At 40.2% G+C, this 144,179-nt stretch overlaps 2 protein-coding genes across 6 annotated transcripts; one reads left to right on the forward strand and one right to left on the reverse strand.

The window, feature by feature from the left end:
• The first annotated feature begins 21,141 nt into the window (after positions 1-21,141).
• On the forward strand, positions 21,142-75,278 carry RASA1 (RAS p21 protein activator 1). Its single transcript, XM_057404295.1, has 25 exons — positions 21,142-21,865; positions 36,502-36,651; positions 39,342-39,477; positions 40,341-40,411; positions 42,246-42,363; positions 43,333-43,364; positions 44,942-44,994; positions 45,493-45,643; positions 51,852-51,930; positions 54,483-54,603; positions 56,152-56,308; positions 58,608-58,695; positions 61,307-61,384; positions 62,657-62,814; positions 63,093-63,169; positions 63,890-64,062; positions 64,274-64,433; positions 64,600-64,742; positions 65,446-65,561; positions 65,682-65,768; positions 68,380-68,447; positions 70,383-70,471; positions 72,064-72,141; positions 73,452-73,586; positions 74,400-75,278. The coding sequence occupies exons 1-25, from the start codon at positions 21,426-21,428 to the stop codon at positions 74,481-74,483; spliced, it is 3,042 nt and encodes a 1,013-aa protein (XP_057260278.1). The 5' UTR covers positions 21,142-21,425; the 3' UTR covers positions 74,484-75,278.
• Positions 53,768-90,080, reverse strand: CCNH (cyclin H). Of its 5 annotated transcripts, XM_057404291.1 has the most exons (10): positions 89,947-90,080; positions 89,679-89,801; positions 87,402-87,475; positions 86,922-87,132; positions 86,439-86,602; positions 84,020-84,090; positions 82,008-82,119; positions 81,382-81,442; positions 78,996-79,043; positions 78,168-78,346 (listed from the first exon to the last, which is right to left on the reverse strand). In XM_057404291.1, the coding sequence occupies exons 1-9, from the start codon at positions 90,061-90,063 to the stop codon at positions 79,014-79,016; spliced, it is 963 nt and encodes a 320-aa protein (XP_057260274.1). In that variant the 5' UTR covers positions 90,064-90,080; the 3' UTR covers positions 78,168-78,346; positions 78,996-79,013. The 5 variants fall into 5 exon arrangements, with proteins under 5 accessions (XP_057260276.1, XP_057260274.1, XP_057260272.1 ...); XM_057404293.1 differs by lacking the exons at positions 78,168-78,346; positions 78,996-79,043 and adding an exon at positions 53,768-53,791; XM_057404289.1 differs by lacking the exon at positions 78,996-79,043.
• Between the last annotated feature and the right edge of the window lie 54,099 nt (positions 90,081-144,179).

Here is a 144,179-nt window from a genome sequence, read left to right on the forward strand (position 1 = left end):
TGCAGAATTTCTAGAAAGTTTGGCACAGACGTAACTAAACAAATGTATGTCAATGCAAATTACTTTTCATTCCCACAAGAATAAATTCTCCAGAGGAAATCTGAGTTACAGAAATGTGAGTTACACTTGAATTGTAGACTGAAACTGTACCATGTGCGCTGCTGTAAACTTCTGACATACACACACCAGCCCGTAACTTTTTCAATTAGAATCTGCTTTAACTTGAGGCATAGAATTGCCAGCCATTTAAAGGCAATTAAGGGTGGAAGGTGACCATAGGAGGTGATCTGTCAGTCCACAATTCTCTTACTCATACACAAAAGCTCAGAAGCACAAATGTAAAGAAGCATCCTCTGTCAGTGAGAAGGGACACTTTCTTTTCTTGTGCAGTCACATGAGCTAATCTGTCACTGAAGAGAGGTCTTCCCACAGGGAAAAACAGATTTTAAATAGTAGAGCAGCAGGCTCAAAATTCCTACATAGATATGCTCCTGTGAAGACCCACTCCCACTGCCAGCTCTAATTCCATTAGAAATGTAACATTAACCTTGTCTGAAATCTGGCAGGCTCACTTCATTCCCTGTGGAACTACTGACCATCACCACACATTAATTTTGCCAGAAGCCAGAAAAACTTGTTTCCTGGAGAGAAAATGGCTGCTGATTTGCTGCAGCTCTGTTGAAAATAGGCTGGAGCTTGTCTTACAAGCCCTAAAGGAAAACTTCCCATCCCTAACCTTTCATGTCAGAGGGACAGTGAGTGTCCACTGCAAGCTCTACCAACCACCACTAACCACCAAATGCAGAAATACCTTTGGCTTGCAGCACTTTCAGTTGCAAGCTGCTTTTCTCAGAAAGCAAAACCTCCCAGGAAAACAACTACACTATATCGAGATCATCTGCTTCCTCTTCTTTTTGAAGTATTACTAAACTGCTACCTTTCTTGATGTTATTGACAGTGGAACCTTCCATCATGTTGCCTCTGTGCTCCCCTGGTGCAGGGACCTGATGTACTTATTCCTGGTGTATGCCAAGGCAGATCTTTGTTTCACAAACTCCTTTTAACCATGTACACTGCAATTTCTCATTAGTCAGAAGGCTACCAACCTTCCCTAATTTTCTATTCCCTGTGCTAGACCCTGCTCCTGATGCAAAACCTATGCATATACTGCTGTTTACATCATAACATTTTCAGAATACAGCCAAGGCTTTGTGTATTCTAACTATACTATTCTGTGTTTGACAGAATTCTCTAAACAGTTGCACCTTTCATTCCTCTGTATATAAATAGAAAACTGAATGTGTCATTGCTGATTATGAGGAAATGGATATCCTTGCAGACTGCACTGTGTCAGTGAAGGTGGGAAAGACATTCATGGAAGCTGCAGAAGCAGCAAATGAACTAACTACATACCAGCACATCTTGGAAAAAAAAATCAGATTAAATATAAACACTACATACAAGTTATCATTTAAATGTCAAGTGTAAGTAATACTATTTATAACTGATAACTGCTACTACAGTAACTGTCCTCATGTAGCAAATGTCGTAGATTAGATGCAACATTTCCTCCCATCTTCCTCATCCTCAAGAATGTCATGATGAAGCACATATATTAGGCTTTTAAGCCCTTTTAAAATGGTTAGGTTCAGCAGTGATTTCACTATCACATCAGAGCCAACTTAAAATCAATCAGAACAGTGGGATATCAGATAGTAAATTCTTGCTTAATACCTCTAAGCATTTCATCCACAATGTTAAAATCGAGTGTGATTATGTTTAGGTTACTGTAGAATAAATTAACCCATACCTGAAATCTATGGATTACTTATGCTTCTATTGCTAGCAGTTTCCTTACCGTGGAACTGATTTTAAAGTCAACAACAGAAATACAACTAGCTTAAATAAATTCATACAAGTAAATATTATTATAAGAAATAAACAGAATAATAATGGAAAGAGTAGTAAGTGGAGTATTTTAAAGTATACATTTGGATTAATATAAATTAAAAAAGTTTAGGAGTCTGGGAAATTACACAGCACATACCACAAGACTTCAGCTATTAATTTCTACATCAGGTTAATACAGTGTGTCTCAATTAAGTCCTTATATTCTATAACAAAGATAGCTAAGAATTGGTTTTAGGATATTGGATTTTAACATTTTGTTTCTTTTTTTTAATTGAGAAACAACCAGGTGGCCTTTGGTAGGTGTGCATCCCAATGCTTGAAAGTTTCCCCACCCATTGCTCTCAGTGTAGTTTTTAACAGCCCATTGTACCGTTCAATTTTCCCAGAGGCTGGTGTGTGGTAGTGGATGTGATATACCCACTCAATGCCATGCTCTTTGGCCCAAATGTCTATAAGGTTATTCTGGAAATGAGTCCCATTGTCTGACTCAATTCTCTCTGGGGTGCTGTGTCGCCAAAAAATCGGTTTCTCAAGGCCCAGGATAATGTTCCGGGCAGTGGCATGGGGCACAGCATAAGTTTCCAGCCACCCGGTGGTTGCTTCCACCATGGTAAGCACATGGTGCTTGCCTTGGCGGGATGTCGGCAGCGTGATATAGTCAGTCTGCCAGGCCTCCCCATATTTATACTTCAACCATTGTCCTCCATACTAAAGAGGCTTTGATCACTTGGCTTGTTTAATTGCAGCACATGTTTCACACACATGAATAACCTGGGCAATAGTGTCCATTGTTAAGTCCACCCCTCGATCATGAGCCCATCTGCATGTTGCATCTCTGCCCTGATGGCCTGAAGTGTCATGGGCCCGGCAGGCCAAAAGTAATTCATCTTTATGTTGCCAATCTAAGTCCATCTGAGCCACTTCAATCTTAGCTGCTTTATCCACTTGTTGGTTGTTCTGGTGTTCCTCAGTGGCCCGACCCTTGGGTACATGGGCATCTAAATGACGTACCTTCACCACCAGGTTCTGCACCCAGGCAGCAATATCTTGCCACAGAGCAACAGCCCAGAGGGGTTTACCTCTGCGTTGCCAGTTGCTCTGCTTCCATTGCTGCAACCACCCCCACAGGGCATTTGCCACCATACATGAGTCAGTATAGAGATAAACTACTGGCCACTTTTCTCATTCAGCAATGTCCAGAGCCAGCTGGATGGCTTTCACCTCAGCAAACTGACTCGATTCATCCTCCAGCAGTTTCTGCAACTTGTCATTGAGGACTCCATACACCTGCCTTCCACCTCCGATACTTTCCCACAGTATGGCAGGACCCATCAGTAAACAAGGCATATTGCTTTTCACCTTCTGACAGTTTATTATATGGTGGGGCCTCTTCAGCATGGACCACCTCCTCCTCTGGTGACATTCCAAAATCTTTGCCCTCTGGCCAGTCCATGATGACTTCTAGAATGCCTGGACGACTGGGATTTCCGTTGTGTAATTAGTGCAGCTCACTTCCTCCATCGGTTGCATGATATGTAGAGGAGACCCTGCCTTTGAACATCCAGCCCAGCACGGGCAGCCGGGATGTCAGGAGGAGCTCTGCTTCAGTGCCAATCCCTTCTGAAGCAGCTCGAACCCCTTCACAGGCTGCCAATATCTCTTTCTCAGTTGGGGTATAGCTGGCCTCAGATCCTTTATATCCCTGACTCCAAAAGCCGAGGGGTCGACCTTGAGTCTCCCCTGGAGCTTTCTGCCAGAGGCTCCAGGTAGGACCATGGTCCCCGGCTGTGGTGTACAGTACATTTTTTACATCTGGCCCGGTCCGGACTGGTCCAAGGGCTACTGCGTGAACTATCTCGCGTTTAATTTGCTCAAAGGCTTGTTGTTGCTCAGGGCCCCATTTAAAATCATTCTTCTTCCGGGTCACATGATAGAGAGGGCTTACAATCAAACTGTAATTTGGGATGTGCATTCTCCAGAACCCCACAGCACCCAAGAAAGCTTGTGTTTCCTTCATATTAGTTGGTGGAGACATTGCTGTTATCTTGTTGATCACATCTGTGGGGATCTGTCTATGTCCATCTTGCCATTTTATTCCCAAAAAATTGAATCTCCTATGCAGGTCCCTTGACCTTACTCGGTTTTATGGCAAAACCGGCTTTCAGCAGGATTTGGATTATTTTCCTCCCTTTCTCAAAGACTTCTTCCACTTTATCGCCCCACACAATAATGTCATCAATGTATTGCAGGTGTTCTGGAGCTTGCCCCTGTTCCAGTGCAGTCTGGATCAGTCCATGGCAAATGGTAGGGCTGTGTTTCCACGTTCACATGGAACCTCCTATGCTCCAATTTACACCCATTGCCCCTAGTCCTACCACTGGACATCACTGAAAAAAACCTAGCTCCATCATCCTGACACTCACCCTTTACATATTTGTAAACTTTGATGAGGTCACCCCTCAGTCTCCTCTTCTCCAAGCTAAAGAGTCCCAGCTCCCTCAGCCTCTCCTCATAAGGGAGATGTTCCATTCCCTTAATCATCTTTGTAGCTCTGCGCTGGACTCTTTCAAGCAATTCCCTGTCCTTCTTGAACTGTGGGGCCCAGAACTGGACATAATATTCCAGATGCGGCCTCACCAAGGCAGAGTAGAGGGGGAGGAGAACCTCTCTTGACCTACTAACCACACCCTTTCTAACGCACCCTAGGATGCCACTGGCCTTCTTGGCCACAAGGGCACATTGCTGGCTCATGGACATCCTCCTAACTACCAGGACCCCCAGGTCCCTTTCCCCTTCACTACTGTCCCGCAGGTCAGCCCCCAACCTGTACTGGTAGATGGGGTTGTTCTTCCCCAGATGCAAGACTCTACACTTGCCCTTGTTGAATTTCATCAAGTTCCTCTCCGCCCAACTCTCCAGCCTGTCCAGGTCTTGCTGAATGGCAACACAGACCTCTGTTGTGTCAGCCACTCCTCCCAGTTTAGTATCATCAGCAAACTTGCTGAGGGTACATTCAGTTCCCTCATCCAGGTCGTTGATGAAAATATTAAACAGCACTGGTCCCAGCACCGACTCCTGAGGGACTCCACTAGTCACAGACCTCCAGCTAGATTCTGCCCCATTGACTATAACTGTCTGCCTTCTTCTTTCCAACCAGTTCTTGATCCACCTCACTACCTGATCATCAAGCCCACACTTCCTTAGCTTATCTATGAGGATGCTGTGGGAGACAGTATCAAATGCCTTACTGAAATCAAGAAAAAACACATCTACTGCTCCACCATCATCCATCCACCTAGTTACTTGCTCATAGAAGGCTATAAGGTTGGTCAAACATGACTTCCCCTTGGTAAAGCCATGTTGGCCGCTCTTAATGACCCCCTCATCCTTGGTATGTCTAGAGATGGTGTCAAGAATAAGTTGTTCCATTACCTTTCCAGGGATGGAGGTAAGGCTGACCAGTCTATAATTACCTGGGTCCTCCTTCTTGCCCTTCTTATAGACCAGCGTGACATTTGCCATCCTCCAATCCTCAGGCACCTCATCTGTTTCCCAAGACTTACCAAAGATGATGGAGAGTGACTCAGCAATGACCTCCGCCAGCTCCCTCAACACCTGCGGGTGTATTCCATCAGGACCCATTGATTTATAGATGTCCAGATTACTTAATTGATCCCTAACCCAATCCTCATCTACCAAAGCAAACTCCTCCTTTATCCTGACTCCGGGGCTATAGGAATCTGGGTCCCCCGGGGAGAGTCTGCAGGAGTAAAGACAGAGGCAAAGAACGCATTCAGCACCTCTGCCTTCTTTATATCCTCTGTCTCCAGGGCACCCACCTCATTCAGCAGTGGGCCTACATTGCTTCTTGTGTTAGTTTTATTCGCTATGTATTTGAAGAAGCCCTGTCTATTGTCCTTGACCCGACTTGCCAGATTAAGTTCCAAGGAGGCCTTAGCTGTCCTAATTGCTTCCCTACATCCTCTAACAGCTGTCCTATATTCCTCCCAAGTGGCCAGCTCCTCCTTCCATAATCCATAGATTCTCTTTTTCCATACGAGTTTGCCCAGCAGTTCCTTATTTAACCATGCTGGTCTCCTGGCTCCCCTAGTTGACTTCCTACTCATTGGGACACTCTGATCCTGAGCTTTGAAGAAGTGGTTCTTGAATGCTGACCAACTATCTTGAGCCCCTCTACCACCTAGTACCCTTTGCCATGATACTTCCCTTAGCAATTGATTGAAGAGGCCAAAGTTTGCCCTTCAGAAATCCAGAAATGTGGCCTTGCTAGGTATTCTATTCCGCCCACAGAAGATCCTAAACTCCACCATCTCATGGTCACTGCAGCCCAGGCTGCCATTGACCGTCACTACTTCAACCAGACCGTCCTTTTGGTGAGTACCAGATCCAGCAGCGCTCCTCTCCTAGTTGGTTCGTCCACCATTTGCATTAAGAATTTATCATCAATGCACTGGAGGAACCTCCTAGACTGTGAATGACTGGCTGTGTAAGTCTTCCAGCAAATATCAGGGTAGTTAAAATCCCCCATAAGGACCAAGGCATGTAGTCATGAGGCTGTTTTCAATTGCCTGTAGATAGCCTCATCAACTCCTTCGTCCTGATCAGGAGGTCTATAATCGACCCCCACAACTGTGCTACCCGTAGCAGCCTGTCCCCTAATTCGCACCCACAGACTTTCCACTTGGTCCTCATCTGCCTCTGGACAGAACTCAATACATTCTAGTCGCTCTTTCACATAAAGAGCAACTCCACCACCTCGCTTTGCTGACCTATCTTTCCTAAAAAGGACACAGCCATCCACGACCACATTCCAGTCATGTGAGCTGTCCCACCATGTCTCTGTAATTGCCACCAGGTCATAACCTTTAGACTGCACACAGACTTCTAACTCCTCCTGTTTATTCCCCATGCTGCATGCATTGGTGTACAGGCATTTCAGGGAGCGAGCTGAGCACACTAGCGGCACCCTTGGAAGGCAGGAGGCCTTCTGGTCTTCATTCATACTAGAACATTGCCCCACGAGTTCAAACCCAGCTACAACCCCCTCGCACTTCAAATCTAACCTAGAGCTCTGTGAGTGAGCTCTACTAACTCTTGCCCTGGTACCCTTTTTCCCCTGCAGGACAGGGTTTAAACAACTACCCTTTCCCTCAAATGAAACAATAGATTGAGAGTTCTCCCTAGTCTGCCATTCTTCAAGCCCTAGCATGTTTCTCTTGGGCTTGTCCCCAACAGGCCCAGTTACCTCCCCTTCCCCACCTAGTTTAAAGCCCTGTCAATGAGCCCTGCTAACTCCTGCCCCAGAAACTTTCTCCCCCTCTGGGACTGATGTATCCCACCTGCCACCAGCAAACCAGGTGTCTCATATAGCAGCCTATGATTGAAAAACCCAAACCCCTGCCTTTGGCACTAGTCCTGTAGCCATACATTGATCTGCAGTCTCTTCCTATTTATCTCTTCACCTTTGCTTGTAACAGGTATGGAGGCAAACACCACTTGCCCTCCAGACCCTCTAACCAGCTGTCCCAGGGCCTTGAAGTCTCTCTTCATTGCCCTTGCCCTCCTTGTAATCATTTCATCACTGCCAACCTGAAAAAAACAGCAGCAGATAGTAGTCAGAGGGCTGCACCAGATCAGAGAGGTTCCTTTTAGCATCTCCAATCTGAGCCCCAGGTAGGCAGCAGACTTCCCTGTGGGATGGATCAGGTCGACAAATGGGCCCTTCTGTTCCCCTCAGAAGGGAGTCACCCACCACAATTACTCTTCTTTGTTGAGGAAGTTCTAAGGCATGGGGGTGAGTGACAAGCCCTAGGTGACTTACTGGATGGATCTACCCCTCCATCACCATTTACCTGGCCCTGTAGTTCCAAGACCTCATACCTGTTGCTCAAGGGCAACTGGGAGGAAGGAAGGGATTGCGAGGGTTTTCGCATACCTCTCCGAGGAGGGACCTCCCTCCATACTTCCTTGTCCCTTAAGTTTACTCCTTCTGTGTGATGGTAGGAGAGAAGAGGATCTATCACTTGTTCAACCACTTCCCTCTGCCCTTGCTTTAGGGCGTGGCTCCACCAATCAATTTCACTTTCACACTCTCTGATAGCTCTCAACCTTTCTACCTCCTCCCTCAGTTCAACCACCTGCTTTAGCAGGTCATCTCCTTGCTGACACCGCACACAAGCAGTGTCACTGGCTCTCTCCGATACAAGTGCCAGGCTCAGGCATTCACTGCAGCCAGAGACCTGCATGGCCGCATGTCTGCAGGAAGGCTCAGTCTGGGTACCCACGTTATTCCTAACTACAGGTTTTGATCGAGTGGTGACCATGATCTATCTGGTCCATCGGTCCGTCTACGTCTCTTTGCACAAGCAAGCAGTCCTTCCTCCTCCTGCGCTCCAGGCGAGTCCTCTTGATCAGGCGGTCGCCCCACTCACCTGCCCGCGTGAACTGCCGCGCAAACTGCCTCAATGCGCTCCCGGGGCAGGTTTTTAACCGCTCACAGCTGCCGCCGAGCCTCCTGGCTCCGCCCCCGGTGAGTCAGCTGCTCGCGAGAGCTGAGCTGCCCGCTCCTGGGCAAGTCCTGTCAAGGACTTGAGGCTTCCTCCTCAAATGGCTTTTGTCGCTCTGAGTTGAGGCTCTTGGACGCTGACCTCTCCCTGCTCAACTCTGGTGTTGCAGGCGTCCTCTCTCAATCTACTCACCTCAGCAATTGGGTGCTTTTGCCATTCCCTCCCAGTCAGGCTGATTTCAGCCTCCAGCACAGTCAACTCTTGGGATCCTCCTGTCACTCCAGAAATATAGATGGGTTCCACCCCTTGACAGCTTGATGGCATCAGGGTATACTGTGCACCGGTATCTACTAGAGCCTTATACTTCTGTGGGACTGATGTGCCAGGCCATCTGATCCACACAGTCCAGTAAATCCGATTGTCCCCTACCTCCACCTGGCTGAAGGCAGGGCCCCTCTAATGGTCATCACAGCGTTGGACACTTAAGTCATGGTAAAAGGGATTATTCTTCGTTATCACAGGAGCTGGAGTAAAATCAGCTCTTCCACTCCATCTGGGAAACTGCTCACCAGAGACTGAAGCCGTAGCTCTCATGGGACGATCAGTCTTGGCCCTTGCTCCCCTCTTCAGTTCACTCACCCGTTCCTCCAAAGCTGAAGATTTTGCATCCCACTTTGTCATGTCTTCTCCGTGATCCCGCAGGTGAAACCATAGGGTAGCCCATGGCGTATACCTCCTGTATCTCCTCTCTCGAACAATAGGACGCCTTTTGTTAATAGCTGATACGTGTGTTGGTACACGTGAGGAGCTGGATAAATCAGATGGATTGTCCCTCAATTGTTTGAGGTCCTGGGACAGTTTTTCCAGAGCTGAGATGATGGAAGGGGTGAGATTGTCTTCGAACTCTAGCAGTTGATGAACCACTTCATCCACTGTTAGTGGTACTATGTCATTCCAGGTTACTGTTGCCAATGAATGGGCATATGATGACGGTGCATTCCGTGTAAGTTTTCGCCACATGGGTCGTGTACATTCAACTTCATCTGGATCTATGGGTGTATCCCCGTTATTCGGCTTGATGTGATAGATCATCTCTACAATGGCCGATTCCCTCACAGACTGGATGCCTTTGTCTATAGTAGTCCAGTTGGCCGAACGACTCGTAACATCGTCCTTGTATGGAAACCTTTCTTTCACAGCTGCCAAGAGCCACCTCCAAAGGCTGAGGGACGTTTTCTCTCTTGCAATTGCTTTGTCAATTCCCCCTTCTCTAGCAAGTGATCCCAACTGCTTGGCTTCTGTACCTTCTAGTTCATGACCATCGGCCCCATTGTCCCAGCATCGGAGTAACCAGGTGATGATGGGCTCCCCTGGTTGACGGGTAAAATCTTTTTGCATATTCCGTAGCTCGGTTGAGGTCCGAGGTCGAGAAGTTACCTCTTCTTCTTCTTCTTCGTCATGTGATGATGACTCCTGATCAGATTCTGGACCGGGTGGTGAATTCATTGGTTCTTCATCTTGTTTCACCCTTCTTGCCTCTTTTTTTGCTTTTTCTCTTGCGTACAGGGGCAACTGATATTGGTATGAATTGGTCCTCTGGTTTGGCTGCAGTGATTATCACTGTGATTTGAGTAGCAACTGTACTTGTTGCTGGGGGTGGTGTAGCTGCTGTGCTTGGAGCTGGGGTAACCACGCTGTCTGTTGCAGTCAAAGTTTGAGCAGCTGCTGTACTTGCTAATGGGGTAGCTGCGCTGCTCATTGCAGCCAAAGTTTGAGTAGCGACTGCACTTGTTGCTGGGGGTGGTGTAGCGGCTGTGCTTGGAGCTGGAGTAGCTGCGCTGAATGTTGCTTTGCCCTCAGATCCGCCAATATTCTTTTCCTTTTGAAGGTGCTGGATAGTGTTGAACAAGGCCCTGTAAGCATAGGCCAAGCCCCAGCACGTTTCCATGATTTGTCCCTCTCTGGTATGGCCAGAATGACCACACACCTCATTTAAGTGTTTTATTAATTCTTCTGGATTTTGCAGTTGTTCGGTAGTGAAATTCCAAAGTACTGGAGGGGCCCACTGACCTAGATACTTGCCCATACTATCCCACACACCCTGCCACTCATGGCTGTCCAGCCTCAGGGAAATTCTCTTGGTCTTCCTACATCGTCGCCTGACCCCAGACAAGACCCAAACCTGACTCTGCTTAACTCTTGAATTAAGTCATGGGCAAAACACACTCTGTATGCATGCTAGCATGGTGATTCCCATCATGATCAGCAAACAAGTCTCAACAGCATTAAAAGGCCATTCAAAAACTTCAAAACTCTAAATGTAAATGGTCTGGGGGGAGGACTGGGAGGGTAAAAGGATGTCTCCTTCACAGGTTGACCACCTGAGAAGGAGAAAACAGACGTGTAATTGCTAAGCACTTCTATTATATACCTCCCAAAGTGTAAAGATGGTGACCACATTGGGAACATAAGCCAGATCAGTTTCATGATCAATGATTCTATTGTATTACAAGTCATTACCATAAAGTACAATGAGACAAAAACCTTAGCCCAAGCCCCACACTTGAAAAACACTAATACAGCAAATACCGGAGGGAAGTAAGATATGATATACTGAAACTGTGAGATCAAGAGGAACAACCTTGAGAGGCAATAAATCAGCGTTGTGACGAGTGACTATTAATCCAGTCAGGTCTGTCGTTATCTCAACCCCTCGTGCCTCACGTTGAGCACCAAAAAGAACTGTTGTGGTTTAAACCCTAGCCAGACAGCTTGTTCATTCACTCCCAGTGAGTGGTGCCAATCTGACAGCAATTGAGGCCCCCTGCCCCCGCACCGGGGCTCTCCCCTTCCCTGCTCCCGAAGGAACGAGGAGGAGGATCGAAAGAGTGCAACTCCCACAGGTTGAGACAAGAACAGTCCAGCAACCAATGTACAACACAAATCACCACCGCTACTACCAACGACAACAATGATAAGAGAAAATAACAAGGGAAGAGAATACAATGCCACCGGCCAAGAAACAAGTCCCACCCGGAAGCCCGTGTCCTTCTGGGTAACTCCCAGTTACCCCCCACCCCGGGCATGATGTGCTGTGGTATGGAATACCTCTTTGGCTATCCTGGTTCAGACGCCCCGTCTGCTTCCTCCCGGCTTCCCCTCCTCCCTGGCAGAGCATGAGCCTCACAAAGTCCTTGGTCAGGGTAAACATCACTTAGCAACAACCAACCAAAAACATCAGTATCACCAACACTGTTCCCAGGCTAGAAGTCAAAACACAGCACTGCACCAGCTACCACGAAGGAGAAACATGACTGCTACTGCGGAACGCAGGACACCCATCTTTAAGAGTCAGTATATATATGTGACTTTAAAATTAAGAAATTACTGTTGGATCAGTATACCTTTTTTTTTTCTTTTTCTCTTAAGCAGATGCCAAAATATTTGTGAACAATTACCTTGAGGTAATAATTTTAATAGTAAGAGATACTGTTCTTTTCATATGTTTTCTGCTTTCCAAAATGGCTAAAAAGCTTTTCTGTAGTTGCCTGTAATTGTTCACTTCCTCTTTTCAATTTTAGAACAGTACCATTACATAGAGGCATAGGTTTTTCGCTTGCTTTACTTCAGGCTGCAACTGGAAAAGAAGTGTTCAGTTCTTCCCCCCTAATTTTGTGTATTTAATGGGTGTAAGTAGATGTGGTATTTCAGTCCCTTTTCATGAGCCCTCAGTGCACACAGCAAATCTTCCTTTCAGAAACAAATTGATGTGACACTTTCATACTCAGCTTCTCCACAACATGTCTTTGAGTCTGAAGCATTATGTTAGTTAGACCATTGAGGATCAGTATCTTTTCTTCCTGGCAAATCTTGTTCCTTGTTTACAGCAGTCTGGCCACCCTTCAACCCAGTCATTCTAGCTGTGAACTTTGATGGAAATTCCTTTTCCTACCTTTACTATTTGTACATCCTGACAGATTTGCTCAGAAACTGTTGCATTAGTTTTCTCGAGAATTCGAAAGTATGCAGTTTCTATGCCACACCATTTAAGTGCTGTGCAGAGCTTAATCGTTTAACCAAAGGGTGATTGTCTTTCTGTTGACTTTTAAAAAACCTGTTTCTTTGTTTTGAGTGTAGGACACTGATGCAAATACAAATTTTACTATAATTATTACTATAGTACCAATGAATTTTCAGAAAACCTGTGTATTTTCTACTGCATTTTTCAATTTGATACATTTCTAGTTCAGACCATTTTGCCCTCTTCCTGAAATTTAACATGGCATTTTGTGACGTGATGATGGAAACATACTATATTGACCTGAATAAATGTTCATCTTGGGTTATATAGTGTATCAGCAAGTTAATTATTCAGAGACAACCACTTTAAGCAACAGTAATGGCATTCACATAGCGTATGAGTGTGAAAATATGAAGTTGTGTAGAGGAAGACCAATGGAGTAGTACATCAGAATACTCAAATTGTTCTGCTTATTGTATTTTCCTGTAGACAAATACTTTTCTATCATATCTGTATGTGTATGAGAAAATGCATATTCATCAATGCCCCTTTTTAGGATGTTGCAGGATTTTGCTTTTTAGAAAAGCCACTGTGGTTTGGCTTTTGGATCCATTTCACCAGTAGAGTTTAGAGTGATGTCCTAGCGCTTCACATAAACCTCCTGCAGCAGCTGTTTTAAAACCAGGCACAGATAATGAAAATCTTACTGCTGCTTAGATGCAGATTTTCTAGTTGTAATTGTTACTTCTCAGTAACTATCAGCTCATATCTGGCAAAATATGACAAAGCAGCACATTTCAGAGATAGGCTGCTTTTTCAGGCAAAGCAAATTCAAATCTAGGTGTACCTGTGCCAGCTTTTTCCAGAGCAAGATTTTACACAGCCCTGGCTTGGTACTAACTTGGAATTGTAAGTGTGGTGTTTTCATTAACAGGCAAACCTGAAAATACAAGAACCAGCCTAGAGACTGGATGAAACTGATCAGTAAGTGGAACCCAAACTCCAAATTACGTATCTGGCATTCCTGAGGAAGACTCTTGTTAGATAATTGCCATCTATTGTTAGATAATTGCCATCTATAAACCTCATGTGTGCTGCAGATGGAAAAAGAGGAGTTTCAGTCACAGAAGTGACTTGGCACACAGAAGGCAAGTGGGAGTGTGCTTTTCATGTAATACTGCATGGCAGCTGTAGCTGCCATGGTGTGCGTTCTATCAGAAATAGAACAGCAACTGCAAGGCCAAAGTGGACACAGAGCCCAGAAAATAGACCAGCCATGCAAATGGTGTGTTTTTCCAAAGGAAATGTTGCAAGAGTCAAATCAACATAAAAGACTGGGAAGGGGAAAAAAAAAAAAAACCAAAAAAAACCCCACCAGAAAGGTACACTTTAGCACATTTATTTGCTTTGAAAAACTGCTTGTGATTTTTTCATACATGATTTTTCATATATGTTTTTGTCCTTACCAATATCCTCTCTGACAGATTGGCTGTCTTAATTAATTAAGCAGCACCAACATTTTTCCACTTTTCTGAGAGCTCATTTGTGTCCCTGAATGAATTGTGGCAAAACACCTCTTTAACTAAAGTAGCATAGGAGCAAGTACCACGTGAATCCTCTGTCAGCCTTACATAAACACTGTGGTCTTCTAATTTAAATTCATTATTACCTCTATTTAAATGTGAGAGAAACCTGTCTATGCTTATCTATATGTGTAATTAATGCCTTCACGTAAAATGTGCATGAATTCTCTCCTGAGCCTCTGAGTGTCTCCACTTACAGATATCTGAACAGTTACTTTTTAAGCATTGCTAAAAGCATCTTCATTTTGGGAAGCTGATTTGTTAGTTGTTTTTTTCTGTATGAAGAGGAGAAAAACTGTATTAAAAAGCACAAACAATAGTTTTTTCCATTTTTAATTTGAAAAATATTTTGCATATTTTGAAAAATAATTTACATGTAAAAATTTTTCCCTGCTTAGTTAATTACAGCTAACTTCCAAGAGTTCTCAGTAATTACTGAGCTTAGGTTTGTGCAGTTTATATCTGTTGATGGACAAAAATTCACACTTTGATAAACATCTCTGTATTTTTGCAGCTGTTTAGGTATCCTTTGGATGTTTGTATAGGTGCTTTTACAGGGGCTAGGAAAAGGAAAAAAGTCTGATAAGAATGAACAAACAGGAAAATGTGATTACACTTGTAATACCTACAGAGCTTCCTTTGAGACCCATGATGTAATCTCTGCAGGCTGATCCCAGCACTGGGGCACTGTCTCTCATTTCAAGCTTGTTTTTTTTTTTTTCATGAGGTTTACCCTGGTTCTTTTAAGCAAATAGTTAATCACACCACTGAGGAACATATCATTTGCATTAGTTTCAATCAAATAATTTCTCAGTTTGTGATTATTGGTTGCAGTGACTTGATATAAGCTACCTACCTATATTTTGTATTTAAGTAAAGGATACGTATGTCAGACATAGCTAACAGGTGTTCTGTAAATGAAATTACATGCATAACATATAAAAATCAGTAGAATACTATAGTGCATATATTACTCGGCCGGCTCATATTCTGCACTGATAGTAGAAATCAATGTCCTTGCTTACTAGAACAAGAGTAAAATTTAAATACAGTAGTTCTAGATGTAGCTGGGATATAGGCAACAAATAGCTGTATATTGATCTTTTCAAGGAATATTTATATAGTGGAGCTCATAAAACAATAAGAGTGGAAACTTTTAATTTTTTAATTTTTTAATTGAAAGTTTCTGATTACCAGAAAATAATAAACTTTCTGACCTATATTTTTAAATTAACATCTAAATGAACAATGTCATTGAAAACTGAAAAATTGGGGAAGGAAATACTGTTCTGAGTAGCAGATGTGAGTTTAGTAAGATGTAGCTAGATCTACTTTCATGGACATCAGATCTGCATAAAGCCAGTAATTTTTCAAATGGCTGCTCACACTGTACCCACAAGATTTGTGCGTACACTTCTGTCTGTACAGAAACCAGCATTTGCATATGAGACATAAAAATAAATTGGTAACTGTGTCTGAGGTCATATTTGCACATCTAAAGTATCCATTCTGTATATGAAGACTACTATTTCCTTATGTACATAATCCCATGGAACAAGTTCCTTTAAGTATTACATTGGGATAGTTTAGTATCCTATTCTTCTACTTTAAGGTTAGTTCCTACAGATCTTCCATCCTAGGATGAATTTTTCAGTTTCTGCCAACAGGGCTGGCCCAGCCCAGTCAGAACTTTTACATATTGTAGAGGGGGACAAAGTTCCCGTGGTGCATATGAAGAATGTGCTGGGGAAGACAGTCTGGGTTATTCCTGCTTCAGGTAAAGGCAAACCCACTCATGGGATTGCTTTTGCTCAGGCACCTGTATATACTTGGTGGGTAATGCGGGAAGATGGGGAAGTCCGATCTATACCTCAAGGGGATTTGGTTTTAGGGGAAAACAGCCAATTAACTTAATTGTATGCTGTTGCCTGCTGTTTAATACTTTTATAGCTCATCAACTAGATGTCTCCAGGTCACCAGTGATCAGCCCTGACTTCCCTCCAACCATCATCCCAACAGAGAATGAACTTTGATAGAACCGGATGAGTTCCGCAGTAAAGGAACAACCAGCATCAGCAGGCAACGATCCAATACTGCACACAGCCTTTCCTGCCCTGAAAGACTGTTACAAGAGATGGAACCTGACATCACAGACCGAATGGACTTGGCAGCATTATAGGGATTGGTCCATGCACTAAGAAAATGATCTTTTTCTCTTGGTCTGTGTGTATATGGATGTATATAAGTGGGAGAGCGATGGTGTATTGAAAACGTGGGATCTGAGCATGACGTGAATGGTATGGAATAAGGGGTGGAAAATGTCCTGGGTTCAGCAGTAGCAGTCATGTTTCTCCTTTGTGGTAGCTGGTGCAGTGCTGTGTTTTGACTTCCAGCCTGGGAACAGTGTTGGTGATACTGATTTTTCGGTTGGTTGTTGCTAAGTGATGTTTACCCTGACCAAGGACTTTGTGAGGCTCATGCTCTGCCAGGGAGGAGGGGAAGCTGGGAGGTAGCAGAGACGGGGCACCTGATCCAGGCTAGCCAAAGAGGTATTCCATACCACAGCACATCATGCCCGGGGTGGGGGGTAACTGGGAGTTACCCAGAAGGACACGGGCTTCCGGGTGGGACTTGTTTCTTGGCCGGTGGTATTGTATTGTCTTTCCTTGTTATTTTCTCTTGTCATTGTTGTCACTGGTAGTAGCGGTGCTGATTTGTGTTGTACATTGGTTGCTGGACTGTTCTTGTCTCAACCCGTAGGAGTTGCACCAACCCATAGGAGTTGCACTCTTTCGACCCCCCTCCCCGTTCCTCCGGGAGAGGGGAAGGGGCGAGCCTGGGGTGGGGGGGGGACGACTCGGTTGCTGTCAGCCTGGCGCCACTCACTGGGAGTGAGTGAACAAGCTGTCTGGCTAGGGTTTAAACCACGACAATGGGATACAAATTCTGTACGCATGGAGATTATAGTCTTTTATGGGGACTTCCTTCATCTCCAGCTTAAACATTTGTTTGAAAGGATAGGAAACTACACAAAATGAGCAGGGACAATACGTTATGGAAGAATTTGGAATCTTAGAGAGATTGTTTCTCAGGTGACAAAGATGTTCTTGAAAATCAATAATAATCACAAAGTCATTAAACTAAAATAACGTTTGAAAACCACTGATCTAAAATGAAGGGAAATATGCTAAAAATAGCTTATCACTAATGATCTACTCAGAGATGCAATACAAACAAAATATTCAGTGCAAACAAAGGCTTCTAATTTGTACCATGAACATGGGAGAATTGACAGCACAGATCCAAAATTAAATACAGACAATGATGATGACTGCTCAATGATTACCTTACAATAATCAGCCTGGGAACACAGTCAGCTTTATCCAACAAAAATAAATCAGATAGAAGCAAACAATTTAAGCTACAGGAAATAAAATTATTAGCATTCAAGTTCTTGCCCAGACTCTGCTCATATTTTCACCTTTCCAGCAATACATGTGGCCTCTGTCAGTTTGTAACAGCTATGCAGGTAGGAAGAATCAGCACTGAGTCTGTACCTGTTCCTTATATACTGGGGAGTACAAGGGGAAGAACTGGATAGCTGGAGCGTTCCAGATTCTTCATTACAGGAAGGCTGCTCTCTTTACCAATCCACCCTGCAACAGAAAGACAATTTCCCTGCTGCCATTTATTTCTGAGATAGGAGAACACTTTGGAAAAGTGGAAATAAACTGCACAGAGAGGAGAGGAGTATAGGATGAGAGGAAGAGAGGAGGAAAGTAGAAAAGGAGGAGAGGAGGAGGAGAAGTTTTGTGCTGAAATAAGGAGTGAAAGTGAAGGATACAACTGTGTTTGTATCCATGGTTCAAGTTATGCTTTCTCTGTAAATGACTGAAATACTGCATCATTCACTTCACTTGGCTTTTCATTCTAATAAGCATTATGTTTAACAGCTTCCAAATGTGGTAAAAAACCCAATTAATCCTCTGACACATCTGTGAAATAGCTTCTTACTTTACTGATGGAGAAAGTGTAACCTTGTTCAAATGACTTGCCCAAGGCCATGCAAATTAGTGACAAACCCAGCCTGAAAACTTGAGCTCTTAATCACTGTATGGAACATCTCACCACTGCCATCATTATGGTACATACAATTAGACCAGTCCAAACAGTGTTATGAGTGGTATGGCACATGTATCCTACATAAAAAAGGGTCTCTGATATACTAGTGTTGTTCAAAGGCCTCAATGCCACTGAAATTCACCTGCAACTACACTGGAAGAGTTAGTTTTGGACCCCAAACTCTTAGATGTGTGAAAGACAGCTGTCACTATCAATAAAATAATGACAATTATGGCTGCATGTACTCCACACTAGTGGATGAAGCTTCCCTGTGAGTATGCAGGGGGTCTCAAGCCAACTGGTACACTGACTGTTAGCCTGTGATATGCTCACAGGAAGAGCAGAAAAGGTTACTACACCCTGGACTCTGCAGACAACCGTTATTCAAGTGCTTGGGACCACTCAGTCTTATTTACATGAACAGCACAGGCCGTAAGTCTTCCATGGCCAGAATCCTGAGATAAGGATTTTATTTACCACAAATCAACAAATGAGCAGGTAGTTTTAATGGCAGCATTAACATACATGCAACAATGTACTTCTACTGGTCAAGACTCAGTTTTGGCCTTTCTACAGATCGGTCTTTAAGTTATGTCAGAAAAATCGTAATCCACCTGTGCTCTGACGTTTCAATTATAGTCCAAGTGTAAGGGACATCACACCCAACAGCTGGCAGAGAAGAAATCATGTATAATCCCAGATTCACTATCCTGCAAACTGACTCTGTGGAACATGCAAATAGGCTTTCCAGAGAATCTAACCTGATTCCATGCATACTGCGGGGATGAAAGACTAACTATCCTAGCATCATTTACACTGGGGATTTCAGAAAAAGATGAGAAGTATCAAGAAAAATATATTTGTTCCTTCACCCAAATATATTCATGTAAATAAAGTCCCATGAAGGCTTGGGTAACTGGACTCAATTTAAGAAGGAGGAAATGCAGGGTAATTTGTATTACCTGCAGCACAGAGCAACCCAGGCAATTTGCCTGCAAAGTGACAGAAATGTTGTGCCAGTCGCCGAGATACAACAGGTTATCTGATCTCACTAGAAGCCCTCTTTCTGCGGAATCCTTGCCAAATTTAAAAGTGCCTTCCCCAAAATAAACCTCCTGAAGGACTGCCTCAGCCACACTACCCCATTCAAGAGGTAACAGCCTGAAGCTGCACTAGGGGAGGTTTAGATTTGAGATTAGGAAAAGTTTCTTCACAGTGAGGGTGGTCAGGCATTGGAACAGGCTGCCCAGGGCAGTGGTGGACTCATTGTCCCTAGAAGTGTTCACAAACTGTGTAGATGAGGCCATCAATGGCATGGTTTAATGGTGGTCTTGGCAGTGCTGGGGGAAAGGCTGATGATCTTAAAGGTCTTTTCCAACCCAGCTGATTCTGTGATTCTATGAACTCCTTAGCATAGCTGTCCTTTTAGCCTTCATACACATTGTGCACCCATACACATGCTACTGCCCTGGAAGGCACTTAGAAAAGCCAGCCTCATCAAGGGCATCTTATACATATTTACACTACATTTCTATGTTTAGGCATATCACTACCAAAACAGCTAAAAGGCTGCATTAAAATAATTTTGTTTAAAAATCTGTGAGGGAAAGCAACCAGCAGCAAAGAGAAACCCACGGAAGTAGCAGGATAGAGCATTGTCTGACATTACAACAATGGAAAGTGGCAATGCAAAATCAGTTGTAAGAGATCGCTGTTGAAACTGCAGAATCTTAAACAGACAAATAGCTGCGGATGAACATGTTAAAGTGCTGTGAAAAAAAGGGCTGGTGGAGCTAGCCTCTTCTTTCACTCACACTGGGCACAAACCCAGCATAATTCCACAGATCTTAGTGGTGTAACTGGAAAGAGAATTTGCCTTTAGAAGGCAAGATATGAAAACTTAATTTCAGCAGATAAAAAGAGGTTGGCTGGGAAGCTGTGAAAGTGGGAGCAGTAGTTTGTTTTAGTGGCCTCAGGAAAAATTCATGCAATACTTTTGGGTAAAGCAAAGCTTTGAAAACCTGAATGTTTAGATGCCTTCTGAGAACATTCTAGACATGCAAGTGTCAACGTGCCGCTATTTGTCAGCTCTTTTAACAGTGGGGGGTGGGAGGAAAATAAATCCTAAAATACCTACATGTTCTATTGTCTGGTAATGTCACACGATGCTTTCTTGAACAGAGAGGTAGTTATGGGTGAGGTGAAGCTGATGTGCCAAGAAAACCCATTTAAGTTAGCACAAGTATTAATGATGAAGATAGGCAGTGTGAAGAATGCAGGTTTAAGCAGCAATGGAGTCCCAACTCCTTCAAGGCAAGAAGCACAGTGTAGATGCTAGGATACTTTTTTTAGTCTTACTGACAGAATACCATGGTTTTCAAATAAGAAGCATAACGAAAGGTCCTCTTTAATCCCAGGCTGCTTTGGGTTGGAAGGGGCCTCTAAAGCTCATCCAGCTTCAAGCCCCGGCCACGGGCAAGGACACCTTCCAATAAACGAGGCTGCTTCAAACCCCGCCCACCCTGGCCTTGATGGGGCAGCCACAGCACCTCTGGGCGACCTGGGCTAGTGCCCCACCACCCTCACAAGGAAGAACTTCTATTTAAGACCTTATCTCAGTCTCCCCGCGGTCAAGGTTAAAGTCATTCCCCTTGTCCTGTCCCTACAGGCCCTTCTCCAAAGCCCCTCTCCAGCTTTCTTGTAGCCCCTCTAGGCACTGACAGCTGCTCTAAGGTCTTCTGGAGCCTTCCCTTCCCCAGGCTGAACCAGCTCAGCTCTCTCAGCCTGTCTCCAGAGCAGAGCTGCTCCAGCCCTCGCAGCATCTCTGGCCTCCTCTAGACTCATTCCGACAGCTCCACGTCCCTTGATGCTGTTGTCCCAGAGCCGGGTGGAAGCCTCCGCTTGGGCCGATTCCTGCGGGAGAACTCCAGGCGCTCTCCCGCGCAGGCGTGCCGGGGTTCGCGGTGCGCAGGCGTGGTGTGTTGGCGCTCGCTCGCTGGCTTCGCGGCCGGGCTTGGGGAAGGGAGCGCGGGGCCGCGGGAGCCGCTCCCCGGCAGCCGCGCCGGGGCCCTGCGGAGCTGCCGCGCCCCCACCCAGCCGGGTATTGTTCGTGGCCCGTCTCCTCCGGGGAAGTTTTGCCCTCGTCCCGGCTCCGCTCCCCGCCAGGGCGGGGCGGGGGGTGGGAGCCGGGGCCCCTTTGTCGCCACCCCTCCGGCGTGCGGCGGCCGGTGGAGGGGGGTCGGAGGGGGGGCGAGGCTCAACATGATGGCGGCTGAGGCCGGGAGTGAGGAGGGCGGCTCGGTTACCTCAGCCGGGACTGCGGCAGCTGCCGCGGAACCGGGACACTACCCCGCCGTGTGCCGGGGCAAGGGGCCGGGGCCGGAGGGCCCCTTCCCTCCCAGCCCCGGTGGCGGCGGCAGCGGCAGCCCGGGAGCCGGCCCCCCGGGTGGCCCAGCTTTGTGCTCGGTGCTGGGGATCCTGGACCTGGGCACCGGGCCTGCCGCTCCGGCGGGTGGCCCGGGGCAGGCACTGGAGGCGGCCCGGGTGGCCGATTCAGGCACCACCACTTTCCCCCCGTTGCCGCCGCCGCCGCCACCCTTAGCGGGGGGGCTAGGGACTGTAGACGAAGCCGACTCTCTGGACGGGCCGGAGTACGAAGAGGAGGAGGTGGCCATCCCACTCAACGCGCCCCCCACCAACCAGTGAGTAGCCGCCCCTGCATCCCCCGGGCCTGGGCCGTTCCTGGGCCCCCACTCCCCTGAACCGCATCCCGGCCTCTGAGCAGGGGGGCCTTCCAGGTGGGAAGAGTGTGTCCCACTCCTTTGGAACTCCCGCAGAAGTTTGGCCCTCTCTTCCCGCGGTTCCGCTACAGCAGGAAAGCTGCCTCCGCCGCTGAGGTGCCCGGGGACGGGAGTCCCGCCGCCCCATTGCATGGGAAAAGGGCGAGCGCGACGGCGTGGGGCTCCCCTGCTCCCGGAGGTGGAGCAGCCGGGGTCAGCGCCGAGAGTAACAGGCGCTGCCATGTAGCCGGGTTTGGGTTCTGCAAGTTTTCATAGCAGGCTGCCAGGAAGAGTGAGCTATTCCGGTTGTGGTTTAACTACCTATTGGGGAGACTCTCCCAGCCTCTGGTAGCGCCCTGGCCCTTCTCAGAAGAGCCATAAATCTCTTTTTAAAATAAAAGCCAACAAAAGTACTATCCGAGGCATAAAATAACTCATATACCGTGTCATCATCTTGTATTAAAAAAAAAAAAGTAATACTTGGCATTTCCATTCCATATACAAACGTGCACACGTGCTTGGTCTTTTTTTTTTTTTTCCCCTGAATTCAGGCAGTGGAATCATGGATTTAAAGTGAATTAAAACTAATTCTGTATAAATAATGTCTTAACTGCTCTGCTGCTCAACCAATTTAGAATAAAATTGTTTTTACATAGCTTATGTTTGGAGAGATGAGGCGGTTGGGAAAAACAACACCCAACGCTGTAAACCTGCACTTAGGTGTTATTATACTTATCCATTAGTCTAATCGGATATTCCTGCAGTGCTGGTAATAGAAAGAATCCTGCAGAAGGGGCAGGTCAGTTTTGTGTTTATATTGAAATGTTAGGTCAGATAATGTTATGTAGGGTTAATGCAATTAGTAAATACCTAAACACCATCTTTGGATTTAACTAGAAGGTCTGTGGTTCAAGCAGTGTGCTTGCAAGGCTTCTGTTAGAGCAGAAGGTAGCCCTCAAGCAGGTACCATGTTCTCAAAGTGAAATTGCTCGAAAGGCTTCAATTACTTTCATCAGTATCTAGACATATATTGTTCCTGAATTTACAGTGAGTGTAGTTGATAATTTTGGGTTTTGAGGTCCAGGGTGGCAGAATGTATGCAAGATACTGGTCAGAAAGTTAGTCTGAAAACCCATCTGAATTTGGGTTGTGTTTTTTTAGTTTTTGCATTCTCTCACTGACAGAGGCTATTAACTTCTGCACTGTTTCACATCCCTCCAGGATTTCAGGAGCCATTGCTGTAGTAAGGAGAACATAATATGTAACACTACAGTATTCCTTTTAGCTTAATCTCTCGAACTTTGACAGCTTTCCTAGTAATCCTTTATTCTTTTAATTTCTGGATTTCTTGTGGAAGTTTGTAAACACTAAGGCCTTGTTTTGTGAAGACAGTGTTTGAATAGTCTTAAACTTGTAGAATCGCCTAAATGAGCTGGAAATAGGATTAGGCAGGTTTGACAAAGGATAAGGAGGGAAATAGGAGCACATGAAAGCAAAGTTACTTCTTCATTATGGTGTGCCAAGGTGGTGAGATACAGAATTCTGCTTGTCTGGTTTTCTCTCTGAAAGGTCACATTGCTGCTTCTGTTAAACCCAGCTGAGTTCCTCAGAGAACTGAGCCAAAAGCCAAAAAGCAAGCTTTTTGAAATGCTTTTAGGAAGTGGGGTAATTATTTGTGAACAGTCACCTGCTTGATATTAAAGTGATTGTTACCACATCTACAGTTCTGAGTGGATTTTGCAGTCAGAATATTGTCTTCTAAGTCATGTGCAAGCATGATAGTGAACTTTCATAAAAGAGGATGTTAGATTTCTGAGAGGGAGTGCATACTAGGGGAAGACTGCAGAGGCCCTGATTTTATTTTGGTTTACAAGGATACTTAACTTATTCAGACAAAGGGGACTTTGTAATTTTTGCAGGACCAAGGGCATGGCTCTATAGTTAAATGGTTTTCTCTTGAGGATTCTTTCATGCAGAAACATCCAAGAAACAAAATACATTTAATAATTAAAAAAAAAAATCAGAAGTTTGTAACTCTGTATACTTAACACTTTTCTTTGTAATTTTCTATGTAATTTTTATGTGGTGTTTCTGTAACAAAAATTGAAGTTGGCTGACTAAAATGATTAGAAGCCTTTTTCCCTTTCATTCATCCCTTAATTAATTTATTTTACAGCATCAGGTTTTACCGTTCTCAGGGAAGTCATTTAAATTGGTCATATGTTGGTAGTAAATTGTATTCTTTCAGTCCTGCTGTTTTATTTTGGAAGTGCCCTTTCTTTGTAGTCATACCATCTGCTTCTACGGGGTTGAACTCTTGATTTGTTACTAGAAACAAAGATCAGTATTATATATCATCTTACATAAGGAAGAGCCCAATGTAAGTCTTTAAAAGCAGTAGTTGATATTGTGATTTAAACTTGGATTCAGTTTCTCCAGTTGAATGTGATTACAAAACTGCTGTTCCATTTGTTTGAATATGACTGCCAGCTCCACCCTTTCCCACTTCCTCCTAATTCATTCAGTTTTTATAGGAAGCATGCAGGGTTGGCTTCATGGATAATTCCACGAATCTGTCAAATGGTTTTGTTTCTTTGTCTTAATTCCTGACAATATAATGTGTACATCAGAAAATTGAGAGTGCTTTTCAACTCCTGGCCTTGCTTTGTGATATAAAATTACTACTGTGTTGAAGAATGAAAAGGGATTATTTCTTTCGTAACACTGACGACTCACTAGGCTTCTTTGCCTTCCCATGGATATGCATTCCAGGATTAACTGAGTGTTTGGTTACTGACTCCCACAAGAATACCTGGTAAATGCTGCTGGTGTTCATACTCCAATCTTAGATAAGTATTAAATACAGTGAAATTTTTGGCACAAACTTAGACACAACTTTGATCAGTTTTTCATCTCCTAACTTGTTTTGTGAATTTAAAAAAGCAACAAACACAAACCAAACAAAATGTGAGTTCCCAGTTTGCATGTGTTAGGGCATGAAAGTGTTACAAACGTTTTCTCTAAACATGAGTAAGTTTTTAAATACTGTATAGTCAACATTCTGGCTTTCACAGTAACTAACCTGAAGAGATGGGAAGTGAAGCAGATGCAAGTTCTGCACTTCCCATCAGGATACTGTAAATATAGTTTGTTCAGGGTAGTCAGGATGTGTTCGTCTTTGCTATCAAGCACCTAATACTATTAATTTCCTCTTCTCTTTTTCATGTACCTAAGGAAAAGGGGAGTGTGCCTTCCCTTAATGTGTTTTCTTTAATTTTCTGGCAGTGGGAGGAGATAGTATGCAGCAGGTTCTCTTCATTCACAAACACAAAATCCCCAAGCAGGGTTGATATTTATCTTCCTTGATCCGGAGTGAAACTGACTGAAGGCTTGTCTGTTCAGTGCATGTGTGGGGTTTCATTTTTCTGGAGCACAGCAGCAGTGTGTTGATGCTCTAGCTTAATGCTAGGTGGGAGGCACAGGATGTTAGGGGTAAGTGGACAGCTGTGTGTTTGTTTTGGTCAATTTTTTTCCCCTGTGCTTTTCTACCCCATTTGCAGAACTCACTGACAGTGGCTGAAATAGTGTGAATGCCTTTGGATTTAATAATGAATGCTGTTTAATTTGGTGGTAAACCAGTGGTTATGTGGAATTATTGTTACCTATGTGTTTGATGAAAAATCTTAGCTAAAAAAAATTATTTTAGATCTTAGTGTGCATTTGTGGGCAGAAGCAGATCCAGTATATTCCAGCAACACTATCATGTTCATATAGTGTTTTATTAACAGTGGTTATCAGTTTGAAATGGGTATCAGTTGAAGAAATAGGCAGTCTGGTTAAACTGTCTACCAAAAAGGTAGACAAAACTTTCTACCCAAAGGAGATGTGTTCTTGCGGCCCTTGGTGCCTGTTGAGGCAACACAATGGTGAGAAAAAGAGCTGAAGATAGAGATGGATAGAGAAACATTAAATCAGCATGGATTGCATTAAACTAGATCAACCTGAATGTAGTGTGAAGTTCTAGTTTCTTCACCTAAGTGTCAAAGGTGGCAAGTCCAGAGTTTTGCAGTGTTAGTTTATTCCAGTAACTCATGAAAAGGAGGTGTTTTTTTTCCCTGAATAGTGGCCAAAGCCCTTTTCCATACCAGTGAATGAGTCTGTTGCACTGAAAGCTGAGGGAAGGTAATATTGGCATATTCAGTTAGGTAGTGTATAAACAAAAAATGCAGTGTGATGTAACTTCAGTGTATGAGGTTTCTTTTCTCTTTAACAGTTACTGTGGTTGGCAGGTCAACTTTTTTAGGTAATTAATTCCTGTTCTTCACGGAGGGGAAATACTTTTCTAAAGTTGATGGTCAGCATATTGATTTAGCCACTTACAAAATATACCTGAATATAAATCTGGTTTTAGGTCTGACTGAATGTGTGATGTGAGAAGTGCTGTCTTAAATGGGTGGTTAAAAGCAGCAGAGCAGAATCATACCTAACCATATATAGTGAAGTGAAGCAGTAAGTAAACTGAGTACATTAGATACATATATAAATGAACACTGCAGATGAGGAAAACCGGAAGTGGAACAGTGTTTGATGCCAGAAAAAGTTTGAAGATGATTTTTCAGGAATTTAGTCAGTATTTCAAGTTAGCATCAGATATTGTCATTTTGTCTAAACAGTGAATAGAGTCTCTTGACCTGCACTTCATCTAGTTTTTACTTTGTGAAGTATATTGACTCACAGAACTTCACTGTAGGACTTAGGCACTTCATCTACTGGTCTGCCCCATTGAGAAGCATAATATTGTGCTGTATTTCTTCACCTTTTATCATCTTAATGTTTTGTGGCTGCAGAGTGGGGAAGAACACAAATTTTTCTAGGGGTCATGGGTCTCTTCAGTGTAGGACCCCATCTGTTGGTTCAGCTGTAAATTCTTAGGACTTTTATGGGAGTTTTCCAGTTTCTCACTCATCTTTCTTTTTTAGCAAAACAAACAAAAGAAAACCCACCTTGATATTTCTTACTGGTGGTAGGCACAGTAGGAGAGAGGAGAAGGCATCTCCTATAACATTATCTTTGTGCTTCATAGAAGTGTTAGAGTGAAATGATTGTGTGACCCTCCAGAGTATGTAGTCAGTACCAATAAAATGTTAACCAGTGCTTGACAACTTTTATATACTCATACTGTTTTATATACTTTTAAATACAACATAAAGGCTGCAGGCAATCTTTAGTATTTTTTTTATTTTTATGTAAAATATCTGCTCTGTTGTGCTGGAGCAGAAAAACACTTCTGTTTTTACATGAGTCTGTTTTGTGTGGAAGGTGGTGATGAGTAGTCAGCGTGGATTTATAAGGAGGAGGTCATGCTTAACCAATGTAACAGCCTTCTACAGTGAGGTCAGTGGCTCAGAGAGAAAGAGTTTACCTCCACTTTAATAAAGCTTTTGACACCATGTCCAATAGACTGCTCATAGACAAGCTGGCAGTGTACAGGTTAGACAGATGGACAATGAGGTGGATTGAAATTTGTCCTGGAGGGTGGTGATCAGCAGCACAAAGTCCAGGTGGACATGCAGGGTGTACGCAGAGGCCAGCACTGTTTAACAGTTTGATGAATGACCTGGATGCTGGGATAGAATGCAGCCTTAGCAAGTGCACAGTCAATACAAACAGAGAGGGGTGGCTGAAACATGACGTGTGATTTGCTTGAAATATCTACCTTTTCCTTCTAAAATATGATTTTATTGCAAGTATTAATGTGTACAAATTAAAGTGTAAAAATCAATGTTGCTATATTAACTTGAAAGCTCCAGTTATATTTCAGGAATGAATTATCAAAGTCTTCAGGATACTCAGTTCTAGTCCTGGTACAGAAAAGTTATGGTAAACTAGCAGACTCATTATTATGGTGATTAGGCCCTGAAACAGTAATTTTAATATTAAAATTTCAGTCTTTTCACCTGCTTCTCAAGCCAGCCTCATACCAAATCAGTTCTTCTTGTTAGGATTTCCTTTTTTGTTAAATAGTAATAGTTGTTCATCCTCAAGCCCTAATTGTTGGGGGGGGGGGGGGTGGTGGTGGTTTGTAAGTTACGCTTTTGATTGGGTTGGAATATACCAGTTAGAGAACCATAAAACAACCCAGGTTTAGAGGGACCTTGAAAGATGGTTTGGCCCAACCTTTGGTGAGAAAGGGAACATAACTGATATCATCTAGCACCCTGTCCAGCTGCATCTTGAAAACCTCCAGTGAGATTTTCCTTCCTCCCTGGGGAGGTTGTTGCAGTGAATGACTGTTCTCACTGTAAAACAAGTACTATGATGAGGTTCCTCTGAGCCTTCTCTTTGCGAGGGAGAAGAGACCTAACTCCTTGTCCTTTCCTCATAGGGCAGGTTCTCCAGCCCTTTTATTATCTCCTGACTCTCCTTTGCACTCTCTCCAGTCTGTCTGCATCTTTCTTGTATCATGGGCACAAGAACCGGACACAGCACTTCGTGTGCAGTGTGGCAGCTGGGTAGAGTGGGATGATCACTTCTCTATCTCTGCTGGCAGTGCCCCTCTGGATGTAGCCCAGGATCCAGTTTGCTTTCCTTGCTGCCGCAGCACGCTGCTGACCCATGTTCATTTCATTGTCCACTAGGATGCCCAGGTCCCTGTCAGCCAGGCTGCTCTGAGCCCCACAGATCCCAGTCTGGACTGGGCTCTTTGACTGTGTCATCCCAGGAGCAGGACCTTGTGTTAAAACTCCATAGTATTCTCATCAGCCTGTCCTTCCAGCTGCCCAGGTCTCTGCAAGATGGCTCTGCCTTCTGAAGTGTCCACCTCACCACCCAGTTTGGTGTCATCAGCAAACTTCCTGATGATGCAGGGGGCTGGAACTGGATGTGTTTTAAGTCTCTTCCAGCCCAAACAAGTCTGTGATTCCATGACTTTGTACTGTCTAAGCACTTGTGGAAATTTTCTTTTTTTTTTATTATTCTTTCCACTCTGTGGCAGTAAATATCAGAGAAATGTCCTTATTCTAAAAAGCAAAATTTTATCAAGCCTCTCTAATAATCTTCTTGTTCTATATTCAAATCTAGACCAGGTTTTCTGTTTTTTTTTGTTTCCTTTTCTTAGTTGTACACACAATTATGTCACGCTGCTGGATTCCTTGTATGGATTATACTGTCTAGGTTATATTTCCCTGATGTTGTTCATTGTGCATCTGGAAAGTGTTGGACATCTGTTAATTCAGGCATTGTCCCTGTCTTTGATACCTAGTGTATAACTGTCAGGGATTCCTCATTCTAGAAGCAGTTACCTATACATGTCCGTGATGTTCCTTTTTAAGGGGACATTCCAGGTTGTGAGAGGAGGTGAGAGTGGAGCATGGCACAAAGACCTGTGCTTGGTTAGAGGTGGTGAGTTGAAAGGAGGAGGAGGAGGAGGAAGGTGAAGGAGCCTCTGGTACATTTCATGAGGCGAATGGCAGACAGGATGATAGTCTCAGAAATTCATTGATTGTTGCCACACAGAATATCTGTTGGTTTGTGTAGCAGTGGTAACATTGTTTCTGTAGTAGTTACTCTTAGTTCAAACAGAAAAAGGCATGGTTTTGACCTAAGGGCACAAGTAGGAAGCATGTGAAAATGGGAAGTTTCTTGCTAAAAGCTTTAATGTGTTCCAGAATTCACTTCCTAAGCTGATCCTTCAGTAAGAAAATGCAAGCTGTTTCAAGAGCTGTTTTTCCAGCCAGGTTAACTATATTTCACCTGCTTATTTGTGACTTTGCAAAAGTGAGATAGGCAATCATTCTTCTTGTCAATAAAAATGTATCAGGTAGGATTGGAAGGAATCTTTTAGCTGTGTTGGATATTATGCTGTTGTCTCACCTCTGTTTATTAAAGCCTATAGCATTGTCACAGCAGTTGAAACATAGAACGTTTCCTCATTAGTGAAGTTATTTAAATGTATTGCTTTTTGGCTGTATGTTTATCTTTTCTTTCATCTTTGCATAGTCTTTTTGCTAAGATGTACCAAGGTTGTTGGTTGATCTCTTTTGTTCTAGCCCAGAGTTGATGTAAATGCTGCTGGAAATGTTTTAGTGGCTTCTTTTGGCGTTTGCAAATCACACAGTTATCAGATTGGATACTAAGGCGTGCCTGTGGTAGTTAATTATCTGGTTCCTAGCCTTGAAGTGTGGCATGGTTCAGTTTTTCAGTTGCTGTTTCTAAGAGGGTTTGGAACAGCTGAACAAGAAAAGCACAGTTATTCTTCATTAGGCTTACATGGGTACGTGCAGTACTGATGAGGCCACATCTCTAATTTTATGTTCACTTCTGGGCCCTTCACTACCAGAGAGACACTGGGTTGCTGGAGTGGGTCCAGAGAAGGGCAGTGGAGCTGGTGAAGGGCCTGGAGCACAAGTGTGATGAGGAACAGATGAGGGGGAACTGGGGGTTTAGTTTGGAGAAGAGAAAGGGGGACCTTATTGCTCTCTACAACTACCTGAAAGGAGAATGTAGCCAGGAGGTGGCTGGTCTCTGCTCCCAAGGAACAAGTGATGAGAGGAAACAGCCTCAAGCTGTGCCAGGGGAGTTTTAGGATATGTTCCTGTACATTAGGAACAATTTCGTCGGCAAAATGGTAGTCAGGCATTGGAACAGGCTGCCCAGGGCAATGGTGGAATCACTGTCCCTGGAAGTGTTCACAGACTGTGTAGATGAGGGCTTCAGTGACATGGTTTAATGGTGACCTTGGCAGTGCAGTGCTGGGGTAAACGTTGGACTTGATGATCTTAAAGATGTTTTCCAACCAAGCTGATATTATGATTCTGTGCTGACATGCCTTGTGCTGCCTCTTAGAAAAATGTATAGGAATGCAAAAGGGATAAAAACCCCACCCTCCCTTTCCTAGAACAGTGTCTAACACTTGATTTCATGCTAACCAGACAAAGAACACCTAACTTGGCTTCAAGTTAGTTTCAGCTCCTGTTTTATTATCTTAAAGCTGCATCCGTGTAGTAGGTCATACATATTTGCAGAGCTTTTTCTGGCAGAAAGTTTTTTGTGATGTGGGAACTGCAAAGACTTAGCCAAAATTTGGTTACTATTGGCTAGTAACTAACAGGGCAGAAGAAGGATGTGAATTTAGTGAAGTTTGAGTGAAGGTTACCTTAATTTAATCTCTACAAATAATGTGCATAAAGGAGGTAATGCAGCCTTACAAATTTGGCAAAGATGAGGGATAAGTGTTAAAAGGCAGAGTTTGGATAAAAATGGTAAAACTAAGTGCATTTTAGGCTGAGAGAAACTGCAAGACTGAAATGAAACTTGAATGGTGAATAGAGCATCAAGTCTTCAGATGGAAAACTTGAGGGCTGGTTGGTTGCTGTTAACAAAATAAGAAGAAACAAGTAATATGGGATATTTTGCTGAGGTTTTTTTGGGTTTTTTTTGTTTGTTTGTTTGCTTGTTTCTGTTTTTATTTATTTTTTTTTTAACCTTTGTCTTTAAGAAACCCTGCTTGAGATTTCTGTATGCCATTTGAAATTGAGGATTTTTCCAGTTTAAGGTAGTTGTTCTTGCTCTCTTTTGTAGAATCATAGAATGGTTTGGGTTAGAAAGGACCTTAAGATCATCCAGTTCCAACCCCCCTGGCATGGGCAGGTATGCCTCACCCTAGACCATGTTGCCCAAGGCTCTGTCCAACCTGGCCTTGAACACTGCCAGGGGCAGACCATCCACGACTTCCTTGGGCAGCCCATTCCAGTGCCTCACCACCCTCACAGTAAAATGGGAACAGCTCATGTGTTCTCAGGAGGTGGTAGCAAGAATTGGTACCATGTGCAGGGTACTAAGGCAGTGACTGAATTGGTAGGAGGGGAGTGTTGAGCACGACTCATGGAAGTTTTCCATTTCTCCTGTGGGTTTTGTTGAAGCAGCAACATGTGGCTCAGCAGACCTTTGCGTGAAGTGGATATGGCATTTGATGGCTGTTTTTCCTGTGCACCGTAACCTTTTCTAGATGGAAATAGAGGTCTGCACTGCAGCTGTTATCACACCTACATTTGTACTATGTCACTGAAAAACACTTTTACACCCCTTCAGCATTCTCTCCTGCATTTCCTCCTCCCTTAGCTGCTGCATTCCTAAGTAAAAATTTCAGCTTGCTGTGACAGCAGAATCTTTTAGTGGAACAACAAAGCTTCATAATCTTTGCTTTTCCCATGTGTAAAAAAAGAAATATGTAAATAAAAGGATTTGGTTGAACAGTGTGACATGCTTCCACACATAATAGCAGCTGCCTCCTTTCAGATGACATATTTACCATCTGCTACCTCTTTGTGAATATCCTGTGCCTTGCATGGACCTTGTGGGGCATCCATGTTAGGGGACAGGAAGTCCTGTTGATGTACCATGACTTTGCTAAACGGTTGCAGTGTAGTTGCATTCCTGCCCACAGTAGAAAGTGCTTGTTGGTGTCACTGGGTGTCTGGTAGCCAGCACCTTCCATGCATTGGTGGAAAATTAAGGAGCTCTTGTTTGCAGGCTGGAGGTAACAGCTCTAACTGCAGTGCAGCTCATTTAATGAGGTTAATGGCTTGTGGCTGTAGCTTGAGGACCACTCCAGTACAGCTCTGTGTAGTTTGTATGGATATGTAAGCTGTTTCTGACACTGTTGTGCCTGCTTCTGTCTGTTCACTATGATTAACATTGTGATACACTGGGTTGGAGTTCTGAAGATGCTGCTTTTAATTTAAATAGGCACATGGGAGTGCATTCTTGTACAGCTTCTGACTGGTTTGTGAAGCATGGGAGCCTATTACTGGTATTTTCTTAGAAGCAAAATACAGAACAATTCTGTAAGTTTGTTACAGCAGTTAAATGGGTGGTTACAGGAATTAAATGAGTGGTCAGAGAAGCAGGCACCTAAATTGTGATATATAGTTGGTAATATATTTTATGATTGAATCATTCCATAACATTATCTTCTAAGGCTACTTGGTTTTCTCTTTTAATGTGCCTCATAATAGCTATTGTATTGTCAGGGCACTAGCTATGATTCAGAATGTCATTTAATTATGTGTGCTGAAAACACTGTGAGGATAGTGGACTGTCAACATTTAAAAATTTGCAAAGTTGGCATTAGAAATACAAAAGTGTTCCTAGGTAGGACTAAGCAAGGAAGCAGAGGTGACTGAGTAGAAATGATAGGGATTGTCTTTGGCAGTGATGAAGGTTATACGCCTAAGTGCTGGTGTACACATTATAGTTTTGAGTGCACACATTTGGTCACAGCCACAGGGGCAACTTCGTATTCACAAACAGCTAGGCAGTTTTTTACTGATACCTTCGTATCCAAACCTTAATTCCTTTCATGAGACTCATAGTGTACTGTAGGTAGTACTTAAGACTCCCTTTGATGTCTGCTCAGAAACTACGTTCAGTGTAAATCAAGAGATCTGCATCAGCATTGCTTCTGACTATGAGCACATTAAACTTGAAGCTGTCATGGTTACAAAATGCCAAAATTGTTGATCCTGACCTATAAAACTTGAAGAGGGAAGGGTAGTTTCTTGTGGTGTATTTTCACAGAAGCACTGAACTCTTACCATCATTGAGGTACCCGATTGGAGAATAAAGCCAGAGGATCTGGATTTATTTTATTTCAGAAGTTATGATAGCCTGGCCATGTCCTTCTTAGTGTTCTGCTCTCTGTTCTCTGATGAAATTACAAGTAGGACAGGTCCTTTAGTTCAGTTATTTCTGTTGTGCATCCTTTAATGCTGATAATACAATTTAAGTGATATTTTTTTCACTATATGAATTTGTGCTAAGTACGTTAGCCAGTATTCACAGGAAGATTGATCTGTGGATGTATTCCAAAACATAAAATCTCACAACCTTTGAACAGAAGTGTTAAAAAATAAATAAAAAAGCCAGTCCTTAATTGAGCACTCAATTTCCTTAAATCAGATTGGGTACTGTAACAGAGTTTTTACCGTTTGCTATCAAATTAGTTAATGATATAAAGTTGCACAATGCTGCTTCATATAATGTGGGAAACAGGTGAGGATAGCCGGATGAAATATAAGACTTGTGCTTCTAAAAATGAAGTCTTTCAACACCCTTAGTCTGTGTATTGCTTGAATAAAGTGGTTCTGTCTAGTAATGTAATTCTGCTCTCTGGGAAAGTGCAGTTTTTTTTTCATCAACAAGCATTTTGCATACTGAAATTGTGTCTTAAAAGTTTGTACTTAAGGGTGTATCTGGTTTATTAAAGATGTATTCTACCTTAGAGGCTTCCTGAGGATATTACTTCCTCTGTTTTCTGCTGTCATTGCTCAGTATTGATGCCTTCACTGCCATCTTTACATCAGTTGGTTGTTAAATTCAGTACTAATACTTATTTCTTAGTGGTACAGAGTAATTTGGGCATTACATTAATGTGTGCAACCTGTAAAATACAGTTCATTTCCTGCCAGCTTTTAGTATTTCGAATGGGCTGAATTTAACTGCGCTCAGCAGTTAACTACGTATTTTTTATTTCACAAAACAAACCTTTTCTGAAGTGGAGGAGTAAATAATTTTTAACCCTGCTTTGGCTTTACCAGACAGTGTCTTCTATTAGACTTGATGTAAAACTGTTGAGTGGGAGAGCATCCCATCTGTCTGTCTGTCTATCTATCTATCTATCTGTCTATCTATCCATCTACCTATGTCCTGTTCACTGTTAGAGCAAGTGATCTCCAATATGTGGGATATTCCAATATATGTTGTTGTCACTAGCAAGGAGCGTGCCCTTTTTTTTTAAGAGCTTCCAGTCTTAAAATTGGAGCATGCAACTTTGTACTATATTTGTAAGAAATCCTTTACAGAAAATGTGAATGTTTTGTTGCAAGCAGTCTGTGCCTGTTTTCCTAGTATATTTTTTATTAGTAATTTGCATTCTTAATAACAGTCCCACCTTCCCATTTTGAAAGCATGCCTTTGTCAGTGTAATGCAACGAGTCTGTCAATAGAGTTAGGATTATTTCTCTCACATGTATGATAAATAGGAACAGATAAGTGCTTAGTGAAACTATTGTTAGTTTAAAATAGGCTTCATAGAATGTTGGCTTCAATGAATTTCATGATCAGGAAAGTTCCTGGAATGTTATGAGGCAGAATCGCTCCTATGTAACTGAGCCTGCAGCAGCCTTGAGTTGTATGTTGTGCAGGCACAGCAGCACTTTTTCTGGTTTAACTTTTTTTGATCAGGATGAGGAAGAGAAGCAAAGGAGAGCCATACTAGCAAGCACAGCTTTGCCAGGGTAAACAGTATTTGTGTTGGTGCTGCTTTTGCTGGTATGAATAGTACTTATTAGTTTGGTCTACCTGGTTTTCATTCTGACAAAAGCTCTCAAAGCTTTTGTTTCCATTTTGTAAATAAATAAATGCTTCTGGTTAGATTTTTATCAACAGCCCAGCTATTCATTTTTTTTGGAACTGTAATCTTGTGCAGGTTTTGGTATTACCGTGTATATTAGTTCAAAAGGCCGTTTGCATCTCTCTTCCAAAATGCATTTTTTGTGACTCTTGCAAGACATATGTGAACTGTCAGAACTGAAAAGCAAATGGTGTGAAGTGGTAACGGATTTGAATTGTCTAAAACAGTGGCTGTATGGAAGCTGATGTTTTCTTGAGTGTAGAAATTAAAGATTGAATTAAGCATAGCTAGTTGATGGGTACAGAGCCAGTAAGTTACTACTGTAGTTCTGGAACATGCTGTGGCTATGAGGGTGATGAGAGCATTGCTTGCATTTATGTTTGAATGGTGTTTTTTTTTTCTTTTTTTTTTTTTTAATAAGCCTGATACTTCATCATTTGGGGTAGAATGATTGTCCTAATAAAAGCTGTATATATATATATATATATATATATATATATATATATGTATAAGCTGAGGTAAGGCAAATGAATGCTTAAATGGTAGCAGCCTAACCTTTATTTCAGACTGAAGTGTTTCTTTGTCATGTTTTGCAGTCTGTGATTTGCCACACATCTGCACTTGCTTTTAACTGACTTTGTGATTAGGAAAGACTGTTTTGGGCCTGGATGGTGATCTGGTGACTGCTGTCACTCCAGGTCAGTGCAGGCTTTGCTACAGCAGCATCTGTGCCAGCCTGGAAACAGCTTGTTACAATTCATTTCTCAGTTTATGCTTTTATAAAGTCCAGCCTGTGTAGGCTTAAAATCAAGTCTTCCCAGTCAGATTACTCACTTCTGGTTCTCTTTATTTAAAATAAGCAAGTTAGGAGGAGAGAAAAGCTCATGGTATGTGGATTGAGAATCCATGCTTGGGGTGGTTCATGGGAAGAAGCAATGTTGGAAAAACTATGCTGCCTTAAAAATACTGTTTATTCAAAATAAGTAAACTAGGAGGCTAAGCATGCAAAGGTGTGATAACTTTGAATCAAAGCTTTAGAGTTATGTCAGTTCTGACTAAAAGCTGTTGGTAGTTTTATAGATCTATTCTGTTAGAATATAAAAAACCCTGGAGTTCTAAGGACAACCGTTGTTACTTTCTTTTTCAGGTGGTATCATGGAAAACTTGACAGAACAATTGCAGAAGAACGTCTTCGGCAAGCTGGGAAACCTGGAAGTTACCTTATTCGAGAGAGTGATCGGAGACCAGGTTCATTTGTGCTTTCATTCCTTAGTAAAACAAATGTCAATCATTTTAGGTGAGAATTAAATGTTTTCTTTTAAAATACTGTTATCTACGTTTGGGTTTAGAGCACGATAGAGTGCAAACAGAAAATAATCATTGTATTATAACTGAATATGTTTAACTTTTTCTTGAATGGTACAGCTTTTTACTACTGTTTGTTTCAAGATATGCTGTTTAAAAATTATTTTGTAGGCTAAAGAGTAAAAATGTGAGGAAACCCCAACATCTGGCTGTTGAAGTGTATTCACAGAGGCTGTGAATACGCTTATAACAACTTGTAGATTTCATTAGTTAGTCAAGGTGGTTGTTTTGAGTTTGTTCCATAGTAGCCATTGTATCTCACAAGATTTACTTAAGTGCTGGCACATGTGGTTGCTTCCTTAATTTTGAGGGAAAACCCTTCCAGAAACCAAAGCCCTCAAAACCCAGGAAGAAATAAGGAGAATTACGTATTTATTCGTCTGAAGGTTTGCTGGAAACAACCTCAGTGTGTGCTAGAATTAGTTGTTCTAAATACAAGTAACTCTTTTTCCAGTGTTCTAACTAGGATTATTTTATCATTTCCAAACTGTGTACATTAGTAAGTTCATTTATTCTTAGTGTAAATGAGGTGTATTCTGAGAAGAGCTTGAAAGTTAGTCAGCAAATGGAGTGTGTTCGTCTTTACAAAACAGAAAGCAAATCAGAAAGCAAATGTTTTCTGAAAGCAAATGTTGCCTTGATGGCAACAAATAAATTCAAAGCAATTTCTTCAACTTCTGAATGTTGAAATTACACAGAATGCCAATGTACGAGCCACTATGTTCATGATTTGCAAACGTAGGGAGGTTTTGATTGCATCTGCTGCATGAAGAAATGTGGTTAGAGGTCCTGATTTACCATTAATATGGAACGCATAATACTCTTTAAGTGCAAACAATATAGCACACAAATAATATCTTGTTTGCATCTTGTGATCTGAGATACGTTTTCAGCTTCTCAGCCTTGGGTAACTGATTACTATGTAGCAGTAGCAGAAAAGTAAAGTGTGCTAATACTTGCTTCCTAGTGCTGTTTTAGAGTCCTGGATTAATTTTAATAACTTCCATTACTAAAAAAATATCCCTCATATTTTGTTCCCTAAAATTCTTATTTTTCACCTGAAACTTTTATTAGATTTCTGTGCGACTGAAATCCCAACATTTTAGATGACAGTGTCTTTAACTATTTTAACAGTTTTCGTGTCTCGTGAAAGTTGCATACAGACATACATGCTCATGCAGCATATGATTGATTTACAGCCTATGAACCTTCGAAAGTAAATCTTTTAACCACTGAAGTGTTACCTTTTCAATGAATCACTGATAGAAAGGATTTTGAAGGAAAATAATTATCTTTTAATCTTTTACCTTCAGAATTTTCCGTGATTATGGAAGTCTTTCTCTGTTTGCTAGCTCAGTGTTCTAAAGAAGGGTGTCACCTAAGATTGATGAGAAAATAATCTGAAACACTACATTTAATTTAGAACCCAATGTATTGAATAATTTAGCAGGAAATCTCACAGAAAATGTCAAAAGATCTAGCGTATGCCCTTAAAGTTACGCTGTTTTCTGACTCCCCTTGCAGTGCTATATGCCTAAAAGCTTTAGATTTCATCTCTGAAGATTCATCTTTGTAAACATCTTACATCACTGTTTGGAAAAAATAATTAAGTTCAAAGAATTGAGAAGGAAGATTTAAATAGTGTAGTCATTTGGGATGAGGAATAAGTTTCTTAGTAGTTTAACATTTGGAATTTCCTCTCCCTCTCTTGTTTTTGAGTTGTTCACAAGCATTGTGAAAAGGTCTAATACTAAGAAGATTCAAATGTTTTTTTTGGTAATGTATTTTCAAATATCCTTAAGATAATTAGCATCTCTTCTAGAAACTGAAGAGACAATTAACATTTTGGTTCTGGGGTTTTTTTGGTTTTGTTTTTTTTTTTTTTAACTATTTCCTAACACCAAAATTGGCTTAGTTTGGTAGTAGTTTGTTTCTTAATTTCTTATCTTTTTGTAAGGATGGACTCCTGTCTGATCTCTGTGTTCTGGAAAAATTTAGGTCTGCTTGATGCCATCACATGCCATGTGATTATTTCTTTGGACTGTCTGGTCAAAGATGTTAAAATTGTTTCAGATTAAGTACTTCTTCATTTTTACGAATGACTCTTTTCAGTTTAAAAGGAATGTTTTAAATATTGTTAACTCTTTTACCTAAATAAATAATTCCTAACTGCTTTCAGAATTTGTATTGACTAGCAACGTGAACAGACTTGGTACTTCATGTTTTTGGAATGTTAATGCATTAACAAGTCTCTGTATTTTTAAGAGAAACACAGCCCTTTAAGAATAAAATGTATGGTTTTGTAAGAATTCAATCTTGTGTTAAACTACTGAAATGGTTATGTAAGTTGGTTGTTTTTTGGTATTTTTCCACTAGCAGTTGGGTCTAGGAGATATTTTGATTATTCCAGTGTAATTTGTTAACTTTAAATATGGATGCTAAACTAACTGTAAGAAAGTGACTGATTTTTGAAGGTGGTTGTTTCCTGCCTTGTATAATCATGTGCCATTACTTGCTGTTAAAATGTTTTAATACTTTGCTGAATGTATATAGGCTTATTAAGAAAGGTATATGCCCTGCAATGTAGTGAAATATTTTATCAAGGTTTTTTTTTATTAACAGGATTATTGCCATGTGTGGAGACTATTACATTGGTGGACGTCGTTTTGCTTCACTTTCAGACCTAATCGGTTATTATAGTCATGTGTCCTGTTTGCTGAAAGGGGAAAAGCTCTTATTTCCAGTTGCACCTCCAGAGGCAAGTACCAAAACGTATAATAATATGTAATAAAATTTCTAAGTGTCATTTACTTCATTTTTAGTAACTTCAATCACCATTCACAGTTTTCTTTGGAAAAATCGTGCTAGAAAGTTTACTGTAGTTCTACATAGGCTCAGCATATGTTGAAGTATGAGGAATATAAGAATACATTCTTACTGATACAAAGTAATGATTAAAACCCCCCAAACTGCTATTTAATGGAAATGTGTAATGAGAGAGCTGGGTATCAGGTGTTGTGGTTATTTCCAAATGCAGTAATAGCTTTGGGAGTAAAGAGAGGTAAACAGAAAATTGTGCAGTTCTTGGTTAGTAAAGAACACAGTGTAATGTAACCTCTACTCTTTTGTGGTATTTTGTCTATCTAACAGGATTTCAAAGTACACATCCTGAAAGTAACTAAAGTTTCTGAAAATGGGGCTTCTTCAACGTGCCCATCTGAAACAATAGAAGTAATTAAAATAAAGCCGGCCTGCCAAACAGAACCTAAACAAACATGTTTCTGAATGTTAAACTTATGGAAATTTCCATTCTTTAAGTGGAAGAAAGTTTGAAAGTATACTTTTACGGGAATTATCATACTGGTAGTTTATTTTGAAGTTGATAAGCATACATTATATATCATGCTAGAAATCAAAATGAGAACTCTTGTAGCTAGCTGTATGAATTATACTTTTCTAGCTCTCAGGGGTTTGGAGCTTTGAGTATCTAAAACGGGCAAGGGGGATATAAGTGACTGTTCTCCCAGTCTTTTGACTCAGAATAGTGTAACACTGGGGAGAAAGGTTTTACACTAGAAAGAGGGAAAAGTACTACCTTTGCTGTCTTCTCTTAAATTGTAGCCTGTTGAGGACAGAAGGAGAGTTCGAGCAATTTTACCATACACCAAAGTGCCAGAAACTGATGAAATAAGGTATGTTTTAATGTTAGTAGCAGTTGTGAAATTCTTAAGAGTATTTATAAATACTAATGATTTAAGTATATGTTCATATACAAATACTATCCAGTTACATCTTATCACAGTTAGGTTAAAAGGATGATAGCTTTAACCTGTTGGAAATCGCAATAACACTTTCAGGGCATTTGTTTGTATTAATTGTCAGAAAATTACATTAGGTTTATTGAAGTAAAATTAGTAATGTTGAAGTACACTTCATAAAGCCTTACATTTTTTTTCCAAGAGGGTATTTGTCTATGAAAGAATCGTGCAGAAATGCCTTGTGTGACAGTGCAAAATAAATGAGCAAGGCTTCTGTCCAGACTGCCACAGAACTAATAGCAGATAAATAGTTCAAGCCAAACAAGTTCTGACCACTAGACAGAGTGGTCAGAGAATGTGAGCATTGACTGTTTGTAAATGGAAGAATAGAGTAATTAATGCCTTCTTTGAAAAAAGAAGAAAGGAGCAATGTTAAAGAAGCTTTTTAAATGTTCTAGTATTCATTTTCTTACCTGTGCTTCGAAACTTGGTGACTGTTTTTCATAAGTTCTCTGTCCGTAAGATGGAGCAAGAATGTTTCTCCCTTCCGTTGCCTTCACATCCTTCCCTCCTGTTGGGAAAACTCTGTGTTGAATAGAATGATAATTTTAAGTGTGTAATCTCCCATAATTTTAAGATATCAAAAAATTACAGAATTGCAGGTTTATCTCTTATATTCTTACACTTTGTTATTACACTGTAGTGATTTCTAATCTCTCTAATGAGACAGACTCAGTTTGATTAAACACACCGATTGAATTGGGAATGGCCTTGGTTTTGGCAACATTAGCCTAAGATACAGAGGAAGTTATATGAGAGCTTTATATCCTTATTGGGATGGAAATTATTTCAAGGCTCACTGTTCAATCCTGTTTAACCTCTTTAAAGGATGCTGTGAGGATATTTGTCTTTGAGATTGTTTTCCAGATTAAAAGGTGGTAAGACAGAGAAAGGACTCCCAATTGCATATTGCAAGTAAGGCTTCCTACTATCTGTAAGAACAAAAAGATAGATTGAGACCATTAAGTGTCTACCAACTTGAGAGGAAAAAACATTTATTATAGTGCTGTCGTAACAGAAATTGTAGAAAATTATACCTTCTCTCTCTTGTTTAGGATGAAACTAAAATGCAAAGTTCTGTGCTTGAGTTTTTAGATCCACATGGCTAAAACAGTTACAGTTCTGTTCGTGGCACAGCTGAGACATGTTAATGCTTCTTATTTCTGCTTTTCTTGCAGCTAATCACATGGCTTTGGCTTCTCTGGAAGCTGTTCTGTACTACCTTTGTAGCACTGTTCCTCATATGTGAGAACATAAAGAATATTATATTCTAAGATGTTTCACAAACTTATACTAATTTTCACGAAAGGAGTATTATTTTCTTATAGAATATTAAGGGTATCTCTGGTTATTTTGCTTGTGTTTATTAATTGATCCCTCCTGATAAAAGAACAGTATTACTGTCTTTTAATATTGTTGCATTATTTTTGTTTTATGCATCCTCAGCACACTTTGAATTTGGTGGAACTGAAGTATATATTAGGTACTAAACGTAAATCAAAAGCATAAGCTCCTATATAGTAACAGCTTAACTGTGAGGAAAAATACACGTCGTATGCTGGGGGTATTAATTCATGCCTTAATTCATGTTCACAAACAGATTTTCTCATATGTTTTGAGTAAATTGCAATCAGGGATTCATTATGTTCATTAAACTTTTTACTATGATTGTATCTCTGATTTAAACTCTTGCTGTAACCCTCTTCAGTTTCCTTAAAGGAGACATGTTTATTGTCCATAACGAACTGGAAGATGGCTGGATGTGGGTTACAAACCTGCGAACAGATGAGCAAGGTCTTATTGTGGAAGACCTGGTAGAAGAAGTGGTAAGTAATTTTTATGTTCAAATTTCTTAGATGAATGATTTTTTTTTTGGCAAAATAATATTTAAATAAACCCAAATTAGTGACAGTTAATTGCCAGTTTTTTAGTGATGTACTTTTCTAAGCCTAGTAATTGGATCTGCTTTGTTTAAAATAGTATAGCAAACCTGTAAACCTAATTCAGTATCAAAAAAGCTTATTCACATGTTGTCCCCAGAGAAGTACAAATGAAGGGTACAGTACATTCTCTAGGCAGTTTACTAAGCTTTACTGTCCTGGTGAAGGATCTGTTACTCGTTTAATTGCATTTCTTCATATTTGCCAGAATGTAATTTTGCATTATGGTAGGATTTTCTCTTTTTTTCTTAAAGACGCGTTGTGGGTTAAAAATGAATTAATTTGGGCTTGTGTGAGCTTAGGAAGCTAACCAGGTGACCTGCAGATAATTCAGTTGCTGTAGGGGGGAACAAGTGGTTTGATATACTTCAGAAGGAGAAAACAGCATCGCTTTAGAGTCGGATATTTTTGATAATATTGTCCTGCATAGTACCTGTGTTTTGCAGTGTTAAAGCAGTGTTACCTGCAGCTAATCACAGATCTGTGTCAAGCCTTGAAAGGCTAAATTGAATTGGCAGTTCTAGACTATTGAACTGTAGGCCGATATATCAGTAGTTAAGTTAATCTTAAGAAAGCTGAGATTTAAAAAACTTATACCACCTCTAAAGAAGGACTTGAAACATGCCAAAAGCAATCTTCTGAAATAACATATTCTGGCTCAATTTCCACTTAGTGAATGAAAAGGAAATCTTTTCATAGAACTGCAGTAAGCCCTTTAGTTCAAAAATGTCTCAGGCTTCTGATGTTTTTTTCTGCATTAGGTCTTAACCTATAAAGTTTGTTGGTTGTTTTTTCTTTTTCTCTTAACTGAGCTGTACTGTTGTCATGCACTTAATATGTTAATTTTCTCATTAGGGAAGGGAAGAAGATCCACATGAAGGCAAAATGTAAGGATTTTGGTTTTGTTATTAAAAGCAATCGTAACTGTTTGTAAACTTCAGCTATGAAATTTCCCAGCTTTTGGGAAGGTGAACCAAAGACATTTGTTTTTTCATCTCAAGACTGTTTTCTATACTAGCTGCTGAAGATGCATGGATAATTAACATTAAAGAGTCCTGTAATAGGTATGCCTATTGCTAGTGTGTTTTGCAGTGCAGAGATTCTAGATGAGTCCCTGTATGATCACTTTCAGCCAAGATATGCTGAATGGAGTGTTTGTTGAATATAGTGTTTGCCTTACAGGTAACCTTTACTGAGATATGCTCAACTGTAAATGCTGGATTGAGAGCAGAGTTCCAATGAAAAAATTATAGTGGATATTTACGGCTGTTTTTTTTAATATTGAATATAATTTTAAAAAATTGACTAAATGAAACAAAGATTAATTTTTTTATATTGAATACAATTTAAGAATCAACAGTGTATTGGTATGTCAAGTTGTTGATAGATTATTTTCATTAGTAATTGTGAGTGGCAAAAGAAGGTTCAAAAAACTTCCAGTGGCTTTATTATTTCATCTGTCCTCCTATTTGCTTGCAATATTTTCACCTGGTGCTTTTTCTCTGTTGCCCAATTTGCGGTATCCAAGAGGCTGATGGCTGAAGAAGGCATTTCTCACCATCTTAATAGGAGAAAGAAAATCACTGGTGTATTTGTTGTTTGTTTACTCTTTGCTAGTGATCTGCTAGTCAGTTTGGCAGTAGAGATGCTTTCAAATTTAGGTGTTTTTATTTATTTGCAAACAAGTTTGGTAACAGATGGTAGAAGCTTTGATATTCTCTGTTCACAGTTATTTGTGCCGCTCAGAGGAATCTCAGGAAGATCGTAATTCTTTCAAGCATTCCAGTAGCCAGAAGTTGTCCTCTAGTGGTAGTATAGAAAGTGAAGTTAGATCTAAAGCTGTTTTCTGATACACGAAAAGGCCATATTTTAGCTTTCCTTTAAAGGATAGAACAAGTTATTAAGTTATGTATAGTTCTCAGGCTGAAACTGGGCAGAGGCTGCTGAATCTTTCTAGGACACTGCTCTGATACAGGACTCTGGGAAGGTGTGAGTTGTGAGATCAAAGAAATCTGTATTCAACAGTCTAACAAAGCTAGGTTCTACTTCCACAGCTTCTGGCAAAATTCACTTGGATTTTTTTCTGTATGGTCTTTAACCTTGTCTGAGTTATGGTTCAAGTAAATTGCTGTATGTGACTGTCTTTAAATAATGCCTGTTAAATTATCTGCTGGTTAGACAGTTTGTTTTAATCTCTAAACACAGTTGGATTTGGACGTCAACTCCAAGTGTTGGCCATTTTGATTGAAATTAATTTATTTACATACCTATTACTGTTAATTTTTTTCATGCTTTTGGTAGAACAGAATCGTAAGTAGCATAATCATTATCTCATCCATATGTGTTAGGTCTTTTTAAATAAAGATTAATTCATAGGTGCCAGAACTTTGGATGTCACCAGAGGAAAAAAAAAAAAAAGAGCTGATAGTCTTGCTTTCTAATTTTTCTCTTCATCTTTGTTAAGATGGTACCATGGGAAGATCTCCAAACAAGAGGCTTACAATTTGCTGATGACAGGTACTTGTATTTTTAATTGAAATACTGTGGTAGTAATGGATTATTTCACTTATCAGTGTCTTCATCAAAATGCTGTGGAGAATATATGCTTTTGTATACTTAAAGGAAATATATTACAAACCTTTTTTTAGCCCTTTCATAGAGGAACAATTTCTTCAAATGAAAACACCAACATTTCTAACCCACATTGTTTAATAACATACTTTAAATATTAGAACATGAGTTACTAATTCTTGAAAACTTGTTGTAAAACTTTTTTTGTATGCTTTTGTAAAGAGATGGCAAAGATGTGGCTAGGCCACCACAGATAAACCAGTTTGCATTAATTTCACCAGTTTAGTGCTGATTCATTGAGTTTGAGATTACTGTTGGACTTAACTTACAGACTTTGCATTTCTTGAAGTGTGCAATTCTTGCTCATTTATATGGAAATAGATTTGATAAGAGCTCATTTATAACTTCACTAAGGAAAGTAACACTATTATGATATCTTTTCAGTTGGTCAGGTGTGCGGTTTTCTTGTGAGGCCTTCAGATAATACACCTGGTGATTATTCACTTTATTTTCGGACCAGTGAAAATATTCAGCGTTTTAAAATATGTCCAACATCAAACAATCAGTTTATGATGGGAGGCAGATACTACAATAGGTAAGTTTTAGTAGTAAAATGAATTGTGTTTTATACTTGTGTAAAGAACTTGTATAATTTGCGCCTGATAATTATTTTCTGCTATGATCTTAAGACTGTAGTTTTCTTAATAGTATGCTAACTATTTTCTCCAACTTGCTTCGTTGTTACTTGTAACTGAGCAAGTTCTTGAAGCTTGCAGAAGCCTGATTGTAGTTTGTTTATTTTGAAGTATTTTTCTTTCTTCTGCAAACCATTTTCGTCACGCTATAGATTGTGGATTGTATGGATCATGTGAATCCGTTAATTGTGGATCTGTAAGAGAATGCTGTGTTGTCTTGGAAACTACTGTTTGCATTGATTATTTGAAAAGGGAAAATAAAATGAACATCTTTATCTGAGACATTCAGTAAGGTTTTCAAATAATGTAAATGGGTATTTACAAGAAAAGGGAAAAAATACCATAATTGTTTGGAAAAGTCATTAAATTGCATTGTAATATATGTTGTACTTGGGTCAGAAGTACAAATCACTTTGTTTAGAGTGAGCAAACTTGGGGCACATTTGTTTTGCCACTGGTACAAAAATACATAAATTTGTACAAAAAGAAAAATAACAAGAGATACGTTTCCCTTTTTATGGGAGAAGCTATCAGTACAGATCAATCCTTGATCTTGCTTTTAGAGGAGTTGCAGATGCAAGACTTCTCAGTGGTGAAAACTTGCCTTCCTCTTTTAAAAGAGGCCATTGCCTTGCCTCACAAAATCGGCACTTTTCCAGACTTGCTCACCTAGAACCAGGGCATTCGTCATCCCAATAGAGAATTTCTCTCACTTCCAGCTTGGCTTCTGAGTGGGTAGAGATCCAGCAGCTGGTGTGTCTGAGGAAATGTCGAGGTCTCCTAACTGAGAAGTTCAGTGGACTTTTTCATAAGACTTCAAATGGACGATGGTGTGAGGCTAAACAATTGGACCCTTATGAACCTTTGCATACCCCACACTCATACCGCTTGAATACCTTCTTCATTAATCAGTCTGGTCTCCAGACATCCTCATTGAAAACCAAGCTAGCTGCAGTGTCATTCTTACGTAAAGGTAAATGCTCTTTTGCCCATTCTCTAGCTAAGTGGCTTTTCAGGAGGCTGATAGGGTAGGAGACCCCACCTGAGGTGATGTCAGACTAATTAGCAAATCAGTGGAACTCTCATTAGTTTCAGATAGTTTTGCAGCATTGAATAGTATACTTTCACAGAGTTATTACATAAAGTAAGTTATTACTTTATAGTGCTTTATTCACTTGAGGCATGTATATAAATTACATTTATCTAAAGAAGATTCGTTCTATGGTATGGAAAACAAGATTCTAAAGTAGCACTAAGTTATTACAAAGTCTTTTATATTTTTATGTTTTGTTTATATTTTGGTACTTAGTTTGCAGAGATCTTCCTCAGTGTGAAGCAGAATCTGCATAACTTTAAAAGGCTTCATTTTTTTTTGTGTGTTCTGGAAAATTACTACTATACCCATAGGCTCAAATTCATTCCAACTTAGTATATGCTGCAGCTTGGTAAACTTCCTGGAAGCTGAAATACATAGTGAAGTATGCAAGATAATGAATTGCAAGATAATAAGGCTTCAAAATGAAGATGCTAACCACCCAAATTCTGTAGTGTGAGATCTCCTGTAGATGGCAATAAATTAGAAGAAGAAAAAGAGCAAATAACTTTGTGGACTTTTCAGTTGTTGTACTAGTTCATTTAAGAGGGACACTGTAAGAAAGAAATCTTTAAATATGTGATGACTAATGTGATTTAGTTGTGTGCAATAAACGAAAGTGGTGGCTGAAGAACAACAAACGTGTCATTGAATCCAGAACAGAGACGTACAAAGCATGAATTTATGCAGGCTAATGAAACTATAAGCATTTCTTGGTGCTTATAAGAGATGGGGTTTTGTTGCTTATCTGAAAATGCAGTGTTTGCCTTCAAGGTGAAAAATTCAGATTTAAGAAGTGCCACTGCTTGTTTAAATGCATCTGTTTAACAGTTTCCATTGACTATAAGCTTTTTTTATGTTAACCTGCTTCCATAAATGCTCTCAAAGTATCTCCTTTGAAATCTGATACTATTATTAGACTAAATCATTCCTGGTAATAGAGTATTTTCAATATTATTCTACATTTTTTGTGATTGTAATTGAGGCAAAAGGTAAGATGAAAGCAGTCTGCTCTTTATTTTGCAGGGTATTGGTCTCAGTAAACTGTAGACCAAGATTTTCCATACAAAAGTAGGAAGCTGAAGACTAGGAAGGAAGCACAAAATGAAAGAAGTTTGTTTTATTTTTTGGGTATTTGGCATATCCAGAGGTGGGACTGGATTCATGATAACCTATATAAGCAATGGTGTATCTGCTTGTATTCCAGAATTAATTTGGATGACCATGGGGAAAGAGGTCCTGGGTATATCTCAGGGTTTCATATTCTGTGCTGACGAGGAAGACTTATTTTTTCCACCAACCTGTGCCTTTTGCATGTGCTTTTACCACTTTCCATGTAAATTTGTGTTAAAATTTCTGTGTGATCATCAGTCTGTGTTTGCAGTATGTCATACAGAGGTCTGCTTTTATTATTTTGTTCTCTTGTATCAGCTCTGCAGGTCAGCCCACCTGAAGGTCTGAATGTACAGCACCCATGTTGCATACATATTGGGGGAATTATCTTGACTATGTAACAAAGAAGTATTTTCCCATGGAATTTAGTAAAGCATTTAGCTTCTGTGATCTTACTGTACTTATTTCACAGATAACAAATTAGTCCATTGATAATCTCCTACAATTTTACAGAAAAATTGCCAAAGCCATTTCTTGTTGCTTGTGCTGATTCTGGATGGGATGGAGTTAATTTTCTTTCTATCAGCTAGCACGTGCCATGATTCAGATTTGTGGCTAAAACTGTTGGTAACACACCAGTGTTTTGGTTCTTGGTGAGCAGAGCTTACAGTGTTGAGGCTTTGTCAGTTTTCCAGAGAACCTAATTGACCCAAGAGGTAGTGCTCAGCAATAAAAAATGGAGGGGATGTTTCATCTTCCAAGGTGGGTGTTTCTCAGACTGTTCGGGCATCAGTCTGCTTTTGGAGGGTGGTGAATGATTGCTTTTCAATCACTGATATCCTTCCCCACCCTTTGCTTACTAAACCATCTTTTATGTTGACACACAGGTTTTGTCACATTTGATTTTCCCATTTTCTTCCCTGTCCTGAGGGCAAGGAATGAGCAAGCACTGCAGGATGTTCAGCTGGTGGCAGGGGCCACCCTTCCACAGGCTTCTTCACATCATCCTCCTCCTTTTCTTGAGCTTAAATTGCAGAGCTTGACATTCTGTGGAGGGGAATATCCTTTTGGCTGGTTTGGGCCAGCTGTCCTGCTGCGTCCACTCCCAGCCCCTTGCCCACCCCATCCACTGTGTGGCTCAGCAGTAGTCAAAACACTGGTATGCTATCCACAAGGTGTTTCAGTCGCATACCTAAAATGCAGCATTTCATTTGCAATTATGAAGAAAATTAACTCCATCCCAGGCAGATCTTGTGCAGTTGTATTTTAGTGCCTCTGTCATGAGATGTCAGTCCAAAGATGGGCAATTGCTAGTGTATGGCTTTTACTGTGAGGATGCTGGAGCACTGGAAAAAGTTATCTGAAAGGCATGGGAGACTCCATCCTTGGAGATGCTCGGGATGTGACTGAGCAAGGGCCGCAGCAACCTGCTGTTGTTGACCTTGCTTTGAACTGAGGGCTTGGGCCTGTTCAGCTGTCCTGACAGTAACTTTCATATGTGTTTCACAGTAGATTTCATGTAAGATAGCATTTCTTAATGTTTCAATCACGATTTTAGAACATATGGTAGGAAAAGCGTACCAGTCATTTCCCTGTCATTTTCTTCTCTCTGCCTGTCTTACCAAATTCAACAGGTAGCATTCACAAAAAAACTAAAATTAGGGCTGGTTCTTTATTTCTAGTGATTCTGTCAAAGGCAATGATTAACACTGGCCCAATAGTTTATACAGTGAACAAGCTTTCATGTTATCTTGGATTTAAGAGACAGCTGAATTTGAAAATTTACTAGATGGTTGGAATGTGTTGCTTAGTTCTGCTTCCTGGATTCTTTATTATTTGAAACATGAGCTGTTGGAATAATTCTCAATTCACTCTAATTGTTAAAAAAAACCCTGATATTGCTCATGATGGTGAGATACTTTTAAAATCATTCAAGTAGCCAAGACCCAGGGAACCTAAGAAGCCAAACCTAACAATGTGCTGAGCATTCTAAAGTTATTAAAGTAACTATAATGTGGTATTCAGATCCATCTTTATTTCTGTTGAGATCCATCTTTATTTCTGTATATTAAAGCAAGTTTAATTTTTTTTTTAATACATGCTTATTTATCCTTCCTTTTGTTGCATTTTTTGTGCATTTTTGTTGTTGGCAGATGTTGAAGAAGGCTGTGATTCATTCCTGTCCCCTAGATAAGATTTTGGTCGTCTGATTTCATGCTTGATGTTTTACATGTTTGATATCTTTGAATCACTTGCAGATTCACATTCTGTAGTGTACCTTGTCTTCCTCCAGGTACACTACAGAACATTGAGTCTGCAAGAGACCTGGAGTCTTTGTGTTTGCAGCGTTGAGTTAGTTCAGGCATTTGATCTGTCATAGTGTAAGGCAGTATATAAGTGACCCTCTGAATCAAGTTCACTTGTGGGAGGGGACGCCTGCATAGCCAAGCCCGTAGTCACTCCATCAAGGCACAAAGTCCTTGTATATATGATACCTACAAAAGAGTTTTCAAATACATTCCTCAGCCTATTTTACAAAATTTGAAGAAATTAGGCACCTGCTCCTTGTATTAAGGAACTCCTGATAGCATTTTCAACCAAGGAGGGAGAGGAGGTGTTGACAGTCAAGGTATGCTTGATGTGATAAGTGAGAAAAACTAATAAAATGCTGGTTTATTTATTACAAGATGCTGGCAGTAGGTATGCAACATGCAAAATATAATGACTGAATATTTTCTGTAGTGTGGTAAAGTTTAAATTTTTATGCAGAAAATGACGTGCAAATTGCATCTCAGTAAAAGTTGAAATTAATTACTTGATTTCAGTAATACTGAAAAAGAAATATATGTCATTCTGCATACTTAAAACCAAAGCTGTTTGTAGGAAAATGTATTATTTTGTCAAGCATGTGTTAGTTTATAGCTCCATAATGAGAGATAAAAGTGAGCATAGAAGTCTTGCTAAAGCTTTATTTAAAATTTGAGATTATTTTCACAGTATCGGATATTGTTCCTGTGCTAGATACAACTATATCCAGTTGTAACATCCATAACATTGATGTATGCCTTATTACCTTTGTACACACAGCTAATTATGCATGAAGTGAGAAGACACACTCAGCATGTGTTTGTTTTCTACTTGTTGTTTTTTGTTGTTGCTGTTTTTCATACAAATGATTAATTTCTATAGATACTCATGCTGCTGTTCTTTATTACGGTATAAATTCCAGTAACTGTGAAAATAAGTTAGAGAAACTCAGATGCCTTGAATTTCAGCTTGTACCTGTCACTTCTCTCCTGAGCCTTCCAAAGGCAGTTGCAGTCTGAATCTGGGGTTTAGAGTAAATGCTTCCTGGTAGCAGAGTGCTACTGATAGAGTGTTTTCGGTTAGCAGGGTAGCTTAACGATTTCCAAGTATAATCTGTGTTTTCTTTTTCTGCTACAAACCTTTTCTGTTTTTATATTTCCGTCCTCCTAGAAAGAATTGCTCTGCACATGTGGTATCTCACATTACCCTTCCCTAGTTACTCTAGGAGTTTGGAAATTATTGCCAATGAAATAACAATAACTGGCTCTTCAGTTTGGCTGAAGAGCCAGTAACGCACATGTGTTACTTGAATGTGGAAATAGCAGTGTCCTCATTTGGCATTTTAAACAACTAATTGAAGTGTTCTGCAGAGTTTAGAGTTAATACATTCTGAATACAGTTTTGTGAACTTTCTTGACTTCAGTATATTCAGTATATTAGTCAATTCTCATTACTACAAATGAGATTACAATGTTTAACAGTTTTATTAAAACTTCATGGAAAAGTTTTTGGTGGTTGTATGGAAAAGCAAATTCTCAAATAGAGGGAAAACTAACCTGTTTAACATTTGAATCCTCTTTTTCATATTGAAACAGTATTGGTGACATCATTGAGCACTATAGAAAAGAACAGATTGTTGAAGGATATTACCTTAAAGATCCTGTTCCAATGCAGGTAAGATTTCATCTCTGGGCATTTGTTGTTGGAGACACAGACCTAATCATCTTCAAGGCAGTTTATGAACTGAATTACAGTAATCATAGTTAAAAAGCATCATCTCCAGATTTAATGTTTTCAGCCTGTGTGTTTCTTCTGATTTGTTCTCAGCTGTATTCACTTACCAAAGATTGTCTTGTCAACAGAAGAGATGATAGGCTTTGCCTGTCCTCTGAGATGCTCATCCTTGGCAGTGTGCCCCTAACTCTGGTCCCTAGCTCAGCCATGCAGTGCCTTAGTCCTGTGTCAGGGGGAAACAGGCTGCCCTCCTGTCTTCTGTGTCCAGGATTTTTCTTCTGTCAGAGGAAACTTGTATGCACACAAAAGCTTCAGGGATGATTGCAAGGCTTGTTCTGGAGTGCTCTAACCCCAGAGCAAAAATTCATCATAGGAGAGGCCACCAGTGATAAGCACACCACATTATCTAGTTTTTAATAAGCTTATAGCTATAAAGCTATATATATGTATATACGTGTATACATACAAAGTATACGTGTGTATTTGGTTCTCTTCCCAAACTTTCCTGTTTCATTGGTTAGAAACAGGAAAGGTTAGAATGGCCTTTAATTTTCTCCCTGAATAGAATTACAATCAGTTCATAGTCCTTTGTGAGATCTGTCATATTAATACAAGAATATTTCTTGTATTTTCTCTTAGCTCACTAAGCTAAGCATATCAAAGCTGATCCTGTTTTTGTAATGTTCTTGTAGTTGTCCTGCTTCCACGAGTTTTGGTGCTAGTTTGCCTTTCTTGAATGTGGTAGGCAAGAACAGTTTAGAGTACCATTACCACAGGTTATTCCCTTTTTCGCTGGAAGGTGCTTAACAGAAGTATCCTAAAATAGCTGTCACTTCTGTGGTGGGTTGACCCTGACAAGTAGCTAAGGACGCACACCTTTACCTGTGCCCTCCCTTCTCCTGCAGGCAAAAGCATAAACTCCTGGGTTGAAATTACTACAGTTTAATAAGCGAAGGAAGAGGTGGTGGGGGTGATGCAAAGGTGATCATTCACCACTTCCCACAATCAGGCTGATGCTCAGCCAGTCTCTGAGGAAGACAACCACACACAGAATTTTATTGCTTATTATGATGTTTTATGACAGGGAATATCCTTTGAATCAGTTGGCATCAGCTGTCCTGGCTCTGTCTACTCCCAGCATCTTGTTATTCTAATCTTTCCTGAACTGCTAATCGTGTTGTGTCATCAGTACTTCCCACTTTTTTACTGCTGTTAACTTGCAGTTGGTAATGTGGTTGGGCAAACGTGAATCCTGAGACTGCTGCTTGAAAATCTTCACTAATAACTTTTCCTATGCTCCATCATTCCTCTTGAATCATGGCAGTGATTTATTTCATTTTAGCTTTTTGCATATGCACTTACAATTCCTGTATTACTAATATCCGCATTAGCTAGTTTTCTGTGTGAAACTACTTCAGATTCTTTTAACCTATTCAGATGTATTTGTGACCATTCTTTATAAAAAAAATTTGAGTGGTAGGCAGTGCAATTTATGTTCAGCTTTGTGTTATCTCACTTCCACATACTACCATGATCTATGTTTTTGAGGGAAAAAAAACATGCAAAAGTCTTCCTATACCTTTAGGGTCAGTCTGGTTGACTTCTGTCTAGTAAGGAATTTTCTTATAAATATTTGCCTCTAGATCTGTTCTGTGCACTGTTCCTTGTGTAGTTATGTTATGGAGATGATCTTGAGCTCAAACATCTGGATGTTGCTTCTACTGTAGGTCCTGTAATTCGTGCTAGCATTACCAAAGTATTTTTTGTCTTAATTTTGTCAAGTTGTCCAAAATCATAATTCCTGTAGGTGCAAAGACAGGAAGAAAAGTAGAATATTTAGTATGAGCCTGTTCATCTTGATGCTGTTCTCACTGCTTGGCAGTCTTGCTTTTCATGTTGTCTTATGGCTAAAGAACTTTTGCTGATCAGCTTGCTCAGTGAAGTCAAACTTTGCTTCTTATTAACTACTTGAGTTTTCAGATCCTGTAATTTTTGATGTGAGCTTATCCTTTTTCAGTTTCCTGTTTCTGTTTTCTTTTGTCTTGTATCCTACTCAATTAGGACATTAGAAGTTCTAATGAGATTAATGAGGGACTGTGCAATGTTGAGTCACTTTTAATTGTGATCTACACCATTCTTGTTGCTTCAGAGTTTATCCATGATTACTCAGTCCCAAAATCTTTGGTAGAAGACAGAGAGCCTTAAAGACTGGCATAAATGTGAGCGAAATGGCAGTGAAAGATGCTTTTTATTTAATACGAAAAAGACTTCCTTTGTAGAAGTTGATCTTTATTCAAAACTTTGTTCTTCTATCATAATTGTGGAAATATGGAAATAGTTACATTTTTAGCATGAAAAATTATATTGCTTTATTAAAATGCATGAGAGAACAATAGTAGTGAGTTAGTAGCATTCAAGATGATCCTGGTTGCAGCTACATCGTATGCAATTTTTTCTGAGCCTAAAATATGCTTTTCTTACATGTTTACCAGCACCAAGAACAAGTGCTTAATGATACAATGGATGGAAAAGAAATCTATAATACAATTCGTCGGAAAACAAAGGATGCCTTTTATAAAAATATTGTCAAAAAAGGTTATCTTCTGAAAAAAAGTGAGTTATATTTACGTCTACAGATCTTTTTATTCTTTTCCAAAATGCAGATATGGGTCATAGAATATCTCCAGTTGGAAGAGACTCATAAGGATCATTAGCTAAAATATTATAAATCTGTACATTTGTTGGAGAATGCAGCTGGTTAAATTTTGTTATGCCAAATTACATGTTTTCAATCTTAAATTTAAAATGTATATTCTGCTGTACAAGATACATAGTGACTTTTTTAGGATTCTAATATTGACACAGTCGACATAACATCTAATAAATAGGTGAAAAGCTGACTGCTTGACTCATCTCAATATAACCCCGAAGAACTGCCATTGAGCAAGCCTTTGATGTTCTTAGGAGGCTAATCCCTTACCAAGTGCTATATTTCTACCTTTATAAAAGTTAACATTAATGGAAGCACAAAAACTATCAGTAATAAGATTTCTGCAAATGACAGAGACCATAACTAGAAGGGTAAGTTGCAGATAGTAATCTGGATAGCGACCAAGAGTGAGAAAGAAGGTACGATTTTACATACAGAATTGTAGAAGTGTATGTATAAAGTAAATAAAGTAAAATAAAATATAGCCAAATATAAATGAGATATTCAAAAAACCAAACCACTCCAAACTGTAAACCCTCTGAACAGGACAAGGAGAGTATCTCTTCTATTGAGAAGGCTGATTCTGAGAGAAGGTGTAGAGGGATGTCAATAGAGTAAGGAATCAAATGAGAATTAATTGAAAACCTTTAGCTAGAAGTGATAATGAGATACTTCAAATGTGCAAACTGGATTGTAGAGTAGGTGTAGGTAGATGCACATAGAACTGCATACAGAACAAATTCAGTAAAATCACTCCGGCCTCTGGGAGACAGGGTAATAAGTGGGTGTCAGATTTGTCTTTTCATAACAGTGCCAGTACTCGTTTCTTGAGGCACAAGGTGGATTTATGATGACCAAAGTATAAAATTAAGGCTAAAAGCTTTTTCTAAACGGGACTGTGACTTAGCACGTTAGTTTCAGAAGGTACCTAATCCATTGCAGTTCAGAAACCATTTTCTCTGAAACTAGTGAAATCATACAAATTATATGTGGTTTGTCTGGGCAATGGTTCTGATTTAAGTTTGTATATAACGTATTCCCATTTCTGTTCTTCAGATGTGCTGTTTTAAGGTACTCTGATGCAGTCTGTTAAACACTGGTCAGAGTTTAGGAGTAACTTTTGTCAGGAGTCTGTATCTTAATTAAAGTTGTAACTGTGTAGATGCAGTAAATCACTGTTCATAGTAGCTCATATGCACTTGCTTAATCCTGTTGAAATCAGTGAAAATGTTTAGAGAACCTTTTGCAACTCTACCTGCATTTGTGAAGAGGGTCAAGTTTTAGCCATGTGTTGCATAAAATTGTGTATGTATAATGATACTATAACTTAAGTGTGATTACCTGTACATTGTTCTTCTGTTAACAGTTTGACAAAAGCTTTACTGCCCTCTTTTGTTTATAAAATACACATTTTCTTCTAAACAATATCGTAACTTGTTTGTCTCCTACAGGTAAAGGAAAGAGATGGAAAAACTTGTACTTTATATTAGAGGGAAATGATGCTCAGCTTATTTATTTTGAAAGTGAAAAACGAGCCACAAAACCCAAAGGACTAATAGACCTTAGCGTGTGTTCTGTCTATGGAGTGCATGACAGTTTGTTTGGCAGGTAGGACACTTTTAATTCTCCTGTGTGCAGCGGGAAAGTTGGCTGATAGTTTGAAGTATGTGCAAGACATGGGCAGTGTGTTGCTTGCAGGCCAGTAGCTCTGGCTAGCATTGTGGCTCTTGGTTCACACCAACAGTCTGTAGTTCATGTGGGTTGCCAGAACATATGTAGGCAGATGTAGCTGAAGAACAGTAACTTTTTTAGCCTGGCAACTCGATTGCTAGTCACTATATGTAAACACAACTACATACAGTTATAAATTTTAGAATTTAGTTTTAAAGTTTTATTGTGAAATAAAATGTGATGATGATTTGAGCTTTTTGCATTGTCATTTTTGAATATTGAGCACATTAATTGTTCCATGTTTCATTTTACAGGCATTAGAGGTCAGGAACTGAGTTTTAGTCCTTTTGAACCAGGATTTGACAAGATAAAGAGTTTTGTCAATTTAGAAAAAGCTACATTCTTTTGATAGGTATTTGAAAGCTAACTTGGTTGGATGGAGTTTGTAAAGGCTTTTCTATTTAAGAACAAGTACTTTTGTTAGATTAGACCAGCTCAATAGTAAACTAGTTCTTGTAAGTCAACATCCTTAGAAGTTGTTTTTGCACAATTACTATATTCTGAGGTAATTTTCACATCAAGGCTTATTGACTGTAATATTTTTATATTCAAAATATGCCAACTGCAAGGGATGTGATTATCAGCAAAGAAGTTGAGAATCAAAAGTCTTTTGCGTATCATTTTTAATTAGAGTATACATATGTACTCACTGGTAATTACAAAAAAACCTCTACCATCCTGTATTAAATTGTCTTACTGAAAAAATAAGTATACTTACTCCTACAAGTATTAGATGTTAAGTCTGGTTATCTCACAGATATCAACATTTATTTTTAAATGGTACATAATCAAATTCTAGTTATTTTTGTGAGCAAACTTCAAGGCAAATGCTTCAAATCAGTGGCATTTCTTACGCTGCAAAGACTGGTGCTTTTGTTTGATCTTGTCTGGTGTTTTTTAATCTTTTCTAATCATTTTGAAAAAATCTGTTGAACTAATGGAATGAGGAGCATCGATAAAGAGTACCAGAACAGTAAGGAAAAAAAATACTATTTTCCTTGTGTAAGGTAACAATTATGCACGAGGCCTGGTGTATATTGTATACAAGGAACGCTGACTCTAAACAGCTTTTAAGAAACACTGTGCTGTGGGTTAAAGTATAGTTGAATGGTAAGTGACACTAAATATGGGTCAGAGGACGTGCATGGATACAGTAGCTTAGGAAACTGTTAGTGAGGAAATGTAGCTGAGACAAAGTTCCCCTTGCATTTTAAGTAGCTGGTAGAAACTGCCTTTGGTCTTTTCTCCAAAGTACAGTGGAGTCTGCAGCTCTGAACGGTTCTTTGGTGGCAGTAATTTAAGTAGATCTGCTGTCTGACATGGCTGTGTCAGCATTTTGCCAGGCAGTGAAATGGATGGGGCAACAGAAGACTGAAACTCCCTTGCAGGTGAAGTAGGATCCTCCATGTAACACTGCTTTGGGGAGAACTAAATTTCCTTGAGAGCAGTGTGAAAGATGATGAGCGAAGTGCACACTTTAAATACCTCATAGTTTAACAAAGCAAAATATCTTATTAACTTTTTGGCAAATGGCTGGAGGTACGCAAAATGGCAAAGGCGCTAATGTAGCATTTGAGGTTGTAGAGGTTTATCACGTACATTTGGTGATTGGTATGTTATCGTGAGAGCTGACACACATTCAGGTAGAGATTCAGGTAGAGGATTCCTTATGTTAATGTATTTCCTGAACTCCTGAAAGAACACATCCTTAATTTATGATTAATTGGTTGGGAACTAAGGCTGAGCATCTGCTTTTAAAGCCTCTAGGAATAGTCCTTGTCAGCAAGTCTTTTCCATTACCAGACAGCTGTTTTTTGCCTTAACTGAAAGTCAGCACATGTCTATTCAGTACAGACCATTCTGAAAGTTTCTTAATATTCTGAAACAAACTAGCTGCACTGAAATTCTTAAAATGGCATAATACATTCAAACCAAAATGCAGTTTCAAAGGACCCAAGATTTATTTTTAGCTGGAGTTCTTCCTCTTTACATGTGCGGTGATGCTGCATGTATATAAACAGAGATTAATGCGATGTTCAGTGCTTCTTACAGCCAAGCATCAGAAATATGTTAGTTCTTTGTAAACTTTGTTATCGCATAGAGCAACAAGTCAAGGTGTCAGTTAATATTACGAAGATTAATAAAACTTACATTTTTTGTTTTGTTTATTTTTAAGGCCAAACTGTTTTCAGATAGTAGTTCAGCACTTTAGTGAAGAGCATTACATCTTTTACTTTGCAGGCGAAACTCCAGAACAAGCACAGGTGAGAGCTTTTGTTGGTAAATATAATTTAAGAAGTAGCTTTTCTTTTGTCTTCTGGTGTTTAATGATATTGTACTTTGAAAACAGGAAGCAAGTGTGTAACAAATACTGATTATGTCTATGTTAGCAGGTCTTATAATGGAGTAGTAGTGGATCTGTAAGGGCAAGGATCGGTGTTGAGAATCCAGCACTTAGATTACATGCACTTGTGGGTGTTACTTTGGAGAAGTTCCAGTTGGGTCTCATGGACTAAACTGCCATTATTTTCCATTAAATGTTTCCGGAGAACACATTTTTTTTTACATAGTTCATATAGAATAATTTACTTTCTGGGATTTTTGCATGTTATAAGATGAAGCATGGTAAGTTGGAGTTTTTCTTCAAAGTGCATATTCTTGATATGCACCAAAATGCTAATGCACTTATGTTGCACCCAGTGACCAAAGAATGTTGATCAGCTGCCTTTTCTAGTTATTTGCTCTGTCCAAAAATTGGTGGTTGTTCATAGTCCTGGGCCCTGATGATGCACAAAAAGTAAAGTTTTCTGGTTTAATTCAGTGACTAACTCTACCAGTTATGTTTGCTTACTCAGGATTGTAGCATAGAAGCCTAATTCTCTGAAATTCACTCACCAGCAGGAGAGCATACCTCAGATGAGACAATATCCTTATTTATCAAGTGTACACCTCTGAAAGCCCACAGCTCTGAAATACACCTGTTGCATCAGAAGTTAAGCTTTGCATTTGATTTTATTAGAATGGATTTAAAGCTGTTTAGAGCACTCATAATAGCTTGCTATCCACCAGAGCATAGAGGTTATATAAATTTAGTTTTCTTCTTGTGCTTTACATGAAAGGGAAGTACAAATTTTCCTGTTAAATGAATACAGATTTATGAAACTTGCTGAGATGACATCAGAATGATGTGGGCATTTGTTGCACAACTCTTAATGTACTGTCTTTAAGAAGCAGGATGCTGTATAGAAATTGAGTGTACATCAATTACCACACACATCTCTGTACATTCATTTTTTTGTCACATCTGCAATGTCTTTGGTGTTCTAGAAATCCAAAGAATTAAGACTGCGTAGAAGATGGACTGTCCTGTCTTGTTCCGTGACCATTTAGCATAATCTGCTTTTGGTTTTGATCTGCTTAACAGGCTGTTCACTGCATTTATACAGAATACTGTTGTTTGGGGTTTTTTTTTATGTTTTTTATAATCTGGCTTTGATCCAGAAAAGTTTATAGATATTTCTCTTTTGAGAAAGTTCATCTTTCTTTACGCTGCGACATTTCATAGAACAGTTTTATTTGTGTATTAAGGCTCTTACAGTGCAGTAAATAAATATCAGGGCAGCGCCATTCTGAGAACTGCATCTTTATGGTTTGTCTGAAGTAAAAGGGAATGTAAAATGCAGCTTTACATGTGAGTGTCACTGTGCTTACAATGTAGCACATTGTTCATTCTCACTGCTGTAAGCTCTGGCATTAAAGGGGAAAGGTTTTCCTGCTATGAGTGAATAGAGAGGCATACTGTGAATCCAGGAAATATTTATGTTAGAGTATTTAGGAGGCGTTTGTTTCTTCAATTGCTACTCCTGAGAATAAGGAAACAAGTTGGAAGCTTTTCCTTCTGTGGAAAGATTTGGAAGCTGAAACCTGACTCACAAGGTCTGCCTAGCTGAAAATAGCTGTAGTACATCTTCCTGTGTCTTTAAAATGTGATGGGTAAAATTGAAAAAGCATTGTGGGTTTTTTAATAACATTGTTAATTTTTACCTTGAGAATACATGGTGGATCTCTGAGGCACAGACAGAAGGCTATTTGGTCAATGCCTAAATTATGTGCTTTGCAAGAGCTATACAAAATTCAGGAGACAAAAAATAGAGACCGAGGCTATAACATAGAATCGTATCTTCCACCTTCCAAAGGCCCCTTGCAAAGCTCCTCTGTTAGCAACTTTCTCATGCTGCAGTGACTTTTTCATTGGTGGCCTGGCGAGTTAGCAGTTATTTGTTTAAAAAAACACACACACAAAGGTTCGGCAGTCACTTTGGTGTAAGTCAACCTGTTTACTTCCTTGATCCAAATGGAATCCATTCATCCACTCTGCTGTACACATTTGTGAGCAGACAAAGTGGGGAATGTTGGATACGTGCTCTGTGTTTGTTAGCACTGTTTTAGTTTGTTTGAAGTATGTACAGTATTATTAGCCTTATAGAAGTACTGTAGAGAATAATCAGAACAGTTTGCCTTGCTAACCGTAATTTTCTCAGGAGCAGATAAGTTTTGCTTCATTTTTTTATACCATTTGTAATTTTGTGTAATGTTACTAGGGTGGAAAATTGGTAAAGGTCACACTGTATATTTTATTAGTAATGCTGGATGAAAGAGAAAATGGTTCAGACTTGCAAATCCCTTATTAGGTTTTGCTAATTAAAGATAAGAACTTTGCTTAAATATCTACAATTCCAAAATTTGGAATTACAGAAAACTTAAGTTCAGCCAAGCTAAAGGGATCATTTAAGGTATTCTTTTTAGGTATGTCTCTTCCATTGAAAGAAGCTGTATCTGACTTTGTTTACACAGTTCTGTATCCTTCTCTCTTAGGACTGGATGAAAGCTCTGCAGATGTTTTGCAGTTTAAGAAAAACCAGTCCAGGAACATCAAATAAACGTCTTCGTCAGGTGAAGCTGATATGGGGCTGGCCATCCATGTGAAGGAGTGTTGTGTCTCCTTGTTGCAAAATTATACTAACAGATCTCGAAATTTTCCTTTCAGCAGTAGTAAATCCTGCATGTACTTAGTTTCTTTTTTGGACTTATGCAATGCCCTTGTGAAACCAAACAGAATGACTTATACTTTGTTATAGTCAGTACATACGTACAGCTGAGAATGGTGTTAGCCAGTCTGATGTGCTTTGCTAGGTATTATTTTCTAACTAAATTGGAACAAAAGTGTAAAGAAGTCAGCATTTGTATCACCTAAACTTTTAAAATATTTTCTTATTTTAAAATATTAAAAATTATTTCCACTTATGGAAAACTTAAAAAAATTGACAAAATTATGTGACATGTAACTAATACTATTAATTTTCAGTAACAAATACATGGTGAACTGTGCTTATGGCTTAATTTTTCTTGTATTCTTGAAAATGCTCTGTTTGCCAGAAGTTCCTCAGAGGTAGAGGACAGTCAGTCATAAACAGTGAAATCTATGATGACAGGAGAATAACAGGAAAATAACTCAAGAATTCCTGATATTTTTGAATGTTAGGAGCATTGAATGTAGTTGTTTTAACAGACACCAGAAAAAGGAATAGGATATTTTTCAGAACACACAACTATTCTGTAGTTTGTATTAGGGATGTTATTAGGTCAATTCACAGATAAAGTGGAAGGTGAAATTGGGGAGTTCAAGCTGCAAAAGCAAAGCAGAAAGAATTAAAATCTGAAATAATCCTTTAATTCAAAAAGTGAAGAAAGTGGTCAGCTACGTAAAAGAATAGAATATAATGTATTTCACAAGGTAATTCTATGTAATCTATTAGCAAAGCAGCAAATATGCCATTGTGTTTGGAATCATCCTTGGCTTTTATTCAAAGTACCTGTCTTTGATTTCAGTAAAGTTTTCTGTGCAAAGAAGATGTAAGTCCTAATGCCTCAAAGATAATTTTAAAAAAAAAAAAAAAAGGAAAACAAGATGCTTAAAAACATGGGGATGGAGATTTATCTTTACTAATTATTTGAGTTACTCTTATTTTGGTACTGGTGTCTCTTAATTGTTGTTCCACTACTTACGTTACTTGCTGCTCTTAGTACCAAATTTTAGTTTATATTCAGTATTCATATATTAATGTTACTCCTCTGCATAGAGTATATAGAATCATTCATTCATGTGTTTCATATTTCTGGTTTAGCCACAAAAGGAGATTTTGTGTATTTCCCTTTTTTTTTTAGGTCAGCAGTCTTATTCTGCATGTAGAAGAAGCTCATACGCTCCCAGTAAAGCATTTTACTAATCCATACTGTAACATCTACCTGAACAGTGTCCAAGTAGCGAAAACACACATTAGGGAAGGGCAGAACCCTGTGTGGTCAGAAGAATTTGTGTTTGAGTAAGTTTTAATCTTCTTTAATTACTGAATTTCACTACTTAGTTGCATGTATTCAAGATTTTTAACAGTGTGTACTGGTTTTACATACGCTTTTAAAAAATACTGTGTGTTTGTACAGCAGCAGCGTTTCAGCCAAATTCTGCATGGGCAGAATTTTCTGTAGGCACCTAAATATTTTGTTAATACAAGTGTCTTTGGCAGGATTGAAATGAGTCTAGAGTAAACTTAAATGCCAGCCAAGTATAATATTAATTGAGGCTTTCTGCCTTTTCTCCTAGTGATCTTTCAGCTGATATTAATAGATTTGAGATAAGTCTTAGTAACAAAACAAAGAAAAGTAAAGATCCGGATATATGTAAGTATTTTTTTTTTTTTTTAATAAAAGATGAATATGTATTGCAGCAGTGGATACTTTGTGTGGTTTTCATTATTCTGGTCAAACACTGTCACACTGTCACAAACACTGTCATTTTCATGCTCACCATACCGCTGCGTTTGTATGTTTTGTCTGTCTGGTACTGGCATTCTATTAATGATTTTTGCAATGAGAACCTGGCATGGTTTTTAGTAATAAACTCAGGTTTACAATCTTGAGTTGTCTTTCATCATTACAATAAATACAGTAAGGAGTAACAAAGTGGTCAAGGAGCAGACCTGATGGTGGTATCAGCCTGAGGCTGGAAAGAGGACAGAGAATTATGAACACATTATCTGGTTTTAGTTTCTCACTGCTACCTGGATTTGCAGGGTAGCACTTTTTCAGTCACTGCTTGGGTGTTACAAAGAAAACTCTGTCAGTACCCATGTGGCATTTTTGAATGTATATGTATACAGTATTTACAGAATGCTTTGCATTTCTGCAGTTTACAGGAGGCTGTTAAATGACTGGAGAATCTGTCAAATGACTGAAGAGAGAATCTGTCAATATATTGATGGCAAAAAATTTTGGTTACTCTTATTAACAGTCTTTTGCTGAAACAAGATGAAATGTGCTGAAAATAAACTGGTTCTTTATTCAATAGTAGGACTGTTTTGTTTGAGATAACATACTTGAACAATGTTTTCTTCTCTTAAGTGTTCATGCGTTGCCAGTTAAGCCGATTACAAAAAGGACATGCAACAGATGAGTGGTTTCAACTCAGTTCCCATGTACCATTAAAGGGTATTGAGCCAGGATCTTTGCGTGTTCGAGCACGATACTCTATGGAGAAGATCATGCCAGAAGAGGAGTACAATGAGTTTAAAGAGGTATGGAGTTGTTCAGCTTCCCTTGTTTTATCTGTCAAAGCTCAGTTTGTTGGTTATTTGAGAAACCTATCAATGAGACTGGTTGACATCACTAAATGATATTTATAGTGACATCTGTACATCACTTACAGATGTATGGTACTAGTCCTTCCAAAGCTGTTATATGGTAGGAGAAGCTTCCAAATATTTTGAAATTCTGTTTTTCTTTCAGCTTATACTCCAGAAAGAACTTCATGTAGTCTATGCCTTATCACACGTTTGTGGACAGGATAGAACACTGTTGGCTGGCATTTTATTGAAGATTTTTCTTCATGAAAAGCTTGAGTCCTTGTTGTTACGGACGCTGAATGACAGGGAGATAAGCATGGAAGGTACTGCACTAAATTACACTGCTGTTTAGTGAAACTCTGGGAAGGTGGGGAGGGAAGGGCTCCAGCACCCACCTTTTTCTTCTTCCTCCTTTAGTTACAACATATATCAAAGGGTAAACATAGCTCATTTTTCGTCTGCTTTTCACTTTGCCATCTTTTTATCCAGATGAAGCTACTACCTTGTTTCGTGCCACCACTTTAGCAAGTACACTTATGGAGCAGTACATGAAAGCCACAGCAACAAGTTTTGTTCACCATGCACTAAAAGACTCTATATTAAAGATAATGGAGAGCAAGCAGTCCTGTGAGGTGATACCCTGAGCTAAGTTTTAAAACTTTTTGGTTTGTTGACACACTTATCTACTGGTTATGTTTGGTGTTTGCATTAAATTTTAGCTTCAGAGACATTTGTTATTGTTTCAGAACTGAAATTTATTTACATGAGAAATACAGGAAATGAGTTCATTAAGAGATATATTTTTTCCTAGATATTGGCTTTAAACAATATTCACAGTAAAACTTCTTAAGTTTTTTTAATTAAAATTACTTTTAATTACTTATTTATCTTTAGCAATTTTAGGCAGTTCTGTAGCAGTTACCGAATGTCCTGACCTAAGTAATTTCTAGTAAACTAAAGATATCATAGAAGTCCATGTCTGAACTTTAGTTTTAATTTTAAGCTTCCTGATATTAAATAATTGATGTTGGGTCTGAAGATGTTTTTAAAATAACCCTGCTAATTTCTGTGTTTCATTTGAACTTACTTGTGGAAATGATGGGCGGTCATGTCGATTGATAAGCAGTGAATATATGAGCTGTTAAAAACCTAGTGTATTACAACTTAAAACAATTGCCTGACTAGACATTGAAAGAGATTTGTGAGTTCTGTAAGAGACTTGTACAGCAACAGAATAATTAACTTACTTGGAAGTACCATTCAGTGTGTATATTGAAAACCTATATATGTAGTTCTAGTTAGAGAAACATCATCTTTTTCCCTTCTTTGTTATAGTTAAATCCATCAAAGTTAGAAAAAAATGAAGATGTAAACACTAATTTGGCACATCTACTCAGTATACTTTCAGAGTTGGTGGAGAAAATATTCATGGCTGCAGAGATACTGCCTCCGTAAGTATTTGAAAACTCCTGTTGGTGTGAATTATGCTGCATCCTAAAATGATGTCTTACTGGTTCTCCTTCTGCTTCTGTGAGTTTAATGGAATGAGTAAGTAGCTTTTATTTTTGCAGGACATTGAGGTATATTTATGGGTGCCTACAGAAGTCTGTTCAAAACAAGTGGCCAGCTAATACCACCATGAGAACCAGAGTTGTTAGGTAAGTTACTTGTCACTTTACACTGAAAATAATATTTTCAAGTCTTGTTAAAGACATACTGCAGCATGCTCATCTATGTTTCTTTCCAGTGACAAAACTGCACCTTACTTACTTAGGTTACAGCAGTCTTTAAGATACTTACGGTGCTGAGGCATGATATCCCAATTAAGGATTATGAACTTGCTAGATTCTTAATTATGTACTTAAAGCCTTGCCACAATAAGACGATGTAGAATAGAGGTCAGTGTAGCTCTACTTAATGATTTCAATTTTTAATTTACATGTGTTTTCTCAAGTTTTACAAATTAATCTGATTTCCTTCTTCATGCTGGGAAAGAAAAACTTCTCTCAAAGCAGTAGTTGACCTTTTTGATACCAGCAGAGAGCAGTGATCTCTGAAGATCACATTCCTGCCGTATGCCATCTGGGAGGACTGTGCCCATCCCAGGGACTCCTATGTAGTATGTGTTAATTGTTGGAGAAATCTGGCATGTTTTAAGATCCATGCACTTTAAAATGCAGACCCAACACAGTAAGGAGTCAGATACATTCTCTCAAAGACAATTGGACTGTTAGATTTCACCAAGGTACTGTTAGCATTGGTATATGTAGTTTTCTGCATCAGAGAAGGCTCCCGGTCACTGATGGTGAGCTGCTGGTTCTGATCACTCTGAATCAACAATCTGCTCGTTTCCAAAAACATTAATTTTATGCTGTCATGGTTTAGTTTCATTTATCTGCTCCTGCCAATTATGCTGAAACATTCCAGAGCTTCCCCAGAAATGTTGCAGGAGGTTACTGAATCTGACTCCTCTGAACTCATACCAGCCAGAAAAACACCAGGTGCAGATCCATAAGCCAATGTAATACAGAAGTTCTTCCTCTAACACTGTCCATTGCCAGTGCAGGTCAGACAAAAACCTTTGACAAAGATGTGGTCTTGACACTCTTCCTAAATGCTGCCAGGTTTTTTAAAGGTGTCAGAGCCACATCTTTCATGGGTTGTGGTGTCTGGCAGTCATATGATTTGCCGTGGTTAATTTCCCATGGAGGAAGTCTTTCAGAGAACTTGTCTTTGGCTTGCATTTATCATTTTGACACGAGAAGCCCTATCTCATCTAGGATACGATGCAGGGGCATTATGAAGGCTCCTGTTGCTGTGAGAGCCCCTCTCTGAGAGGCTGTATGGCTCAGCCATGAGTACTGTCTCTGTATGTTCCTCCCCAGCTCCAGAGAGAACCATGTGGCTTTCCCTAGTGGACATGACTCTCATGCAGGGTTTTCCAGAGGTCTCCCCTGGATGCTGTAAATATGAGATCCCTTGCTCTTGTGATGATAGTCTTCACAGGTGCTTACTAGTGATTTCTGTCTGGTAATAAACCCTCTTACAGATATTGACTTAATTTAGGCAGGTTGACCAGGGTAAGAAGCATCAGATCTTCTGTATCAGCAGGTTCTATACTAGGTTCATACCTCACTCGCATTCAAGTTTGGGCACTTTAAAAGAGAAATTGCTGTGTATGCCTTGACTTCAAAATTAATTACTTCCTCATAGCTTTAAATTTGCGCCATAGAAGATACTATAGCTTTACATATGGCCAAAAACTGCTGTCTTGGGAACTCATAGCCCATAATTCATGGTTCTTGAAGGAAGAAGTACCTAAACAGTATATATTGGATGTCTTGTACACATGGAAGGTAAGTTAACCTTACTACTATGTGTGTCATTTTCAAGTAATATATACATTACCCATCACCGTGTACTTGTCAGCAGGCAAGGTCCCCTTCCTCCTTTTGTAAGTGATCTGACTTTGGTATTGCTGTAGTGAGAACCAGTCTACTGGCAGTGTCCAAGCACTCCAACCAAATTACAGATGATTTAAATTGCTTTAGTTGGTCCACATGTTGCTTCAGTGTATAGCAATTAGCCAGAATTGAAGTTAACCAGAGATGGATGTTTCTTATTTCTGCTATTAACAGAAAGTTACCTTTTTCTCATGCAACTGGAGGCTGTTGTGGGTTTCTGTTAATGAGTTGCTAGTTCTGCCATCAAGACAGAGTGCTTTTTTCCTAGCTTTCTAGATGGCAGCAATTACTTAATGGAAGAAAGTACCAGATCCCTTGCTACTTCTCTACTGCAGCATACTGTCATCAGCATATGGATCAATTTAAGCTGACTTAAGGCTGTGTTGCTGCCAAACAAAAGGTTCCCTTTGCCCACTGGCTCCTACACTCCTCACTGCATTGGCCTGGGGAGCGGTTGCTGTGGGATGGATGCCTTGTGGTAGCAAACGATGGAAAACCTTTGGGACCTCCTCCTTTTGAAGCTGGTGTGGTCTGATATTGGCTTTACAGTTAGGATCTTCCCATATGGTTTCAACAGTTTACCTTAACTGAGAAATCAATATGCCTATTTGTTCAGCTGTAACCATAGTTGAAGTCATAGCATTATAATTTAATTTTCATTTTAATGTATTCACAGAGCACAGGCTGGTTGGTTGGTGTCTGTCTCAAATAGATTATGTGCTAATTTGATTTCTGAAAGAATACACAATTTTTACATTAATTCTCTAATTTTGCTGAACAAAATAAAATTTTCTTCTCATTTCAGTGGCTTTGTTTTTCTTCGCCTGATTTGTCCTGCTATCCTGAACCCAAGGATGTTTAATATCATCTCAGGTGACTATATGCTTCAGATTTTAATTCATACTTTATATAGTAGGCATGAAACACTTGGCTTTCCCGCCATGAAGCTTTAAGGGCAAAAGCATGGATTATCCCGTGGCCCTTGCCTTAAGCACCTGGAAATGTCTGTGGGCATTTCTAACTTATTCTGTGAGAGGAAACAAAGAAAAGCAATTAACTACTGAAAACTCTGTTACTAGAGGTAAAATATTTGGATGTCTGAGTTGCCTAAAGTTTGCCTGTGTTACACTTCATCTTTGTTTCTGTTTTATTCCTTGTCAAAGATAACCCCAAGGTAGAGGGCATTTAGTTTGCATAAGCCATTACTCTTCCTCCTTCTCTCCCTAGCTGAGTTTTGATTTCTACCAGTAAAATGGAAATAAGAGGAAATCAGAAATGTGACAGAAGCCTTTTTTGCTTTATTCATAGACAGTTTTTAAGATGATGTAGCATGTTTTCTATCATCTCTCTTTAATCTATACTAAATTATAGTATATAATTTCTATACAGAGAAGGGCTGTATGGAACAGAGTTCCTTTCTACCACCCAGTAATCATTTCCATACATGCTTTGGAGGAAGCACTGAGAGATATGGCCTGACACAGTGCTCCTTTCTTTAGTATTTTAGTTCCTCAGGTAATTCTCAAGTACCTCCTAACTTGAGTTGCACCATGTCTACAGGTGTAAAAAGTTGCTTCTAAATTTAAGTAATCCCTTTTAAACCTGTCTGTTAAAGTCCTGCTGATATACATCCAGTTAATATTCAAGACTACTGCTAAGGTGAACATACAGACTCCATGCATGGCTTTTTAGGGCTGTTCAAGAAAAGGAAGAAAGCTTCCAACATACCTTCTTCTATAATAAGAAAAAAAGGTATTCTGAAGGCTGGGTGTATAGGCTCAGCCCAGTATCACCTCGACAGCTGTGATCGAAAATAATCTTTGTTTCAAAAGTTAAACCTTTTATTTCAAGCATCTTTTGAGGTTTCTTAAAGTCATTCACTTCCTTAGATCACTTCTTCTAATCTGAAGTTCCAGATTCCAAGGCTAGCAATGCTTTTGAGCATTGCTGCTTCCAAGGCTTGTATTGTACCAAGCACTAGATGGATGAATAACTGACATAAGCTGCATTGCTGCAGCTATGCCAGAAAAATTAGAATTTATTTTTTAATGGATTTTGGAGAGGGAAGGGAAGAAAAAACAACAAAAGATTTAGGTAGACAATGAAGAATTATAATATTTATAGCTCATATAATAACAACACCCATTTTGGAGCACTTCAAACCTGGCCTTTGACACAGCCACTTAACTGAAGGAAAAAATAATAGTGTCAGACACCACTTGGTAATGTCACTTCTTGGGAAAGGAAATTCTAACTGACTTAAAGAGAAGTGTTAAAGGTGATGTTCAGTACAGCAAGGACTATAATCTCATGAAAATACAACCCATGATTGCATGTCATGTATGTATTGGTTTCCTGATGCAGTAACTTACAGTATAATTTGTGTAACTTGTCAGAGCCCACTTGTGTGGAAAATACACAAATAAGGGAAAAGGTAAACTTGCTTTTCAATCCTAATTCTAAAGGCAAATTAATTTTTTTTTAAGAACAAATTAATCCTCCTTCCAACAGAACTGTTTCATCTTTGTGAAAATGGTTCTTATTTCACCTCTTACCAACACCACTTTATGTATACTTGTTCTGTATGCAACTATTACAGATCAGCTGTTCATCTTAATGTATTTTTGTGCACATTACTAAAGCAGCATAAGTTGTATTTCACCAAGTTGACGTCTTCACATGCAGTTCTGTTGTAATACTAAAAATATTCCATGAAAAGGTGTGAATTGGGAAGAGCTTTACTCTCACGTGCCTGCTGTCAGTTTTAAATACAATGGCCAGTAACTTTCTGCTCTGTATTTCTGCCAGATTCTCCTTCCCCCACTGCTGCAAGAACGCTGACGCTGGTCGCCAAGTCTGTGCAGAATTTAGCAAATCTGGTTGAATTTGGATCAAAGGTGACTTACTATTTTACGCACATACCGCAGCAGAGAACTTTTCCCAGTACATTTCAATGTTCCTGTGTAACACATGCAAAAATCTGTTGCTGTTTTCTCCTGCAAAGCCTGATACATGGTCTGTTTGTCCTCATCAGCAAGGAGGCCTCATTACTGCAGTTTTGTTTGTCTTCTTCATTTAGAGCTAAGGAGGTGTTGATCTGAACCAGTGCAGTAGCATCAAGTCTGGTCAGATTGGGAAGAGGAGTCATAATCATTTGAGAAGAGGTCATCTATAAACTCATGTTAATGCCTTTGTAGATTCCACCAAGATTTTGAATCTCTGGTAGGAACACCAGTCATGGTCTGTTAAAATAACTGATGAATGAATGACCGTAACAGTAGATATTACGGGATGTGATGCAACCATATGTTGATGCCATGAGAATACAGACAGACTCAGCAGGTACTTGTTCCAAAGACAACCCTGGGAGTCTGCGGAACATTATTTTTTCCATGTGCAACAGAAAAGCTAGTGGTCATACTTGAGTATTTCCTGTGTTAGAGGGGATCAGAGGGAGAGGAAGGGCAGTCAGCCATCCCACCACAAGCATCCATTATAGTAAAACAGGCACGTTTTCTTTTGGAATACCCATATATCAAAAAGACATTACAAGAACTGCTAGAGCATAGAGAATCAGGAGGATAAATACTCTGCCTTAAATAAATGATGGGATAATTTTTTGCGTTTTGATTATTTGACAGCAAAGGGGAGTCAACTTCCAGTAATACTGGCGTGTTTCCACACCTTGAAATGCATTCCACACCCTTGCTCTGTCTCTATATAGTAATTAACTTTCAGATTGGGACTAATCAGGCCTAAATTCCCAGCTTGGTATAGGTGATCCAGTCCTGAAACAAGTGAAGAGCTGAATTTTCTTCCTCCCTCACTTTCATCCTGCACTTAATTCTTCCTTATATTGGTGTGTTCTGTTGTACAGCACTTCAAAGCGCCTCTTTTGCTTGCACTCACTTTCACTTTTCTATTGCTAGAAATAATTAATGTTGTAAATCAAGTATATATATTGCACAAAGAAGACACAGCTTTCAGTAAAGGTTCTGTAATAACACTGACAGCAACAGCTGGTCTGTCTTTGTTACCACACCAAAACATGGCTGAAAAATAAATCTGCTGATTTACGTATAATAAAAGTGACTTCGGGCAGGTGTTATAAAGTTATTTCTTTAACACGCATAACTTAGAATGTAAGCATTAATGGAAGAACAAGGATCATACCTTTGAAAGTAGAGCTTTCACCGCAGCTAGGTACCAAGAGACATTCGCCTCAGTGCAAATTCACGTCAGTAGACATGTACAAGAAAGTATTTAAGTTGGAGATCTGATTATTCTAAGAAAATACTGAATTCTGTAGTCTTTTGAGTGGCTGCACACCTGCATTTGAAATTCACTTGAAAAGGTAAAATCGCTTCAGATTACACACATTCTGTGCAGTGTTATTTGTCTGACTGCACTGTTTACAGCACGTGTGACAATTACCTTGGCATCGATTGGGTGCATTTTTTTTCTAATAAATACTTCCAAAATTTACTAGGAGCCATATATGGAAGGAGTGAATCCATTCATCAAGAGCAACAAACATCGCATGATCATGTTCTTGGATGAACTGGGGGTAAGTGGTTAAAAAGATCTTCAGTGGAAGTTACACAGCAGCACTGCAAATCAACATTCTTTCCACCTCTAATCAACTAGCTCAGAAATGCATCGGCACCCCCACAGTTTTGAGTGCTTGTAACTGAATACACTTTTCTTATGCAAATACTAATCTTTTAAAATAGGTTTTAAACCAGAAATTCTGCTAAACAGCTTTTCCTATGGTTTTGACCAGAGATGGAAATTATTATTCTTCTTTAAAAAATACAGGTTGAATTTCAGTTGTGCGTTACCAGATGTGTCACTGCATCCATTGTAGATACTGTAGTTTGAAAGTGAACTGCAGTTACAGACTTCTTTTAAACTGCTGCTGTTTTGTAAATGACAGCTGTAGCAGGAGTTAGGTCTTCATTTTATACATGTCTGGTTTTAAACCAAAAACTCGTTTTGAAAACAAAGATAACAAAAATGAGTAGATCTTACTGAATACATCCCTTAAAAGTCACCTGCAAGACATCTTTGATATATATTTTACATATGTACATATTTTGATAAGATATAAAACAGATACAAAAAAATCAGTAAAAATGAGTGTGGCATTTAGGTAGGTTGCCATATGTTACCTTTTTCTGGTTAAATTGCAACTTCGGCATACTACGATAGGTCAGTTTCCTTTAAATTACAGGGTTTGCATAAGGGCTCTGAAAATAGTTGATTTTCAGAAAAACGTGTGAAAACACATATTGGATTAATCTGCTGGTTTAATTACAACATTACTGGTTTATGACCAATTTACTGCGTTGCAGATTTTTCTGGGTTTTTTTGTTGCTGTTGTTCTCTTAATTTAGACTGGGGGAAAAAGCAGCTAATGGATGGAGAAGTGGAGACCTCATAGCAGCCTTCCAGTATCTGAAGGGGGCATACAAGGATGCTGGAGAGAGAATCTTCATCAGGGACTGTAGAGATAGGACAAGGGGTAATGCGTTTAAACCCATTCCTCATATCAGATTAGATATGAGGAAGAAGTTCTTTACTGTAAGGGTGTACTGTATGATTCTATGATCCCCTCTCATTTAGGGGAAGGTTGTGAGTTGTCGTATGTGGTCATCTCAGTGATGGTGTCGCACTACCAGATCTTCTAGTAAGAGCCCTTCCAGCAGGAGTAGAAATTGTAGTATACATCGTTCATAGTAGAACGATGGAGATATAGCTGGAGGGATTAACATCACAGTAGGTGTTGTGGTGCGCAACAACATTGGCAGCGGAGCTGTGGAGCTGTAACATACCCATGTGCACCCTAAACCCGTTCTTTGCCTTTTTCTGTTGAAGAACGTTCCTGAGCTTCCAGACACTACCGAGCACTCGAGGACTGACCTGTCTCGCGACCTGGCGGCCTTGCACGAGATCTGTGTGGCACACTCAGATGAGCTCCGGACACTCAGTAATGAGAGAGGTGTGATGCAGGTAAACAGCAGTGGCTAACGAATAAGTCTCTTTGGATACTGACAGCGTGTCTGGAGCTAAACCATAGTATCAGTTTGACTTGGGAAGTGTTTTTAAGCTTCTGCCATTCACTAGGAGGTTGTTAGTTGTGAAGGTAGATACTTAGTCCAGTTTTGTTTCTTTGTGCAACAAAACCAAAGAGGGTTTGGTTTTAATTTCCAGAGAAGTTTAGTTTCTAGAGGAAGCCTAAACCCAGAAAACTACTGTCTCCTGATGGGCTCTCTGGATCATTTGTTTTCAGATCTTTTTTTTTCCCACTTGAGAAGTAAACTCACTTTGGCTAGCTTTCTGTTGATGCCTTGTTTCTGTTTCCTACCTTGCCAGTACACTTGTGAACAAACCTGGCAAGCGCTTCTTACAAGTGTTAGCAGGACACTTTCTTAGCCACAAAGCAGCAAATAGGTCTGTGAATGGAAAGACAGGAGTTTGCAACACTGGTTTTTTGAAGGTAATGTCATACTATCAAATTATCTGTTTCCTTTTTTTAATTGTTTTTGCTTGTCCAGAGAAGCTGTGGCTGCCCCGTCCCTGGCAGTGTTCAGGGCCAGGTCGGATGGGGCTTGGAGCAACCTGGTCTAGTGGGAGGTGTCCCTGACTGTGGCAGGGGGTTGGAACTGGATAAGCTTTAAGGTCCCTTCCAACCCAAACCAGTCTATCGTATTTTAAACTTCCTAGCACCAGGTCTGATAGGCTAATGCTGAAGATGCTTCTCAAGCACATGACTCTTGTCTCCAGTAGCTAACATACGGTTTTACTGACTCTTTCCACATGTAGCACGTGCTGAAGAAGCTTTTGGCTATTACTGAACTGCTTCAACAAAAACAGAATCAGTATTGTGTGTCTAACAACATCAGGTAGCAGCCCTCTACCTGAATTCTGCATGGATCCAGCATGCCCAACATGGCTACTCACACCAGTATCACTTTCTTCTGCTCTTGCCAAAAACAGCACACCCTGTCACATTCCCAGTGATGTGTGAACTATGCAAAAAGAAAAACAAAGATTCTGTTGGTGAATGACAGTACCAGCAGCTTTTTTTTAAGCTATCTGTGCAGGACATTTGCACTTTTTGGGGGTATTTTTGTTATTTTTTCCATTTGGAAACAGTTTTCACAACCTCTGAGCCTTGGTGTACAGTTCACTTTCTGCGCAGAAAATGCTGTGACTGTGTCTTGAACTCTGAAAATCACTTTCAGCACCTCCGATTGCCAAAGTTTTGTCTTGTTGGAAGAGGATCGTCAACTGACATGAAGTGTGTTGCTTTGACAGCCACGTATAACTGGATAACATTTCTTACTGTAATTTCCGATTGGTTACAATAATTGCGACCTTTGACTGTTTCAAACCACTTTAACTTGTATTTACAAGAATTTGATGTTATCATAGAAACAATCTTTACTGTACACTTTTTGTACCATGCTGTTTCTCTGGCTGGAATCATGTCGAAAGAGAATATGCGAATGGGACTCGTCAGCTTTATTTTTCTGATGTGCCACTGATTCAGTCTGAATAGTTCTTCCATCAGGAACTGTGTATCCAGATAAATCACAATGCTTTTGTAAAATGTTTACAACAGTAAATAATTTGAATTCAGTAAATTTATTGATCGTTGTAACAGATATGCATGCATTCATTAAACCATTTTATAAAATATGTACTGGTCAGTCTTCTGTGTGCTGTAAGTGTAGCATCAATATTATTTTTATAAGTGAAAAGACAAGTTTTTAAAAATAAATCAAGCTACAGATCAACTCTTGATGGAAACTGGCTCTAACTTTGGATGCTGTGGAAATTTTTTACCGTATCTTCACACAATGCACTTTTAAGTGCTCACAAGGTGTCTCTTCTTTAGCGTGAATTCTCCAACAGTGTTACCTTGTCCATGTGCCTTAATGTGTGCATTCCTTTCACAGAGCAAGAGAGACAATGTTAGATCTGTGTCATGGATGGAGTCATGCACTTAACTTGTATGAGAGTGATATAAAGGAGTGAGTTCAAGTTCAGTGGTAAATGTGACAGTGGTTTAACTCCGGTGGCAAGGTGCACTTGAGTATTTACCAAATTACAGGACAGGGAACTGTCAGGGAGATCCTCCTGTTGAGTCATGAGGTGCAGAAGGACCCCCCCTGCATTCCAGGCTCTTCCTTGGAGAGGAGTGAAGGTGTGGCTCCACCCAGACTTAGTCCCACAGTTGGTCAGTGGACTATGTTTAAAGGATATATGCACATTCAATCCTTCCTATCCTTTAGCTGAGGTTTTATAGTTTCAATGTGCTTATTTGCTTGCTGAGCATCTGATGTGGCAAGGAACCTCTCTACCTTCAGCAATGACCCCAAAAGGTGTCCCTACTCAACGGGAGATCCTGGCATGCTTAACAGGCCCTGGGCAGTCTACTAGGTTATGAAATTTATGTTATAGAGTCTGTTATGGGCTCCATAACAAATGCAGTGAGATAACTGACTCACAGTAACGTTTTCATACCAGACATACTCCAGCTGGTGCATGCTCAACTCGCTCCCGAGCCAGCAGTACAGCCCTGAGCTGTGGTGGTGTTTCCCGTCTCTGGCTGGGTGCAGCCATCATGACCAATGCTGTGGCTGTTGCTTAAGCAGAAGAAAGGAGCAAGCTGCCACAAATTGTTTGTTAAAACTGTAAAACAGGGAGTTGATTCTGGGGGTATTTCAGCATCAACATTTGTAACTTCTCTCGGCAGTGATACAGTCAGGAATAAAAGGATGCTGAGATTGATGGACAAGGCAATAGTGTAACAGGAACACAGTTACATCTTTAGAACCACCACACTATCTCGTCTATAAGAACTGCTTTTTCCATTCATAACTCATGCAGGCTTTCTCTTTGGGTCTCTGCTGCAAGGTCACTGCACATCCTCAGCCTGCAGAGGGCCCTTGTGGGGCTGCCCAGGTTCCTGCAGTACTGTAGCTGTGGATTCCTGATCATCACACTTGGCAGAGAGGTAATGCAAGATCTTGGTGCTACTGAATTGTTTAACAGATCCCATAAAGCAGCTGTTTAACCTATGGCTGTCAAGCCTGTAATAAACTGTACCTCAGAGGAAAAGGTAATTAACAACCTTGTTCTCCCTCTGTACACCTCCCAGTTTGCAGTTTATTCTGTGTAATGAAGTAGTGCATGCTCTGCTTCCAGCCCATTCAGAACCTCAGCACATGACTTCAGCTGTGCTCAGTCGCACTTTCTGTCCTGGATTACATGAGTGTTGTGCGAATGATGCCAGGTGTGGAGTGAAGCTGTGATAGCTGCGTTCCTTCCCTCACCAGTCAGCCAATGGCCCAGGTACAGAAGGATGTGTAAAGCAGAGTGGCTAAATGCAGCTGGTGAGGTGCAGGCAGTGAAAAAATACAAACTGTAAGAATAGATTTTTCTGGCTATATGCCCATTACATACGGACTGACAAGAATGAAACCGAGAAATTCCTGATGCTACACATAGGTGTGTGTTTTATGGAACTGTATCATGTTCTAAAACGGGGTACTGAAGGAAATAGGCTTTGCTCTAGATGTGGAAGACATCAAACTGCTTAGGAGGACTTCAGAAATACTGTTATCCTGAGGTAAGTTAAGCCACAGCAATCCCACCTTAGATCACAACAGTAAAGTCAGAGGTGTGATTATGACTTCCCATACTGTAAAGTATGTTGCTGCAGCCTTTCAGTGCAGAGGTGCCAAGTGTTACAGCCACAGCTGTCTTTGTTCAGGTGTTCCAACAAGCTTGGGAAGAGGGGAGCACACCCTGCTCTAAAGCACAGATGGGCCTGTTGCCCCAGCTTGTGTTTATTCACCTCAATAAAGGCCCAGTCAAAATCAGCTACTGCCACTCTGTGGTCACACCTCAAAACTGGTCCTGAACCAAAATTCCTCCGAAGTGTCAGATCTCTTAAAGCAAAACAGCTCTCAGAGCAAAAAGGTCAAAGGATGCGATGTTGCCCCTCTGCTCTCGTGAGATGCCACGTGGAGTATTTTGTGCAGTTCTGGTGTCCTCAACATAAGGACATGGAGCTGTTGGAACAAGTCCAGAAGAGGGCCACAAGGATGATCAGGGGTTGAAGCAGCTCCTGTAGAAAGACAGGCTGATAAAAGCTGGGGCTGTTCAGCCTGGAGAAGAGAAGGCTGCATGGAGACCTCATAGCAGCTTCCAGTATCTGAAGGGGGCCTATAACAATGCTGGGGAGTAGCACTTCACCAGCAACTGTAACAACAGGACAAAAGGTGATGGGTTCAAACGTAACCAGGGAAAATTCTGGTTAGATAGAAGTTTTTTACTTCAGGGTGCTGAGGCCCTGGCACAGGCTTCCCAGAGAAGCTGTGGCTGCCCCATCCCTGGCAGTGTTCAAGGCCAGGTCGGATGGGGCTTGGAGCAACCTGGTCTAGTGGAAGGTGTCCCTGCCTGTGGCAGGGGGTTGGAACTGGATGAGCTTTAAGGTCCCTTCCAACCCAAACCAGGCTGGTTCTATGATTCTTACTGATGTGTGACCTTAAACAGATGAAGGTTTAATGGAATTAATCATTTTAGTGAATTAAAATGCTTTATTGCAGTTCAAAAACAACAGAATAAATACCTCATAACACAGAGTAAGGAACCTGTGGCAGACAGGTTCACAAGACACTTCGGTTTCTGTTGTGGTCAGATTCCATCTTTCTTCAAGGTTACACTGAGTCCACAAAATCATCATCAGTCCACTCTTCCTAATGGAAGGAAAAACACCACCACCTTGAGCAATGTGTGAATTTAATGTGTTTTATAATACAGTGCACCAGGCAGCATGTAAATGTAGGTGCACAGCATATGCTGCCACAGAAAACTCTACTAGAATTCAAACACAATTCAAGCAGCACAGGTGATTTCACAACTCTGAACTGTGCCTGCCATCAGTAACAGACTCGAACAGCAATGTCTGAAGCATAGCGCTTCTCTGCATGACTTGGCAGACCTGCCAAGCTCTGTCAGGATGTTCTTGTCAGGATGCTGGACCCTACTTGTCTTGCAGGCTCCATTCTATTGCCACCTGAGTAGCAGCTGCCAGGCCTGGTTAACTTACAGGGCTAGCTCAAACTGGAAATGAGGAGGCTACAAAGAAGTCACCTGATGAAACACATGTTTGTGAAGATCCCCTTCAGATTCTCACAACATGCCTCGGCTAAGGTCATGGCCAAGAACTGCTGAATGACACTAAAGGTATTTCCTTTCCTGAGACTCCCCACAATCTGAATTCCTGCTCAGACTTTCTGCCACTGCTAAATGTGAGTGCAGTTAAAGGCATTGCTCCAGGTAGTCTGGCATGAGACTCCAATTAAGTTTTGATTCATGGGTTAATTTAAAATTTTTCCTGCATGCCTCTCCCAAGCAGTTCTATCAAGCATGCTCCAGAGCCTTCTGTAGGGACTAAAACAGAAATAACAGCCAAGTAAATATATCACAGAGAAGATTATATATATATACACACACACACATAGATACATATATATACACATACATGTATATATGTATTTTAGCTATTAACAGCTAATTCCAGAACACAGGACTGAAAGCCTCCTGGAACTAGTGCCTATTTCTTGCTTTCTGCTATGCACTTAATGTCCAGGATTTAATGCCTAATAGAAGTATTCCATAAACAGAAAAAGGACTAAAATATTTCCACTAGTGGTGATGAAACCCTTTAAACTTTAAGCTAGTTATCACAGACTGGTCTGGGTTAGAAAGGACCTTAAAGCTCATCCAGTTCCAACCCCTGCCACGGGCAGGGACACCTCCCACTAGACCAGGTTGCTCCAAGCCCCGTCCAGCCTGGCCTTGAACACTGCCAGGGATGGGGCAGACACAGCTTCTCTGGGCAACCCATGCCAGGGCCCCAGCACCCTCACAAAGCTAAATCCATGCCTACTCTTCAAGTCATAGGGACAGAATCACTTTAGCAGCTGCATATTTCAGCACCTGTATGAAGTTTAGCTCATGCTTCTTCATGAACCACAACAACGTAGAGATTTCCCCAAGAGCTCGTATTTCAGCTTTTTCCTAGTGTCTCATGGGTTTTATGGCTTCACCACTTTCATGGCATCTGAGTCAGCCATGCTTAATCACTATCTGTATGTTTCTTCTATCATTTCATATCATACCATATCATTCCCATACCAGTAACAGCCTTGACATTGGTATCAACTTCAGCTGTAAACAATTAAATCAAGAAACAAAATCTTACAAGTAGATTAGAACTGATTGTGCACTTGCATACCACAGCCTAATTATTTAAAGAAATGCATATATCATTACCATCAGCTAACTATAGCATTAGCGAAGTCTCAAGGCTTAAGCAGTACGCAGGCACTACAAGCTTCCAAAAAGTTAAGCACACTTGCTCCTTTACATCCTGGCCAGCTCAGATCTGCTCTTGTATTTCACAGTTACTCAGAAATGAAATTATACAAGTTCAAACCCTTCACAATTCAAATACACCAATATTTAAAAATCCTAAGTTTCAGGATCTGTTAACACTGTTCAAGTGCTTATCCTGAAATGCTGTAGGTGAATTTATCAAACGGGTTTATTTCTTTAAAAAAAGGATTCTGTATATATGTTTATTAGAAAAACAACACAACAATATCAAAACACACCAACAAACAAAAATACAAAATGCCTCAAGCCATAGCAGCATAACTAGAATAAAAGCACCTTTAAATTAAACCAGGGCAGGGAAGGAGTAAGTCTCCAGAGCTCAGCAGAATCTGTTCTCTCAGTCATTTTGTGAGAAAGTGGAAACTTACAGAAGTGAAAACACACATCCTGTATTTTATGTTGACAGCCCTCTTCAGCTGTTAGCAAATTTTTCTGAATGCCATACTTAAGGTGGCTTAAATCATCTAGATGGACAACATCTTCAGTATCAAGAGAAGTCCAGTTAAAAATAGTTCTTCACAAAGCTCCACCAGAACGCACTGTCTACAGCTTCCAGGCAGTGCCATAAATAAAAGCTCTGAAAAGCATTCAGGTTAGTTCTGAAGGATTACCTTAATTCTGCTTTCATCTGTTGAGCAGCTCTCCTTAGTCCATCTCCACCTTATTTCTACTTGTTCTTATAACCCAGAGTACTAGCTACCCAGCTATAATTTATGCAAGCATTGCTAGCAAACTGGCTGATGTAGAAATGCAGTCCAGCAGCTGACTTCTGCATTGTGCAAGCCACCAAATAATGCACTGAAAACGGTTTTAGAAACACTGGCCAGCAAGAAAAAAAAATCAACACATAAAAACTTCCTTCAAAAAGCCTACTTTGACTTTATTCCAGCATATACTCACTTATTTCACTCATAATTCTAAGTGAGTTTCCACCTGTAAATCTGGAATTTCCCCACAGGTATTCAGTTCCTGGCTTTTCAAAAACTCCCTTCATCACAGCACTCCAAACCTCAGTCTCACAGCTATTCCCCCTCACTGGCATCATGGGAGTCTCCCTTGCTGAAGTACAAATCTTGATGCTGGTCTGTGGTTTGTTAAAATAATTTCAATATTCAGGGAACAGCAGGAAGTATGGCCTGCATGTTCCTTCCTCTCCCCACAAAAGATGGGGGTATTTAAGAACCCTCCTAAGTACAGGATATATGTATTCTGCCTGAAAAACACATAAAAGTGTATTAATGGGTACAGAAGTTTGTCTCAGTAGCTGTGTTGCTTTTGTCATGGCAGTTAAGAGTGGATAAAAAAGTACTTGTAAAATAGGTTTACTGACCTCATCCATTTTAGGTTTCTTTGCAACATATTCATCATCTTCATAACCTTTCCTCTTCTTCCTAACCCCCAAGCAGAAAAAAAAATTTATAAGTCACTCTCCTTATTTGGCCACAAAATTACGATTATGGACCTATCTGTAACATAAAAAACCTCCAGTGCTTAAACTAGCAGCTTGCTAGAGGTCCACAGTGGGCAGCAAAGTGAAAAGGGCAGAAAAGAAAATCACGAAGTCCTATGCTTAAGAAAACATTAACCCTTTACACAATTCTTATTTTAATCATATGATTTTAAAGCCCTTGATTCTATGTATAACATCAAGTGGGCAGACCTTAGAAGCCACCAGGGTTTCAAATGCTCTGTTACAAAATAATCAGTATTGGAGCTTGCAAATTAGTTTGTGCAAATCAGTGCAAAAGAAGATATTTATGTATTACTGGAAGCATTGCTTTTGAATCTCGGTTCTCAGATTCCAGCAGACACTCTCGCACAATAAGCATGCGAACAGACATCCTGGTGTATGTATTCAGATGTTTTCACTCTCCATCACTCACACAGAGAAAACTAATGTTTCCATAGCAATAAAAAGGGCAGAAGTTTAACATCAAAGAGTAAATATTTACTTACGAGTTTGTATTAAGTAAAAGATCCAAGCTGTGACACTTCTCCAGTTTCTGTTTTAGAGCAACAACCTCTTCAGACTTTGGCAGCTCATATTTCCTTATAAGATTGTTCATGCCTACAATGGCGACAACACAGCCCTAAGCACATTAAATAATTTCTGCTCTACCTTGTTGTACAGGGTTTGAATGGAAAGCTTTTGGCAGTGGGCGACTACAGAAGTGCCTTCTGTGTGAAGTTATTCAAAGCTTCCCATGTCTGATGGAGCCAATGTAGCCAGCTACAAGACACGCCATGACTGAGCACATCAAGAACAGTGGCAGCATCACTGGGAGAACACACACGGGGGAAAAAAACCTGCACAACTGCAGCCTGAAAAGAGCCATGAGAATATGTGACAGCAGCAGCCCTGCAGACCCCCAGGTCAGTACAGAAGCAGGTGGAGGAAGTGCTCCAGGTGCCAGAGCAGAGGTTCCCCTGCAGCACGTGATGCAGACTATGGTGAGGTAGGATAGACTCCTGCAACCCATGGAGGACCCCACTGTTTTGAAAGCATCACATGTAGCTTTTAAAAGAGAGTCAAAAGACAGCTGACACAGAAGCTCACAATGTAAAAACCTTGTCTGTCAAAGCAAGCATCAGACATTCAAAGTATTAACACCCCCTAACTGCTTGCTTACAGAACTTCTCATCCTACCAGCACTGAAACTTTACAGGATCAAAAAGACTTAACTATCATCTTAGAATGAGTATTAGTTTTAAATAACATCAAGGTACAGCAGAAGCCGAGCACAAGAACTACACTGAAACAAGTCATTAGCATCACTGATCTTGGATTTCCTCAAGGTAAGTTATAGCAACTGTAGAGTTCATGTTTGTCTGCTAACAAGCCTCAGAAAAGCAGAGGTATTGTTCACATTCAGCATCATACCTCCTTCTTAAGTAAAGACTGCTTTCAGTCTTGTTAAGTATTTAACTTAAATTTACAGCTACCCTGCAAGACACAAGATTTTTTTAATCCTATCAGCATTTTTCTGTTAAACTAATCATACACAGAGGTTACAAAATTTCCTTCCAGCAATCGTCTGTTTACAGAAGAGATGCCTTTGGGCTGAAGCTACTTTCCAGAATAATGCAAGTGAAGAGTAAGTGATCTCAGCATTTCCTTTGCATCATAGCAATGGAAACCTGAAGACTGAATTTGTTAGCAGGAAGAAAAAGAGAAAAGCACCTTAAGTTTTATAAATTCAATTTAAATTTATTTGCAGATCCTAGTGATTTGTATAGTGCATTCTCTACTACAGTCAGTTTAATCAAAGGACTATATTTTTAATGCTATCACCCTCCCATTTTAAATGAGTGCATTAAATAATTATTTGCTTACTGGAAATGTTGTATCCCAGCTTTTTTATTTAATTTAGAAATGGTAATAATCAGTATACTTCATTCCCCATTATCTTAGCTAAACCATGCTGGCATTCTTATTATTTTTATCTATCTATTTCTCACACTAGCAAACCTAAACATCTTTTCTGCTGCAAAACAGAAGCAAAATACAAATTCTGGCACATCACTTAACACTAGCCATTTAGCTTACAAAAGATACCCTCTGGTGGTAGAAGTAGTTAGTGCAGGCTTTTTAATTTTTAAGATACAGTGGACTGAGTTATTTCGTCCCTATCTACAAAACCCATAACCTAGTTCCCAAAACAGAGTTCTCACTTTGTAGCCAGCTGCTAGCACTTAACTGTCGGTAGCACTTATATTCTCAGAAGCATCAGGCCCTTTGCCTTTCACTTTCATTTGTTCATATCACTGGAAAGCCTCACTGTTTCCCCTTGCATCCACAAGCTAAGTAGTTCATTCTACCGCCCGTGGTTTACTTATCTTACACATGCAACCAGATAAAGAAAACCCCCTGAAGCACACCCTTCTGCTTAAAGTTTCTGTTGTTTGTTAAAAGCTGTTTTCCCTTCTTTAGAAATACTGTTTATCATATTTTCCCAATGTTTACTTACATTTCATGCCATCTAGTAGCTTTGCTAGGGCTGTTCTGTCTTCTTTCAGCTTAAGACTTTCTGATAAATAACTGCAAAAAGACATGGAAGAGTAAGTCCTTACATTAAAGTGTTACAATTATTTGTAGCGCTAAGATTAGTTAATAAAATATGTATCTTCATTACCTACATCTGCTAGAGCTTCATGATTACACCTAGCAAGAACACTTTGGTTATACAAGTGCTATAAAATGATAAAAAAGCAAATCTGTAATTTGCAACATTCTTCTTCCGTAAGGACATGAAGGAAGCATTCTGCTGCCATGTATGGAATTGGATTTGAGCCTCACTGTGTTAAGTCAACTTACATTTAAGACTCTGTCAACTGTCATGTTAACATCACGCTATTACACAGTATGACTGTTGGAAAACCAAATAACACAGAAGTGTTCAGTCAGACCAAGAGACAGTAAACTTTGCAAGATGGAGTAACTTCTTTTGGCAGCTGAAAGCAAAGGCTTAAAGCTGTCTTGTAAGAGCCTGTGCATCTCTTCCTCTTCCCTCAGAGATTCCAACTTCCTTTCAGTAAGAACATTAATACATACACCACCTGAGTAAAACACCAAAACATGTAAGCAACAAACCTCAACAGGACTGGCAACAACCAAGTAATTATATCCCTTCCCAGGGAATGTACTTATGGATAAATTAAAAAAATTCAAAAACTCCAAAGTGTATCAACCTGTTCCGTCTAACTTCAAACTTACTTTATTTCTGACATTATCAGCTGTATCAGTTGCAGCTTGCAGACAGATGCACCAGCCACAACAAAGCTGATAGCTGCTTTCTTAACACCAATGCTCTTGTAGAGCTCAAATTTAAGGGTATTATTTAACCTTGTGCTAATACCAGAACTGAAGATTAATTTGAAGCCACCTATTAGCCACAGCACCTATGTTTTCCTGAACCCTTTACTTTTTCAAGACTGAACTATACACTGAAAGTCACGGCAGCAACAGATTTTCCAGTCTTCCATGCTTTGTCTCACCTTTGCAGGTGCGTACCTACCCCCAGGTCCACAAGACCTGAGCTGCAGCATTAGCTTCTCTCATACCCAGCATGTCAAACTCACATAAAACAACAAATGACAAAGTTATAGCAATAGTATGGTACAGACAGGCGATAAAGACTTGAGCTTTTCACAAATATCTGAAGACAAAAGTTCTCAAACCTTGATTCACACATTATCTACAAATTATTCTTTTTGTAGGCATGCTTTTCTGAATTTTGGCACAAATAGTACAGAATATCTGTTTAGGAATGAAATCCAACAAGTTTCAAGTCACAGTAAATACTGAATGTTTTTACACTGTTCGAAGAGGACAGTCAGCGTTGTGGAGGACACTCCTACACTCTCTTACTCTTTCAGAACAAGAGGGATTTGATACTCATTTAGAGCAGACGGAAGTGAAGTATCTTTAAAAAGAACCATCTGCATCTTGCAGCAGCCTCTGTTGCCTGCAGTCGTTACACTCTAGGTGCAAATTGCTCACACAGAGCATTTTGTGATTAAAACACTCCAGCTGCAGCTACTTACAGCAACTACCTCAGCTGTTTTTCTGAATGGAGTGTGTTTTATCCTTAAAAGGAAAGAAACCAAACCAAATATGCATTTCAGTAATGATATCAAAGTGTTTGATAATACCTTTGAAAACACCAGTGGGTAGACAAAAGAAAGGAAGAAGGGACCGATTTAAAACAGCACTTACACGCTGTTTTAAAGGGACTGACACTATTTAGTCCATTTCCATGGAAACTGAACAGCTGTACCAGTCAAATACAACACTCAGTTTCCACATAAGTAGCAGCTGTCATTTCAGTGTAATTTCATTTGACTGCAAGCTGAGGTTAAAAAAAAAAAAAAAAAATAAGATTTTTAAGGTGATTCCTTAAGTGTTTCAATACTCCCAGTTCCTATTGTGTTTCCATGTTCTTCACTCTGACCTTCAAGATGAGCCTGAAAATCCTGGGCTGCTCTAATTAGGGCAAAGTCATCTATTTGTTTTTTTTTTTTTTCCTTTCTTCCAAATTTAAAACCATATACCAACTATTCCATTTGTCAACTACATTTTGAAAATGGAGGGGAAAAAAACCAAAACAAAACAAAAACTCACAAAAAACAACACCACCACCAACAAAACATCACACACAAACCAAAAAAAAAACCGAACAACAACAGAAAAAAAAAATCAAAACCAAAACCCCACCAACCAACCAACCAAAATCAGCACTGCTTCAGTTTTGGAATGTATTTAAAGAACACATCATAGTCAGTAAATAGACACTTGTACTACTTAAGAACATCTACAGTCCAACTATTTTATACAGGAAGCAAATAGGATGTTTAAATCATACCCATAAGGAAAAAACAAAAGGTTACCTTTCCATATTAATTCCCGCTCTTGAACCACTGGATAATATGGCAGCAAGAGCTATCTGTGAGGGACTGAACAGCAGGTATGCATCTGTCAGAGCCACTCGACTGAGGAAGTCATCAGCTGTTTTCCTCAGAACTTCAGGATTCTCCAGCAGTGGATAGCGAGTCTGAAAAGGAAGTATTCAGAAAGTAAGTAAGTGTTCCTTGCCTTCTCGTTCTTGAGCTCAGACCACATAATTTAACAGTACTTGGTAACACTAAAAAGTAGCAGACCATCTTCTTACTCCAAAAATAATCTGAAGTGCTTACAGGCACAACTTGAGACAACTAAACCAACTTCCTCCCAGATACATGCCTACCACTTTAGAAACTAAATCTTTTATAATCACAGGCACAAAAGCAAATAAAGGTTTTTACCACAACCCATGACAAATTTATATTACATCAGTATACATCTGCGGTATGTAGCACATTAAACAATACTACCTTTAGATCGATTAGAAATCCCTCAAATGGCCTGTATGGATTATGGACAATAAGATGAAAGTTCAGTTGCTGAATAAGCAGTAGCTCATACTCCAGTATTTGTTCAAGAGCTTTTTCCTGTCCAGCAGGGCTTTCTCGAAGATTACCAACGAACTGTACACTGGACACATTAAATTCATCCACTTTACAGGCCAAAAATGCACATGTCAGCCTTGAGGAGGGAAAAAAGGAAAAAAAAGAAGACATATGTAGTATGCAGCTTCTTATCAAGAGCCCTGTTCAGAAATTTTTTATCTTCAAAACACCATATTCTGAACACAAAAAACTCCCAAATGGAAACTGGAAGTGACCATACTTTGCCTTTACTTGTTTTTAAGCTCTCAGATGTCCTTTCTCATTTTTTCAGGTCTTTACAGGTACAGAGATTAAACCTCCAATATTTTGCTTGACAGAATAACTCAAGATGCACTCATAACTCACATTATTATCCGAGGATGATACTCCATCACCGAGTTATTGAGGTAAAAACGTTTGAAATACATGGAAGCTGTTCCCTAGATTAAAAAAACAAAACAAAACAAGGGAGGGAAAAGTAAATGTAGAAGCAAAAACAGATTAAGAAAAAAAGAAAAATAAACTAAAAAAAATAATCATGAAACAGAAGAAGCATGTTTTAATATATACTACAGACATACAGGATACACATAGGCCATTTGAAAGTCTAATACATGTATGCCTGCAATATTTATGCTCAAAAGCCTGTAATATCTTCATGAGAAAAATGTGAAACTTACATGAAGTTTAAAAATCAAAGACTGAAAAGGATTTTGAAAGTCGTAAGTAGACTCAGGCAGAACATCTGACTTTTTAGATCAGTAAGTTTCCTAATGTGTTTAACAATCATGCTTCTCTGTGTATTGAGAAGTAATGCAGCGAATGCCAAATTTCCATGCTGGTCTGAATGCCATCAGCATGAAAGCAGATGTTTTCCGTAACCATTACTTGGCAGGTCTGATCCAGCACACATACTTTAATAAGGGTGTCTTGATTTCAGCTGTAATAGCTATTTTTTCCTCTTTCCTAAGTAGCTGGTGCAGTGCTGTGGCTTGGCTTTAATCTGAGAACAACACTGATAAGACACCACTGTTTTTAATGTTGCTCAGTAATGCTTACCCTGATCAAGGACTTTTCAGTCTCACGCTCTACCAGGGAAGAGGGGAAGCCGGGAGGAAGCAGAGAGAGGACACCTGACCCAAACTAGCCAAAGGGGTATTTCATACCACAGCACGTCATGCCCAGTATATAAACTGGGTAGAGTTACCCGGAAGGTCAGATCGCTGCTCCAGTCAGGCCAAGTATCAGTCAGCAGCAGGTAAGCCATCACTTGTGCTTACTGTTTTTTCTTTCAGTTTTATATTCTCTCACCTTGTTATTTTCCTTATTAACAGTAGTAGTAGTTTTGTATTGTACCTTACTAATGGGACTGTTCTTATCTCCACCCGTGGGAGTTACATTCCTTCAATTCTCCTCTCCAGCCCCCCGGGAGGTGGGGGAGGGAAGGGAGTGAGAGAACGGCTGCGTGGTTCTGAGTTACTGGCTGCACTTAAACCACGGCAGTCCTTTCTGGCTCGAAGTGTTAACGACAGATCTGACCAGAGTGTGTCTAACTGCATTCGTGATAAGCATTCATTCTTTCGGATTAATAGTTGCTTGCCACAATGCTGATTTATTGGCTCTTGGAGTTGTTGTGCTTGGTCTCAGAGTTTCAGTATGTCACAACTTACTTGCAACCTGTACTTGCTGTTATAGTGTTTATCAGCTCTGGGGCTGGGGCTAAGGTTCTCATTTTGTTGTACTTTATGACAATGGCTTGTGATACAACAGAACTACTGATCATGAAACCAATCTGGCATGCACTCTCAGCATGGTCACCACCTCTGTACTTTGGGAGGCATGTAATGGGAAATGTTAACAATTACATCTCTTTTTTTCCCTGCCTTGGATGGCCAACCTGTGAAGGAGACATCCTCCCACACCTTCTGCCCCTACCCCCCAGGCTATTTACAGCAGCATTTGAGAATTTTAAGGATTTTTTGAGTACCCTTGAAACCAGCCTGTTCCTTTTGCTGGGAACCAGCATGTTGTTGCATGTGGTTTAGGTCTTGTCTAAGGTTAAATGATGATCTAAGAATACCTCTAAGAGATCTTCCTCATGGCTGGACAGTCATGGGTGGCAGTATGTGTGAGACAGTATGGGCAAGTACTCAGACCAGCGGCACCTTTGGAACTGACAGGAGACAATACAGAGTATACATCATAATGGCTGGATGGCAAAAGCAGCACAACTTTATTCTCTGCTACAGCTATGACTCCCCACTGTCTCCCTTCTGAAATGTGTTCAAGGTAAGTCATTCAAAGGTATTTTTCCTTTTACTCTTTAACCGCTATAGATTAGTTTACTGCCAGTAAAGCTTGCTTTGTGGTCAGACAAGCACCAGTGCTTGAGAAACAACTAGGTGACAGCTCAAGTGTGGGACTGCCTCCTTTAGCTACAGCTAAAGTTCTGGGGTAAAGGGTGGACTTGATGATCTTACAGCTGATTTCCTACCTCGTTGATTCTATGATTCTATAGATAACACTCTGCCTTTGGACCATCTACACTACCCTGAAAACAGAGCGATCAAAGGGTTTGAAGCACAGCAGACAAAAAATCTGAAGGATATCCAAAGAACAACACACAGAGGCTTCGCCGCTTACCACCACGGATCTCGGCATGGCAGGCTTGAAGACGGAGCAGAAGTCCAGCAGCCGCTTTTCGTAGTGCTTGCATATCGCCAGCTCCTCATGGGGCTTTAGCAGCCGAAGGTCATTCTGCTGGACCTTGAGGGTAAGCAAAGATAAGTCTGCCTCATGCGCTGCGCCTCTCCCCACACCCTAGCTCCACCCCTCAGAGGAGGCCGCAAGGCTGACGTACCCCTCCCGACCGCCCTCTTCCTCTCCTCCCTCACGGCTCCCACTCCCACACCTTCCCAGTCGCCGCCGCCTTGCTGTGGAAGTTGCGGTTGGCCTCCTCCCGGCACCGCTCCAGCTCCTGCCCGCTGCAGAAGGTCCAGTGCTTGCGCTGCGTGCTGCTGTGGTACATGATGACGATGATGGTGACAGCGCCCCCCACGCTTTACGGTATTACGCTTTCCGGTGTAGCCAGGGAACTGCTGGGAGGTGTAGTTCAGTGGCGGGGAGGTGGGGGAAGGGCTAAGGATCGCTGAGGGGAGGGCGGGCCCGGAACGGGAAGTGGGAATGTCAGGGTAGAAGTAGGGAAGAAGTAGTCTGGGTCAGGAAAAGAGTAACAGCTAACTTGAGAAAGATTAAGAACAAACTCAAGGTCAAAACCACACAGGTTATTTTGAAAAGATCAGCAAAACAGAGGGTACCCGTGTCCCCAAAGCAGCTTGGTTCTTATTAATGCTAAAACTCACACCCCCTGAGGTAAGAGACACTTGCCCACAGAGACCCTACATCACAGAAGATGTGTAGAAATAAATACATACGGCATTGTCCTGGGTTCAGCAGTAGCAGTCATGTTAGTTTTTTTTTTCCTTTGTGCTACCTGGTGCAGTGCTGTGTTTTTGACTTTCAGCCTTGGAACAACGCTGACAACACCAATGTTTTTATTTGTTGCTGGGTAATGTTTACTCTGACCAAGGACTTTCTGAGTCTCATGCTCTGCCAGGGAGGAGGGGAAGTCACGAGGAAGCAGACAGGAAACCTGACCCAAATTAGCTATGAAACCATGTAATTTATCAACATCAAATAATAATGCTGTTAGGAATATGGCCTGGGTTCAGCAGTAGCAGTCATTTTTCTCCTTAGTAGCTGGTGCAGTGCTGTGTTTTTGTCTTTCAGCCTGAGAACAATCCTGATAACACACCGATGTTTTAGTTGTTGCTCAGTAATGTTTACCCTGATCAAGGACTTTCTGAGTCTCATGCCCTGCCAGGGAGGAGGGGAAGCTGAGAGGAAGAAGAGACAGGATGCCTGACCCAGACTACCCAAAGAGGTATTCCATACCACAGCAGGTCGTGCCCAGTATATAAACTCGGGGCAATTACCCAGAATGGCTAGATGACTGCTTGGGTCAGGCTGGGTATTGGTCGGCGGGTGGTGAGCGGTTGTATTCTTTTCCCTTGTTATTTCCCTTATCATTATTATGATTGGTGGTAGCAGTAGTGGTTTGTGTTATACCTCAGTTACTGGGCTGTTCTTATCTCAAACCGTGGGAGTTGCATTCTTTCGATTCTCCTCCCCATCCCTCTGGGAGCAGGGAGGAAGAAATGGGAGTGAGCAAGTGACTGCATGGCTCTGTGTTACTGGCTGGGCTTAAATCACAACAGGAAAGAAAGAAAGCAGGAAAATCTTTATGTTCTAGCAAATGAAATCCATCTTGGTGTGTTTAAAAAGAAGTATGTGAGAAGAAATAGTTCTCTAGCCCCCTCATGTCAGGGTTGATACGTAGTGAGGTTGTAATGGGGTAGGAGTTGCCTCTTCTCCCAAGTAAGAAGTGATAGGACAGGAGGAAATGGCCTCAAGCTGCACGAGGAGAGGTTTAGACTGAATATTAGGAACAATTTCTTCACAGAAAGGGTTGTCAGGCATTGGAACAGGCTGCCCAGGGAAGTGGTGGAGTGACCATATGAATAGTTAAGGACTGTTTCAACACTGTTCCGCATGGCATCCTTGTCTCTAAACGAGTGACATAAATTTGATGGCTGGACACCCAGTGGTTGGGCTGGTTGGCCCCATACAGAGGGTTGTGGTCAACAGCTTAATGTCCAGTAATGAGTGGTATCCCTCAGGGATTGGTGTTGGGAGACTGATCCTGTTCAACATCTTTGTGGGCAACATGGACAGTGGTAATGATGTACCCTCAGCAAGTCTGCCGATGACATCAAGCTGTGTGGTTCAGTTGAGATGCTGGAGGGAAGGGATGTGATCCAGAAGGACTTGACACACTTGAGAGGTGGCCAGTGCCAACCCCATACAGTTCAACCAAACCAAGTGCAAGGTCCTACATCTGTGTCAGGGCAATCCCAGGCACAGCTACAGGTTGCGTGGAAAAGAGACTTAGAGCAACCCTGCAGGGAAGGACTTGGGGGTGTTGGGTGGCAAGAAACTGAACATGAGCCAGCTTCAGTGTGTGTTTGCAGCCCAGAAACCACCCGTTTGCTGGGCTGCATCAAAAGGAGCGTGACCAGCAGGTCGAAGGAGGAGATCCTGCCCCTATTTTCTGCTCTCATGAAACCCTGCTTCTAGCTCTGCATGCAGTTCTGGTGTCCTCAACACAAGAAGGAGCAAGTCCAGATGAGGCTACGAGGACGATCAGGGGACTTGAGCACCTCCACTAGGAAGACAGGCTGAGAAAACTGGGGCTGTTCAGCCTGGAGAACAGAAGCTGCATGGAGACCTCATAGCAGCCTTCCAGTATCTGAAGAGGGCCTGCCAGGATGTTGCAGAGGGACTCTTAATCAGGGACTGTAGTGATAGGACAAGAGGTGATGGTTTCAAACTTAATCAGGAAAAGTTCAGATTAGATATAAGGAAGAAGTTCTTCCCTGTGAGGGTGGTGATGCCCTGGCACAGATTGCCCAGGGTAGCTGTGGCTGCCCCATCCCTGGCAGTGCTCAAGCCCAGGGTGGACAGGGATTGGAGCAACCTGGTCTAGTGGAAGGTGTCACTGCCCATGGCAGGCAGTCAGAACTGTGTGAGCTTGAAGGTCCCTATCAGTTGTCCTAACACTAGTTAACTAGTTAAAATTTTTATTGCTCATGCTAAGTAGTACTTTATTTTTCATTTAGCGTCACTGGTATCAGTGAGATCCTTTTGTCAAAGGAGCACTACTCTGTGTTAGCAAAATATACTGGTCATTCAAACCAGTAGAAAAATGTATCTGTATATAGCTATAATCCACTTAAGTACGAATATGCAATACAGGGACATACAAGTTAAGGTACTCAGCAAAAACACAGACTTTAAATAAGTGAAAAAGGACCAGAAAGAACAGTTTGGAATTCCTGACTTTTACACCTTTAATTATAAAGGAAAACCATCTGCATTTAATAAGGTACAACTTCAGAAACATATTAAGTGTATCATCTTAAAGAAACCATGGATCATGGGAGCAGAACTTAAGTATGCTGAGGCAGAGCTGTTTGTTTATTCTTAAATTAAGGGCATCACATTCATCCAGTGACGAGGGCTGAATTCCTTCTCAGCAATCAGATTTGTATGTTCCTTTTGCTCCTGTGCAGGTCATCTGTTGAAGTCAGTGGAAGATCTTCCTGAAGACCAAAAGCCAAGGCTGGCTTTTACAGAGGAAATTGGTTATTTTTGCCGTTCTTCACTGACATATAGTGAATCATTCATTGGGAAAGTTCTGTTTGTTCCATCCCTTGTTTCTTGCTTTTCCTTCTTTACTTCTTATTTCCCCTTACTGACTTTGTCCTGATGTTCTTTACTTTTCAATTTTTTTGCTGCTCCATTCTTCCCACTCCACTCCCAGTATGTCATCTCATATGAATATAATTGAGGTACTGATACTGGTGCTGAAAAGTCGTCACTGGATTTCTGGACTGATAGTACCCATAGTTAAGAAGAAACTGAGGATGTGGGCTTCTGAGTCACCAACTGCAGCTGTCTTCATATTTAGAAAGTGTTGTTGTGGCATGTTTGCAGAGATACGTTTGGAACTAAGTGTGCTTGAAATGTACTTTAAAAGTAAGAACACTTAGACACTGCAGAATAATCAGTATGTTGTAGGCCACAAAAATAGGACAAGCAGGCCACTTCCAGACTAGAAGATGTGTGTAGAACTCTTCTGGTTTAGGTTTTGCAACATTTCAGATACTTTCTTTAAGGCTTACAACCACAAAATGCCAAGATAGCATGTGGATCAGTCATCTTATGTTCAGTTATCACAGGCAGATACCACTTTAGAAAATAAGTGTGAGCTACAACACAAGATCCTGGTCTGAACCTGAACTGTAGCAGAACGTAGTGCTCGGAGCTGGGGCTTCAGTTTACTTTAAGGTAAAGGAACAAGTGTGTTGCAAAGGTAAGGTTTGATGTGAACTCCCCTAAATTTCAGGGTTATTTGCTGCTTGAGTTCTTTCTGAGACCTTACTTCAAATTGCTGTGTGTTTGCAAAGGGACTGGAAAGGATAAAGATAGGTTGCTTTCACTAAAGGATCTGTCAGTTGTTTTGACCCTGTGGGTACAGCCTGCAGAGCTCCATGAGCTCCCTTTCCTGCCTAAGGCATAAAAAACCTGAAAATTAAAGTTGCTTTATGTGATACTTCACATGATTTTGGCCATGGCAGTTTAAGAATCCTTTACATGTGAGTACCTCATATAGGGAAGTGTGTTGTGCCAACCTCATCCTTTATCCCCACGCTTCTGCCATGCTGTGAAGTTGTCTCTCGGTGAGCCAGTAGTCGTGTTAAGCCAGACAGATGCCCCGCACTCAAGGATTTTAGAGGATGTAGTTATTCTGGCAACACAGCCACGTGGAAGCAGACAAAACTACTTCTGCACTCATTGTGTAAGGTTTTGCCCTCTGGTCTAAATGTTGCAGATAATGGAGTTGGATACCATGTGTCTGATTTTGATTCTTCAGTAGCTGATGGAATCACAGCAAGACACAGTAGCTGGAAGCATCAGACAAATGGCTCTTAGACCATAATATATTAATAAAAACAGGGTTTTTTCCTACGAAGAAGTCACTGCTTTCACTATGTTGTTGAGACAAAGTGGGCTGAGAGACAAGGCTGAGGATTCATTATCTCTTCCAGAGATCATGGCAGTGACCCAGGAGAAGCAAAACTCCTTTCTTAATGCATACAGTTTTTACAGTTTGAATTTTATAGCTTGTGATATTTACTCTTTTTTTACATTTTTCCTAATTACCTAAGACATCTTTATGTTGTGTCAGAATTACATGATTTCTAATAACAGTTACTCATAGCTGTGTTCATGAATGAAAATAAATTTCTAACTTAAAATATTTTCCTGTATTTGTGTTTTTTCTATCTCATCTTACCCACAGTCCTTTACTGAGGCAAAACCTAGCCCATCCTGTGTTGTTACTTGAAAGACTGGATAGTAAGGATCCCCATTTTCTCTTCTACTTTGGAAATATGTTGTGTAACTTGCTTACTTGGCTTGCTTCCTCCTTCCTCCTCACATCCTTATTAAGGGGCAGGTGTTTCTGGAAGGAAGAGAAGACTTGAGATGACTCTCTTTCTACACCACCCTTTCATTGGAAATATAGACATCAAGTGCCTGTCTCTTTTTCCTCTGAAGATGAAGATAGGGTAATAGAAAATAAAAATAGATTTCTAAAATTTGGGACAAGAAATGAAGATATTTGTTCACACCTGTGAAATGATGAAATATAACAAGGGAAAGTGCAGAGTCCTGCATCTGGGCAGGAACAACCCCAGGTTCCAGTATAGGTTGGGGAACAACCTGTTAGAGAGCAGTGTAGGGGAGAGGGACCTGGGGGTCCTAGTGGATGACAGGATGACCGTGAGCCAACACTGTGCCCTTGTGGCCAAGAAGGCCAATGGCATCCTGGGGTGTGTTAGAAGGGGGGTGGCTAGTAGGTCGAGAGAGGTCCTCCTTCCCCTCTACTCTGCCCTGGTGAGACCCCATCTGGAATATTGTGTCCAGTTCTGGGCCCCTCAATTCAAGAAGGACAGGGAGCTGCTGGAGAGAGTCCAGTGCAGGGCAACTAAGATGATTAAGGGAGTGGAGCATCTCCCTTATGAGGAAAGACTGAGGGAGCTGGGTCTCTATAGTTTGGAGAAGAGGAGACTGAGGGGTGACCTTATTAGTGTATATAAATATGTAAAGGGCAAGTGTCAGGATGATGGAGCCAGGCTCTACTCAGTGGCAAACAATGATAGGACAAGGGGTAATGGGTCCAAACTGGAACACAAGAGGTTCCACTTAAACTTGAGAAGAAACTTCTCAGTGAGGGTGACGGAACACTGGAACAGGCTGCCCAGGGAGGTTGTGGAGTCTCCTTCCCTGGAGACATTCAAAACTCGCCTGGACACATTCCTGTGTAACATTATCTAGGTGTTCCTGCTCCGGCAGGGGGATTGGACTAGATGATCTTTTGAGGTCCCTTCCAATCTCTAGCATACTGTGATACTGTGAAATACCAGGGATCAAATAATTTCTTCTCTTCTCCATCTTTGTCGTAAGCACGTTTTCACTGGGGTGTCCTTCCTGTTTGGCTGTCTTTCAGTGCCAGAAGACAGAATACCACCCTGAGCAATGGATCATCATGTCATCTGCAGTTCTAAGCCAAACATCTCCTATATACCTCAGCATTCTGAAAGTTGTTCTTTGCTGGACTTGACAGAAGTAGCTCTTCACAGAATTCAGAGTCGTATAAGTGGGTTTAGCTGGGTTTTTTTCTTTCATTTAACTTCTTTAGTGCATTCAGTTTGGCAAGAAAACATGTTCTTCTTTTGTGTTTGTAGGATATGCTGACATGAAGGAACTGGATCCCTCTTAAACTATAGTGCCTGAAATAACTAGTACATAAAGGAATCTGATAAAGGCTGGCAAATGCTTTTATAGCTTCATTGTAAAGATATAAAAGAAATGAATGAGAAATTTGAGAAATAGATGCACTGAAACTGGATGATATGAAACCTTACATATAAAGTACTGTTCTGATCTATTAGTCAAAATACACTATTAAGCCCATCAGTGAGCAATTTTGTGAGGGCTAGCTGTGCATCTAATGTTTCCTGACCTGATAAGCACTGACCTGAGAACATAGGAGGTTGCAAGAAATGGCATAGATCTTCCTTCTTGATACCCAAAAGCAACCTCCATGCTGGAAGAGGTCCTAGGTTGCAGAGATGAGGTGCCTGCCCTATGGAAATGACTTTGTAGGTCTTGAAATTTCACTGTGCTGCCTCATGTTTGCTGTCACTTTTCGTGCTGCCAAGCTCTTCTTTGGGGAAGAGCAGGAGTAGAGATTTGGGGGCAAGCAGGGAAGAGGAAGAGGGTGGAGCCTGATGTGCCTTGGCAACCCTCAGGCTACAGTGGATATTTTAGAATACATTCATAGAATCATAGAATCCCAGACTGGTTTGAGTCAGAAGGGGCCTGAAAGCTCATCCAGTTCCAGTCCTCTGCCATGGGCAGGGGCACCTTCCACTAGACCAGGTTGCTTCAAGCCCTGTCCAACCTGGCCTTGAACACTGCCAAGGATGGGGCAGCCACAGCTTCTCTGGGCAACCTGTGCCAGGGCCTCACCATCCTCACAGGGAAGAACTTCTGCCTAAGAGCTCGTCTCAATCTCCCCTCTGTCCGGTTCAAGCCATTCCCCCTTGTCCTGTCCCTACAGGCCCTTGCCCAAAGGCCCAAAGGCCCTCCGCTTTAGGCACTGGGAACTGCTCTAATGTCTCCCCTTAAGGAGCCCTCTCTTCTTGAGGCTGAACAAGCTCAACTCTATTCTCAAAAATTCTGAAGCTAAACTTTTCAGGAGAAAGAAATCCTTATCTTTCCCAACAGACTACTGAGAAGAAATGTTTTTAGAAATATAAATGGTTCCTAAGAGGACTTAGAATTTTCTTTTGGCCCTGGAGAAAGAGATAAGTTGGATGCGACTGTACATGTCTGAATGACCTTAAATTACTAGGAAGGCACCCTGATGACCATGGGCATTAGTCTCTGAAGTATTTTCTCTTCTCCTTGAGATTAAATAATTAACAGTTTCAGAATTTTCACAAAAACTTCTAACATACTCCATATGTTTAGAAAGGACAGAGTCAAATTAGTTGTCTCAATTTTTCTTGAATGTCTGATCTAACAAGTGGATTAAGAATACTTTGTGATGTGGGGAGAGCCAGCTTACCAGTTGGAATTCACACACACAGTATCACAGTATGTTAGAGATTGGAAGGGACCTCGAAAGATCATCTAGTCCAATCCCCCTGCCGGAGCAGGAACACCTAGATAATGTTACACAGGAATTGATGATGTTTGCTCCAGTTTTATTGTTAAACCAGAAACAATGAAATTGTTTTAATTATCACAATATTAATTTGTGATCAAAAAAGGGAATAACGTATCAGTGAGATGGAGTGGACTTCCATAACAGTTTGTTCTGCATCTGATATGCTTCAGTAGTTTCGGCTGGATGATGTACTGCATGTCCAAATATTACATTTCCAGAAAAATGCAGCCTGGGATGCTCTACAAGTGCACTGGGGAAGAGGATTAGGTTTAAAGTGATTTTGAGAAAATTTTGGGAAAGCGCAAAATATGGTTATGTGGGATCAGCTGCACAAATGCAAGATGCAAAGTATCTGTATAAGTCATTCCTTGGTGGGTAGCTGTCCCCTGGAAAAGCTGAATATGAGCCAACATCAGGCTACTGCAGATGGGTACATCATTATTAATACTGCTTTTTTGCTTTGCCTAGCACAGGTAAGCTGGACCACTTCCCCATTTGGGGCGCTTCCAGTAAAAACAATGGTCCACTTCAAGAGTCTGAAAGAAAAATTCTGAAAGCTTTCTAAAAATGGGAGTTGTCTGAAGTAAATAGCAACTTTACTATTCCTATTTAGTAATAGCATACTATTACTATTAGTATATACTATATTAGCATATTAGTATATACTATACTATTAGTATATACTATACTATTAGAATACTTTTCATAGCCACAAAGGTTGCATGTCTTTGAAGGACAGGACATTGGCCTGATACAGAAGAAAGTAGAATACAGTTCAGATGTTAGCAAAAACATAGAATTGCTGTAGAAATGTTCCCTTGTGACATGTCTGTCAAAAATTCCATGAATAAGAGGTGATTTTGACTTGGCCAGTGGAGACCATGATGAACTCTCAAAATTTTCTTCAGTCTTGTAGTTCTGTGGTTCTGCTGGTTGCCATGTAATTGAGATCACATGCTAGCAGCTTGTATGTGCACTAGAAAGGAAATTTTCTACTAAGATTAAGTTTAAGAAACTTTTTCTTTTCACTTTGCACGACAGCCTGTGTTATTTGAATGGAATATTCTTGATTTTTTTTTGGTATTTTTGAAAATAATGAAATGTAAATATCTCACATGATTTGAATATATGATACATTTAGAATCATGGAATGGTTTGGGTTGGAAGAGATCTTAAAGATCATCCAGCTCCAACCCCCTATATTTCATTTATATATTTATTTATATATTTCATTTATGTATTTTTATACCTATATTTCATTTATAGGTATGTCGTGGTTTAAGCCCATCTGGCAACCCAGAACCACACAGCCACTTCCTCACTCCCCCTCTTCCTCCCCCCGCTCCCAGAGGGGTGGGGAGGAGAATCGAAAGAATGCAACTCCCACGGTTTGCGATAAGAACAGCCCAGTAACTAAGGTATAACACAAACCCACTACTGCTACCACCAATCATAATAATGATAAGGGAAATAACAAGGGAAGAGAATACAACCACTCACCACCCGCCAACTGATACCCAGCCCAACCCGAGCAGTCATCTAGCCATTCTGGGTAATTGCCCCAAGTTTATATACTGGGCACGACCTGCTGTGGTGTGGAATACCTCTTTGGGTAGTCTGGGTCAGGCATCCTGTCTCTTCTTCCTCTCAGCTTCCCCTCCTCCCTGGCAGAGCATGAGACTCAGAAAGTCCTTGGTCAGTGTAAACATTATTGAGCAACAACTAAGAACACCGGTGTTATCAATGCTGTTCCCAGGCTGAAAGTCAAAAACACAGCACTGCACCAGCTACTAAGAAGGAGAAAAATGACTGCTACTTCTGATCCCAGGACAGTATCCACCCCTTATTCCCTTCTGTTCACGTCATGCTCAGATCCCACAGTTTTCAATATACCATCACTCCTGTCTCATATATATATATATATATATCTACATCTACATATGCACAGAGAGACATCATTCCTTAGTGCATGGACCAGTTCCTATAAAGCTGCTGAGTTCATCTGGTCCATGATGTTGGGCTCCATCTCTTGTAACAGTCTTTCAGAGCAGGAGAGACCGTGTGCAGTGTCAGGCTGTTGCCTGCTGACACCACGGAACTCGTCTGATCGCTGCTGAGCTCGTCTGGTTTCGTCATTCTTTGTTGGAGTGGTGGTAGAGGGAAGTCAGGACCAGTCACTGGTGATCTGAAGACATCTAGTTGGTGGGCTGTAAAAGTGCTACATAGCAGGCAACAGCATACAATTGAGTTCATTGGCTGTTTTCCCCAAAAATCAAATCCCCTTGATGTACACATCGGACCTCCCCATCTTCCTGCATTACCCAGCAAGTATGTACAGGTCCCTGAGCAAAAGCAATCCCATGAGTGGGTTTGCCTTTACCTGAAGCAGGAATAACCCAGACTGTCTTCCCCAGCAAATTCTGCATGTGCACCACGGGAACTTTGTCCCCTTCTACAGTATGTAAAAGTTCTGACTGGGCTGGGCCAGCCCTGTTGGCAGATCTTCTGGTGTTGACCAACCAGGTGGCTTTTGGTAAATGTGTATCCCAGTGTTTGAAAGTCCCACCACCCATTGCTCTCAGTGTAGTTTTTAACAGCCCATTGTACCGTTCAATTTTTCCAGAGGCTGCTGCATTACCCACTCAATGCCATGCTCTTTGGCACAAGTGTCTATAAGGTTATTCTGGAAATGAGTCCCATTGTTTGACTCAGTACCTTCTGGGGTGCCGTGTTGCCACAAAATCTGTTTCTCAAGGCCCAGGATAGTATTCCGGGCAGTGGCATGGGGCACAGCATGTCTTTCCAGCCATCGGAGGTTGCTTCCACCATGGTAAGCACATGGCGCTTGCCTTGGCGGGTTGGTGGCAGTGTGATATAATCAATCTGCCAGGCCTCCCCATATTTGTACTTCAGCCATTGTCCTACATACCAGAGAGACTTTGACGGCTTGGCTTGCTTAATTGCAGCACGTTTCACACTCGTGAATAACCTGGGCAATAGTTAAGTCCACCCCTCAATCACGAGCCCACCTGTATGTTGCATCTCTGCCCTGATGGCCTGAAGTGTCATGGGCCCACCAGGCCAAAAATAATTCACCCTTATGTTGCCAATCTAAGTCCATCTGAGCCCTTTCAATCTTAGCCGCTTTATCCACTTGTTGGTTGTTCTGGTGTTCCTCAGTAGCCCAACTCTTGGGTACATGAGCATCTACATGGCGTACCTTAACCACCAGGTTCTGCACCTGGGCAGCGTTATCTTGCCATAGTGCAGCAGCCCAGATGGGTTTACCTCTGCGTTGCCAGTGGCTCTGCTTCCATTGCTTCAACCACCCCCACAGGGCATTTGCCACTATCTATGAGTCAGTACAGAGGTAAAGTACTGACCACTTTTCTCGTTCAGCAATGTCCAAGGCCAGCTGAATGGCTTTCACCTTGGCAAACTGACTTGATTCGCCCTCCCCTTTCGCAGTTTCTGCAACTTGTTGTCAGGGACTTCATACAGCTGTCTTCCATCTCCAACGCTTCCAAAGCACTGGAAGGTCCCACTGGACTAGATACTTGCCCATACTGTCGCACACACCCTGCCACTCATGACTGTGCAGCCTTGCTGAAAATCTCTTGGTCCTCCTGTGTCATTGTCTAAGCCTAGACAAGACCCAAACCCAACTCTGCTTAACTTTCAAGATCAGATGAAATGGTTGTGGATAAAACACACTCTGTATGTGTGCCAGCATGGTGATCCCCATCACAATCAGCAGGCAGGTCTCAAGGGTACCCAAAGGCCATTCAAAACCTTCAGAACTCTTAAATGTTGCTGTAAACAGTCTGCCTGGGGAGCTGGGATTATAAGGGAATGTCTCCTTCATAGGTGACCACCCAAGGAGGGGAAAGAAGATGTGTAATTGCTAAACACTTCTATTATATTCCTCCCAAAGTGTAGGGGTGATGACCACACTGGGAACGCAAGCTAGATCAGTTTCATGATCAGTGAGTCTATTGGAAAATTTATAACATGGTATGTTTTCCTGTAGATAAACAAGCTGAACTTGAGTACAATATTCCTTTAAAATGCTGAGGGAGATGTTGGTAGTATTCACAGGCTGTGACTTGCTTGCCTGTGGTCTGCTGGTTTGAAACAACTTACACAACATGGGCTGACAGATTTTTGCAATAGTAGGATATAGTCATAAATTCACTCTAAGTGTATAATGTGTAACTGCTTGTTTATAGGAGGAAAAGTGTCACCTAATTTTTGCAATAGTAGGAGATAGTCGTAAATTCACTCTCAGCATGTAATGTGTAACTGCTTGTTTATAGGAGGAAAAGTGTCACCTATATGAAAACTTAGCCCAGTAAAATCAGGTATCATGCCAGTAAAGGCAGCTTCCTTCTGTTCATTCAAAAACACTACCAGATCTCATTAGTAAGTGCTGGATAAGATTTATCACTTCTGGCATGACACAAATTTTGTGCCTTAAAGAGCCTTATTTATCCAAATACTGTGGTCGTGCTTCAAACTCTTGTGTGCTGTGGACTCATCGGAGAGTAACTTGAAAGTGATTCATAATCCATAAAAAGGATTCTTGGGGGGAAAAGTATTAGAGGTATCACACTGAAGCCACCCTACAACTGTAGGGAATATGACCCATTCTTTATATGAGGTAGCTTAATTGGCAGAGAAAGTTTTTCTTCATCTCAGTTACAGTTCAGAACCAGTCATTTTCGATAAGAAAGTCATGTTACTGAATCAAAGACTAGAAACCGCAGGAAATTTCTGTAGAGCTGTTTACAGTGACATGGCGTTCTCAGTGCTGTTAGTGTAAAGTGCTGCAAAGTGGTAAAAGAAAAATGATGATGACAGAGAACTTGCACAGCTGAAGATCTTTTTTATGCTCACATAATAATGTGCTGCTCTTTTCCCTGGAGGAAAACAAACCATCTAGTTCACAAGATTCCACAATCTTTTCAATCTGCTGATAGGTATATTATTTTCAATGAATTAAATATAAAACCCTGTTGAAGTAATTTTTCTCTATTACTTTTAAGGTAATAAATACTTTTGAGAGGTGACCAGTGTCATCATCTCCAACACAAAAAGAACTTGAGATCAGTTTATACTTGGAGAAGCCCTCTGAACCCATTATTTCTTGAGTGCTTTTGCATGTTATCCTCAAGATTTATCTTTCTGAAATACTTTTCAGCTTGTTATGTACTATGCTTCAATTAAACCACCTGTAAATCATTGACTCCACTGGAAATTACAAGCATAGAGCAAATGGACTCCATGTTACCCCCCTTGAAGTTCTTTTCAAGAAAGAAAAAGGCATGGCTATTCTGGGGTGTGTCCAGGGATATATTTCAGTTTATTTTTACGCCCATCCCACAGTGAATTCAACAATTAGAGAAATGGCAACCTTCTTTCACATATTCCCACTTTAAATATGTAAATTCAAGATGGTGACAAAAGTGGAACCAAGGCAATATGTGGACTTTGCTGTTAGCTATATAAACTAGTCAAGCTAGAGTAGTTTAGTTACTTTGGTATTTTCTGAGTAACCATTTTCTAAGTGTACAAGGATTAGATGGATAAAGAGAAGCAAACAGAGAGGCAGTCCACCCCAATTCTTATTTGTAAACGCTGCTCAGCTGTTGCACAGATCTAAAACAGCATTGGAAAGCAGAAAAGGACCAGTGCTTGTTATTGAGGGTGACTATAAAATTATGACACATAAATACTTAAGTCTTTGAGTACCGGGAACATCTTCTCTGTAGCTGTCATTTACTGCTCACAACATCCCATTAAGAGCAGTTGTTTTATTAGCCAAAGTACTATACAGTTTGTGTACACTGCATAATGAAAGCACCCAGTGGCAAAATGTCTAAATGTAGCCTGGCAAGCATCTTTTTGTGCTGCCATAGACATTAGAGAAATAAGACTTCTGTAATGTAGATTCTATGGAATATCATTATAGAGACTATCAAAAATCATTAACTAATTTGACTTCTATGATCCATGTGTATCCATCCATGCAGCAATCCTGATTCTTACATTGTTAGCCTGTGTTTATTTTCCTCCTCATATAACAAAGCTGTAAGGGTTGCCTGGCATTTTTTAAAACAAAGAAAGAATAGGGTGCCTCTATACAAATGCCTGTAGTATGTATGCGGAACAAATGAGGAATTAGAGATGTGTGCATGTCTACAGGGGTATGATATCATTGGTATCACAGAAACATGGTGGGATGGCTCCTATGACTGGGGTGTTGGAATGGAAGGTTACAGGCTCTTCAGAAAAGACAGGCCCAGCAGGTGGGGAGAGGAGTTGCTGTTTATGTTAGGGACAGGCTGGAGAGTATGGAACTCTGTCTGGGGACAGATGAGCAGTCCACAGAGAGTTTGTGGGTCAGGGCTAAAAGGAGAACAGCGATGGGAGACATTACTGTGGGGATCTGTTACAGACCACCTGATTAAGAGGACTCTGTGGATGGAGCACTCTATAGACAGATAGGAAAAGCCTCACGCTAGCAGGCCCTTGTACTCTGGGGGAGTTCAACCACCCTGATGTCTGTTGGAGGGATGGTACGGCCCGACACAAGCAATCCAGGAGGTTCCTTGATTGTGTGGAAGACAACTTCCTTCTGCAAGTAATAGAGGAGATGACAAGGAGAGGTGTCATGCTTGACCTCATGCTCACCAACAGGGAAGGACTGGTTGGAAATGTGATGCTCCAGGGCAGCCTTGGTTGTAGTGATCATGAGACAGTCGAATTTGAGATCCTCAGGACAGTGAGGAGAGCGTGCAGCAAACTCATTGCCCTGGACTTCAAGAGAGCAGACTTTGGCCTCTTCAGGAACCTGCTTAGTAAGGTTTTATGGGATATAGCTCTAGAAGGCAGGGGGGCCCAAGACTCTTGGTTGATATTCAAGGATCACCTACTACAAGCTCAGGAGTGTTGTATCCCAACTAGAAGGAAGTGCAGCAGGAGGGCAAGGGTGGATAAGGAGCTCCTGAGGAAAATTCAAATGAAAAAAGAGGCTTATAAAAGGTGGAATCAAGGACAGGTGGCCTGGGAAAAATACAGTGATGTTGTCTGGGAAGCTAGGGACCAGGTTAGGAAAGCTAAGGCCCAGTTAGAATTAAACTTGGCTTGGGATGTGAAAGAAAACAGGAAGGGAATCTATAGGTACATGGCAAATAAAATACAGACTAGGGACAGCGTGGGCCCCCTCAGGAAGCTCTCAGGAGAGCTGGCTACACAGGATTTGGAGAAGGCTGAGGCTCTTAATGACTTCTTTGCCTCAGTCTTCACTGGCAAATGCTCTGACCACACTACCCAAGTCTTGGAAGGCAGATGCAGGGACTGTGAGAATGAAGACCTTAGGCCCACTGTAGGAGAGGATCAGGTTCAAGACCATCTTAAAAATCTGGACGTGCACAAGTTCATGGGTCCAGATTGGATCCATCTGTCGGTCCTGAAGGAGCTGGCAAATGAAGTTACTCAGCCACTGTCCATCATATTTGAGAAATCATGGCAGTCAGGTAAAGTTCCTGACAACTGGAAAAAGGGAAATATAACCCCCATTTTCAAGAAGGGGAAAATGGATGACCTAGGGAATTACAGACCAGTCAGTCTCACCTCTGTGCCTGGCAAAATCTTGGAGCAGATTCTCCTGGCCAGGTTGGACAGAGCCCCTGTGTGACATGGTTTAGTGAGAGGTTTCCCTGCCCATGGCGGGGGGGGTTGGAACTAGGTGGTCATAAGGTCCTTTTGAACCCTAACTATTCTGTGATTCTATGATTCTAGATATTTAACTATAATGCATATTTTGCACATTAGGCAACACCCTTTATCTGGTGATTTCAGAATGCGTCTCAAAAATTTATTTATGGTTTCTTTGCAGCCCCAAGCCATAACCTGGGAACTGTATGGTTGCCATTCATAAATCTCATCCATAACTTTCTCCATCTTAAACTTGGTACATTGTTTGGACCCAATATTCTGAGTAGGAGGTTGTTACAGAATATGTTGTCCTAGAAGTCATTAATGTACTTTTTGGTTTACATGTATTCATGGCCATGTTAAGCACACTGGGTTTTGTAGCAGCATAGTTCAACAGCTATCACACCTTCTCCCTCACCCTTAGACCACAGATTGTCAGGCTTAGCATTTTTAGTGTTGTGTAAGGCAGACATTCTGTTTCTCAGCTGATAGAAATATACTTCACTAAGTCCGCTCCAAATTTCCTTTGATCAAAACTGTATGTCCTGGTGAACATCTTACTATTGCTCTGGGAAATGGCATTAACACTTCCCTGTCTGTCATAGAAGTTTTCCTGATATATATTTTGTTGTTGATTGGTTGGTGGGGTTTTTTGTGGCCTTTTGTTTGGTTTCTTTTGGTTTAGTTTTTATTTGTTTATTTTGTCATGGCTTCATTATATCGCAGTCATCTATGAAAACAATGCCTCAAGTGTTGTTTTCGGACCTTGCCTTTGCCTCTTGTCATTTTCAATGTAGGCTGAAAGTTCCTAGCATGAAATCTGGTTAACAGCTAAACATATGTAAACACTTTGTATTTCAAGCTATAAAATGTCATCCTTTCTCTCTTATTATTTCCCCCAAGGTCACTTGGTTATTCCTTTATGATATTCTGACTTTCTTCAACCTCAGAGATGCCACATCACCCAGCTTAGGTGCTAGGTTAAGATCCATTTTCTCAGACAAATCATGTTTTCCAAGAGGTGTTAAAGAACATGTAATGTGAAATCCCACTCTGGACCATCCTTTAAAAAATACTTTCTGATTCCCTTCATTGTCTGCAAAGGGATATGAATTCAATGTGATTCTTACACAATGTGAATATTCCTCTTCACACTTTAAACCTGTGTCCTTAGCAAGTATGCTGACATGCTCTCATTTTTTTTTTTTGTGACAAGGTCACTAATGGAAATATTAGAAAAGATTAGTCCTAAGAAAGTCCACTAGTAAATGCCTGACACTCTTCTGTTGCTAATCTATTGTTCATTGACTATCTTGGTATCAATCCTCATCTTTTTTTAAACTCCCATTTGAAACACATCAAATGCTTTACTGAGAAAGATTTGCTTGACTGGGATCCATACTGAAATGAGATACACTGAAATTCCTTTGTTTAATTAATTATTAAAGAAAAAGGTTAATTCACTGTAATGTATGTTAGATAATCCAAAACTGCATTTAGTCCTATATTCCACTTACCTTTTTCCTTCCCTTCCATTCCCTTCCCTTTTCTCTTTTCTTCTCTGTCCTTTTCTCTCTTCTTTTCTAATCTTTTCATTTTATCTTTTCATTTCTTAAAATTTTCCTTTCTATAAATTTTCTATTTTAGAAGTGTGTGACATCACTAACGATTATGTCAAGAAGGAAGTTACCAGGTTATTTGCTATTTCATTTGCTGTTGGATTTGTTATTTGCAGTGGCTGTCCCTATAGACGCAGAGATCAAACAGCAGTTGAGAAACTCACAAATATTTATGAAATTATCCTCAGAACTTCGCAATAAAATTGGGATCTATTACATCTTTCAGTATTACAGATAGGAATTAAAGCACTAAGAAATGGTCATTGAATGGCTTATCCAAGGTCATGTAAAAATCTGTAATGTTTCAAGAATTGACCTTAAACTTAGCCCTCTGCTTTAACCAATAGATAATACTTGCTCCATACTGTAAGTAAACAACTAAAACAAAAAGGAATTACACTGATAGGTGAGTGTTCACTAAATAAATTAAAAAAAAAAACAAATGAAAGTGACATAAATGATAGGAAAATAGAGGTGTATGTTAGGGATAAGGAGCAAAACCTTGCATAAACTTCTAAAAACTAACCTATGATAGTATTTCTTTAGATAGGCTAAGTTTAGAAATGGCTAAATGCAATTCTACCCTGATTGTCTGCATGAATATTCTGGGTTAAGTATCCTTTGGTGAGGGGAGGTATAGATAAGTAAAAAATGTTATTTCTTATTGTTCGTACAAAGTGGCACCAAATAAAACCTAGTCTGAGAAGAGTCATTTAGTATAATAATATAGAAAACTTTTCTAGCTTACACAAATAGATCTAAAGTTTTTGTAATAGGTAGTCAGTGACTGCAAAGTGTGTGCCGTCTCAAAACTACTGACCAAGGCAACAGGAAGCATTGCAATTTCTACAGCTGAGTTTGATCAGTTTCTGGATGATACATTTGTCTTGAGGTTTTTACATGAGTGACATTCTACAGTATTTTCTTAGCAGGCAAAGGTAATGAGACATTGTGTCTTACGGCAGAGAGCTTAACAATAAACTATTATTATTAGAAATACACTTTTAATGTGTATGACAACAGTGATAATGAGTAACCTTGTATTTCCTACATTTTTGGTTTTGTCTGTTTGTCAGAGCTAATTTTGAATTGCTGATTAAAATTAAAATCAAACAACTAAATACGTGTATTGTAATGTTTGTAAGTCATGTATTACTATTCCGCAGTAATGCACATTTCACGGGAGTAATGCCACCATACACGATGTGCAGAACTACGATAATTCAAGTGTAGCAAACTATAAAAAGAGTGAGAGGTGATGAGCTATTCAGTATTGCTCTGAACTGTGTATAGTAACAGTTATTAATAATTTTTAACAAGGGCCATTGTTACCCTTGGTACTGGGCACACAGAATTAAGGCAGTCCCTACCCAGAAGGCATCATCTTAAAAAGGTTGCATTATTGCATCAATGGGACAACCATCGCTAAAATCCAGGGTTGTAAATCCCTCGCTTTGAGATCCAACTTAAACCACTCTATAATTCAATGATAAAATCAGACACACTATTTTTAGGCAGCTGGAAAGGAAGTTACTTGGCATCTGTCTTAATTATAAAAGAAGACAGAAAAAGAAATTTAGACAGCTGAGACCAAAGTTATAAAACTGGGGAAGGGGGATGTTTCTGCTTTTAATCAAGTTATATCATCTTCCATCATATTTGAAAAATCATGGCAGTCAGGTGAAGTTCCTGATGATTGGAAAAAGGGTAATATAACCCGTGTTTTCAAGAAGGGGAAAATGGATGACCCAGGGAATTACAGACCAGTCAGTCTCACCTCTGTGCCTGCCAAAATCTTGGAGCAGATTCTCCTGGAAGGCATGCTAAGGCACATGGAAAACGACAAGGTGCTTGGTGACAGCCAGCATGGCTTCACTTTGGGGAAATCCTGCCTGATCAATTTGGTGGCCTTCTATGATGGGGCTACGGAACTGATGGACAGGGGTACAGCAGTTGGTATCATCTACTTGGACTTGTGCAAAGCATTCAACACTGCCCCACACGACATCCTTCTCTAAATTGGAGAGACAATTTGATGGATGGACCACTCGGTGGATGGCTGGATGGCCAGACACAAAGAGTTGTGGTCAATGGTTCAATGTCCAGTTAGAGACCAGTAACGAGTGGTGTCCCTCAGGGATCAGTGTTGGGACCGGTCTTGTTCAACATCTTTGTCAGTGACGTGGACAGTGGGATTGAGTACGCCCTCAGCAAGTTTGCCAATGACACCAAGCTGTGTGGTTCGGTTGATAGCTGGGAGGGAAGGAATGCCATCCATACGGACTTTGACACACTTGTGAGGTGGGCTGATGCCAACCTGATGAAGTTTAACCATGACAAGTGCAAGGTCCCACACCTGGGTTGGATCAATTCCAGGCACAGCTACAGGTTGGGCAAAGAAGAGATTCAGAGCAGCCCTGCGGAAAAGGACTTGGGGTGCTGGTCAATGAGAAACTGAACATGAGGCGGCAGTGTGTGCTCACAGCCCAGAAAGCCAACTGTATCCTGGGCTGCATCAAAAGGAGCGTAACCAGCAGGTCAAAGGAGGTGATCCTGCCCCTCTACTCTGCTCTCAGGTGACCTCACTTGGAGTATTGTGTGCAGTTCTGGTGTCCTCAACATAAAAAGGACATGGAACTGTTGGAACAAGTCCAGAGGAGGGCCACGAGGATGATCAGGGGACTGGAGCACCTCCAATATGAAGGTAGGCTGAGAAAGTTGGAGCTGTTCAGCCTGGAGAAGAGAAGGCTGCGTGGAGACCTCATAGCAGCCTTCCAGTCTCTGAAGGGGGCCTTTAAGGATGCTGGAGAGGAACTCTTCATTAGGGACTGCAGTGATAGGACAAGGGGTAACAAGTTAAAACTTAAACAGGGGAAGTTTTGATTGGGTATAAGGAGGAAGTTCTTTACTGTAAGGGTGGTGAGGCACTGGAATGGGCTGCCCAAGGAAGTTGTGAATGCTCCATTTGTGGCGGTGTTCAAGTCCAGGCTGGACAGAGCCTTGGGTGAGATGGTTTAGTGTGAGGTGTCCCTGCCCATGGCAGGGGGTTTGGAACTAGATGATCTTAAGGTCCTTTCCAACCCTAACTATTCTATGATCTTGTAAAATATAGATTATTTGTTTATTTTCTGTTAGGAAGAGATTTGTTGTGTGGGGTATGGATTATTGGCATATTGGCATATGACTGAATTTGTCCACTGGAATTTCATAAACTGTACTGCTTTTACTGTCTTGGAAAAGCACTTTAGACTGGTTAATTTAGACCTAGCGATGGACTTGGCAGTGTTAGGTTTGTGATTGGACTTGATGATCTTAGGTGTTTTTTGCAACCTAAATGATTCTATGATTCTGTAACCTTGAGTTTTCCCTCTGTCTTCTGCCCTTGTTGCAATGCTTTAAGTGCATCCACACAGCAGTGAGATAAGATTTTCCCAAAGAGTCAATTTATTGCCAAATGGACTTGCTGCAGAAATCTGAGCTGCTAGAGACCTGAGGTGATTTCAGCCACTGTGAGTTACTGAAAATCAGAGAAACAGGCTAGGAGGCAGTTATGTTATGAAATGGATTGGAGCCTATTCACATATACTCAGAAAATGTCATGTTTTCTCATTTGATTAAAATTCTGCCGTCTTCTGCTCTTTATATGAACTTCTCAAAAGAAAAATGTGAGCTAGTTTGTTTCTTAGCATGTAGGTATCTGTCACATGGAGGATTTTAAAAAGCTGCATTTTGCAAGGGGTTTATTATGGAATTTATATTTTACTGGTCCTGTGAGTAAAGCATAACTTCTTGGAATTTAAGTTCTGTATAACAAAACTATAAACCTGATACTAATCCACTTCATCTCAAAGCTGTGATTTCTGTTGTCATACTATCATTCTGTATTTTTAAGCGATTGATATAACGATATGAATGTTCCAGTAATTAAATATACTACAAACACTTCTTTTTGATACAATGATCTCAGTTTAGCTATGCCCTGAAAGGAGCGTTTCTACAACACAGAGTGCAGTAGTTAATCCCAGGCTCCTCAAACTATATAGATTTCCTTTCAGATTTGCTATAGAGCACCAGATTTTATCCCTGTCCCACCCTGAAGAGGAGATACCAGGAGCACCTCTGTCCCATCCAGAGACAAGAAGGATGAAACAGGCTTCAGCAGCACCTACCACCAGTTCCTGTCTGCTGGGTCAGATCCTGAACTGACTGCTGCATTAGTCTCCAGCCACATTTGGAGTGTGTGGGTTGGGCAATGCATCCACACAAGACTAGCAGATCGGACACAGCACCTGTGAAAGACTTGCACCATTTCAGAACTTCAAACTGAAGCCAGCCAGGATGACCTTAAGATGTCTTTAATGGCACTGGACTCCAATCTGCTGCAGAGCTTGATCAAATAACCTCTTTGTGGTCATTATTTCTTGCAGCTGCATAATTTAACATGCTCTGGCTTCCCTTCACCCTCACCAGCCCATGCTGGTGCATCATTTGGGGTGGCTGGAGTCAGGAATATTGATATAGTTAATCAGTGTAACATCTATATTAAGGTGCTGTTTGAAAACAAACAAGGCACCCTTCAAAATCCATAAAACAAGAAAAGGGAAAAGCTTAGTTCCCCTTGAATAGAAGTGACATTGTCTGGTTTGTGTTTACGGCATTTGAGGCTGCTTTTATTGTAGCTACTGTTTTACTCTTTATCCCCCTATTAGAACATACTACGTGGAATGAAAGCACAGGCTTCCTTTTTACATGTTGAAAGGCAGGACTTAAGTGTAGTTGGTCACCCCTCCTCATGTAGAGTTAGGTGTATGTTAATCAATTAGTAATATTCAGAAGATACTGTAAAAAATAACATTCTTTGATAGCTGCATTAGGTGCTGCACATTTTCATCTCTGTGTTTGACATTAATCCCTGAAATGTGGAGATGGGAAGATTTATTGCGAAAGCAGGTAGTATACCAGGTAATCTGGGTTAAAATTTTAGTCATCACAATTATGTAGAATTTTTCCTGGAGAAAGGCATGTGCCCCTGAAGTGCTGTTGGGATCCTCAAGCTTAAAATTACTGTGTTCCCTAATTTTTGCTGGGCTCCTACCTAAAACCATTGCCTAAATATTACTTTTTTCATCATCAGCAGCAATGGTGGTGGCAGCCAGAAGGGTTTAGTCATTTGAGAAAAACACATTTAGTCTGTGTTTGCCCATCATCCTTAGAGGACACTTTTCTTCCTCTGCCCTTACTACTTTTGTGCCTCTTGATAAGTTATGAGACTGAAAATATTTATCAGGGACCTGCCTTGCTCAATTGAGAAATAAGGAAGATTTAGCACTGGCAATATCTAGAAGTAATTTATTAATTTATCTTGTAGTATTCTAATATTAACAAGAAGTCACAATACCACCCATTTGCTATCAAATACAGAACAAGAAATATCATCTAGCATCCAGTGCCAAAATAACACATTACAGATCCCTGACAGTGTTCAAGGCCAGGTTGGACGGGGCTTGGAGCAACCTGGTCTAGTGGAAGGTGTCCCTGCCCATGTCAGGGGGTTGGAAATGGATGACCTTTAAGGTCCCTTCCCACTCAAATCATTCTATATTCTATGGAATTATGATCCCATTTCATCTGTTTAGTTTATCTGCCTAGACAATCATAGAGTAGTATCTGCATCTACCATGGGTTTATGCTGATATTCTAAGAAGTAAATTTTATGGGTTTTTATTGTTGGTACAGCATCAGTGTTACGGCAGTATCCAAGGATGCTTCCCACTTTACCAAAACATGATTTGGAATAGCCAGCATTTTGTATAAAAATACTAGCAGGTTTCAAACAGGGCATTTCTCTATAAAGACATTGAAATTATTTCTTCACAGTGTGTCAGTGCAGGCAGAGGCTGTTATTGTGTTAACGTTGTTCAGATAATAACGTAAGCTTCATGCATGCATTGTTTGCGCAGAATATCAAGTCTCTGTTGAGTTTTATCCTTCCACTGCACACTTTCTCATTCCATAAAATCCTGGCATTCTGATTGAAGATATAGACTTTTCCCTGTAATAAACTTAAAAGGGTGTTCCTTTGGTTTATTTGAGAAACTGTTGTGTGATCTTGAAGTTCCCAGTCCTAATCCCATTAAAGAAAACCAAGTAGGTTTAGAATACAGTGAACACGTAACAATTGCAACACTGCCTGTGATCCATAAGTGGCAGTATTTATTTGTTGGAGCTGGTAGAATTTGTAGGAGGAATGAATGTCTGATGTTTCTGAAGTCCTATGTGTCACATTGCTTCATTTCTTACTTTGCTGTATGTAAATCAGCTGCAGCTTCATGTCAACGATAAGCAAAATTTGCAGAATAATTGCTGGCATTTTGCAGTGATTCCATTTTTATATTACAGCTTATTCATTTTGAGAGAGAGGTTTTCATAAACAAAACCCTCACAATATTCTGTAATCACCCAGATGATTTTTAGTATTTTTATGCTATTTTTGTCTTTTTCCATGTTTAGAAAGAGATGCCTTCCCATTGGTTTACTATTCGTTCAGTCAATGATTGTTTAACAAGTAGAATACATTGCCGTAACACCATTGCACATGTGGTTTGACCTACCTGCTAAGCTACAGCATCTGGATATAACCCTCCCAAGTCTTATGGAAGGGCTTGGAATTTCAGCTGCTGTCACACCAAGTGTTTACTGACCACAGCTCAAGGTATAATGCAAGGTTTTTTCTTAATTTGATTTTGTCTCTATACAGAAGATATCAGAGGTGGATGGGTTCTCCAGTCTTAGGCGATGGCTGCCAAGTGCTCTCCCATTATCTAGTACATGTACATTCTTAGTGTGTTTAGGGCTGAAAACAGGCCACAAACAAACTAAAAAATACTCTATCTGGGCACCTGAACAAGCAGCGTTGGAGACTCCATAGTCATTCTGCACTGAAGTTTAAAATAAAATCTCCAAGACTGGTACTTCTACAAACTCTTTGAAAATGAGGGTGTGAAACTGTGCATGTGGTACCTGCCCCAATGCTTTTAGATAGCAGCACTCCCTAGTGAGTGTATAGCTCATTTTACTGGAGAATTGTTTTGCCCCACACACCCCTAGAGTCTGCCTTGTTCTGATTACTGTTCTTTGGATGTCTGCCTCTGAAGTGTGTTAACTGTAATTTGCCATAAACTGAAAGAGGACCATTGTGTAATATATGTTAAAGTATTTCTCTACTAAAATTCAATAATTTAAATGTCTCAGCTGTTTAGTCAGCTATTGCAGCCTTCCAGAGTTATGTGTTGGATATCACTGAGACCTTTCTGAAAGAACAGATCTTCTTTTTCTAATTTGGCAGGTCATAGTACTTAACAGCTATGACATTCAGAGCTAGGATGGGTGCTGTGTTTGAAGACTGAGAGCTGCCTTTCTTGGACCACAATGAGTATGCTAAATTTTCTGTTCAAGAGATTATTTTCAGGAACTTCCAAGAAACATGGCTATTAACTAAATTGCCTGAATAAGAAAAATACCACACTGAGAGACTCTAGGATATCAGTCTAGATTTCTTAAACCTCTTAAGGATTACACTGACAATTTTTCTCAAAAAACCCATGTACACTGTAGTCAAAACAAACTTCTTACTCTATTTCTTTTCCTTAACTCAGCCTCAGCAGATGATTAAATATCTATGTTGCTTCCTAAAATTGCATAAGGTAGTTTTACCTCCTTACTTGGATTATATCTCACTTGGTCCTTTCACAGTCACAATATTGTCAGTAAGGTAAATATGTTGATCTTTCTGATAATGTACATTTATTTTGGTATAAATAGATTTGATATGTGTGTGTGTATATATATATATCTATGGAGGAAATATCCGGTAAAGTATGTAGCCAGTATATATAACCATTTCATCCCTCAGCATCAGAGATATTGAGTACTATATCAGGGAAATATTGTAAGATGCCTGTATCCAACACTTGATTAAACTGTATCAAACTGCTGTTCAAGATTGCCAAGTTTGTTCTGTACAACACATTACTCAAAGACACAAAGTCTTTTCAGAGATGTCTATGTGCAGAACATTCTTTTCTGGAAGAGTCTTTCAAGTGGATCCTGCTTGTCATTGGGTTAACAGCATAAACTAATTACAGTGCTCTGTTCTCAGACTTTATGGCATTGAATGTTTCTTATTACAGCCCTGAGAGATGAGAGTTGACATAATAGTATAGGTCCTCAGCTCCTTGCCCTGAGGGATTTTTGACATTCATGGCAATGTTTCTCCAGATACAACAACCCAAACCCTTGTCTACGTATTCCATTGTGAGTATTCCCAAATGATGAATGTACTACACATACAGGAAGATGGTGATGGAGAGGTACTTGACGTGTAAGTGCATGCAGGAAAAATAAGGTACAGACCAGTTTTCTGGAGAGAGATGTTTGGAATCAGGGGTCAGTTACTCACTGAGTATTGCTTGCCCATGTAGTCCCTAGGTCCAGCTGCCTCCCACAATATTTTCTACACCCTAAAACCAGCTCAACAGTGGAGTCTCTGGGACATTTTTATGTTATAATCCAGGTGCTAACTGATGAAAAATCAGTGCTGTGGCAGAATGGAAAAATTTCTTTCAAAACACTTCTTTCCTATCAGACACCTTGACCCTAAATTTATTCTGCTCTGCCTCTCTTGTTTGTGTGGAATAACTCAGGAATTACTTGAAATACCCGTATTTTTAAAGGAACATGGACTATTTGAGATGTAATTTGTAAATCTGCAGTATTCCAAAAGATGTTGGGTTTGTTATATTGCATTACAAGGAAATTGCAATACAGAACAGAAAAACAGTTTCCTGCTCACAATGAATATGTAATTATGCAGTCATTGTCACTCAATAAGTTATACTTTAAGTTTAGGTCAAGCAGCAGTCTATTTAAAGAATGAAAAGTGGAATGATTTCTCATAGTGTAACATTCATGTAATAGATTGTGTCATATTCATTAATATTGTATAACATAATGCATAGCCTATATTAGTATGAGATTTTCAAAATAATAAAATGCTGAATTTAAACACATTAGAAGGACGTTACTAAATCTTGTATGCAAATATATGAATCTGAGAACAGTCAACGTATTTGTGCTATGCATACTACTCAGCTGCAGAGGGCTGCAGAGTCGACCTCAAAGTAGAAGACCCTCCTCCTCTTGTCACTCATAATGCTAGAATGAAATTAGCATTTTAACCCTTGCCTGTGTGTTTGCAATGAATGAGATCTTCTCTAAAACTCTTCCTTTCAGCAGAAGGTTTATCTGCCTAGATAGTAGGTAGTCAAAATGGGTGGAAAGAGAAGCCTTGACCTAGAAATGTTGTGGGTTTGTTTGAAAGAGTAAGTTTAAGATTTTTTTCTATTTTTGCAAGTTCTCAGGTAAGAACTGCTCCAGCAAATATCTCTCCTGTAGTTTTAGACATATAACTTCCCTGAAGGTAGCACTACCAAATCTTCCCAGTGCCTTTCTCTCTGAAAGGCTCACCTACTTAGTTTTGTTTTTACATACTTGATCCAACATAAATGTAGAAAAGTATGACTCTCCTAGAAGCCAGGAAGTATATTTACTTTCCATGCATGATACAGCACATGATTGCACTCATTTTTAGGTGTAGAAGGGACATATATATACATATATACATATATGTATATCTCCTGCTAAGGTGTAGTTTAAGTGGGGTATTTTTAACATCACTTGATTTACTTCTTTTTCTCCTTTAATATACACTTCTGCCTTTGGTAATTTACGTAAACATACATTGTCTATGAATAATGCAGAAGACTTATTTTAAATTCAGGGCTTCCAGCTCCCACAGTGGAGTAGTGTATACAGCAGTTTGATTGGCTCTGCTCTGTTTTCATTACTGGCAATTTCTGGGAACACAAAAGAGGTTGAAAAGGCTGACAGGAATGGACAGTATTTATTTTGTAAGAAATATTTGTAGCCTTTTCAAGGCAATTGCATTGCAAAGTTTTGCCTGCGATTGTTGCTTCTTGATTTTCCTTTTTTCTCCCTGGAAGGAATACATTAAATGGTTTGTGACTGCTCTTTTGTAGATTCAGTCACATATGTGATTTTTTTTTTTAAAAGGATACTGTTGGATATTTTCCCTATTTGCATAAATGTGAGAACAAGCTATAAATAAGTAAAGAACCATCAGATTTCTTAAGGTTTCTCAATCAAAGTTATAAGGCAATGCTAAGGAACACTTGAGGAATTTGAAATATCATGACAAATACAAAAGTTAGAATATAGAATCTTTATAGTATGTTAGGGCTTTTTTCATGAGAATGAAGTGGCTTCTAAAATGTAAATTCATCTTTTTAATCAGGGCTAGCTGATGCTGTTACAGCATATAGCTTATCCTTACCTTAAAGAGTCACATGTATTTTTATTAGAGGACAAAGGCACAGTGTTAATTAACTGAGATACACAAAGGTTGTACTTTTATTTTAGCAATATCTTAGTCATGTCATTATGTTTATGTAGAAAGAAAATCGACTTTTTCTTATCATCTCTCCCCAAAGAACTGTTGTTTATTAAAAAGGTTAGGGGTCCTGATGCCGCTGCTGATTTGAACAGTCATTTTCTAGTTCTTCAAACATGTTCATGAAAGTAGATAGTATTTTTCCTGAAATAAAATGAAGGTCAGGGTGCCAGTCTGACTGCGCATCTGTAATCATCCTCTGGTTTCGTCCAGATACACAAACAAAGGTTTGTCCTAAAAATTTTTGTATCTGTAATTTATTTGAAAAACACTTTTCTGATTTCTTTCAATATTATGGGGTTACTAGCAACCTTATCCAGGGGTGCTATAGCAAAAAGATTCACAAAGTGTTTAACTGGCACTGTAGATGATTAGGTCTTGTGCAAGTTAGCTTAGATTAATATTTTTAACAGCTGATGGTACTGTCATTTCACCATCTGCTGCTTAAATGAATTATTCTGTAAATGAATTCTTTTTAGCTGCCAATAGCACATCACATCTAAGCAACCAAAACACAATGCTGAAACATTGCATTATTTTTCTTTTCTCCTTTTAACAACAACAGCTGAACTTCGTGAAGGAGTTGGTATTTCAAGTCCATGACAGCTTGTTCCTGATGATTACAAGAGCAAAACTTTATTTTTCTTACTCCTGACCTGACCAAGACAAATGAATGAATGGATAAAGAAACACAATTCCCTGTGAGCAAGTAACTCATATAAAGGCTGGTGGGGGTGGCCAGTTTCTGAGAACTCCCGGTCTGCAATACAAGTGGCTGTCTTAAACAAGTATGTTTTCTGTATGTGCTCCTGTTTTCTGCTGTTTTGAAAACCATTTCTAAAATATTGCCAATAAACACATGAAAATATTTGAAAGGAAGTGTTTTTCTCCATTTCTCTGCAAAAGCCTAGAGCAAGGTTTTGTTTTGATTCTGTGATACCACCTGTGTTGTCATAAACACATACACAAAAGTCCATAAAAAGTATTTACCCAGCTGCTAAAATGTAAAGCACCTTCCATGTTGCTGATTGCCACAGAAGAGAAGCTTTTTTCCAAGAGATGTTCAAATGCCTGGATGGAAATCCCATGCTAGTGAAGCTGGCTTTGGTTTTTTAAAAACCAAAAATTCAGATAAGTTTCTCTTGCATTTGTAAACTCAGGCCCTCTTTTTAGTGAATCTCGCACTAAATCGGCTTTTGAGGAGATGTTTTTGTTGTTTTTCTGTTTGTTTGTTTGTTTTTTGTTTTTTTTTTGTGATTAAACTTGGAGAAGAAATTGAAAATTAAGTTGTGGGATTTGGGGAGGCTTGATTGGGTTTTGAGGTTGTTTTGGTATCTTTTTTTTTCCTTGGCTGAGGAGCAAGGCAAGGCAATTCCTGTGCATTGAATAATTTTGAGAAAAAAGAAAGAAGAAAACCTGGTTTGTTTTGCTTGGCTCTGGTTTTCCCACAGCTACTGTAAATTTAATACAGTGGAATCCTAATCAAGATGCCCTGGCAGATGCCTCTTTGTCTCCATTAAGAATACTACTTGATTAACTGAAGACGTTACTTGAATAATAATTTCTGTGGGAATATACAGTGTCCATCAAACGACTAAGAGGCTCTCAAGCCTGAGAGGGTGCAAGTCAGAAGAGCTGTGCTGGAGCCAGCAGACACATCTGAGCCTGTGGCCATGCTTCTCAAAGCTGGAAACCAGCATACCTGAGGACAAACACAGCTCCAATCCTGAAAGGTATTTGAGCACCTGGATCCTATTTATACAATGAACTGCAAATGGCTCGCCAAATCACTTTCCAAATCAGGGTTATCAAGGGCCATCCAGTCAGGTTATCCAGGGTAGCTGGGAGATACCTGCTGTGGTAGATAGTAATGTGCAGCTGAACTGAAACAAACCAGTGAGATGCAGGAATGAATGTTGGACATACTGTGTACCGAAGAAGACTAGACAGCAGATAAGAATGTTCAGCAAAAAATCAAAGAAACGAACCGGTGAAGTATGAAGACACCAAAAACTCACAGAAGCCAACATGACCTTAGGTCATGCCCTTAGTATAAAGAGCAGTTGTCTTTATTTTGCAGTGATTGCTGAGAAGAAAAATTGCTCCTTTGTCATAAAAAATGTATGATGCAGTAGCAGCCAACAATCTTAGCCAACAATTCCTGCTTTAAAAACAGCTTTTCTTGTCTTGGCTAGCATTCAGCAACTGTAGGGTGCAAAACACTTTCTAGTCCAAATGACTTAAGAAGTGCTCAGCATCCTAGTTCACTGCCATCAGAAGTGGGTCATAACATCATCCTCATCACTTTTACTCTTTCTGTACTTGATACTGATCTGTCGTGACTCAGCTCCATCCTGTCAAGATACAATGTCTCATGAAACAAAAACATGAAAATATCTCATTTTTATGAGGGTTATTTTTTCATCTTTTTCTATAATTACAAGCATTCTGATTATTGTAGTCCTTTCCTTTCTGAGTAGACTATTCACTGGATATCATTTCAGCAGCTGTTCAATTATTTCCATTGTTGGCATATTGACCTGCTGTCAAAGTGTTTTCACACCATTAAAATCAGTGCTGGAGCTGTTGAGTCTGGAACAGACCTGAATGTAGCTCTGTGTTGTGTTGTGTCATGTCGTGTTGGGATGCAGGGCAACGGATCAAGGTGGAAGCAGTTTCTGTGCAGAAGAACAAGCTTCCAGAGGCTCATGCTTTTGCAAAACCTCCCACTCAGAAAGGCCTTTTGGTTTGGTGAGAACACCAGTTCAATCTCACTTTGTAAAACTCTGCTATCAACTATCACATAAAAAGAGTCTAATCACAACAGTCCTGAATCTGTTTTTACTGTGAATGTACCAGAGATGTGAGAAGTGCTATGAAGTCCTCAGTAAATTTTGCTAATGGTTTACTGCTGGCATGCAGCCATTTCTGTCATGATAATTCTCCATGAGGGATATGTGGTGTTCTTAATTTCTGAGTTTTTCTCCTGTTTTTATTGTAGATAGTTCGACTTCCTGTAGAATCAAGAAATTACAGGGACTGGGTCAGAAGGTTTTGGGTCAGAAGGGACCTTAAAGCTCATTCAGTTCCAACCCCCTGCTATAGTCAGGGACACTTTCCAACTAGACCAGGTTACTCAAAGCTCCATCCAGCCTCGCCTTAGACAATTCCACTGTAACTGCACGGTAATTAAACACTTCCACTGTCATTACTAAAATTTCAAGATCAGAAAAACTGTTGTGTGTGCACATATGCATTCCTTTCATGCACCTTAAATAAATCCAAGTGGCTGCCTGGATGAAATTCAGCAAAGCAAATATCCAAGAAATTCTGATCTGATGTCATGTTTCAGGCACTGTTCATTACCATTTTTAACTGGGAGTTGAGCTGCTCAAGTCTACATGACAGTTTTTGAGATGAAGAATTAAAGTTCAGTTTGAAAACACTGATGTCAGTATGAGCAGGGTTTTGAAAAAGTGTTGTTTTTTTGTGCCTTGCTTGTTTCATGACTGAAAATGGGTAAAATCAAGGTACCACTTGTTCAACTGTAAGCAGTGACACAGCAATCACATGAAAAACACTCTGCTTCAGAGTGGTTGCAGACAGCATGTCCATTGGTCAGTCCTGTTCACATAAAGAAGACTCCATTACACGCTGTGAGCACAAGAAAGTTACCCGATTCAGCCAGATAGCGCTCACTCCTTTCTTCTGCTGTGAAACAATTGCTTTGCCACATAGGTCAGCATCATCATGTAAATCTTAATGAAAGATTCTGAGATGTCAGAGCAGATCAAGATGTTTGGCCACCCCGATGCTCCATTATGTATCTCCCTGCATTTTTTAACCTATACTTTTGGTTTTGAGGTAAGTAGTAGGGGAAGAACACAATTTAGTTATAGAGCAGCAGCTACTGTTCCCTGAATTCTTTTCATCTCTTGCAGCTTAGGCAGAAGTGATATCTTGATTATTATTATTATCTTTATCAGACTCCTTTCCTTACTTGTAATGAAGCACAACTTTAATATTTTGAGAATGATTCCTATCAATTCAAATTGTAGTCTTCTCCTGATCTGCAGCGATGGTCTCACAGTAATTTTCAACACTGAGTCTGATATGTGTTCTCCTGTGCTTTAAGAAAATACGTGTTTCTTTCCCACTGGGGAAAAAAACCCACCCACCTTTATGTATTGCAGTGTGCTGTAAGAGCCGTCAAACTTTTGTTGGTGTTTTTCAAAATGCTGGGAGACAGATTTTTAGCTGCTATGAATTCGCTTAGTGAATCTGATGTTAATGGAACTACATGGTTTTTATCCTGATTATATGCACTTGGATGTACTGAAGAGGTACAAAAATTTTCTGCTGATTCACTGTTACATTCATCTGGAAAGATGAGACATCCTAGAACTTCCTCTTTTCCACCTTTATAGCACCTCTTTGCTCTCCTTGTCTTGCTAAGCATATCCTAAATGGATGAGCTGTATCTCCATTCAAGAATCATAGAATCCCAGACTGGCTTGGGTTGGAAGGCACCTTAAAGCCCATCCAGTTCCAGCCCCCTGCCACAGGCAGGGACAGCTTCTACTAGACCCCGTTGCTCCAAGCCCCATCCAACCTGGCCTTGAACACTGCCAGGGATGGGGCAGCCACAGCTTCTCTGGGCAACCTGTGCCAGGGCCTCACCACCCTCACAGGGAAGAGTTTTTTCCTAATATTTAATCTTCAACATCCAATTAAAATTCCCAAGTTAATTCAATTAACCCCCCATTGCCTCAGCCTTCTGAGGTTCCAGCTTTTCCTCTTCTTTCACAGAAGATTTTAATCTCAGAACATCTTAGTTAGTTGTCAGGGAGATTTTAGTGAGTAGAAAAAGCCAGCATTCTGGGGATATTTCTCTGGATGTGCCTCTGTAAACAAGCTATGCTTTGAAGATTCCTTCAGAACCTTTCCTGTATATCTTGGTTGGTTCATCACTGACATATGTATTTCTAGTGAGAGATGATGTGTTCTCATTCAAATATCAATGATTTCCTGACACATGCTACAGGTGCTTTGGAAGTTTTGGATGGATTCTCAAATCCAAACCCCCCCCGTTTTTTTAGGCTGAACTTAACAGAGCAATCCCAGAACTGGTGCATCCAGTAGAGTATAATTTGGATTTCCATTATTTCTCTTTTTTAGTTCTTTTTTTCTCAGTTAACATTTGTATGTGAAACATAAATCTATTCAGAGATCCAACAGAAGACTGGGTATCTACAACATGCAAACATGGGCTGATTTATTTGGAGAACTATTTTGTTTAGACTTTCCAAATCTTAAATAACATCTGTACATCAGATTTACAGCTATCATAATAATAGCTGTAAGTTCAAAGAGATACGGGGTTTTAATTGTCCTAGTAGACAAGCCAGGAGGGTGAGTGTGCGTGAAGACTGCCTGCACTCTGTTGCATATTTCAAAGTGCGTCTTTGTATCTGGTTTTGCATGCTGCTGAAGTGGGTGGGGACAGCCTTTGGGCTTCATCACAGGAGAAAGCTTATATCTATTTTAGCTCCTGGTACGAATGAGCTAGATTTGTCCCAGCCACCCCCATAGTTTTCATCTGTGTGCCAATATGACGAAGTGAAATACACTTTCTGCAATGGAGCCTGACCTTATTGGTTTCAAATTTATGCAGTGCAGCAAAACAAAGCTGAAGCTGTAGTCAGTGCTAATTCAGTTATGCTAATTTAAGTTTGAAAATGGAAGCAAACATGCTAACAAAGGCACAACATACTGATATCCAGGAATATACTGATCCATAATTCCCAAGATCTTATGTCCCAGCCACATTGGCTGAAGACTACCTTGACCCATTTTCATGACTGAAACAGACAAGTTAACTTAGCTTTCTGTCTGCTCCCTGTGTTTTGCTGCATAAACACATTCTTGATCTGAATCTGATTTCCCATAAAGAGATGGGAAAAAAATCTATTCATCTACAGGAAACTATTTCCTCATAAATATGCACATTTCCCCTCTTTGCCCAGGAGCTATGGCAGCAAAACTTTGAGTAATCTACACCATTCCCATGCTTGCTGTTGTTTTGACACATCTGATGCAATTATTCACATTCTGCCTTTGCAGAGCTTGCAGCACACCGACACAAAGCTCTCTGTGAATGTATATCCTTTATGTCTTCCTGCTAAGGCCCTGCCTACTGTGACCATTGTTGCTTCTATTCATATGATAAACAGAAAGCTGCAGCCACTTCACATTATTATTTAGTCTATTAGTTTTCAGATGGTGCCCTTGTTGGCTAGGATTGCTGTGGGGGAAAGAAGCCTTATTACACAAAAACAGTTAAATTTTACACTTAAAAAAAAACCAAACAAACTAATAAAAAAAATTTAAAAAAAATCCACAAACCAAAACAATAAACCAAATCCAACAAGAACCAAACCCAAACCCAAACAGATAAGGAGAGTTTGAAATGCAGTTTAACAGTTGCTCTGAGCCCTCAGCAGAGAAATCTTACATTCCAGAGCCTCCAGCCAGAGATTAGCAATGAGTGTGAAGCAGGATGAAGACATGGGAGGTTTGATACCTCCTGTCTTCCTGCAGGTCATGTCCAGTGTAATACCAGGACTTTGGGTAATAAACAAACTACGTGTGATCCAGTTAAAAAATGCAAAGCTGAAGCTCTCATCATGAGCACCACTGTGATCCTGCCTTCGCAGGCAGATTGGTAGCACAATTTTGGATCCTCTGCTTAGTAGCTCACTAGTTTTTTGCTGTTTGTACATTCTTAGGAAACTGCTGATGTGCTTAGGCTTCCTCTTTTCCTCAGCTGAAGTGAAATTCATTGTTTAAGAAGGACTTTCCTTGTACAGCCAAATACTTTAAACATTTTGCTATCCATAGCCATTACTTCCCCTTAAATCTCAACAGCCTTAAATCTAAATTTAGCCACAGGTTTTGAAGGTGAAAAATGTTTCCTTGGCTGCTCTTACTGACTTTTTTACTTGCTTGCTTTTCTGCATCCTTTCCTCCAGTCCGTTTCCATGTAAATGAAGTGGAAGAGGACTTGGCTGAAAAAGCATGCTTTTCTCCTGATACTCCATTTCTAGACAGATTACCAGGACTCAGTGCTGGCAGCTTTTTGTCTTTTGCTTAAAAAATTAATCTGAAAATGCAGCCATGAAGAGTTTTTACATCACATGTAAAATGTCATCAAGGAAGAATGGTACTTCCCAGGCACATTCCTATGTGTGTGCTGGTCCATTGGCTGGGAGCTGCATCTGCTTTGCCAAATACTTGCACCATATTGACTGCCACCCCTTCCATTCTAAATGCATTTCCATCCTGTTACTGACTCTGTCATAAAATCACAGCATCACAGTGTTATAAATGTGGCTCAAATAAATTGACGAGAGCCAGACCAATGAATCAAATTGGGTTATTGAGCAACCGACAGCAAGCAAAACAGCGCTGGGTGGCCGGGGAGTCTCCGCTCCGCCAACGGCACGCACCCCACTTCCCCAAAGTCACTGGTTTTATACTCTTCATCTGATATACGTGTCACCTCCTGGCGTCCTCTGCGTCTGTGTGATCTGTAGATAAGGGGTCTCATTCTGCCTCCTGGTGGGTGTGGGGAGAAAGGCTCCTTATCTCCTTTGGGGTTTCATTCTGTCTCCCGGTGGGTGTGGGGAGGAAGGCTCCTTATCGCCTTCCCCATGCATCGTTTAACAGATACCCGCGGTCTACAAGCAACATGTCAAAGCACCGTAATTTTCCAGTAACTATTAAGCAAGCAAGTAACTCTAAGCAAGTAACTCCTAAGCAAGCAAGATTTGATTAACAAACAGGAATTTACTCGTTACAACAGACTGGTTTGTATTGGAAGGCACCTTAAACCTCATCCAGTTCCAACCCCCTGCCATAGGTAGGGACACCTTCCACTAAACCAGGTTGCTCCAAGCCCTGTCCAACCCAGCCTTGAACACTGCCAGGGATGGGGCAGCCCCAGCTTCTCTGGGCAACCTGTGCCAGGGCCTCACCATCCTCACAGGGAAGAGTTTTTTTTCTAATATATAGTCTTCAACATCCAATTAACGTCTTTTACAAAGATGCAATTTATACCTTCTGTGGCTATGAGATGGGCAAGATTTCAAGAAGGTAACCACTAAATTCTTCATAATCTAGAATGAAATTGATTTACCTGAGCTAGTCCTCACTCAAAAACATGTTTGAAGCATAGCAATGCATGTGAAACTATTCTAACAGGAAATAAAGTTAGAATCATAGAATCATAGAATAGTTAGGGTTGGAAAGGACCCTAAGATCATTTAGTTCCAACCCCCCTGCCATGGGTAGGGACACCTCACACTAAGTTGATTAGCAAGCCATAAAAATCTTCTTAGTTTGTGCCAAAAGAACTTGTTTTCATCTTATACTAGTTTCCCCATTACAATATTAAAAATCTGTCATATCTGACCTTTAAGATTATGGCAGTGGCAGGGGTTTTGCTGTTCACCCGTGAATCTGTACAATTACCAGCTTTTTCGGTGGAGTACTAAAATCAGGCTTGATGAAGGACTGAAGAAGCAGAGTACTTCATGGAATCCAGTTCTGTGTTAAAGGCAATTTGATACTATTGATGTATAGGTGACTTGCATATTGGGTGTCTTGTTGACTTGCAGTTAAATAAATTAGCTATTGGAAGGGAGAAAAAGATGGGCTTCTCAGAGCAATCCTTTTAGAATATTAACATATTTATTGTGTTTCTTTTGTGCATCAAAGTCATCTTTAGAACTTTTTCTTTCCATTAGCTAAGCCATACATTGCCTCTAAGAGTTGGGCTAGGGTCACATGGCAAACATCAATTCTATCACAAAAAATCACATGGTAGATATGCAAAAGCTATATTTTCTCAAAAAATTGCTTTGGGTTGAAAAAATATGCTTCTCAATATGCAAGAAAATTCCAGGTGCTTCACTGAGGATGGTGGAGAACCTAACCCCAAATCTGCACAGGTGCAGGTTTGTAGAAATATGCTGATGCTTTAGCTAATAAGCTTTATTTTCACAGTTGGGACAGGGTGGTTGTATGCACACACCTGGATTCTGTGACTTATATGGCAGATGGTAATGTATGAAGTTACCAAAACTCATATTTTGTGCTGTATTTTGTATTGAATTTGCACCTAATTGCAGTTGTACACACACTATAAACCCAACTCTTAGAAAAATTATATATATCTGATCATACTACCTGTCTGCTAGTTTTCACTGAACAATTCTTAAACTCTTGGCCACTTCTGAAAGTACTGAAGAACTTGGTCATCCTCTTCGCAGTGGCAGTAACCAGCAAATTGTGGGCAGGATGTAAAATGCAAGTCCAAATTAGTGCTCCCTGGCGAGTCAAAGGCAGTCATAATTCAGATCCTTGTCCTTTATAAGAACCAACAGCCAGCTGGTCAATCAGTATGCACACACTGGCTGTTCCATCAGCACACAGATAATTGTGGCATATGCTGTCAGGCATGGCAAGTAGGGGATAGGAGAGGGAGATGGATGAGCCACAGGAAAAGTTAGGGAGCAGAGGGCACACATCTTTGTGAAAACAATCCTTCTTAGTTCATTTACTACACAGTGAGCAACTATTTTCCTCCATCATTGCTGTGTGACAACCTGGAGAGATCGTCCAGCAGTATGAGAGGGAATCTTTGAAGAAGCGCTTCAGCATGTGGCCTTTATATGCTCTTCACTGCTTCTTCTTTCAGTAGATAGTTATTTATAACAGGATCATCTCTATATAACAAGCAAAAATTATATATACAAAGTATGGGGTTTTTGGTTGTCAGGCTGAAAGAAAAGGAAGAAAAGACAATGATCGCTTTGGAAGACCCCCATGAGTGTGTTAGCATATGGCTACATCTGCACTTTAAAATTCATTGTTGGCTTTAATCAGACCTATCCAAGTTTATAAGTCTAATGACTGTGATGACCTTTAAAAAAAGGTCAGGTTTGTTTGCCAGGTAGATTTTCTGCACTTGAAAAATGTGATTATCATGAAAACTATGAAGAGTGTAGATCTTCAAATTCAGTGGGAGATTGTTCTTTCATTCTTTGTCTTCAGCAGCAACAGCTGAGGCCAGTAAATAATAATCACAGGATCATTTTGGTAGGCATATTTTTAAAATTGTTCTGTTTGTGAGATGATTAACCAGCATCTTTGGATGTCTCATTTCTCTTCTGTAAGAACGGAGAACATGAATCTAAACAGACCTCTTATCCATCTGCATTCACATTTCACCAAGGTAACGAAGATTGCCGCTTTACTGATGTTTCAAGAGTGGCTTTAGACAGCAATAACAGCAACAACAATAATAATAATAATAATAAAATAAAACCCTGAGATCTGATGCCACTAGTATTTTCTTTAAAAGGAGAACTAGGAAAGAGGTGCTCCACTGCCTATTCAACTAAATTATTCCCCACTCCTTAAAGAAATGAAGTTAAAAGGGGCATTACTGCCTCTGAACAGACGAGATTTCTCATTCATACCATGCCAAGCAAACATCCTTTCAAATATTTTTTATCAGAGTAGCTGAGTGCTATTAGATGTGCAGAGTGTGGTTCTCTTCTTTCTTTGGATGTAGATGGAGTAATTAGAGTTTGGGTACAGGGCTGCCTTTTTAAGACCTTACCAATTTATCTGGAATTTGTAAGACATGGTGTAGCAGATGGCATGGTGGAGAAGAGGCACTTGGGGACTAATATGATCAAGGGAGGGAGGAATGAGAAATTCCTGTTGGTTGATCTCAGTTCACCTGCAAAACTGAAGGCTGAAAGGGACTGCCAAAAGCCTGTGCCTTTTCCAAAGGCAGGAATGACCATACCTGTGTTGATTGTGATATAAGCTCATCATTACCAATCATAAAAGTCTCTGGAGAGCAAGACTCTTTAGCAACCCCAAGAATTTTTTTTCAGGGTTTCATCACCCTTACTGTTTGAAGTTTTTTCTAATGGTGGATCATCATTGTTCAGACAGGGAGATACAGTTCCCAGCCTTTCTTTAGCAGCTGTTGTGTCGGTGAAGGCTCTAACCGCGTTCCTCTTAGCTGTCTTCTTAGGATGAGATCTTACAAAAGACTGAGGATGATCTCCTGCTCTCATGCTGAAAGAGTAGCCTCCAGCTTTGTATCACGAAAAGCCACATTTTCCTGTTCTCTCAAAGTCAGAAACTGGGAACTGTTTTAACCAAAAGCTAAGCTTGAGGAATAAAATGCAGCTATGCCCAGTAGGCTGAAGATCCACACAAACTGGCTGAGTTTACTCCCTCCTGAGGACAGTACCTTGCACTTGAATATGTTGAAGAACACCCTATGCTTTCCTGCCATATATCCAATTCGTTAAGGTAGTTTCAAATTCTAGTGGAAAATTTGAGTTTTTATTTCAGCAATATATTACAGGAATATCAGTCAGTATTCAGCTGGGACAGTGACATTACATTAATCTGTGGAAGAAAAAAAATGTATTGGTAGTGTAAAATCTGGAGGATCATCAATTTGTCTACTACATTATTAAAACCGTTGGAGACGTTATTATTCAAAATTATTTGAGAGAAACAAAAGTTTGCACTATAAACTTAACCCAGAAACAATGTTTTCAGAGAGTTTTTAAATAATTCAGGTAATTCCAGGAGCTAACTGTCAATGTAGAAATAGTGGTTAAGTTTGTGTGATGTAATAAGGAGGAGGTCAGGTTTGGTTATCACAAAAGCTCAGCCAAGACATAAAATGTACACATTTAATAACATTACTGTTTAGACAGAATACAAAATCAAGAAACTTAGACACTCTTTTGTTTGAAATGGTGGACTTCTAAAGGAAGCTGATGGCCCAAAATAGATAACATGTTAGCAACACCAGGTTGCATTTGACAGCAATGTTTTACTGGTCTTTCTGTTGGATTAGCTATATAACATGGTGAAAAAGAAATACCTTTCTCCTTACTGCCTATCTAAAATAACCAGTCTTAGAGTCTGGTTATTTTAATGCCTTAAGCTTAAATGAATAACTAAGTATAACATTGTTTTACCTCCTTTTTTTTTTTTTTTTAAATTTTCTAACACACATTCAGGAATATCTATTTTATTTATTCAAGTTATATTTTATTACATAGATTAGCAAATCTTTATTACAAAGTGAAATCTTTTCCTGTTTCCAACAATTGGAAAATTGTTGCTTTTGTAATTGGTCAGTTGTTTATTAGAGGACAGGTATAAAACCGTAAGTCAATAATCAGACATTTTTATAGACTTCATGAATTCAGAATTGTGGTGGCTGGTGAGCATGACAGTAATAAATTTTGCAATATAGGGAAGAACATTTGTAATATGTTAATTCATGGATGCCTGGCGAGGAATCAGAACAGTCTGGCATGTCATGAGTGGTTGTGGGAGTTCTGCAAAGTGTGTTTTGTTATGTGTCTGTGTCGGTGCATCAGTGTTTGCGGCTATGTGCATGCATGTCAGATTTAGAGAAGTTTAAAATGCATGTAAGTAAAATAACAATCTACACATGCAATTATTTTGTGCAGACTTCAATTTCTTTCAATCTTATAAAATGTTTCCCATTTAAAGTACAGCTCAGCTCTGTAATTTCTATAGCTATAGTATTTCTTTAACATAAATACTTTTTTCTCCCCAGCATGAATTTAAAAAAGAAAATTGTTTTTAAAGCGTGTACTTCATGTCCACCTCCTTTCCCCAGTCTTAACCAACATCCTAAAATTAAGCTTTCCAGAATATCATGCTGCAGTACCTGCTGGGAGGGATAAGTAATTATATGCTACACAAACACGCCTCCCTGCCTTTTCTAATTCTGGACTCAGTGTGCTTCTACCAAACCAAGTCTTACTGCCTCAGCAGAGCTAATTTGGCAGAGGAGAGCAATTTCCAAGTCCACAGAAGTGAAGTCCAAAATGTGCCATATTTGTGTTTTCACTCAGCCAAAAGAGAACTAATACAGTAATGTATGCCCATAAAAGTCATTGTAAGTTTCCTCTTAGATTTTAAATAAGGTTTCAAAAATGCAGTTAAGCTAAATCACCCAGTCAAAAGGTTAAATCTTATCTATAGCTATCTATATTCTGGTTAGATGCAAGAGGGAGTGTTTTTGCAATGAGAACAATCCACCACTGGAATAACATCCTGAGGGAAGTAGTAGATTCCCCGATATTGGACACTCACGACTGAACTGGAAGGGTGCTGGGACATCTAGTCTAGGTCATGCTTTGCTAAGAAAAGATGGATCAGATGATCTTTGAGGATCCTTCCAACCTGGGATTATATGATTCTATGAATCTAAAAGCTATCTATATAGAATATGCAACTTACTATACACTGTGTGCTATCTATAGTTTGGGTTTTGGTTTGGGTTCTTTTTTGTTGGGGTTTTGGGGGTTTTCTGTGGATTTTTTTGTTTGATTGGGTTTTGATGTCGAAAATTAAATCGACAGAAGTTATTTCTTTAGGCTAACTTGAAAGGCCAGTGACAGATGTGATATCAAAATGGGACAAATACCCACAGTTCAATACCTGCTAGGTAACTCCGTCCTTTGGAAAATTTTAGGATTATTCCAACAGAAGGCTTTAAAAAATATCATTGGCTCAAATGGCTGTTACAGCCCTCAATTTCTTCTTGTCTTGATTGATGTTCTGTCTGGGATTGCAAGGTGAAACCTGTCAAATTAAATGGCACATTTTCTCCTTAGCTGCTGCAGGAAGCCCGTAAACAGAGCTGACCAGAAAAACAGGATACCATTTCAGTCAGGATGCTTGCATTCTCATAACCCAAATATTGCCTTTAACTACTGAAACTGCTGAGCAATGTCTTTCTCATACTAAGTTCCAGACTTCAGAACACTTCTGAATGAAAATAGTTCAAAACATGTCAATGGATGTTAGTTTGTTTATTTTTTCTTCAGGAAGAGTTTTAATTACTCAGTAACCACATTTGCAAATCAGAGCAGCATATTTTAAAGTCTGTTGAAACTCTGGACTGTGTATGGGACAATGAGAGCTGAGCCATTGGGTACTGAGCCCTTCTGAAAATCTGAAGCTCCTATAGGGGATTAAATTGGAACTGCATCTTTTTGAAAGTTTGGACACAACTGTGATGTGCTGAGCTTTTTTTTAAATAGAGATATGTACATGCATCTTTGAGAGGGATATGTTACGAAGGATGTCTGCACAACAATATAGATCGTGAAATTTTGTACAGAAGGCTTTCTTGTGAGGGAGTATTAATGAAAACTGCACACTGAGGTACAGTTAGAGGTGGATGATTTAAGAAAGCAGAAAGCCCCAACCTTCTTTTCCTTTCCTTTGAGATTGTGCACTGATATTGCATTTCTCTTTCTTTTATTACAGGAAGTGTCCTGGGTTCAGGAGTAGCAGTCATTTTCTCCTTCTTAGTAGCTGGTGCAGTGCTGTGTTTTTGACTTTCAGCCTGGGAACAACGCTGATAACACCAGTGTTTTTAGTTGCTGCTCAGTAATATTTACTCTGACCGAAGACCTTCTGAGTCTCATGCTCTGCCATGAAGGGGAAGCTGTGAGAAGCAGAGACAGGACACCTGACCCATACTAACCAAAGAGGTATTCCATACCACAGCACATCATGCCCGCTATACAAAGGGGGGGCAGTTACCCGGAAGGGCTACATCACTGCTAGGGTCAGGCTGGGTATTGGTTGGTGGCTGGTGAGTGGTTATATTCTCTTCCCTTGTTATTTTCCTTATCATTATTATTCTTGGTGGTAGCAGTGGTGCTTTGTGTTATACCTTAGTTACTGGACTGTTCTTATCTCAAGCTCCTCTCCTTCAGCAGTTTCTGCAACTTGTTGTCAGGGACCCATACAGCTTCTTCCATCTCCAATGCTTCCAAAGCACTGGAGGGTCCCACTGGACTAGATACTTGCCCATACTGTCGAACACACCCTGCCACTCATGACTGTCCAGCCTTGGGGAAAATCTTTTGGTCCTCCTATGTCATCATCTAGCCCTAGACAAGACCCAAACCTGACTCTGCTTAACTTTCAAGATCAATGGTCATGGTAAAACACAGTCTGTGTGTGTGCCAACAGGGTGATCCCCATCACAATCAGCAGGGAGATCCCAAGGGTACCCAGAGGCCATTCAAAACCTTTGGAACTCTCAAGTGATGCTGTAAACAGTCTCGTGGGGGGGCTGGGATGTTAAGGGAATGTCTCCTTCATAGGTTGACCACCTATATAATACTTCTATTATATACCTCCCAAAGTATAGGGGTGATGACCACACTAGGAACACAAGCCATATCAGTTTCATGATCAATGATTCTATTGTATTACAAGTCGTTACCATAAAGTACAGTGAAACAAGAACCATAGCCCAAGCCTTCCAGCTGATAAAACTAAAACAGCAAATACCAGCTGTAAGTTACCACATGCTGAAACTCCAAGATCAAGAGTGACAACTTTGACAGCTAATAAATCAGCATTGTGACAAGTGACTATTAATCCAAAAAAAATGAATTCTTATCATAAATACAATTAGACACACTCTGGTCAGATCTGTTGTTAACCCTTTGTGCCTGACATTGGGTGCCACAGAGAACTGTCATGGTTTAAGCCCAGCCGGCAACCCAGATCCACGCAGCCGCTCACTCACTCACTCACTCCCCCCCCTTTCTCCCCCTGAGGGATGGGGAGGAGAATCAAAAGAATGTAACTCCCATGGGTTGAGATAAGAACAGTCCAGTAACTAAGGTATAACACAAACCACTTCTGCTACCCTCAATAATAATAAGGGAAATAACAAGGGAAGAGAATACAACCGCTCACCACCCACGAACAGATACCAGCCCAACCCCAGCAGCGATCTAGCTCTTCCAGGTAACTGCCCCCAGTTTATATGCTGGGCATGACATCCTTGGTCAGAGTAAACATTATTTAGCAAGAACTGAAAACATTGGTGTTATCAATGTTCCCAGGCTGAAAGTCAAAAAACACAGCACTGCATCAGCTACTAAGAAGGAGAAAAATGACTGCTGCTACTGAACCCAAGACAGGAAGATAGGTAAATAGTATTCCCCCCATTTCAGGCCAGTGACTGACGTGAAATCTGTGTGTTGAAAAATACCTGCCTGCTGCAGGTCACTTATGAAACAGAGAAGTTTTGAGCAATGTGAATTTTTACTAACCTTGATCTAGCTGGATTGCTTTGTAAATGTCCCTGAGATTGAAAAAGAATAGTGCAAATTTTGCCATTGAAAAATTCCAGTCTCTAAGAAATCTTTCCCAGTGTTATGCAACAAATGTGTTCCAACCAGGGCTGATAAGTTGTAACCTTATAAAGCCACATGAAACAGTTTCTTGAAGCTAAAAATGTTGGCGTCGCACTAAATGTGGTTTTATTTTTCGTTCTTTACACATTTTTGATATTATCACTGCTGATTTCTTGATTCCACTGTGGAACTTAATAGTCTCAGTTCCAGGCACAATTTTGTGCTGAAATGTAGTGCTATCTTAATATGCTTAAAGTCCTATTTTAATGGGACTAAAGTCCTGTTTTAATGAGGCTAAACTCATGCAACTGGTCAGGTGCTTAGGGGGAAATTTCAGCTATGGAGATTTCCATAACAGGTTGTCATATATGGGTCATTTATCCTGCCAGGTATTTCTATTTAAATCCTTTAAAGATAGCAATTGCATAGAAATGTGAAATATGGGTAAAGTATCTGGTATTTTTAATTGCTCATCAATATGAATAGGTGCTTATTGTCCAGTCTAATTGGACGAATAAATGGCTGTGAATTGTTTAATTACATTTGTGGCATTTATTTTCTTTAGCCACATTTTACCAGCTTCTTGAGATAGTGCATAGCTGCATCTTGGACTGAATTCATGCTGATGTCTTGATCAGCCAGCTTTATTCTAATTATGCATAAAATATCTATTGAGCACAAGCAATTATAACAGTTTCTATAGAAAATATCTTCTTATCTTCATTTAAAGAAAGGAGTAAAAATTCAATAAACATCTCTTATTTCCCGTTGAGATTCATAGGTATGGAGGACATTCAACATGTTCAGAGGTTTATGTGCCACGCAACATTTTCAAAATTACTCATCTTAAAATGGCTAGACCAAAACATTGCTGAAGGAACCCCATATTTAGGAAATACCGAGCATTGGAAAATGCAGACTTTAAAGGGCTGGGAGGTTTGCAACTGAAGAGCCCTGACTGCCTAACTATGTCTGAAGATCAGTGTGTCAGTCCATCTGGGGCGACCTTACAGCAGCTTCCAGTGCTCAAGAGGCCAACAAGAAAGCTGAAAAGGGACATTTGAGAAATGATTATCTCATTTTAGCAAGGAGACATTGCTGAGGCATAAGAGAGCTTGGAATATTTGGTGCTGAAACCTCCTGTTCATGTTTAATTCTTTGTAGAAATCACTGAGCAGAAGGCAATCTGTAAATAACACCAGAGAAATGCATTGTTGTGTGTCATTGCATGAACATTCAGTCTCAAAATCATGTGCTGAAAACCAGAGTTTTTCATAATGACCTTCATGTTTAATAAGAATATATTTTAAAATATTTCTGGCTTTCCAGTGTCATAGCATATCTGAACCTTGCAGCCCCAGTTTAAAACATATAATCTATATATCATATAGTTATATACGGTATATATCATATAGATATCATATATGACATATGTCATATGTTACATATATGGGATACATATATGTGTATCACATATCATAGATATGATATACATATAGATATACATCATATATGATGCATATATAATGCGTATTTACATAATCATCAATATATACATTGTAGATATGCATGACACATAATTGTATAATGATATATAATCATGTAGATATATGGCATGTCATATTCATATATCTTTCTAATAGTGAGTTATTCTCTTTCATTTAGTGTAGAAGATCCTCCTGATGAGTGATAAGTAAAAAAAGTTGTAATCATCACCTTTTTTTAATTACTGATTTCTACTGTTGGCCACTGAAGCTAAAAGTGGAAACCGTGCTCCAATCAAATTATCAAGAGTATCAGATCAGCTTCTCTTTCATACCTAGAATTCAGGTGAGTGAAAAAACAGCATTAAATTTCTTGTGGCACTGAAGCCATAGCAAAGCAAGATGGAAGACTATTTGCAGTCTCTTAAACTGGGATGTACTGTTGCAAAGCATCTGGGGCTCTGTTCTTGTTTCTCTTGTAGTGATGCATGTTTGAGGCAGCCACACTCCAGGCAAGGACATTCCTCCAGAATTAGTGAGGAAGAGACAGAGAGTCTGCTTTCAATATCTCTTTTTTTTTTTTTTACCAGTAGCTTGAAGTTTATATTATTTACTTATTTTTTGTAAATTTTCTCAAGTAACCTAGCAAATCTATAACACTTGTTTAAGTTAGTGTACATTCAGAGTGACCAGGAAAGCGACAGAAGACGAATGGTATGTATTAGGGGAAACATTACACTGAAGAATTCAGTGGTGGATGCTTGACTCCTGCACTACTTTAGATGTTGGAGACTGCAAACTAATCTTAAATGACTGCATTTGATCAATGTGCAACTTTCTACTGGGGGATTATCTGATTGCCAGAAATGATCATTTTTGTAAGAAAACCTCCTTGTTCTGCTTGACAGGTGTCCTATGAGATAGTATCTTCTGATTTAATTTGATGTGGTCTAAACAGTTTTAGCATAAGTTCCCAAAATAGTCCCAGGAGGTTGTTGCTGGATTATTGAAGTCTTCTTCAAGCAGTATTTTAAGAAACTTAACAGTATGGTATGTGCAGTTAGGTTTAAATGCTGTTACATGTTAAATCAGCAGATGCAGAAAAGAATGGTAATTTTGCAGATATATTTGTGTCAAAAGTTGCTGAAAGAAGTGTGTTTTCCCATCTCTTAAGGATCATTTTCTGCCAGTGCTTTGTATGATATAACAATCACACGTATTCCAGCTGTTCCTAAAGGAACTGAGAATATATTTTGGTGTGGGAGAAGGGTGATTTTTCATTAAAAATTTAAAGAGAGCAGTGATCTGAAGTTTTAAAGTTGAGATCTTGAAGTAGAACTTCATTCGTGTAAATGTTTGTGATAGCCCCAGAGAACATCCCAAACAACAATAACATCATGTCTCAAACACTAAAGATTATGGGTAAAAATGGGTACAATATTTAATAAATTGTTAACAAAATTCAGTCCTATTCTGAAGACCTGTGAACTGCTGCTACCCCTGCTCCTGCAAGCTGAGGTTTCATCCTTGCATCCTTGTTGGTCACCCACACTGGGAATACTGTCCTGGGCTTTGGAAAGGTGGCTTCTTGGGGAACGGCGGAATATTTTTCTGTTATACCCTGATCACAAGACAAAATGGACCGAAAATTTACTGAACTTTGAAAGGACTCCAAGAAAGCAAAGTTGTCCCTCTGCTTTCATTTTGTATTAAGAAGCAGGACAGGTTTGGCTCCATCCTGCTGTGGCCCACCTAGTCACACCAAATATAGAGTCCTTTTACCTCAGCAGAAGGAATTGGGGGAAGTCATCAGCACCAGTTTAGAGGTGACTGTCTCTCCCGAGCTGGGAGATCCAATACCTTGAACCTTCTGGGTACCTGCCAGATGTTCACTTCTTACCTCAACATGCAGTAGCATAGCAGCAGGGGGGCATCCACAGTAGGTCCAACAGCAGTGGAAGAAACACCTGAACAAAATGAATTTCTGGTGCCACCTCTTCTTTGCAGGGTTCTGACACTACTAATTTGTACAAAGTCATTGTTTGAACACCTTTTTCTTTCCCACCTGGCTACTTCTGCCAGGGAACATGACAAAGTTTGGTAAGTTCCAAGTATTTCTGAGATCCAGCATTTTTAAAGAGTTCCAGAATATTGTTAAGCCGCCATCTCTTCCTTGTGATGTGGGCAAATTACACTTACAGTGATTCTCAGATTAATTGATGAACTCATTAGGCTCCATCCAGACCCTTGGGTTTCAGAGCTTGCCCCATCCCAACCACCAGTACAGGAAATTTATCATATGTGGGAGCCTTGTGTGTAACAGATGAATGTGGACCTCAGATGACTGCAGCTGGCCTTATGCAAGAATTGGCTAAATTTCAGTTATGCCAAATTACTTAGAATATTAATTGAATTTTCATTTTTATGATTTCTATAATATACTGTAAAATAAACAGACTGTGCATAAATAAAATATGTAAGACTATCTCTGTGCTGTTTTTTTTTGTTTTCCATTTTTCAGTATACCTTTTTCTTTATAGCACTCTATTTTAAGAAATTTCTGCTTAGTTATATTACTCAATTCAGTGAATTCAGCATTTCTTAGCTACCCCAGTAATAAAAATATTTGTAAAGAAGATGTTAATTATTTTTTATATCTAAGAAAGAGTAGTCAGGGTAAGGTAAAGCCCTTGATAACACCACTTGGTAAGACAGAATTTGCTATAAGAATAGCTATGTTACGTTAGTGCTGTGGTAACCACAGTGGAAAAGGTGTCAAATGTCAGAATATTAAAAAGGAAGAGCTCTTCTGCATTTGGCATTGTCATCATTTCTGTATAGAAGCAGAAGTCACCTTTCAGCATCAATGTTGATGTGCAATACTCCATCAGCCAAGTCACCAATATTCTCGTTGGAAACATGAGAGAATATGCCTGTTGCATTAACAACCTGTTTTGTGCTGGGAGGCATTGTAAGTGTGCCAGAGGTTGAGACTGCATTCAAAGTGCTCTTGAGAAGTTATTATAGATGTGATCTTATACTCTTTGCAGGGCGATGTACTAGGTACTAAGATGTGGGCACAATTAATTAGCTACAACAGCACACAATGGGAAATAACTGGAGAGAAGCTTTAGAGGCTTGCTGTGTTATCACATGCTGAATGTGTGTTGACAGTCCCATGCCACAGTGAAAATCATGGTAGGAGGTATAAACAGAAATGCAACCTGTAGAGCCCTGAAGTTTTTTCGTGCTCATCAGTAAGATCTCAGCTGCAGTAGCATGCACAGTCTTAGCCACTATACATCAAGAAAGATACGGACCAGTTGCTGGGAATTTCAAGGGAAAAATGAAAATAAGCACAAATCTACAAAATGATGGTCCATGTGGAAAGGTCAAACAAAGTGGGACTGTCCACATAAGAATTCTGAAGGGGCACCTTGCAGTTTCCAGGTTTGTGAAAGCTGCTACAGAGTTAGGGAACAACCTCTCCACACCTAGGGAAGCAGTAATATTAAATCACAGCAGAGAATAAGTGAAGTTGGGCAATAAGGAAATATTTCTGGTGGTACTGAAGTGCTAGGACAGCCTGCATGAGGAGGCTGTGAATTCAGCATCACTGGAGATACAAACAAATTGAACAAGATCCTTCTAGGAGTGACGTGCACAGTTGTGATGCTGAGCAGAGGAATAGGTCATTGACATATTTTGCTGTTGCTGGCCTATTCCTGGGTTCATTATAATTGCCAACTTGTGCTCTTGCTTCCCTGGGATGGCTGACAAAAGTCAGGGCTGACACAGCTTATTGGGATATCATGTTGGCAAAGGGTCCACTGGATGTATCTTTGCTGGTTCAAGTCTGGATTCTGTGTTGGCATAAGCCTTCTGGCACAAGAATTGAACTACTCCATCAACTCAACTTCCTTGTTTAAGATGCAGTCTGAGATGCAGCATCTGACTTCATTAGGGTTGTGCCTGTTTCTCATCTTCCTCAGACTAACTAGTAAATGATAGGCAATCAATCCTGTATTCCCAGCTCTTCTGTGCAGGCCTGGTATATAACAGAAACAAACAAGTCTATTTAGGAAACCTTTGCTGTTGTCATATCACCCATGTCTAGCATTAGACCTCTTTCACTGCTGTATAACTTTCACATCTGCAAACTTGCCTTCTGTTCTTGTTTTAAGAAAAAAAAATCTCAAATCCATGTTTCTTCCTGTTTATTTATAATAAACACATGAACAGATAAAATAAGAGAAACAGTTACATTAAAATACTTTCTAGATCTTATTTTTGTTCTTTTATTAGTTTGCATTAGCTCCCCATGACCCAGCTACAGTGTGCGCTTGAGCCCAGACACCACCCCCCCCACACACCCCCCCGCCATGTGCAGGGCTGCATTTCCAGAGCATGAGCAGCAGGTCGAGGGAGGGGGTTCTCCCCCTCTACTGTGCTCTGGGAGACCCCTCCTGCAGTCCTTCATCCAGCTCTGAGGCAACAACACAAGAGGGACGTGGAGCTGTTGGAGCGAGTCCAGAGGAGGCCATGGAGATGCTGTGAGGGCTGGAGCAGCTCTGCTCTGGAGACAGGATGAGAGAGCTGGACTGGTTCAGCCTGGGGAAGAGAAGGCTCCTTAAGGGGAGACCTTAGAGCAGCTGCCAGTGCCTAAAGGGGATACAAGAAACCTGGAGAGGGGCTTTGGACAAGGGCCTGTAGGGACAGGACAAAGGGGAATGGCTTTAACCTGACAGAGGGGAGACTGAGATGAGCTCTTAGGCAGAAGTTCTTCCCTGTGAGGGTGGTGAGGCCCTGGCACAGGTTGCCCAGAGAAGCTGTGGCTGCCCCATCCCTGGCAGTGTTCAAGACCAGGTTGGATGGGGCTTGGAGCAACCTGGTCTAGTGGAAGGTGTCCCTGCCTATGTCAGGGGGTTGGAACTTGATGAGTTTTAAGGTCCCCTCCAACTCAAACCAAGCCTGTGATTCTATTATTTATGTCACTAATTAGTCTAGATTTGTGTACTGGGAGATGCACTGCTTTTGCTCACAGGGTAAATTTAGACAGATATTAAATAAGTGTCTCTCTGCAGCATTATTAACAGCAGAATGGTAGCAATAATTTAATATGTATCTCATTTATCCTTTCCCTGCTTTCTGTGCCATTTCATCTGAACAGACAACACTTTGTGCTACTACATGCTGCTTTTCATGCTGTTACGTTTATCTTGCACTTGCTTGGCCACACTTTAATGTCATTCATGCGTCTGTTCCTCCTTCCTTTTGATTGAAAGGTGCCAAATGTCACAACAAGCATATGAATATATCCATTCATGTTTCCTCATATTACTTCAATGCATATTATCTACTCCATCAGGGATGTGACCTGAAACAAAAACCAAAAACAGAGGCTCAGACCTTTTTTTTAAGGAATTTAGTATACATAACATTCCTCAGATTACTTGGGGAAAACTTCACAATTGTCTGATTGTCATGGTTTAAACCCAGTCAGGTAATTCGTTCGCTCACTTCCCCCCCTTTCTTGCCCTCCCCCTGCTCTCGGAGGGACGGAGAGGAGAATCAAAAGAATGCAACTCCCACGGGTTGAGATAAGAACAGTTTAGTAACTAAGGTATAACACACATCACTACTGCTACCACCAATGATAATAATGATAAAGGAAATAACAAGGGAACAGAATACAACACCTCACCACCCGCTGACCGATAACTCGCTCCCCAAGCCCGACCAAGCTCTGACCGATACCTCCTCCCACCCTGCAGTCTCCCAGCCCTTCCGGCTAACTCTCAGTTACATCCTGGGCATGACGTGCTGTGGTATGGAATAGCGCTTTGGTCAGTTTGGGTCAGGTGTCCTGTCTCTGCTTCCTCCCGGCTTCCCCTCCTCCCTGGCAGAGCATGAGCCTCACAAAGTCCTTGGCCAAACCAAAACATCCTTGTTATCAGCTCTGTTCCCAAGCCGAAAGTCAAAACACAGCACTGCACCAACTACCAAGAAGGAGAAAAATGACTGCTACTGCTGAACCCAGGATACTGATTTTAGCTCCTTTGGTGGTGCAGCAAGTGGCATGGAGAGCCTGGTCCATGCTGTTTCACAGCAAAATGGAGCCCTGTGGTCCTAGCTGCCAATCGGCTTTGCAGGTAATGACTGGGTTAAAATACTTTGTGGAAATACCTGTTTACACTACTTGCTAGCAAAATGGACTGAGTGATGCTGGCACGTCTGTGAGATTAATAGTGCCATGCTTCAGTGCTAGTGCACGATAAAATCCTGTCAGCTCAGTCACAGATGTGGCAATCTGAAATTAGATGAACGTAACTACAGGATAGCTAAAGACAGGCAATATTACTGCACCCAAAAGGTCCCTGGCGATACCCAAAATCATGACCCACAGCTACTTTCCACGGGGAGACATTTGAAACTGTATGTTGGAACCATAATCTCTGAAACTACTGAAACTACTGAAACTACTTTTATTATCCCTAGAAACACTGTCATCTAGCCCAGGGCTCACAGTGTCAGCTCCTTTGCAGTGAGTATACTGGGGCTTTAAAATAATGTCTTTTATCCATCACTTTAACACCTGACAGCACACAGTATTGTCAGCCTTTAGAAGCAGCCCTGTAAAAGTGCTCCATTAGACTATCTGTGGATCAGCTGCTCAAGAATAGTGCTGTTATATGTCAAGCCTCCGCAAAGTGGGCCAAGGTGAGTTGTGGTTTTGCTTGCAAATGCTTCTTCTCCTAATGGGGTCCATCTAAAGAGCAGACAGATTCTGAGAAAGACAGCCTGCACTGGTGAGACTTGCTGAGGCTCGTAACAGATGTGTACTGGAGGCAGAGCTTCTGCATGGAAAAGATTTTGGGGAAGAATTGCTTTGTGGAAGTACACTGATACAGTTTATTTACAGAAATGTTTACTGATCTTTAAACTAAAAAAATAGAAAAAAAACCACCAAAATCTTGAAAGAAAACGCTATCAAGAAACTTTATTACTGAAAATGTTTTATACCACAAATAATTAAGTGCAAGCAGCCACCAAAGTATATATAAGATTATCATAACAACATTAGCAGCACTGGTTTATATTCTACCTTTCATCATTATAGAATACTGTCCCTGAGGGATACATGTGAATAGCCCTATTGATTACCTTTTGAAATGTTTTAAAATAGTTAAAAGTAATATCCTCACAAATTTATTTGTCCCTCACAGCTTTTATTATTCTTCTTTTCCCCTAGCAAAGTCTGGCTCTGTTCTGGACTTTTCAGTTGTAGATAGCAAAGTACATCAGAGGAAGAAGAGACAGAAGGATTAATACTGTCCTCTGATACAAGAGCTGTCAATAAAAAATAAATAACTGCTTGTCAGTGATTATTCAGCTCTGCAATGTGTAAAAAGAGGTAAATTATAAGATGCTGATGTCAAATGCTGCCACTGAACTGAACCAGATTGTCAAATGTGTTTTGGTGCCTACAGGCTGTAGATGTGGATGTTTGTGGGGCTTTCAGAAGCATTTGAACAAGCTTGCTGGTAAACTACCACAGCGGTCAGTAGCCATCAAAGTTATGTTGCATGCATGAGTGTTAAGTGGCTGTATTATTAAATAGAATCATAGAACACAATCATAGAATAGTTAGGGTTGGAAAGGACCCTAACTGGATCATCCAGTTCCAACCCCACTGCGATGAGCAGGGACACCTCACACTAAACCATGCCACCCAAGACTCTGTCCAACCCAGCCCTGAACACCACCAGGGATGGAGCATTCACAGCTTCCTTGGGCAACCCATTCCAGTGCCTCACCACCCTCACAGTAAAGTATTTCCTCCTTATATCTAAACTGAACTTCCGCTGTTTAAGTTTGAACCTGTTACTCCCTAAATGGTGTCTAAACTTGAAAAGTAATACAGAATATATGTAAGCCTGCCAGTCCCAAAGGATCTTTTGGATCTTACCTAACATCCCTGAACCTAAAAGATAGCCTATGCAGTTATAGGAGTGCATCCATCTCCCTTTTCCAACCAAAGCTACTATCTGCAACAAGTGCATGGATAAACCATCCCAACTAACAAGCAGAACATCAACCTGACCTGTTGTGTTTTGGTAAGCCAGAAGGATCTCCTTACAGCCTTGGTCTCCTCCAGTGTTTCCTGCTCTAGAAATCCCAGATGCCTTCAAATTACTGTCTTGTACCTCTTTTCTTAAAAGGGTAAACAAGTTATGGAACCCACTATTTTACTTTCATATCAAAATGAGAATGACTTACAGCCTAGGGATCCCCAGCTGTTTTAAATGGCACCCTGGACAAGAGCTCACCTTCCTCCCACCCACCTCATTGCTGAAAGGGTTAACAGAAACCCTGCTGGGAGCTCCTTAAAAGTGTAAGAACTGGTATGGGAGAATACGTGAAATAGTTTGAAGTGGCTTCATGAGCCACATGAGATCTAACTTCTCGAGTTAGCACAGGGCTTTGAAAGTGAGAAGTAAAACTAGTGTTTGAAAAGGGGAGCTAATGCAGGAGGCTCAGGGAAAGAATAATATGGTCAAAA

This window comes from Pezoporus wallicus, unplaced genomic scaffold, assembly GCF_028554395.1.
Source record: "Pezoporus wallicus isolate ANWC-B61680 ecotype Strahan unplaced genomic scaffold, APGP_CSIRO_Pwel_v1 contig_4322, whole genome shotgun sequence".
NCBI classification, from domain to species: domain Eukaryota; kingdom Metazoa; phylum Chordata; class Aves; order Psittaciformes; family Psittacidae; genus Pezoporus; species Pezoporus wallicus.

Excerpts from the sequence above, each read along its gene's own strand:
- CCNH (XM_057404289.1), bottom strand. The coding sequence starts at position 90,063 with ATGTACCACAGCAGCACGCAGCGCAAGCACTGGACCTTCTGCAGCGGG. Across the intron at positions 87,133-87,401 it reads TATCATCCTCGGATAATAAT|GCTGACATGTGCATTTTTGG; the intron begins GTGAGTTATGAG and ends TCCCTCCTCAAG. Across the intron at positions 84,091-86,438 it reads GCGGGAATTAATATGGAAAG|TTATTTATCAGAAAGTCTTA; the intron begins GTAACCTTTTGT and ends GTCTTTTTGCAG.
- RASA1 (XM_057404295.1), top strand. The coding sequence starts at position 21,426 with ATGATGGCGGCTGAGGCCGGGAGTGAGGAGGGCGGCTCGGTTACCTCA. Across the intron at positions 42,364-43,332 it reads AAGACCTGGTAGAAGAAGTG|GGAAGGGAAGAAGATCCACA; the intron begins GTAAGTAATTTT and ends TTTTCTCATTAG. Across the intron at positions 45,644-51,851 it reads GGAGGCAGATACTACAATAG|TATTGGTGACATCATTGAGC; the intron begins GTAAGTTTTAGT and ends ATATTGAAACAG.